This window comes from Melanerpes formicivorus, unplaced genomic scaffold, assembly GCF_026170545.1.
Source record: "Melanerpes formicivorus ecotype bairdi unplaced genomic scaffold, bMelFor1.0.p_v2 SCAF_92, whole genome shotgun sequence".
Taxonomy (NCBI): Eukaryota; Metazoa; Chordata; class Aves; order Piciformes; family Picidae; genus Melanerpes; species Melanerpes formicivorus.
The window spans coordinates 1833198-1955213 of NW_027142444.1; the positions used below are offsets into that span (position 1 = coordinate 1833198).

General features: G+C 52.9%; 2 protein-coding genes and 1 long non-coding RNA gene across 4 annotated transcripts in view; 1 reads left to right on the forward strand and 2 right to left on the reverse strand.

Annotated features, from left to right (window-relative positions):
- LOC137455179 (uncharacterized) overlaps nucleotides 1-38482 on the reverse strand; it is a 173213-nt gene extending 134731 nt beyond the window's left edge. The window contains exons 1-2 of the long non-coding RNA XR_010990790.1: nucleotides 38358-38482; nucleotides 37061-37271 (exon numbers count right to left, since the gene is read on the reverse strand). This is a non-coding gene — a long non-coding RNA (uncharacterized lncRNA). The remainder of the gene's footprint in view (nucleotides 1-37060; nucleotides 37272-38357) is intronic.
- A 30155-nt stretch (nucleotides 38483-68637) lies between these two features.
- On the forward strand, nucleotides 68638-74349 carry PAQR3 (progestin and adipoQ receptor family member 3). The gene is made up of 7 exons (XM_068165714.1): nucleotides 68638-68904; nucleotides 69030-69192; nucleotides 69870-70025; nucleotides 70912-71109; nucleotides 71518-71608; nucleotides 71881-72029; nucleotides 72414-74349. The coding sequence occupies exons 1-6, from the start codon at nucleotides 68720-68722 to the stop codon at nucleotides 72021-72023; spliced, it is 936 nt and encodes a 311-aa protein (XP_068021815.1). The 5' UTR covers nucleotides 68638-68719; the 3' UTR covers nucleotides 72024-72029; nucleotides 72414-74349.
- An 858-nt stretch (nucleotides 74350-75207) lies between these two features.
- Nucleotides 75208-121114, reverse strand: BMP2K (BMP2 inducible kinase). Of its 2 annotated transcripts, XM_068165769.1 has the most exons (16): nucleotides 120623-121114; nucleotides 104622-104740; nucleotides 103596-103701; nucleotides 102397-102539; nucleotides 102150-102271; nucleotides 101115-101196; nucleotides 100367-100499; nucleotides 97381-97484; nucleotides 96587-96666; nucleotides 95191-95351; nucleotides 94349-94530; nucleotides 94035-94130; nucleotides 93185-93372; nucleotides 91868-92025; nucleotides 89004-89117; nucleotides 75208-80232 (listed from the first exon to the last, which is right to left on the reverse strand). In XM_068165769.1, exons 1-16 carry the CDS (start codon nucleotides 120771-120773, stop codon nucleotides 78818-78820), a joined length of 3354 nt encoding a protein of 1117 aa, XP_068021870.1. In that variant the 5' UTR covers nucleotides 120774-121114; the 3' UTR covers nucleotides 75208-78817. The 2 variants fall into 2 exon arrangements, with proteins under 2 accessions (XP_068021870.1, XP_068021871.1); XM_068165770.1 differs by lacking the exon at nucleotides 89004-89117.
- Nucleotides 121115-122016: the final 902 nt, after the last annotated feature.

A 122016-nucleotide genomic window follows, 5' to 3' on the forward strand; every position in this document is an offset into this window, starting at 1 on the left:
CTCTTGACTCACAGCCCCAGAAGCCAGAGCAGTTCAAGTCACTTGAAGACTGAGAGGGAAGCATCAAGCACCTTGCTTCTTTCTGCTTACCAGGAGCACAGGTACAGGCTCACCTCTTGTTCTTCACAGCTCAGTACCAATCACCAGCCCATAATGCAGTGCCCAACTGCCAGCCCCATCCGGATGATGTAGTTATTTCCAACTGGCACTTGGGAGCAGTGGAGATGGGAGGCATTACTCATGGCCAAGAGTACAGATGTTTCTAATTGCTTTCCATTACCAAGAATAACAGCTGTTTACAGCTATCAGCAAATAATTCACAAGAGCTCCAGACTATTAAGATAACACACCCCACCTGGTCACCATCACAAGTTGTCAAGGCCAAGGTAGTGGCTGCCAGAATCCCCTTCTGCATCTCTGTTCACCAAATGACAGCATGTGTCACCTTCAGATATCCTTATGCTACCCCACAAGCCCTGGCTTCTCGGTGGCCTGACAGATCAAATGGACATATGGATTCTTCATGGCTTTGCAGTAAATGTTTTATGGTTATATTGCAGCCAAGGGCAAATGGGAGAGGAGCAAGGGACTTGCAAATAAGCCAGAGAAAGAAACAAGCACACTTTTAATGAGCGAGCAGGCAAGCCAGGCTGCTTCGCTCCATGTCGGGCACAGCAGCCCTCACTCGCACCCAGCAGCTGACAGCACGGTCCACCCCTGAGCTCCATCTGCCCTGCAGGGACCAGCTGAGGAGCCTGCAGGAAGCAGTCAGCCTCCTTCACTTCCCTGGGCCATCCCTTCCGAGGCAAGTGTGGGCAGACACGGTGCCAACAGCCGGGGACTGGCTCTGTACAGTCAGCCCAGACCTTCGGCTCTCTGGCAGGAAGACCTCCACAGCCCGGGGCGCAGGTCTGTGGCAAGGCACAGTACAAAAGTCCCCAGCCCATTACAATGAATAGTTGGGAAATGGGCAGCACAGCCCCCCTGCCACGACTGACATCTGAGCAGCTCAGCAACAGCAGCCACCCCGACCGCTGGAGCGGCAGCGCCTGCCCCAGCGCCCTGCCCGCACGCAGCGGCAGCGCCTGCCCCAGCGCCCTGCCCGCCCGCAGCGGCAGCGCCTGCCCCAGCGCCCTGCCCGCACGCAGCGCCGCGGGGGAACGCCGCCGGCCGAGCGGCAGACAAAGGGCAGGCAGGAAGAAAAGGGAAGGCTCCATCAGATGTTCTGACCCAGGTTCAAACCCTTCTTCCAGCTGTTCTCCGGGGAACTTCTCGTATGTGAAACCCACACTGTCACTGGCAACAGGACTGGCCTGTCAGGATCTCCTTTAGCAGCATTTTACCCTTCCACACAGGAGCACTTTCTTGGTCATTGTTCCACACCCTCATAACTATGGCCTTAAAAGACTGACATAAGACTTGACCCTGCTTCATGTCAGTCCATTCTAAGAGCTTGGACTGCTTCAATTAGATTAGCAGAGATGTGTTGGTGTGCAGGTGCTGTGTGTTGCACATATCAAAGAGAGGAGGCTTTGTCACAGTACATCATTTGGAGGCTGCTTTAGTGCCAGATGTGTCAGCTACATCCTCCTCCACCCCCTCTCCCAGACCCCCATTCCATCCCCACCCCGCTTTTTGTGCCTTCAAAACCAGTTCCAAAAGGGTATTTCCTGAAAACAGAGATATGGTACAGGAATGTCCCCTTAAAGCTACCCTCCAGAACTGTATGTAGCACCTCTGCACAGCAGCTCATGCCTCTGGTTAGTCCCTCAGGGATTTTAGCCCTAGGACAGCCAGTTAGCAACTCCTTTGTTAAGTTCCTTCAAACAGAGTGATCCCAGAAAAGGAATCTCTCTGATTCCTCTGTAATTTTTGGTCCCCCAGAGCTGTCTGGCTATTATTGTTCCCATCCTTTCTGGTATATCAGGGCAGAGCCTCCCACCCAGGGATCCCTGCCAACAAGAGCAGAATGCCATTATGAGAGGAGGCTGCTGTGAGCTGCCACCATCACAGGGAATTTATCACTGCGAGCCATGACCATAATGGACTCCTGCACTAAATGACTCTGGATGCACATGGCCTTGGCATCCAGTCTGCCATCCACACACAATTACCAGGCGCATGTCACGGGAGCAGGGACAGGGACAGCAGCACAGGCAGCAATCTCTCAGCAGCTCTGCAGGCAGAAGCAGAGGATTTCATTCCAAAAGCCCAGACTGCCCGACAGGCGGGCAGGAAGAAGTCCCCAAACGGCCCTCCAGAGCTTTGCTAACTCCAGCAGCCCAGCAGGGATGCTAATGTTGAACGTCTCTGGCTGGGGGAATGAGCTTGGGCAGGGGAACAAAGTCCAACTGAGATGCAGAAGCTGCAGCATTATTTGCAAACCCTTGATGCCCCAACCTCTCACCCTTCCCTCCCCTGGCCTGGGTTATGTGCCAATACATGAACTCTACCATGCACACTGGGAGCCTCTCTAGTATTTATTTCCTTATCAGGCAACTGGTTTTGTTGCTTTTCTGGAGGGTTCAGCAGCTCAAAACTCTCCTAGCACTCAAAGAGCAAGCTTTTCCCTATGCATGGCCTTGTGATCCTTCTAGGCCAGGATGGGAAAGCAAACCTTGTACCTGTGAATGCAGACAGACAGCTGGACACCCCGACGGAACAGCAGAGCCGGGCTGCAAAGCCAGGCTCAGCATCTCCCACAGCTCTGGGGTTTGCTCGCTGGAGGCTGCCACCTGCTGTGAGTGCTGGGAAAGCAGAGCTGGGAGCAGAGAGGGTTAAGAGGCACAGAATAACCACAAACGTAGCAGAGGAGGTTCTGGCCAAGGCTCAGGCTGGCTCCTTTGCCTTCTGTGTTCCGGCAGCAGGAGCTGCAGAAGATGGCTCAAGCCTCAATCTATCTGCAAGAAACTGTTCATTTACCCTTACGTTGACTCGAGCACCCAGTGCTGTAGTTGATGTGGAAGATGGATAGACAGGCCTAAGTGTTGAGTGCTGAAAGATGCCAGCACAACCTGAGCCAATCCATCTTGCCGAGGTGAGTGTGCTCCAACGGGGTGCCCAGGCGTGGGCCATCCATCAAGCCCCCTCCATCCATCACCGTGCCAGAGAGCGCGCTCGGCACAGCCACCTCGCCACCCGCACAAGGTGCTTCCTCCAGCTCATTACTTATGTTTGTCCTCAGAAAGAGCAGCCAAACCCTCTCACAACACTACTTCTTTCTCATGAAGACATCAAGAGATGTCTTGGCTGGTGCTCATCACAACCGCTGAGCGGCCACAGCCCGCTGCAGGAGCGGCCTCTGGACTCAGGGCTGTCACACACACACACACTCTGGGAGCTCCAAGACTGCACCCTGCAGAGGCCATTCTGGAGGCAGTGACCAGCAATCAGCCCAGATCACTCAGAGCCACTGACTGGCACTGGCTGTAGTGGCTGATGTTGCAAGGTAGTGGGGAAGCTGGAACTTCATAGAGCTCCATCCCCACAGCTTTCCCACAGCCCCTCCCTAACTCTAACAGATGCAGATCTTTACATGGGAGCCTAGAGGGGGCCACTCCAACAAATCCATCCTGCCCCAGTGCCTACCATTCTTTGTTCCTGGCTCCATGGACAGGCAGCCCCAGCTAATGGAAGCACAATCTGGGAGGTGCCAGCACCTCTCTGATTTACAGTGTGGCTAACAAGCAGACCCAGGCACAGGGCTTGTTGTCTACCATAAAACCAGAGGGATGCAAGCAGTGATTAGAAGCAATTAATGCCATGCAGCACTAAATAACATCCCACCATTAATACACTTTTTTTCCACCCCATTAGAGGTACACAGGCAAATAGCTGCAGTAAGGCACACTCCATCTGAATTCCAGGTATCCACCTTACAGCAAGGACGAAGCTTATCCTTTCCACTGCCGCTCTCCATTGCTTTCAGCCTCTGCAGGTATTCAGTAACCACATGGAGCCAAGCATCTGCCAAGTTTGGGTCTTAACTCACAGGTGCCACAAGTTTCACACCTACTGTGTGGTAGAACAAAGCCCTCCCATTTTGTCTGGTAACCACCCAGCCTCTGCTCCCCAGATGTTCAACAGGAAAGCGTTGGCTTTACTGAGGACCCAAGTGCTGCTTGAGCGTCACTGTGCAAAGAGAACCACTGTGACACACCACTGAGTCACCCTGGGAGGGAACCAAAACCCCTCCAGAACAGGCACCCACGCAAACACACACTGGGGCTGAGCACCTAGAGCAGAGGCACACAAATCCTGGAGTCAAACACTGCTCCCTGCAGGACTGGCACATCCAGCCCAGCACACCCCTGGGGAAACCTGCGAGTAAGGGCTGTGCTGCTCAGGCTGCCAGAAGCAGCAGTAGCTGGGGCTGTAAAACAATGCAGGTAATGTATCACTCCTTTAGGTCTTTGTCTTTACCATGGCCAGGAGAGGAGATCCCAGCACTACTCCAAGTCCCTGTCCAAATGCCTGATCCCAGGGGATTCATTCATTCCAGCTGGGATTTCCCATGTTCCATCTTGTCCCTGTCACCGCTCACCTCCCAGGAGAGCCTGGCTCTGCCTTCTCTACACTCTCCCACTGAGCAGCTGTAGACAGCAGCAAGGCTGCCCCTACTCAGCATCTTGATGAGGTCTTAGGTTACCTGAAGGGTACCCATCCACTGCCTTAAGATGTTCCCTTTCCAGACCCAGCACTTGGAGTTGCCCCAGCCTCTCTGCGTGCCATGTGCTTTCAAACAAGCAACACTGCATTAGCCCAGCAAACGGAAGCTCTGCTAGAGGAAGGCAGCTGGCTGCCTGTCTGTTCCAGTTGCCCAGTCTAGTGAAGATGGCTTACAGAGCTAGCAGGAGGACTACCTGGAGAGCTCAGTCTTTTGGAGGTGCTACTCAGGATGCAGATTCCTGCAAAGTCTCAGGATTCCCTGCCTTGTGCCTCCTTCCCCTCGCAACACAGAGCTGCAGAGCGAAGGCGAGGGGGGAGGGAGCAGAAAGCTGGCGTGTGGTGGTTTGAAATGAGCAAGATGTTAACTAATTTTACTTTTAATCTTCCCTTTTGCTGCAAAGTGAGCCATTCAGGCATCACATCTTCTGCATTTTCCTTGCCTCTTTCAGAGAAGCATATTGGGGCAGAACTTGCCAGCTGTCTGCCTCCTTCGCCTTCTGCTACCATTATCCTGAGGTACCACCCCACCTTCTGGCCCTCCAGCTTGTGGGGGGGTGGGGAAGGGGAAAGGAGGAGGGAGGGAGGATGGAGAACACACTTATTCTCACAACATATCACACAGGGGGTACCAGGATGAACATTCTGACAGGACAGAGCATAGATGGTGAGCCCCAGCTTTGCCAAACAGCTTCCACCCGCCTGCACCCCCCGCAGAGCCCCACGCTGCAGCTTTACTGTAGCCTGCCTTGCAACGCCAAAGCCTCCACCACCAAGCCCTCCACTCACACAGAGCAGCAACCCCTTCCCCCGTGCCCCAGCAACGTTTTCTGAGGCTAGCACTCGGCCCAAGCTGCTGGAAGGGCTGCAGCTCGTGGCTTGCAGGCACACAGAGCCCTGCAGAGCAGCGCCCTGACGCTCAGCCTGCCTGTGAGTAGGTGTAAGCTGTTTGCAAACCACACAGAACCCATGTGTGCCAACAGCTCCGTGCTACAGATGGATTGCAGTGATGTGGAGCATGAGCACATCGTGCAATGCTTGTCCTACACTCTTCTGCCACACACAAGAGCACAGAAAGAGCAAAGAAAAGCGTTTCAGGCTAGCCACTTGCCCAAATACTACTCCCTGGTATCCAGCAGCAGCTTGGCCTTTCTAAGCAAAGCAGAGCAAGTGGAGTGCTTCCCCCCAAACTCTTTTAACCCTTTAGGAGCTGCAGAGACCCTGTATTTGTACCAAGAACACCAAGTGGTCCCACTGGTACTGACAGGCAGGAGGTTTGCTGTTGTGTGGCCTGATGCTCCCAACAGTGGCATGGCCACAACACAGCTCTTGGGGCTGGGGTGGGCAGGACAGCACCATCACAGAGTCTGAACTCTGACACCGGGCTGCAGGGTCAGCTCAAGCCACTGGAGCCAGCCCTGCAGATGGGAGGAAGCCAGACTGCACTGCCTGCTAAGGCCACAGCTGGCCTGATGCAGAAGCTGAAGCACTAGGATGAGGTGCCCCAGGAAAGGCAATGCCCTGCACATTCCACCTTGGAAGCCAGACTGGAGCAATGCCTCTGGATTCATTCACAGCAACGAGTGCAGGATGTAATCCTGGGGCAACAAGCTGGAATGAAAGAGTGCAGAAGAGAGCTTTAAGTGGTTCCACTGGAAGGATGCACAAGGATACTAATTGTCCTTCCACTTAACTGGCAGCCAGAGCCCTCTGCCTTTCCTTTGCCCTGCTCTGATTTAGGAAGCAGCTCCTGAAAGAATCTGTAATTGCAAACAATTCATGCAGGGTAGATCAGAACTTTCCAAGGAGCAGAACTCTTACAGCTCCCACATTGCTGTAAGTTAAGTTGCAGACTTGCTCCTCACCAGTTGAGTATCTTGTAACTTTCTGCTGCTTTTAGACACTCTCTGAGCTTTGTAGCCATCTGGCCGAACACACACTGGCCTCAAGCCAAAGTCTTCCTTAAGTATCAGCAGGCAATAGCACCACAGAACACATCAACAACTCCGTTTTGTTACACCTGCCCTCTGCTTGTTGCACTGGGTGACAGGCCACTGAAACCCAGGAGGTGGCATCCACTTCAACCCACCCAGCTGGCAGAGTCACTCGGTATGGGCTGCAGGAGCTGCACAACGTGCTCCTGTGATTCCCTGTCTACCTGCACAGAGACAGATGAACCTCCCCACCCCTGGCCAGCCAGCTCACCTCTCTCTCACAAGCCTCAGCTAGCTACAGTACAGCTCTGCTCTTCACAGGGCAGCTGCTGCTCTACCCAAGAGCAGACTCTTGTCCACTGACCCAGCCTGCAACTGGACTGCCCTTCCACAAGGGAGGCAAGGGAGCAGCAACCTCTCCTCTTCTCACTTGTGCCCTAGGATAGGACAAGAGGCAATGGACAGAAACTAGCACAGAAAGTTCCACCTGGAAATGAAGAACAACTTTACTGTAAGGATAGAAGAGCACTGGAGCAGGCTCCCCAGAGAGGTTGTGGAGTCTCCTTCCCTGGAGACTTTCAAGCCCAGGCTGGATGCATTCTTGTGTGCCCTGCTCTGGCAGGGGAGAGGGACTCACAGATCTCCTGAGGTCCCCTCCAACCCCTAACATCCTGTGAAGCAGTGCAGCCATCTCTGCTCACTGCAGTGGTGGCAATCCTGTTTGGTATGTTAGGCACAGCGAAGCAGCCCTCCTTCTGGAGTCTTTTGTCTGCTGGGCTGTGCAGCTTCTGCCCTTTGCATTTTGCTGGGTTTCAAGTGTCTCCTCCTACAGCATCCTCTGAACGCTTCACTTGCAAGGCCCTTTTACTCTTAACTGCCATTAAGCACAGCAGCCCAGGAGGTATTTCATGCACACAGCTGGCTTCTGCAAATAAGAGCTGAAGGTTTAGAAGTGGCCTGGCTGTGAGGAGAGCACCGGGCTAGCTCTAGCACTGCTGATGCTAAGGGGGAGTGACAACTGTTAGTGTTCCTTTCCACTCTTACAGCAGACAAGAGGCAATTGCTCTCTCACTGTTAAAATCAGGCCCCCACCATTAAGAAAAACTAAGAATCTCTTATTCCCACTGCAGTGAGAAACTTCTTGCTTAGGTGCCTGCACAGGATGTAGGAGGTTCACATCTGGGCTCTAGTATTTAAGACCCTGCCTGCCCTTTTCCCCAGGCAGCACCTCTGTTTATGCACCAGCAGCCTTGCACTGCTCTCCTAACAGTATGCCAGCCTGTCCCCAGCCAAACCCAGCCCTGGCCTCCTCACAGCTCAGGTCTGCTGGAGATACCAGAGCTGTGCTAGCAAACCTCACTGACCTGGGATGACCATCAGCACCTGGAAACTCACAGGCTGAAGGCAGTGCCTCAAGATGTCCAAAATGACAGCAGTGTTTTCTTCCCTGCTTAAGAACAGACCTTCAGCAGGGACTCATTTCAGCCCATTTCCTTTCTCCCCTTTTCCTCTCTGGTTAAATATTTAACTGCTTTGATTTCTAGGCATTCCACAACACTTCAAATCAGCTCTCCTCGCTTGGGGGAATATCCTGGCTCCTAAACACAGAGACTCAGTTCTGTCTGAGTTAACAATGGCCTAGAGTGGGGTAAAAATAATCAGCAATTGCCAAGGTTTTAAGGAGCTTTAACCTACCTACTTCCCGTGCCAGGAAGCACCTAATGCAGGCTGCACAGCTAGCTCCAGTCCTGTGCCTTGCAAAGGAATGAGCTAAGCTGCTCAGAGGCCACCCTCTCCTTCAGCACCAAGGCAGACAAGCCAGGGAAGCAGAAGCAGCCTTTGCACCCTCCAGGAACACTCTCCCTAGCACACCTGAGGTGCTGCCTGGCTGAACAGAAGAAGTTGTGGTGATGGAACGGCACAAAGTGGACTTTTCTAACGCTGCCATCTCTTAATTCCTTATTTGTCTCTACCAGAATGATGTGTTGCTCAGCTCCCCATTAATGTCTGTGCACTGAGTTATTAAATAAATGGCTGTGTGCAGTGGCAGTGGCCCATGACACGCAGCTATTTCCTACTCACAATGCAAATTCAGCTGGATGGATGAAGCTGTCACACCGCATCCTCGCTAGGGTATTTGTTAGCCTCATTTTGCTGCTGTCAGGGGCTGTGTGTGTTACTCTGGCCTGCTCTCATGCCAGCCTCCAGTTCAGAACTCACTGCTGCAAAAACCACATGTGGAAAGCAGCAGAGAGAATGCTCTCTTGGTGTGGCTGTCAGAAGGAATGGCAAGAGAAGGCTGATGGCAGTGCAGAGAATGTGCAGCTTTAGGGAGGCACAAACGTGCTCGGGAAGCCTGAGTGTCTCACCCTACATTTGGAGGCTTCTGTGGTTCTATGATGGAATTCTGAACTTCACCTGCTCTGCTGCACCTCTTGTACACAGGAAGAGGATAGGATTTGTGTATGAAGAACACAGGTAATAAGCAATTACCCTCTGACTGACTGGGAGGTAAGTGAGGTCAAAGAGTGGCTGATGTGACTGCACGCCTCCCTGACACCATCACCACCAAACAGGCCTCTGCTCTAGCACCCAGAACACAGAGAACCAGCTGCTCCCCATGAGCAGATGCTGGGCTGTCCATCAGGACCCCTGGTCACAGCAGTGGTTTCTGAGGCAGGCACTTGCACACTCAAAATAGCTGCCACACAACCAAAGCCACGTAAGGAACGCCACCAGAAGCTGGCAGCTTTCAACTGGAATAACAACATGGATAGGACATGAGGTCTCCTCCAGGAGCCAGGAATACTCACTGCATCCCTCCTGGCACTTCAGCCCCCACAAGGCAACTGCTTTTAGAGGTTTAACTTTCCCAGTCTGACCCAGGAAGGAGCGCCCTCCTGATCCACATGCAGCCACACACAACCACCCCACCATCTCCACACACACACACACATCTACAGATTCTAAAAGCCAAAATAACTTTGGCACAACACAAAGAGGTGGTTGTCAACAAAAACAGATGGTCAAAGAATTGGGCAAACACTCAGAGTTCCAGAAACGAAGCTTTTGCTTTCATTCTAAATGCCACACTTCCTTAACCAGCTCCAGACAAGAGGATACATGGAGCCAGTCAAAAGCTAGCTTCCTGCCAGGCTTCTCTGTTTTCATGACAAAATTAAGAGTCCACAGATGGAATAACTCAAAGCTAATTTTTACACAGGTTGGTTTCCCCTCTCTCCCTCCTCCCCATGATTCCAAACAAGAAGAATAACATATTGTAGGGAATTAAAGCAACAACTAGGAGGGAGGGGGGCAGGGAGTAAAGTTGCAGCGTGAGGTCATTTTGTAGCTCTGACTTCAGCAAGAAGAGAGCTCTCTTCCATGGCAGAAATCCCTTCTTTGGCACTGTGACCCAGGAAACACCTTTCAACCAAAAGCCAAACAAGATTGGGCTCCACCATCCCACCTTCTTGTTATCTGACTGAAGGCAACTAGCACTGGACACCCCTCTGAAACTGCTGATAGAGGGAGCCAAGTTCAAAGGAGGAAAACAAATGCAGTATAGAAGCAACAACAGTTAGCAAAGAAGGTGCTCAGCTTCCCTCCTCAGAGTTCAGACAGGCCCAAGCAGTAAACTGAAGCAGTTCTCACTTGCCTTCAAAGGAGCACCCCTGAGCACCTGTCCAAGAACAGAGGCCTGGATCGAGTGTTAACATCTCCAAGAGCTGCCATTTGCCACCACTGCCCTGTCAGGCAGGCCTGAAGGCAAAATTAGACCTTCAGCACACAGCTGCAGGCTAAGTTCCCATGCCCTGACTGTACCTGACATGGAGTGAGGAAACAGAACTACTGCTCTGTGAGACTTGGTAGCTAAACCAACCCCAGATGCCCAGGTTCCTCCACCCTCAGGGCACTACTCCAGGAAGTCGAGAACACCATTCCTCTCAAAGGACTCAGGTGAGCTCATCTCTTCTCTGCTTTTTGTCCCCCACTGCAACACACAAAGCTGCAGAGTGCTCAGGTGCCAGAGCAGCACAGCAGCTCAGGTTTTCTGGTGTGTCAGAGTTTCCATACAGCACTTCCCCAGCACACAGCCACAGGGCAAAGCCAGTTTCAGCCCCCAGCTACATTAACTCCAGCACCACGGCTGGATTTCCTCTGCACAAAGCAGCCGTCCCGAGCTAAGTGCTCATTAGCCACAGCGAGCTCCACAAAGGGCTGAGGGTAGCTGACTTGGAGCCTGACCTTTCTGAATATTATCCTCCTAAATAAACTGCACCATCCACAGCCTTTGATCTTCTGCTTAATTGGAGCCTCTTTTCCCTCCATTTCGTCAAACGCAGCAAATGTCACTGCAAATTCCAAGTGACAAGAACTTGGAAGCCACATTTAATTTCCCAGTGGCATGCCACAAACTAAACCACTGTTTGCACCCTGCTTGTTAGGGCTGATCTCAAAGGTCCCCCACGCACCAGGCTGTTCATTTGCACAGGAGCTGCCGCCCTCTGCCCTCCGCTGTGCTCTCCTTTCTGATGAGCCATAATGGGGGGCTGCCAAATTAGCTGCAGAGACCTAGAAAGACAAAGGCAGTGACTTGGAAACCCATGAGCAGCAGCAGACCGCTGCACCCTGGTTGCCTACATGAAACCGAGGGCCAGGCCAAAACCTTCAGGGCCCCACAAACTGCCCCAGCCTGGGAGATGCCTTCGGTGAACAGAACCCACCCCCAGCCCAGCCCCTCACCTCTCCTCCCCCACCCCAGTCACTTGCAGAGGGAGAAGGGTTCAATGCTCCCCCTGCAGAAAACATCTTCAGCTCTTGACACAGATCAGGGCCTTCACTCCTGCCCCCAGGCTCACATTTCAGGCCCCTAGGAAACAGCAGAGCTCCTGACAAACTTTTCCATATTAAACCTGAAAATTCTCTCTTCTCACTTGGACTGAATCCTTCCCCTGCCACACACACTACACTCAGCCCAGTGCAGCAAACTGAGAGAGCAATTAACACCACCCAAAGGAGGGCACCCCTCACACAGACACTGGCACTTGGGCAGCCCAGTTTGGGCAATTCATTGCTTTGTTACCTCTACACAGCCCCAGCCAGCTGCCTCTCCAAGCTTGCCACCATTTCACACCTAACAGGTCATTCACTAGTTTGGATTTCTCCTGCAGCAGCTACCCCACTTCACCACTGCCACTGGCCCAGCATCATCGGGGGATAGAATAGAATTAACCAGGTTGGAAAAGACCTTTGAGATCATCAAGTCCAACCTGTCACCCAGCACCATCTAATCAACTCAACCATGGCACCAAGTGCCTCAGCCAGTGTCCTCTTACACCTCCAGGGATGGTGACTCCACCTCCCTGGGCAGCACATCCCAATGGCCGATAAAAATCACCTGCCCCATTCTCCACACCCCAACAGACCACAGCTTCCTCTGCTTGCTCCCACCAAGGGCAGCAAGAAGCTGTGGATGTATTTTGTAAGTGCTCAGAGCTCTCCTTCTCTTGCACTGTTTCTGCAGCACCTCTTCTCAGAGGAGCACCTGCAATGGCTCACACCACAGAAGCCCCCAGCCCAGCACGCTGTGACAGAGGCCAGGAGGAGACACCTTGCAGAGGGTACAGGAATAAAGCAGGCACGTGGGGACACTCCTTCAGAACACACTCGTGTCCCTAACAGCTCTGGGACTTGTTGAGCTCAGGATGGCTTTCCTGTGTTTAACCACTCCCCAGGGTTTCTGCTGCAGGCACTTGCCCAGACTCCCCTGGTGCCCGAGAAGCCTTTGCTCACTCCAGCAGAGCCATCAGCAAGCCTGGGCTTTGCTCCCAGAGACCTCAGCAGCTGCCTCTGGCCACCCCTTCCACCTCCAGCACCAAGTCTCCTGTAAGGATCAATGCAGACAGCTCCTCTAAGGATCCCCTGCTATCAAAACCAGAGGTCCCTGTCCCCTCAGCACTGAAAGGCAGACAGCAGACATATGACAGAGAAAGCCTCACTCTCAGGCACAGTTCTGTCACACACTTGGAATCCACTGTGACAGCGTGGGAAGGCTCTGACAGAACACTCAGACAGCAGCTACCCCACACCCTTCCCAACTGCACCTCCCCACAGCAACCCCCAGCTCTCAGCCTCACGTGCTCCTCTCCACCTTCCACACACACAGTGTGATCAACAGCATCGTGGGCTCTGACAAGGCCTCCAGTCCTCTGCTCACAAACACCACCAATTTGCACTTAGTCTGGTGAGGATTGGGCTTGTGCCTTACAAGAGCTGCACATAAGTTTGCCCTCTGCTGTTCTTGTCTGATTCCCATCCTTCCATCTTGGTCTGATCAGTCCTAAAAGTATTCCTGAGAAGCCTCCTTCCTATTCCTTCCCTCCTCACTTCATGTCTCCTCACAGAGCAATGCCGTGCCTTAAGATTCAACTCCCAGGGGAGCTCTCTGGAGCCAAGCCTCTTTATTGCTCTGCAGGAAGATAAAAAGCAGAAAGCAAAGCAGAAGGAGCTGGGGAAGGTACTTACACATCCTCCTGGCAAGGTCAGCCACTAATAGACTATGAAACTGTTAACAAAGAAACTTAACTTTAACATGTCCCCCGGGTGAGATCATCTCGGGTCCTTCAGAGCCTGGCTCCTTTCCCCAGCTGTCCCTTCGGCTCTGCACTGACTCCTGACACCACAGAGCCACTGGGACGAGCCTGCCAAAGCCCAGCCAGCTGGGAATGCTATATGGGAATTTGTCAGCATCCAGTGGACATCCCACTGACCCTCCCCCAGCTCCTTCACCTCTGTTCAGATTTGGATCCCACTTTCACCCTACTCAGTAAGTGACCTGCACCCACGGCCTCCCTGTTCCTGGTGCTTCTTAAACCACTCAGTAGCTGCCAAGTTTCCTTTTCCACAGGCCATGAGGGCCCCACCACATGACCACAAGCACTGGTTCCAGTTCCAGAGCTTGCAGCAAGCCTTGGCACCCAAGCACCAGGATCAGAGAACAGTCTACAAAGCAGACAAAACAGACTGGGCTGCACTGCTCCAGAGGTTAGAGACCTACAGCTGGCTGTCTCCAGAAGGCACTGGTTTCCATGCTCCCCTTTCAGGCAGACCTGGGCTTCTCCACAGGCCATGCAACAGCTGAGCAGGACAGCTGCCCTCAGCTCTGCAGCAGTACCCCTTTGCCTCCCCTTACTTCTTTATCCCCAGTGTTACCTGCTTCCTCCACTCAGACTGAGGGCTCTGCACCACAGCTTGCCTTGCACTCTCCTTTCTCCCAACCAGCCATGGACTCTAACTGCTACAGCTGTGAGCAGTAACAAGGACAGAAAGCAGTGATGCATTCCATGCAGACTCCAGCCTGCACCTAGAAGTTGGCAAGGCTCTCTTGAGTCACACTGCACACCAGCAGTTTGCTCTGTACCAGCCTCAGACCTGCACCCTGCTCATCTCCAGCCAGCACATTACTCAGACATGAGTTATTTTAAGTCTGCTTGTTCTTCATTCTGCCTCAGGCCTAGATCAGGTCAAGTAGACCAACCCCAACCAGAAGCAAGAGCTCTCTAAAGCCTCTATTAGCCAAGAGCAGGCCTTTGTATGACTGCAAGAAAGCCTCTAATGAGAGCTTTCCTTCCAGCTCTTTGAAGAAGGGTAGTGGCCAGCACAGCAGAAGTGACAGAAACATTCAGTGTGGGTCTTCAGCACGGCCTGCATGGGCAGCCAGAAGCACTGCTGCTGACTGACCAGTGTGAAGATGCTCCACATGATGAGAGAGAAGGCTTGGGGCACAATGGTGCTGCTCATTTTTGCAGCAGTTGCCCCCAAAAGAGCTGTATGGAGTCTGCTGAGGACTGTGGCCAGAGCTCCTGGCCAGCAATGGGTTACTGAAGAAAATCGGTAGCAGGACAGGACTGCAGAGGTTTCCTTTGTTAATGGGAAACAAAGGAAGGGAACAGGCATCCACAGAGTAATGAAAACATCCCAGCAATGGTACAACCTCCAGATCACAGAACTGCCCCCAACTGCCAGTGAGAGCTGAGGTCACCACAGCTTAATTAGTTTGAAGGATTTTTAGGACAGAAAGGGCAGCAGGGAAGCCCTTGGTACCACACAGCTCCTTCCTGCTGCCCACAGAGCTTCCTGCCCCAGCTGGATCCTGTCTGCAGCACTGGTCTCTGTGCAAGGAAGCAAGCCTGACAAGCTCCCTGCTGTCACAAGCTTCAGGTGTGTTACAAGTCCTAACATGGCGAAGCAGCTCCCACTGTGGGCTCCCAAAGGCCCACCATGCTCTTGGCATGGCAGCACAACATTGCTTCACTAAAAGCAATGCAAAGACTACAGAAACAAGACCAAATTTCCTCTGGTTTCCATCTAGGCTGGAAAGCTGCCAAATTGACTTTCACCCCACCTAGCTACAGCATTAGCAATCACTCTGTTCCAAACACTCAGACAGGGATTCTCTCCACACCACTTAGCCACAGGAATGGTACAAGAGGAGCAGCACTGAGACTGCTCTGGAATGGGGAAAATACTTCTAAACCCCTAGGAACCTGAGCACATCTCCAGAAGGTGGAGTATTTCCCTCTCTGCACTATCCTGTTTCACACACCCTCCCTGTCCCCATGCTGCTTTACTCCTGCACTTGGAAGCACCAGGATCCCCAAGAGGTGTGGTGCTCCTGCATGTGGGAGCCAGAGAGGCCAAAAAGCTGGCTCCATTTAATCCCCAGCTCTCCACAGCATCACCAAGTTCTCCCACAGCTGAGCTGAGCAGATGCAGTGAACATTACTACCTGGAGGATGGACATCCTACTGAGCTAAACCTGAATGCTTCAGCCAGCAGAGACACTAAGAGCTTAGTTACTCAGGGAAAACATATTGAAGAGGTTCCTGTTTGACAAAGGTTCTGGAAGGCAGAGCCCACAGCCACCACCGCAGCGCTGCACGTCCCTTCGCTGCCTGTGGCTCTGTCACTCCAGAGCAGCAGCAGGCAGACAAGCTGAGGGCAGCTAAATGCTCACTGTGAGCAGCCACCTTTGTTTGCTTTAGTCAGAGGGTTACCATGCACACTCTGCAGCTCTAGAAATGGACTTGGATAGGAGACTTGGAGCTGTCAGTTTGGATCATTTTTTAAGCCATCCACTGCTGGCTGTTCCACATAATTGAAGCAATGCTTTTGGATGGCTATTACAATGCTCCAGTGGCATTGCTTTCACTTGACCAGCACTAGCTGTTAACAGCTTCCCTCTACTTCACCATTTGCTGCTGCAGATATTGTCCCACACAACTGCATTTCCACACTGCTCCTCGATTTGTCCTGCCTTCTTCTCCCTCCAGCATACCTCAAAGAAGTAAAGCTTTGCTCCCTGCAGAAGCCTTTCCCACACTTAGCTTAGGTATGCAAAAAGATCCATCAGCCCTTTCCTGCACAGAGAGAGCAGCCTGCCCAGGCCTCCCTGGCATTAGCACCCAGACTGCTTACCCAGGCACTAATATGATTTTCCTTCTTTAGGAGCCAGCAGATGTTTAATATTGCCTGTGCTGCTGAGCCTGATTTGTGCCATGCTCGGGGTGTCAAAGCTGAGAGGCCAGCCACAGAGCAGCTGATGCTGCTGAGCTGGCCCAGGGCTGCTCTCTGTCCTGGGGGACACTGACCACTCAGACCAGAGCAGTTCAGCCATGAACAAGAAGACACCTCTTTCTCAACTACACCTCAACAAGCTACAGCTCTTGGGGGACCCAAGGCAGCATTGCAGGGCTGAAATCCACAGCTTCGCTTCTCTCCCTAGCTTGCCTTCAGGAGAGGCCAGGCCAGCCCAGCTGACTGGAGAGCAGCCCAACAAGAGGAAGAACATTGCAAAAGCATCAAGGAGCCCTGCACTCTGTTCCAGGGCCAGCTGCAATCCCTGAGCACTGGCACTTCCTGACAGGTCTGGACTGAGACTGGAGAACAGGCTTGGGTCACACCAGCCCTCGAGCACAGTGCCAGGCCAGGGGAAGCCAAGTGACCTGCTCCATGACACAGGAAACCAAACTGCACCTCCCCAGCATAACCATTTGTGACTTGAGGACACAAAATAGAGTTGTTAACCAACAGATACCAGAGGTGGCTAACCCAGGTGTCAAAGCCCCTGGGAGAAGACTCCCCAAGACACAGCTACCAGACTAGTTTGGTACAACACAAAAACCTTTCTGGGTGGATATGGGCAAAAGGAGCATCTGGGATTGAGAAATAAAGGGGAAAGAAACACTGGGGGAACATTCACTGTGCACCTGGGCTGCTGAAGGAACTGGCTAACACCATGTCCCCCAGACAGCAGAGCTGTGCCACTGCCTTTCATTTTTAGTCTGCCTTTCTGCCCAGACACCACACTCACAGACATTAGTCAGAAGCTCCTCTTTCTACCATCATGGTCTGCCCTGGCCCCGAGCACTTCAGAACATGGCTCATCTCCTGCTCAGAATCAGGCCAGCACCAGAGCCCTTTCTCTCACCACAACAGTGCCTGCCTGCCTTCTGTCACATTTGCCAGGACAGCTAAATGAACACGAGTCACACAAAGATGGGGCTCACACGCTCTGCAGCCTTGCAGCATCAGTTCCTGGCGTGCCACAAGCTAAAGGCTCTTCCATCTCCCTCACTCTCAAAGCCTAATAAAAATTATTTACAGCCTCCCTGGGCTGTCTGCTTGAAGCCTCTTCAGCTCAAGTATGACACTTTCTGGGACACTATTAGGTTTCTTATGGCGCTGAGTAGCAATCACATCTGTACCTGCCTGCCAGGGGACACTCTTGGCTGAGCTGCCCATCTTGGGCCGCTGCTGAGAGCTCCAAAATTCCTCAATTGAAACATTTGAAAGTTAATGAACCCTTCTAACAGGAAGCTCCCAGAGCTGCAGAGTGCTTTTATGAGCCTGACACATGGCGGACACACAGCGCAGCCTCCCCTCAGCAGGCCTCTCCGCACCACGCGCCGAGGCCGGAGGCTGGCCTGGGACACTCCAAAGGGCTGGCAGTCAGCAGCAGAAGGCAGGGCCCACAGGTGCTGTGGATGGCTCTGCCATGTCACTGCAGTCAAGGCCACCGCAGTTCTGAAGGCACTTGTATGGAGGTTGAGTGACCAGGATGACACAGGCTTCAGAGAGAAGTCCCAGACACTTTTACAGACATTTAATTAGTTCTTAAGCAGAAGACAGCACAAAGGGGACCCACTGCCTCCATCCCAGAAGCACAACCTTCTTCCATGTTCTGCTCATTTCAAGGGGAGGGAACGGCTGTTGTCTTTTTGGTTGAGAATGTTACTTTTCCCCCTCTTTTTTGACCCCTCTTTTTAACTGCTAAGGCTGCAATTGGGGTTGAGAATGGGGAGGGGGAAGGGAAGAGAATCTGCTGAACAGCTGGGGCCCATCACTTTTCATTGCAGGTCTTGGAGAGATGTGGTTGACAGAGTGATGCACAGAGGCTGTCCCAGTTAATGACTTCACTATTCTCCATCATTATCCCCATCATTAGGAAATTAGGAGGACAGAAGGTATTTACTGTAAACCTGCCACCTCCCAAGGAGAGATAAATAGAAACTGATAAATGGGATCTTCTGGTGCTGTTCGTCTATTAACCTTCTGCTTCCCAGCTTAGGCATATGCATGCTATCCTGCCATTAATATCCAGTAATTGGCAGAGCAGTGGGCAACACAGACCTACCTGGAGCAGAGGAACATCTCCTGTGCTGCTCACGAGTGTGCAACCACACTGACAGCACAGCTCTGCTAAGCAGGCCAGCAACGAGCTCCTGCGCAGCTCTGAGATCAGAGCTACCAGACACACCTGCCAGGTCTCGAGATGAGGCACCAGTGTGGTCACAGAGGCTTAGGAGAAGGTGGGCAGAGAGGACTGTGCCTGCATGGCCTCCTCTCCACAGAAGCACCACAACAGCAAGTGAAGACTTTTGCACCTCAAGCTGAGCTGCTCTCAGCTCTGTCAGCCTACCTCTAAATACAGCTCACAGACACCTCCAGGGAAGACTCCTGCTTCAACACCATAGCTGCACACCCAGGAAAGGAGGAGTTGCTTCACCAGCTTGAATCAAAGTGCTCTGGAGACTGGTAACAAAACAAAAGGCAAACTTCAGAGGGCTCAGAATTTATGGACTTACTTGGAAGGTAAGGGGTTCTCTCTCCTAAGCTCTGGCAACACCTACAGCTGCCAGAACATCTGAAATCACTAAGTTCTGAAGGCCAAAAGGAATTAAATACCTTGGTCCTTCAAAATACTCAGCAGAGACATTGCCAAGTGAGAACACAAAGCAGGCAGTAAAATCAGCTGGTCTGAACGACCTGCTGTGGAACTCAAGGGGAACAAAACCAGCAGCAGCATCCCAATAGCTGTCAGGCTCCGTAACAAAAGAAAACCAAAAGAACCTGAGAAGGTCCCAACCCCAGCTCAGAGAGCCTGGTGTGCATTCAAACTGTCTGGATGGCATCAGTGAAACAATACCAAGGCCAAAGAACTTCCTTCTTACTTGCTTGTGACCTGGGCAGAGATAGGCAGTTGTAATCTCAACCCATTTAAGCATAGGAACACTTTCTCATTTCCAATGGACACGCACACTAAAAGCAATCAGCAAACAAACTCCACTGCTGTTTCCTCACACAGGCTCTGCAGCTCAAGGGAATCTCTGCTTGTAAGATCAAAGCAGCACACAGCCTTAAATGTTGTGAAAACAGAAGGCCACATGAAACGTGCTTACTGAAGGGCCCCGTGCAGAAACAGCCTGTGGGTGGAAGCCAGCTCAGGTGGAAGCTTCCCTTGTTCAGAGTCCTTGGCTCACAGCCTCAAGACACACACAGCACCCTACTTAGCTTGGGTTTCCCTCCAATGCAAACAGGCACAGCTCCATCTTGTTCCAGCCTTTCCCCTTCCCATGCAAGGCTGAAGAGAGTTTTGGCATCACTGGCACAACCCATGCTACTGCTGCCTGGTGTAAGAGTCCCCACATCCCTGAGATTCCAGACAATGCCCCTGGAGGACGACTCCAGTCTGCACCCAGTTCCTGTGAGGGCCTCTGAGCAGAATTCTCTCCTGCCCCTCCCACCAGAGCCAGACTGGTGACTGGAACAAAGCACCCCTTGGAAAGCCCTCAGGAACACAAAGCTAACAACTCTTTATTAACCCCATCTCACCACAGCTCCCTGCACAGACACTGAGTGCGGGGCTGCCAGCCTCAGGCAGGGGCTGTGCTGGCTCCCTCTGCACACCCCACCTTGGGCACATGAACTCAGGGCAGCAGAAGGATGAACGCTGCCTGTGATGCCGAGTTCTAACAGTAACACAAGTATTAATTTCCATCTGCCTAAGCAACTGGCAGTGTCCATCAATTCTGGCCACAGCCAACTAACAGTTGCAGCTGCAAAATAAAAAAAGCAGAATTAACATTTCAAGTTACTGTCATTCACCTGACTTTTTTACAGTTGTAATTAGCAAGCTGCAGAAGCTGTCAACAACCAACATCAGCCAATCTGTCTGCACCAGCAGCCCGCCTGCCCGCCACAAATTGCCTTCGACAGCTTTTGTCGGGTTTTTTCTCTCTCCCCTTGCTTCTCCCCGTTGAATTTCTCCCCTCAAGCCTCCCTAACTCTCTCCTCTTCCTGACCACCAGTCACTGGAACTGAATGTGTCACAACAGGGCCGGACAGAACGACCGACACTTACCTGATGAAGCCATCACCGTTTCCTTTCCTCCAACCTCAGCGCAAAAACGTGCTGCTGCCTCTTTCCCCACCACTCTGCTGCCCTGTCAGCACAGGAAGGACACTGCAGCCCCTCTAGAAAATGTGACCCTTGGCTAACCATAAACATTTCTTACTGGGAGAGACGAAGCAACAAGCAGCAGCACCCTGAAGGCCTGCTCTCCAAGGAGTGTGTGCTCCTGGGCTCCCGCTGGAGAGCTAATTACACTCCTTACAACCTTCACCTGCTCCGGGCACCTGCAGGGCAGCTCCACCTCAACCCCCAGGGCCTGCCTTCCTTTCTTCTGTTGCTCCACACCACACAAACAAGAAACAAAACCAAACCAAGACCACCACCAAACCCCCAACCCACAAATATTTGCCCCCTTCCTCCCTGTCAGCACAGGAAGGGCACTGCAGCCCCTCCAGGAAACATGACCCTTACCTAACCATAAACAATTCCTACCCGGAGAGGCCAAGGAACAGCAGCAGCATTCTGAGGAGCTGCCCTCCACCGAGTGTGAGCAGCTGCTCTGCTGTCCTGCTCGAGAGCTCATTACACTCCCTAACAATCTTCACCTGCTCCATTCACCTGCCGGGCAGCTCCACCTCAACCCCCAGGGCTTTCCTTTCTTTCTTCTCTTGCTCCACACAATAAGGAAACAAAACAAAAGCAAGACCACCACCAACCCCCAAGCCCACAAACATTTGCTCCTTCCAGCCAACAACCAAGACTTTAAACCCCTCGAAGTATGGAAAGGTCTCTGTGAAAGAGCCACCCTGGGAGGAAATAAATGCCCTGAGCCAGTGCCGCCCTGCTTCCACTGCAGGGTTCTGCTGGTGAGGGTTTTGTGGGTTGGGGCTTTTTCTCTTTTGGGTTGGGTTTTGCCTGGTGGTTGCTGTTGGTTTTGAAACAAAAGCCAGGCGTTTCAGAAGCCATTAATGCTCCCTGAAGCCAAGCTGTGACACAAACAAAATATGCTTCCTTATCAATTAAGAGCTTATTTTTAACCCTTGCGTTTGTAGTAGCAGACATCAAATTACGTTACACAGACTGTGCCTAGGCACGGGCAGCTGTAAATGACTGGGGATAGTTTGCTCTCTCAGAAGCATCACCTCAGATAATTAACTATTAATTGAAGTCATTTCACACGGATGAGCTCTCCTCACCTACTGGAGCAGCGCTGAGGTCACATCTAACATCGTGACCACAGAGATCCCTGACTGCAGCACGGACCCAGAGCAAATTCCTGCTTTGGAAGGAAGCTACAACACCCACTCCACACACACTGCTCCCTGATCTCTACTTAATGCATTAATTAGACCGAGTGACCAGCACAAAAGGATCCAGCCACGGCACCACAACAAGAGCAGCCTCTGCAGTCGTTACAGCCACCAACACAAAAAGCCATAACACCAACAGCTCTTCTTAAGCAGCCACTTCAGAGCAGATTTCATACCCTGCCTTTATGCAGAGCTTTTATGAGCCTGGTGGAGTTAATGTGGGATTTATGAATCACTCCATGCCACATTAGAGCTGTAACAGACGACTGACAGTGGAACACTATCTGGAGCAGCACTGAAACCCCTTCCCTGGTGCTCCCACACACAGTATTTATAAACTGGAGAACACGAGAGGAAGAATCCAGTCATTGAAATGCAGGATCTGGAGAAGAGGTTTAGAGGAGAAGCTCCTTAACACAAACTTTCCTTAGCTACCTGAGGGCACAGCAGTAAGTACAGGAAAAAAAGGAAAGCTCAGTACTGCTGAAAAAGTACCTAGGGCCAAGAGCACAGGCCAAGCCACTGCATAATGGTGAGCAGAACTAACCTGTTTCACTCAGGTTAAATCCCTTCTTTACAGCCAGACTGGAAGGTACAGAAATGCTCCCAGCCCCTCCAGCAGGTCACAGCCTGCTCCTCCTTTAGTGCCCGATGGCTGCCAGCAGGACTGGGCTAAAAAGCCACCCTGCCTCTACCACAGCCTGCAAAGCTCTGCTCCAGGAGCAGGAGGAACACAGGCCTTTAGAGCACTAAACACAACCTGCACAGCACTTTCTCTTGTGCCCTAAGGACAAGTGCTGCTGAGGGGCCATGCAGAGTGCAGCCTGCCCCTGAGCCATGCCAACCAAAGGCCCCACTGCTGGGCCAGGCCCAGGGCTAGCCTCAGCCAAGACATCCAGGCAGAAAGGCTTTGGGTGGGAGGAAAGGGACTGAAGAGAACTGCACGGACTGCTCCCAAAGCAAAGTGACTCCAGAATGGCCAGGCCAGGCCACAGGCAGCCTGCAGGGCCAGCAGGTAAAGGCAGCCTCTCGACACCCTGTGCCAGGGGCTGCAGTGCCTCCAGGGGCCCCTGCAGCAGAATGGCACCAGGGGTTTGTGGGCACTCAGAACTCTTCAGATGAGCAGATGAAGGAGGGCAAAGCGTGGCCAGGCTCTCCAGGCACACCCAGCTGTCTGCCTGCCTGCAGGGTGAGAGCCATCTTGTCCTGCTGGCAGGCAGGAGGCACTGCCGCGGCTGATGGAAGACGCAGGGACGGCAGCGTGCGTGCGGGGAACTGGGGGGCAGAGGGCTGGCAGTCGAGGGGATGGCCAAGGGAAGGCCTCCAGCTCCTGCAGTTATTTCCAGTTCAGACCTCCTGTTCCAAAACAGACAGCAGGAGCATTCAGATCTGGTTTTCAGCTTTCTAACTTCGGGCCAGTTCCCTGAAGTCCCCTGTTTCTGCCATGGCACCTTAGCTGCTGCTGCTCTCAGCACTTCCCCTCTGGAGAGCCTCAATTCTGCCCAAATTGCAATCCTCCTAGACTGAAAATGGTGAGAAGGTGGTTCTAGAGCAAGAAAGCCCAAGCAGTGGGAATCAGTGCTCTCAACACCTCTGGCAATCCTGTGAGTGTCCAAGGGGCATCCTGAGGCACCGAAATCTGTGACATCTGGCCACGAGCTCAGCCCAAATCTCTCTGCACAAGCAGAGGCCTCTAGGATGAGTCAGGCCAGACAACGTAACTGAGGCTCTGTGCAAGCACAGACAGCACCTGTTGTGAAGTCAGCCCCGTGAGGGGAGCAGCTAATGCGAGCTGACCCAGTGGCTGGTTCTGTGCGTGCTAAGAATAGCAGGTGGGTAACAGGCACAGCTATTGCCTGCCCTAGAAGCACTTCCCAGGAGTCTTTGTGGGAAACTGTAAAGATTCTTGGGTTTTTCCATCCCCTAGTGAAATATTGGATGTTTGGCTTTTTCTTCAGTGTAATTCAATTCTTGCCAGGCAAATGGGACACAAGAGCAATCTATAAAAGCACAACCCTTGGAAAGAGGAGCTGACTCACACTCACTCTCTCCTGCAGAGCAGCTGGCTTTAATTGCTTTGTAGGGAAGCAGGCACAAAAAGCAGGGAGAGCTCAGGTTTCTGATCAAGCATTCACAATGTATGTAAATAAGACAAGAATAAATATTTGATATGGAGCATGAACCGGTGCCAGAAAGTATGGAAAGAGAGCAAACAGGAGCCCAGTGCTGCATGCTGCTCTCCTGCCTCACAGACAGCACCAGGGGAGGCCACTCACGACAGCCCCTGACCTCTGAGCCCAGAAGGTGTCCCTTGCTCTTACTGCTGAATGTGATTGCTGTTGGGAAGGAGAGCTGGGAGACGATGGCTGGTGCAGCAGGGTGCTGCCTAAGAGCCTCCTGCCTGGAGAACCTGGCTGTGTCTAGCTTTGTGCCTGGGCTTTGGCAGAGAGAGGCATCTGCTGCTCACCAAGGACCTCCCAGATGTCGAGGCAGAAAATGGTTCTTGGCCTTAACACAACTAACTGGCCATCTAGTGGGAAAGAGGCAAAACTACTGCGTGTAAGGCACACCCCCTTCAGAAGCCTCCACGAAAGCCCAGAGGAAATCACAGGCAAAATATCCTTAAGCCCTGGAAAGCCTGAAAAAAAGTTGTATCCTTTTCTGATCTGACCAACAGTCAAACACAGTCTGTGTGTTCAAGATACACCAGAAAGTACACACAAGCAGTGTTTGCTGTTGGAGTGTGACTCCAGCACCTGGAGAGGCATTACAGGAACACCACAGACTCCTTCCTCCACAGCAAGCTGTCAGCAGAGAGCAGGCAGGCAATGCTGCAGCAGGGCTCACCTGCCCAGGGTCGGTCCCCTCACCAATTCCCTTTGCCAAGAGGAAAGTGCCCAGCTCCTCCCTTCCCTTTGCACGTTTCCAGCTTGTCCTACAAGCTGCTGACCACAAGTTAGATGATGGACTCCAGCTTCCACAGCCTCCTCACAGAGTTACACACCAGGACCAAATGTACTAACTGATAAGCAACTTCCCACTCCTGTGACTTCTTCAACATCACGGAAGGAGCCCGAGGAAAGGGCCAAGGTCAGCTGTTACCAAATCATCCTGGAGCACTCCATGACCCAAAGGGAGCAGGAAGGGAAGCAAATGGGAGATGTTGTTACCAGCCATGCTCATTGGCACGCAGCCTCAGCAGTGGACAAGGTCCAGGTGTCACTGAGGCCGTATCCATCCCAGAGAAATCACACTGCTTGTTGACAGTGTTTGTGATGGCACCTCTGCTCTGAGCTAATTTAAACACCTCTCAGAAGCACCAGGGAACAGGGCCAGGAGAAGCAATGTTTGGAAAATCCACATCAGCAAACAGTGGTGTTCTGGAGCCTGCACAGAGACACAGCCTGTCAATATTTGTCATGTTTGCCCTGCAGTAACTGCAGTGCTCAGCTGCACAGCGATGCCAGGAGCTGCCTCTTACAGGATTTGTGGTGTTTGCCTCTGTTCCTTTCCAGTGTCTCTGCCCTTACCAGGCCAAGGCAATGCAGATCCTCAGAAGGCAGCCAGCCTGTGGAGTGTTCCAGTGGAGTGCCTGTGCAATCACCAGCATCTCTGACACTTTGCCCCAAGCTGGCACCCAGCTGCACTGTTCTGGCACGCTGGTGCCTGCAGAGTATGGCACTGCAGGTGCTTGCCACCTTGATTGCCAGGGAGAATGAGGCAACATTCATCTAGGAGCAGTACAAGGAGTTATTAGTCAGAGATGGAGACTGTGGCCTGACAAGGGAACTTTAGGCACAGCCACCAACCACCCTCTCAGCCAGTGGAATCCAGTCATTTACCCCTCTGAGCTTCAGTATCCCTGGCTGAAGCTGCCAGTAAGTGTGCCAAAGGTGATGGTAGTTTTGGTCTAGATGACTGCAGTCGCTGAAAAAAGACCATTCTCTTCACTTTGCCTGTTCCACTGCTTATTAAGATCAAGGAAAGAAAGAAGTAAAAAGCCCTGAAACCAAAGCAACATCAAGACCCAGCTCTAAACTACTGAGATCCCCAGCGCTGTGACCTGCACACTACATTAGTTTGAGAATCAGGGCCCCAGCAGTGTGAGGCAGCTTTCTGCACACCCTGCTTGTCTCTCCCAGTGGCTGATGAGCTCTTCAGCACTCAGTGCCCAAAGCAGCAGTGATGCAGACAGCTCTGGTGTTTGCCTTCACCGTAAAACCACCTGAATGCCAGCAGAAGGAAGTACCCCTGACACTGCCCATTCCACGACAACTCCCTAAGAACGTTTTGCCTAATTAAATCCACTCCATTCCCCAGAGAGGAGCAGAGCCTGGGTGCTAGAGGGGTGGTGTCAGTTGTCAGCAGTGAGACAGCCATGCTCCTGCTGCAGGGAAGGAGTGTGGCCAGGCCAGCCCCGCGGTGCCTGGCAGGGTTTGCTCTCCTTGCTGTCTCGCGTCCGCTTGCTGCAAAATCTGATGTGGCAGCTTGTTTAAAACTTGTTTATTGGGAGGAGGTCATAAGCTGAGCACTGTTCAGAATAGGTCAGGCATCTGATTAAAGGTTGAATAAACTGAAGTGCTTCACATGAATCTCTGAGACAGAAGCTTGATGAGGAGAGAGAGCTCCTCGTAGAAAAATGTTGCCAGCTAGCCACCACCGCAGGCAGCCAGCAGACCGCGGGGCTGGGGGAGGGAGCAGGGATGAAATGATTCTGCTCACTGGCATTAACAAACCCTCAGCATCCTCCTGTACTTCAGGACAGGCTCCTGCTGGAAGGGAACATAACAAGAAATCATGCCAGCTTTGAAGGACCGGTAGTCAAAACAGAGGGAGAAAAAAGACCGTCTTGAAATGATCAGCAAAACAAAGGAGCAGAAAGTAACACAAACCGGCTGCTTCCCCCGGGGCTGGTACCACCCCGCTGGGGAGGAAGAGAGCTGGACTCCCGCCTCCTGACACCCCAGCCAAGGGCCTGCCTTCTGCCCTCTGTGCTCTTTGTGGCATGGGGGGGGATGAGCAGAAATGGGGGGGTGCTTGTGATGCTGCTGTTGCTGTTACACAGCCCTGGCAGCTCCCATGTGCAACTCTTGCTGTGCTTTCCAGAGCTCAGCAGGCTGCTGAAGGTATCAGGCTGAACTCTCGCTGTCCCCATACAGCATCTCGTTAGGTGGTCTGGGAGAATTATTTGCATCTGGGGTGAAACAATCAAAATCAATTCACAATCTCCCTGTAAACTCTTGAAGTAACTGAGTTTTGGGGGGGGGGGTGGGGGGTGGGGGGTGTGAGGGGGTTTTGTGGGCTTTTTTTGGGGGGTGTGGAGGGAACAAAAGGAACCCCCAGACTTGCAAGGAGAAGATAATGCTTAGGAACTAGAGTTGGGACAGACAAGGCAGAACATGAGAACTCAGAGTTTTCCAGTGGGCAGCAGGCTCCAGTGAAAAGGAAACAGGCTTGGCTTTTGAGAAGGATTTCAGGGTCTCCTGATCAGCAGCCCTGTAGAGAAGGAAGGGCCAAATCCCTTAAGGGCAAGCACATGGTCCTGGCTACATCTCAAAGCCTGGAGCTCTGCTGCACTGCACAAGATCTCCAGCTCTCCAGCACGTGAAGTCCTCCCTTCACAACAGCTGACCTCAGCACAGGGCACTGTGCTGTAGCACCAGGATAATTACTGAATCAGCAGAGATCTCACAGGGCCTCTGACCCTCCACTTCTTCAGAGCATTCAGAGTGCCAAATAAATCCCTCAAATCATTACCTCCAGGCAGGCTTTTGCTAGGAACTGCCCTGAAGCAGAAGGTGCCTACCTTCCTCAGCGTGTACCAGAGCCTCAGCTGTGCCACAGCCCAACTCATCTGGGCCAGAAGTGACCACAGGACTCCTCAAGCTCTTCTCCTGCCCTGTGTGGATGACTGGAAGGAGCCACTAGTTTGTCCAGTGACACAACAGGAGCAGGGGAGATTCCACTTCTGCTGCTTAAACGACAGTTATCATGCACTGCTGGGCCTGGCTGCCAGCATGCAAAGCACTGGGGAGACCAGGGAATTTTTAGCAGGTACTTAAAATCCCTCAGGTGAGGCACTGATTAGGGAAAAGCCAGGAAGTCATGAGAAGGCCAAGCAAGGCAAATGATGATGATGGTGCTTCCAACACATGTGGTGCATTTTGCCCACAGCCTTCAGTACAGTGCTACCAAACTCCCCCAGCAGCCATGCCAGCACACCACACAGCCCTCACCTCTGGCACTGCTACTGAACCCCCCCCAGCAGCCATGCCAGCACACCACACAGCCCTCACCTCTGGCATTGCCAGACAGCCTGCTTTCCTTCCAGGGGGGCAGTTCTGGCACCCTAGACTTGGCCATTTTAGAGCCAAGCCAGCCTGAGTCTGCTTTTGCAGACTAACAGCAGAGTGGTGGCTGCAGTAATGTTGGACTTGATGATCTCTGAGGTCTTTTCCACAGTATCACACAGTATAGCCAAGGTTGGAAGAGACCTCGAGGATCATCAAGTCCAACCTGTCACCACAGACCCATGACTAGACCATGGCACCAAGTGCCACATCCAGTCCCCTCTTGAACACCTCCAGGGACGGTGACTCCACCAGCTCCCCGGGCAGCCCGTTCCAATGACGAATGACTCTCTCTTGTTGATTCTATCAGTCTATGAAATGTCGAGAGCAGAATCACCTTTTAAAAACACAGAAGTGTTCTGCTACAAGAGTGCAGTGCAGTGGAAAAATGAGGAGGCAGGAGAGCTGCCCTTCCCCACGCCTTCTCCCTCCTGCTCCTCAGACACTCCTGTGGGATTTCCTCCTCCCCCCCGGGCAGGACATTTCTCACGCACTCTCACACTGCCTCTCCACTGTGGTCTCTGGCAAAGCCTCACAGCAAGGGAAAAGTGACAAGCTTGTAAGGAAATGAATCTCTCCCTCTGTTTGCCTATGACATTAACCCCCAAGCTCGGCTGCTTCATTTGTCAGCTCTCAGAGCCCTCCACCCCCCCAGCACCCCTGATTAGCCGTGATCAATGTGCAGGTTCGTGGGGAGCTCTCGGCGCGCCGCAGACCCTGGCCCTCAGTCACTCATGCAGATAATAACGGCAGCTCGAGTCACTTGCCCACAGCTCCAAGCTTCATTAAACAGGGGGGATGTCACCGAAAGTCCCTTTCACTGCCTTTTCACTTCTCTGCAAAGGAAGAAAGTGACAGTGCTGAGCGCTGGGATTTGGGACATAAATAAAAGCCTGGTGTGGGTCCTGCGCTGAATGCCTGCAGTTGGCCTGCACGCAGGAGGGAGGGAGGAGAGGCAGGCTGGGCAGAGCCTCCCCTGACAGCAGCCTGCACAGAAACATGCCCGAGGTCAGGAACGGCTTCAAAAGGAACGCCCCCCCCCCAGAGCGGCAGGCGTAAGGCACAGCCTCCCTGTCACCGCCTCTGCTGCTGGCTGTCACACCGGGGCTGCCCAGGCACCCTGTGCCCTCTGGCCAGCCCTGCTGCACGTTACAGCCAGCAGGCTGTTCTCTGCCCTCCACCCGCAGCCAGAGCCCGCTTCAAGCCCTTCGGCCACAGCCCCGGTGCCACAGGTAGGAAACACAAAGGCTCTGCTTTGCTGAGCCTCTGCTGCAGGCTGTCAAAGGGCCCTGCAGGAAAACCTCCCCATCGGGATGCAGCTCTGGGCCCCTTGTCACCAGAAAGCTTCAGCATCAGCTCTGAGGAGAATCAGATGCTGAAGCAGCTGCAGAGTTTGATTCACTGTGGTTCAAAGTGGGAGGGGAACACACAGAGAGGGAAATGTTCCTTAGAAAGGGAAAAGGCAATCTGGAGAGGCACACAGTACTGCAGCACTGGCTACAGGGCAAAACCTGTTCAGTTCCTCTCCCATACTGACGTCCAAAGCCACAAGATGCAGCAGGTTAAGTGAAGCAGTGGAGGCTGAAGGGACTGTGGGCTCTCCCTGCAGTCACAGCACTGCCAGCCCATGGGGAAGGAGAAGGTTTTAACAGACCCAAAGTACCTGGAGGGGGTTGGCTCCACTAGGAAAGGCTGAAGGTAATGGGCAGCCTGCAATTTTTTACCAGCTATTCTCCTCTCACTGCAGTTAAACTTCCCACATGATGACCAGCCCATGCCACCTCCTGTTCACCCCAGAACTGACACAAAAGTCTGTTGAAGCATCAAGTTAAAAACAAACCTTTCACTAAGTATTTTCCCAAGCACCCCAAAACAATCCTCTGCACTTCCAAGCCGTGTCAGGTACTTCCCAGACAGCTGGCTCACAGTGCTCTGAACCCTCAGAAGTGTGCATGGCTCCTTCTCCCTGGGGCCTTCAGCAGCACTTCCCACAACCCATCCCTCTGCTCACTCAGCAGTGTGAGCTGGGCAGTGCTTTCCAGCAGAGCCTTAGGACAAGTCCTGCAGCCCTTCCCTCTCCTTCAGATGTCCCTGGAGAAAATTCTTTGTACTTCAGCCAAGCATGGTGCTTGTCCTGCTAAGGCACATCCCGTGCCCACAGCCGGGCACCCACTGGTCTGACAGCCCTCAGAGCAGGCTCCTGCACTGTCCCCTCTGCTGGGAGGAGCTGTTACATACCGAGGGCAAGGAGAAGCCACCCCCCTTTGGGAGACTCCTGACCCCAGACAGAATTTCCCGTGCCTCCATACCACAGCCTGCAGAATGAGCCACTGTCTTTAAAACAAACACTCTACTGCTGTGCCTCTCATTAGCTCCAAACCTTTGTGCCCTTATTCATGGGAAGGAGCTACCTTGGCCATCAAGTGGTGATTCCAGCAGCCTGCCTCAATAGTGCCCCATTCACAAGTGCTGCCTGCCTGGCCTGTGCTCGGCTGGGCTCAGCTTCAGCACACTGGCTGAATTATTCTAGCTGAAACAGGACACAGAGAGCATCAGGACCAGGCTACAAAGACTTCAATGAAGGCAACAAGCACATAATAAAGCCACTTGACAACTGATGGCCACAAAAGGCTGTCCCTGCAATCTGAGTGATGTATTGCAGGAGTTTTCATCATGCTTCTCCCTGCTTTATCCAAAGGCAGCCACCCCTCGAGTTCAGAGGACTTCTGTGATCTGCTGTCACTTTCTCCTTCCCTGCAGTACTGACCACAGGACAAGGAGCAGAGGTATAGAGTCCAGTTGTGGTGCTCAGCAGCCTTGCAGGAGCACTTCTATACCAAACCTGCCTCTCCTCCTCCTGCTTTAAATGCAGTGAAGATCACAGGTAGACATGAATACTGCCAGTAGCCACTAGTGTGGCAACAGCTCAGAGGCCAAGAGCACGTTAACCCCCTGGATGAGGTCAATCATTTCATCCTCTCATTTAAGGACAGCCTCAGCTTCAAGTGGGAACCACACAGCAACTGAAAACCTAACCCCCAGCTTGTAACCATAGCCCAGAGAAGATCCCCATTCCAGGAGAGCTATGGGGCTGCCCCCAAAAGGATAACAGCAGGTAACCAGCACCTACATGACTGCAGTGACAGAGGAGAAATCCATACCCAGCAAACAAGCTCTGAGAGGACAGCAGCACCTGCACCAGTGTGCTCAGGGACTCTTCAGGCTGGGCATTACTTACCTGCCCCCAACCTAGACACAACCATGCTGGCTAACAAGTCTCATGCCTCACTCCAACACCAGCCAGGCTGTGTCCCCAGAGGTCACATTCCAGTGTGGCCATCTGACCCCCACCATGGGACCTGAGTACCACCCGAGCTGCCCCGAGGCCCGAGAGCTCTTACAGAGCAGAGGGGCAAGAGAGGCAAGGCCAGCTGGACACCCCAGAACAGGCCTGTGCTGCTGAAGGGAAGGCAGCCTGCCCGTGGAGTGCAGCCCAAGCCCCAACACCTGCTGGATGTAATGGAGTCTGAAGTGTTGTTTCAGAATTAATCAAGTCATTTGAAATGCTGGCTGGAGCCCCCGCTCGCTCCTCCCGCGCACAGAGGCGCTGATCCCGCCGCTCAGCCCTGTGGGGTGACTGCAGCCATAGATCACCGTAATTGCCATTTGAGGGCTGCAAATTGGAGCTAAAATAACCAGATGCAAAAGAGATGGCCATATCATGCTCTCAAGATGGATCTCCAAAGTTCAAGGAGAGTTCAAGCATGGAGGAGGCAATAGAGAGGGGTCAAGTGTAAGGAGATTGTTCATGTTCAAGAGGAATTAACTTTACAAATATATTGTTTCTGAGGTGGTAATTGTACCATCTTACAGCTATTCATACCTCATTTCATCTTTGCATTCCCCTCAGCCATTAGGGAGATTGTTCCTCATTGAAATAAATTTGATTTTGACAAAAGGTTCTGTTTCAGAACTGCAACTAATTCCCCCAAGATTTTATTTTTTTTGCTTTAAAAATATTCCCTCTGAAGCAACACAGCCCAGAACCAGACCTGCAAACCTGGAGATCCCTGCTCAAGGCAAAAGCACCAGCACTCCTTTTGCTGCCAGGGAAATGGGAAGCCAGGCTGCCCTAGGATGGTTGAGAAGCAGAGCTTGAGATGTGCTCCAGAAGAGAGTTCAGAGCGCTGCTCCCACTGTGAGCAGCACAGGCTGTCTGCGGGCCTGGGGAGGCTCCACAGTGCTCACTGAGCACTTCACATGCCAACATGGGAATGCCTTTTAGCACCCAAGGCCCATGCAGAAGTTTCAGCTGCTCAGCACCAGCTGAAGGAGCTTCCTTATCTATCAGGCTTCTCCTTCTCTGAAGTCAGGTATCTGTCCCTTGTCCCAGTTTCAAATGGCACCACTAAAGCCTGACCTCAGCTTCCTGTGGAACTACCCCCACACCTAAGAGTTACAGCTGGCATCTGGTAAGTCATTTGCAGAGCCCAGAGGACAAACACCCCTGCCATTGGTCCTGTAAGGCTGGGTGGCTCAGAGCCTCTGCTGCAAAGCTGTGATTTAAAGTTGCTCCTGCTACCACCCCAGCAAAGAAAGGGCCAGCTTTGCAGGAGATGTAAATCAGCACAGCACCACTGTACTTCCATCCTGGTGAGCATGGGGTGACCTGAGCACCACGGCCTTGCAGAAAGGCAGTGCTCTCTGGGGTACTCAATAAATTCTGCAGCACAACTGGCCAACAGGAAGGGCTAGCAGTCAGCACTACTTATGACCATGACCACAACAACACTACTGGTGCTTAGCTGCATCTCCTGGGCCTGAGCCTGCTTTCACTCACCTCTCATTCCAGGCAGGTTTTCAACAGGTAACTGCTGCTGCTTCTGCGCACCCAGCTTCTGTGAGAGGCCACCCCTTGTGGCTGCAGCTGCACTTCCAGCATAGGAAGTTCCACATCACAGAACACACTGGTTGGAAGGGATCTTTAAAGGTCTCCACTCCCCCTGCAGTAAGCAGGGGTATGCCCCAAGTAGATCAGGTTGCTCAGAGGTCCACTGAGCCTGACCTTTAATGTCCCCAGGAATGAGGCTGCCCCCTGTTCCAGTATTCCACCACCCTCAACTTCTCCCTAATGTCCACATCATACTGACCCCATCAGGAGTTAGGCCTATGGTGCTTGGGCTGACTGGAAAAAGCTCCATGTTCACCTCATTCTTTGATTCCCTTGTCAGCAGAACTCTCCTAGCCCACCCCTGGGTGCTGCAGGGAGTGTGCTGCCTGCTTTGCCTCTTGACTCCCCTGTTTGTGTGTCAGGTGGGGTGGGACTGCTGCAGCCTCATCTGCCAGGTTCTGCACTGGCACTACCTGTGCCTCAAATACCAGAGTGTGGCCTTGTGTGGAACTGGACAGAGCAAACAGGTCTCAGAAAGCTTACATCACATTTGCAGTCCAAAACAAACACTTCCATTTCAGTCTTCTTCTGCAGGTCTGACCACTGAGTCTTGACAGGAGCTGCTGGGAGCCAGCTTCTCCTGCAAGTCTGCTTTCAACCATGGGTGCTCAGCTCAGAAGCCTGGCTGGCAGGAAGGTGGCTCCCAGCAGCACGACTTGAGTCGTTCGGAGCCTCCTAAGCAGAGAGATCTCGGTGTGCATCGGGGTGGCACTGCCCCGCAGGGGGACGTGCACAGACACACAAACACACAGAGCAATGGCAATCAAGCCTGCCAAGGAGCCCCCTGCTTGGACACACTCCTCATGTTGGAGGCAGGCACGGCAGAGGCCGGGGTCTGCCCTGCAGAATGAGCAGCTCCATGTCTTTATTTTCCCCTTGTCCAAAAACAATCAGCTGCAAATTGCAATTTTTTTCTCCACCTTTCATAAATATCAGCAAGGGTGCAGCCCTCTCTCCCCCTCTCTTTTTCTTATTCAGGATATCAGGCAGATAAGAGTTATCAGTAAAGGTCATCCTCAATTTCTGCACAGCAATGATCTGTCTCCAGGATGTAATAAACATTTATCCATGCCTTTATTAGCTGTATTGGAGCTGACAGTTCTGTTAAACCATTTTCTTTCATTTTGCTAGGTCATGACGGTTAATGCTGCTAAAAAATCTCATCACTGCTTTGATCCCTGCCTTGTCTTCTCAGTCCTATCAGGATTTTGTGAAGGTAAGCACTGGCTGCAATGACCTATTAAAGTTACAGCCCGCTGAGCTCCTGCCTTTCCCTCAGCACAATAGGAAGCATCAATCCTGCTCGGGGTATATTTAGCCGTGAGCTGATGTGCTGTGCTCACCCTCAGCCCACTTTGCCTTGGTTTGGCTCCATCTTTTTCACATCTCTGGCTTGCTGAAAGGGGGTTGGAGGCCACCCTGTGGCAAATGAGCCCAATCAGTGGGCGCAGGAGGTGAGGTCCCGGTTAACCCCTGCCATGCCAGCGGCACGCTGGGCATCAGCTCAGGACTTCCCACACTTCCCACGAGTCATGGGGTGGGCTCCACCTGCAGACTGAGCAGCATCTCCATTGGCTCCCACGTGCCCCTGGCAGGGCCATGTTGCTTCCGACCCCAGCAGAGTTCTGGAAGGTACTCACAGTCAGGCTCCCGTGCCAGCCCTGGGGCAGTTCCCATCTCCTCCCCCCCAGGGCTGCTTCAACCACTAGCTCAGACTTTCTTTCAGCTTGACACAGGCCAGCTGCAGTTAAGCCCAGCTCATGCCCACTGCTCTCCTCTGATGCTCAACCCAAACTAATCCCCAGGGTGTCTTGGTACCTGACATCAACACTTCTCAAACTTACTGCTGCCCAGCAGTGCTTCAGGGCAGGGTAAGTCACACAGGAAGCCCCTGGGAAGCCTTCTTGGGCTCCTCTTGCCATAGGGCCACTCCTCAGCAGTGGTCAACCATCATGATTTTCACCAAGTGTGCTCTCCATGGTCTGTGTGATACAGACCTGCAGCAGAAGGGGTCCTACCTCCTTGATAAAAATGAATGGCAGCCTTGTACATGCAGAGGCTTGCACCCCTGCTGCTGCACACTGGCAAACCCCAGGGTAATGGTAGAAACCCCATCCCTGGAGGTTTTTAAGGCCAGGCTGGATGTGGCTCTGTGCAGCCTGATCTAGGGCAAGGTGTCCCTGCCCATGGCAGGGGGGTTGGAGCTAGATGATCCTTCAGGTCCCTTCCAGCCCTGACAATCCTGTGGAATGCAGGAATTCCCTGTCCTGCCTTTCTGTGTGCCAAAAATCCCACAACTTTGAACAAAGGAAGATCAAGGGTGGTAACCCTGATGCCCCAGCTAACTTAACCCAAACCTTGCTCCTGGTACCCAAGTTTGCAGGGAGAGGCCTCTCCTCCTTGTCTGTCAACAGCCATCATAATTCATGAACAGGCTTCCAACGGCCACGGCTTGGAAGTGGAGGTTGGCTCAGACACGATTATCCCTTTCACCAGCCTAAGTTAGAAGTGCAGACAATAGACACACAGACCAATAGATGCACTCTGACCTTGATGTTTCAGACCACCAGGCTGTTAAACAAGAGGCAGGACCCCTGTGGTCATGGGAATCTCCAGCATGTGTTTAAAACTGTAACTCTGTATTTATTGGTGCACTTCACCTAAGCTATCTTTAACATCTTCCTGATGCACATCTCTTTGCAGAATGTTCTGCACTCTGTACAGCACAAGGGTCCCTCCACACAGGGAGAGACAGAGAGAACTCCAAGAGCTTTGTGATGCCCAGTTAGCAGCAGCTGCTGCAGCAGCTTTTCCTGTGTCAGCCCTGCTCCTTCAGTTCAGCTGACAAATGAAAGCAGGCTACTGGGCCTGCTCCTGCTAGAAGCAGGTACACCTGTGCCCTATGGAGGGACAACAGATTTGGCCCAGGGCTCCACTTCCAGGGTGTTCTGCTTAAAAACAGCAAAGTGGCTGGGAGCAGCTGGACTGCTGACTCATGTGCTGCAGACAATTCATCTTAAGCAGCCAGCTTCGCTCTGTACAGCTCAGAACAGAACTCAAGGTGGACATGGGACAAACTGGGTTTGAAGGGCCACTTTCTCCAGGCAGATGGAAGTCCTGATGCCTGACTTCTGTACAAGCCAGCAAAATTGGGCAAACAGGCAAGAAGGTCCCTGAGGATCACCCAACTGACCAATCTGCCAAGTTATTTGTCTTTAAAATGAGACACTTCACGTCTGCTATATGCTGATGAATCTTAGCAGCAGAGAATAAAGACAGCCCCTAAAAACTAAAATTCATATCCAGACAATGCAGCTGGTAGTTAATGATTACAATATGTGACACTTCAAACACACCAAGCTGATGACATTTAGCTGATTTTTTTCCTCCCCTAGTTCTTGCTAAGAAGGTTGGCAAAAGAAGAACCCCAGCTGATGCTAACAAGTTTAACACAACCTTGAAGTGAATGACATGCAAAAGCTAGAAGCCTGACTCACATAACAGTTAAATCATTTATTCCTAGGCTAATATATATATATGAGAAGAAAAGCCCCTGGTGCCCTGAAGTCAGGATCAGCATGATCCTCCATTGAAGTCCTGCAAAGCGTTGAGAGGGACAGCCCTCGTGATTTGGCCCAAGGCAAAGGAGGCACTGAGCGGCTGCAGGCAGCCCGGAGAAGAGAGAGGCTCCCCGTGTGAGGATGTGAAATTGTCAGGGCTTCTGCCACAGGGGGCACGATTGTTAGCGGCCCCCTTTCTCTGGCTGCCGTGAGCACTCATTGTCACACCCAGAACTGGCATGCTTTGATAACAGGGAGATTGTCAGGGCAATAGCAGGGAAGGTGCAGCAGAGACAGGAGTTCCAGAAGCCAGCTGTGCACGGCCCCACACACTTTGTCTAAGAAGATGCCTTCAAAAACTGAAGCCAAGCCTTGTTCACCAGGGGAAAAAAAACAAGCCCACAATTATTCCCCTCCCCAAAGGAAGAAGAAAGGAGAAGAGGGCTATTGAACACGAGGAGGAGGAAAACCACTTCCTGGAGAAATGATTTTTACATGAGTTGAAACTTCTTTTTGTTCCCCAAAGCACCTTAGTCAGTGCCAGCAAACAATCCTGCAAAGGGAAGAGCAGGTCTTAAATCAGAGAAGAATTACCTTTGAGAGCTGCATTGATTGCACTGACGTAGCTGAAAGAGTCTGGGGGCTGTTCTCATCCACCTTTGTGCATAACATAACCATTCAGCAGCTCAAATGAGGTGGGACTTAATGTGAGTTTTGGCAAGAATGCTGCCATTGTCGCAGGCCACAAAATCTGTATTTCTTGGGGGCTTGGCAAACTTGCTCCTTTGTCCACATGAAATAATGCCTTTAAAAAAGAAAAGAGAACAGGGAAATGCAAAAAGTCTGCTGCCTCTTCCCTCTTGCCCTTTACCCTGCTTCAGACACTGTCATCCTGCCTTAGCCAGGCTGAGGCACTTTGAAACGGTCATGAAAAAGCCCCGCGATGGTGAGGGCTGTGGGCCGAGCCCTCATGGGACAAGAAGCCAAACCTCTTCCCTGACCATCAGCAGGGCTGCCCAGCAACCTGCAGCAGCTGAAGGCTGTGCTGTGGCTGCCATCAGGCAGGCTTAACACATTTGGTCAGTGCTTTCTGCTCACTGTGGCCTCCTCTCACACTTTAATTTGCCTTCCTTTTAAAGTCTTCTGATATGTTTTCCCTGGTGCTATACCCTCCAGTGCAGGTGGGACCTGGACATCAAGTACTTGCTCAGGGTTCTGTCAATGGACTACACTGAGATGTGCTGCTCTGTAGTGCAGCAGCAGGAGAGGATCAGAGTCCAAGACAGCATTCCACCAGGACACCGAGTGATGGCAGATCAGCCAAGCCAACTATCACCCTCTCTTGCTACCTGTGTCACACTCCTGCAGTTCAGACAGGTTCCTGAAGCTCTTCAGCATAGCTAAGGTGACCAAGAGCACCTTGTACAGCCTGACATGCAGGGCATGAATTCCAAGCTTTGGTCTGAGCAGGCAGTGCTCACAATGAGATCTGTGCTCTGACCCTTTGCAGGGAAGAGGAAAAGGCTCCTGGGCTTGCCAGCACAGCTCCACTCACTGAGCCCCCTTGGGCTTTTGGCCCACTGCAGAGCAGAGAGATTTCACAGGACAAGGGCCCACAGCCTGCTCCATTCCTTGCACATGTTGAAACCTGCAGGCAGCTGAAATGCTGACTTATCCACGAGGCTCTGGACACCAAATGGCCTTGTGTGCTTCTGGCCCTTGCAGGCTGCTGAGAGGCAGAAGCAGCTAGAAGGCAGGCACAGACACCCGTGGGGTTTGCAGGTGAAAATGGGGATGTGCCTTTTCACTGGCTTGTGCCCTGCAGTTATTCATATGGCAAGAGTGAAATGAACATAAGTGCCCAACAGGGAAAATACCATCCCTGACTCACATTTGCAGTGCAGTAACGTCTGAGCAGGGACAGCCACAGAAGACAAAGCACAGGACAAGAGCAAGAGGAGTTCCAGGCAGAGCTGCAGCCCCAGGCAAGAGCCACCGGGAAGATGTTCTGTTGAAGGTAACATGGAGCCGCTGAGGGAGTGGCCATCTGTAAGAGAAATGAGCAGCAGTGCTGGATAACTGACACTACTAAGGTAGCTACTAAAGTAAGAAAGGCAAATCACACCCTCCCTTCTGCCACTCCCTCCTCCAGAGAGGTCTGAACAATTCATCATTTCCCCCCACTGACCAATCCAGACCGTGGTATCCCATCACCACCTCACCACTTTGTTGTTAGAAGACAACAAAGAGAGACAGAAAACTCCCTGTTTCAATGCTTTCAGGTACACCCTGTCATTCCAGCAGGGCAGGGACAGGCATTTGTTTCTGCAAACACAGAGGAACACAGCCTGACTGCTCCAAAAAGCACTAATCCCAGGCTGCCAGTTAGCTGCATGCTCACCTGGCCCTGCCTTTGTCACTCCCATGCTTGGGCCAGGCGGTGAATTTTGGTGTGCGCACATAAAGCTATTCCTTTGTTTCATCTTGTGCTCAATTACCCATCTGCAGCAGAAGAAATCAGAAGCACATCCAAAGCATACATATTTGCAATAGCAAGAGCCCCACTGCAGCAATAGCTTCTTGCACTAAGCCAGCCTGAGGTGCAGCTCCAGAGTGCTGGGATGAAGGAGCTTACAAAAGGGAAATGTGTTTCTAAATGCACTCACAGCCAGCCACACAAACCTGTGCACATGCTGGCAGAGGACAGAAAGGCTCAGAGCAGAGAGCTCCCTTGCAATGGGCAGTTGAGCACCCAGCAGCACACAGCCATGAAAGGCAGATCTTTGGGCCTGACTCGTTGGTTTCTGTACGATACCTTCTGCTGGCATTGGGCTCCTCTGGGGCTCCACTGCTGTAAGACAGGAAGCAGGTCTCAGTCACTGCATTCCAGCCCGTACCACACCAGGGGAACTTGTCAACATGTCACTCTTTCTGCTGCTTGAGCTGCTGTTTCCTCACAGGTGAATGCGCTCCACAGCTTTATTAGCATGCTACCAGCTGCTGGGGGAAGAAAAAGATACAAATAAGAGTGAGAAGCACCTTCAGTGTCAGCTGGGAGCCCAGGCCTCCTGGAGGGAGAAGCTGCCCCAGCAGCCAGCTCTGGAGGCAGCACTCAGCTGAGTGGGCACAGCTTGAACTCCCTGACAGCTTCATCTCTCTCCTCTCGCTGGGTCTGAGATCTGGACTTCTGATGTGCCCCTGGCTCACCCCTCAGCAGCTAACAGGTGACATCATCCTGCCCTTCAGAAGGAAGTCTGCCAGCAGAGCATGAAGAAGGAATCAAAGGGGCAGAAGGCAAGGAACAAACCCAGTCCTTAGCCTGAATCTTGGGACTTGCACAGCATAGAGGTCTGCAGGGGCTCCCTGGCTGCTCTCCCCTCGGCCACTCGAGGGGACAGGCACCTTGCTGGAGCTGCCCAGCCGGGCAGGGCAGTGCTGCCAGTCCTGCCCACCACCCAGGGCTACTCTCCAGCTAGCTGAGCTGTTCCTTTGAGAGGGGCAGTATGGGACAGAGCAGGAGAGGGGGAAGGGGGGGAAGCTTTTCTTTACACTTGTGCTGTTCTGAATGTGGACCATCTGTGCCCCCAGCTGGAGTGCTGGAGATGGTCTGGCACTTGAACCACACCATATTTACAGATCTAAACACAAATGGCTACTGCCTGATTGTTTCATGATTCATTAGTCAGACAAGCTCTCCTCTCCCGCCAGCACAGCTGTTACAGAGTAAACCTTTGTCACTTAATAGGCCTGATTATTACTTTCCATCAAAGGTATTGATCTGTGTCATCTCTACTTAAGGGAAAAGGGGAGAAGAGAAAAGGGGACCAAAATGTGTGGGGGAAAACAAGGAGGGGGGGGAGGAGGATTGAAAAACAACAGCACTGGCATGGTGACTGGAGGCACTGGGCAATAGGTCTCCTCTCCCCTGGATGTACTGTACTCATGTACTCACTCACCACAGTGACCAGGTCACTGCTGGAAGTGCAATGTCCCTCATGGTGTGGCCCTTGCACTGCAGCCTGCTGCAGCCACATGCATCAGTGCCCAGCCACAGGCTCACCGAGACTACACGGGGTGTTAGAAACACAGCAGTGAGGTTCTGCAGGGTAAGAACACAGCTTCACCTCTCAGTGCAGGGGATTAGATGAAGAGACTGGCAGACAGGCTTCAGAGAACCAGCCAGGGCTGAGCCCCTGTCCCTACCCCAGTTTACACCAGTGGAAGAGCTGGCCTGTTGGATGTTCTGAGTGCTGTTTCCTTCTTCCAGCCCAGGAACAGCTTCAGGAATAACCCCAAAATCACAGCTGCTCAGCTACCCCAGAACATGCTCTTTTGGAATGAAACCCACCTCCCCTGTTCCAAGCTTTAACAGCTTTAGGACAGGACAAGGAATCACCTTGCAAGGATTGCCTGAATGCTCCCTCCCTTCCAACAACCTCCTTTCTCCCACTTCAATCCCCTTCAAGAGCAGCCTGTAAGACAAGCAGCTTTTCCTAAGCCAAGGGTGTGTGTCCAGTGAGGTATTCCACAGGGGATACCAGTCACTGAAGGTGAAACAGTGAAAGAGCAGGACACCCAGCAGCAGTGTGGAAGCCCTGCTGAAAGCCCTTTGCTTCACCTGAGGGAAGCCTGCCCCCGGGGCCACAGCAGCCAAGTCCAGCTGAGGCCCTGCAGCAGCAGTGGCCAAGGAAGCAACCAACACCCTCCTGAGAAGCAGTATGCCCAGCTATGACATGGAGTTTTCCTTTACAGCCCAGCACCCATCCAAAGCTCTGAAGCAGACCAAAGTACACACACTTCATGCCTACACCTGTGCCCCTGAGGAACCCTGGCCCCTCCACCCTCCTCTTTCCCCCAGCCCACCGAGATCCTCTTTCCACCCACCCGCTCCCACGTCCCAAGGCAAGGAAAACAAGAAGATGGCAGCAGATGACACCAAGCAAGAGCTGTGGCACAGGCAGGCCACAGGAAGTGCTGCCTGGCAGTGCTGGCTGTGCCCAGCTCCCCGCCAAGGAGCGGTGTGTGCCAGCCAGCAGCCCCTCAGCTGGCAGGCGAGGCAGCAGCCACGGACGGCAGAGGAGCAGAAGGGAGCCGTCAAGCCCAGAGCCAGGCTTGCTCTCTCCTCCTGCACTACAACAGACAGCAGGGGCAGGAGGTGTGGGGGGTGAGGAACAGAGATGCTGGACATTGGAGCTGAACCCCTTATCTTCTTGATGAAGCAAGGAAAAAAGCTGCTGAGGGAGGCAGTGGGGAGAGAGGACCCACACCCAGCACACTGGGACAGTGCCTTAGAGCTTAGGCTGTGAGCAGCAACTTCCTGCTTGTGAGCTGTCTCGGAATGCCAACGGGGATGGTTTGTAGTCTGAGCCTGTCAGGAACAACCCTGCAGCAGGCAGATCTGTGCCACTGCTGATGCTTCACTTTCTTCCCTTGCAGACAATGTTTGATTCTGGTAGTTGGTGACTACCAGAAGCCAGCAACGGAGAGGAAAACACACCAGAAAGGGGAAAACCCCAAACTGTTCAAGTAGCTCTCAGATAAAGCCTGAGCTTTTCCAAACCTGACCTTTCTGGGAGTGGAGCTTTATTAGTGGTCATAGAAATAGGTTATCCTTGGTATGGAACTGCTGCTGCTCAGCTTCACTGTCCTGTGTGACAAGGTGCTGCCGAGACAGGCCAGATTTGTTTTCCCTCCTGTTTTCACCACTGCAAATCAGGAGCTGCTGCACATCACCCCTGCCATTGGTTCAGCCCAGTAAGGCCCTGGGGAGATGTGTGACCAGCAACATCCCTCTACCTTCACAGCAAAATTCAGAGGGAAAACCTTTTGCTGTGACATCTTTCCTCCTAAGCCAACAAGCACTGATGGCCCTGGTGGATTTCCCACCTACTCCCAACACTGAGTCTCTCTCTTCCCTGTTGTTTAAAATAACCCCCTCTGACAGCCCTGACAGGCACAGGAGGCCTGAGGCACCGAGACATGACCTAGCTACGTGCCAAGAGCATGGCACTGCCTTTCTGAGAGACTCTCAGTTGCAACATTTTCCTCTCACTTGTGCTTCTGTCACTGTGCTCAGGACAAAGCTGCATTAATCCATGCCTACACAAAGCAGAGCTTTAACAGGTCAGATCCAGTGATGTCCACTCAATCTGAAGGACCAACCTTGTGCAAGTAGTTTCTGGTGGGAAGACCTTCCCCATGAGAAACAGCACAGTGCTTGCAGCATCGCTGCCCGCCTACGAGTGATCATCTGCAGATCTGAAAGAGCCTGGGGGACATCCCCATAGAGTTCTCCACAGGGCTTTACTACCACAGCTGCTTTACTGAGTAGAGAGTTCTCCTGACTGGTTGTGGGGAGGCAGCTGCCTGGGGTGGCAGAAGTACTTCTAGGCTCTGGGTTTCACCACTGGCTGCAGTCTGAAGAAAGGGGTCAGCCACCTTCAACTCAACTCCTGCAACAAGTGCCTTCATGCCAGATCTGAACTGGACCATAAAACTTGTGGCTAGTGAGGAGAGGGTAAAGCAGGAGCAAAGAAGTCTCATTTCACCTTCATCTCCTGGCTGCTGCAGAAGGAAGGTGAGGTGGCTGCAAGTCCCTGTGAGTCATCCCTGCATTCCCCATCTAAATGTCTGTGGTTCAAAGCACAGCAGATCCCAGTCAGGCTCCTTCGGCGAGCCCCGCAGAGCACTGCACCTTGCAGCTGAACTGTGTCAGCCAGAGACACCTTCCCTGGCAGGGCAGGCAGGGGAAAGGCAGAAGAAAAAGGGAAAGCTGCAGGTCAAACGATTGATTACGGCTCTGAGTTACAGGGGGCTATTGATTTTTCATTACACACCATGTACTGCTGTAAAGCGGAGAAAAGTAATTCATTGATCAGAGCTGGGGGCCATGTTCACTTATTGGCTTCCTGCCACATCCCATTATTCCCAGTTCTAAATGTATATTGAAGTCAGTTCATCCTAATCATTGCCTCCTGTCACCAGAAATGTCTCTCAGTAACTATTAGTTTAATCACCCCTTTCCTCCGCCGGTAATGAGTGATAATGCCCAGCGTTATGGCAGACCCATGAATATTATTCATTGGGTTGCAGCCTTGCCTTTCACAATGCCACACTTCAGGCTCTCTCAGCATTGCCATTACAAAGCCCCCAGGCCTGGGACTTTTTAAATCACTCCTCAAAATTTGCTGCTGGCAGGAACGAGGAGCAGAGGGTGTCTTGGTTCTGGAGAGAATGTTGCTGGAACTGCTCTCTGCAAAAGCTTCCTGGCCACAGTTTAGCTGCAGTGAATGAGTGCTGGAGAAGAAAAGGGGGAGAAAGAGGAGGAACTCTGCCAGCTCAAGCTGCTTTTTCCAATTGATTAAAATGCCATCATCTCAAAACCAGGATGATCTTACTGCTAGGCTGGATGGCGATTCAGGAGACAGGGCTCCTCTGCCTGGGGATGACAGCCAGGCCAGCACCTCCGCAGCACCGTGCCCGCAGCGACACTTTCCATCTCACAACCTCTCCTCTGAAACCTTCTGACTCCTGCAGCATGCTTGCCTCTGCACTGCCTCCTGGCTCCCACACAAGAAACCCTACATTTTGAGGAAGCTGCTTACTGGAGGACCAAGTGCTGACATCCTCAGATTTCATGTAGCACCTGCTTAGCTCAAAGCATGGCCTGGGGACAACGGCAGGCACAGCTTTAGTACGAGGCTTGCGTCCGAGTCCAGAATCCAGCCTGGAGGGTTAGAGGGAAACTGGTTGAAGGCGGCGTTTACACCCACACCTACTGGAAGCCCTTCTCCTTGCAGTGACAAGCCATCAAGTTGTCAGTGGAGCTACATGTCCTAAAGCTGACAGCAGGCTCTGACCCATTACCTTCAAAACTTGGAGCTGAGGAAGATCTGCTGAGCTGGACACTTGCTCTCAGAGCAGCAAAAGCAGATATTGCAGGATGTGAAACTGTGCTGTGATGACAGAAGATAAACAAGCAAGTGAAGCAAACAGAAAGTGACTCTCAGCTGCTCCCAGCAGCACACAACCAGGGCTGAAATACTGAATGGTGACCACAAGGACTATTTTTATCATAACATCCAGATCATCTTTTTCAAATGCAGCCCTCTGCACTGAAAGAAGTCAAAAAGAACAAGAGGCAACAGGGAATATAAAGTGGCCACACATTCTTAGGCTACTTGAGGACCTTCTACACTTCTGACTTGGCCCTACTTTCCCAGATGCCCAAAGTGTCTCTGATACTGCAGAGCACAAGCTTGTACTTTGCACTGGCTGTTTGAAGGAGACTGTAAACTCCCCATGTTCAGTAGGGAGCACAGGACTAGTAACACAGCAGGCAAGGCACAAGCACATGTGCCCAGAGCAGTAAACACAGGACAGATCTATCTGCTCCTGTCTGTGAAAGCACTCAGAAAAGCAAGATCTGCATTAGGAGGAAATAAGGGAAGGAACCAGACAAGCACCAAAATGCAGCATGGGCTTACACTAACCAGGCAGAATTAGTGTCAGAGACCCTCTTCCAGCACCCACACCCTGATGAAGGTGTCAGCCATGACTCTGCTCTGCCACCCTGTAGGTATGCTCCAAGGCACTGAGCCCAGGCTCAAGCTCACAGAGTGCTGCAAGAACTTAGAGACAGCTCATCTCAGGTCCCTCCACAGAGTCAGTCTTTACACACAGAGCTGGTTTTGCCCTCACTGCTAAAACTGCAGCTGCTTGCTTCCATCCTTTAGGCCAGAGGTGCAGGTGCTGCCCTTCCCGTCAGCATTCCATCACCACCATGTCCACTACCCACATTCACTGCTGGCATGAACGAGAGCCAAGGCAAGTGTGACCCACTGTTCCACCTGCCTCAGGGAAGGGGCTCCAAGGGACAGACTCACAAGTGAAAATGCTGCAGAGTGCCACCTCACCCCCTCAAGGAGACAAGGACCCCAGGAATGGAAAGATTAGCATGAGACACCCAAAAGTCTTCCTCAGTAGGGGTCTCTGGGCCCTCCAGCTCTGCTGCAAAGCAAACTCCAACTACAGGCAGGAAGAAGCTAACTGATGCCCTTACCCGCGCTGGCTCGCACGTCTCTTGCAATGCCTTCCAATGCATTGCCTCTCCCTCAAGCCAACCTCCTGCTGAAGCTCTTCACAGCTTGTCATGAAGGAGAAGATGAAGCCTGCTAATTCCTGCCTTTTAGTCCAGAGCCTGTACTTGAGAGGTCAAGTGGGGCTCAGAGTGACCATCTGGACAGAAAAGAAACAGCAAATGCCGGCCATAAACCCGCTTTTGTACAATAGGCTCTGCAGAGACAGAAAGAAGGGTGCCCCACACAATGCAGCAGAGGAGGGGACAGCCTCTGCAAATAAATTCTAGTGAGGAAAAGAGCTAAAGGGTGGCTACAGAGTGTGGGAATCAGGTGGAGGAGGACTGCAGGGCTCCCAGTCATCAGCCTGAAGGCATCAGGTGAAGCCCAGAGGGAGCTCTGGGCTCTCAGAGGATGCTGCAAGGAGAAGTAACAGTTTTCACATGCACAAAAGAGCAGCTCAGCCATGTCAGGAGTTCCATGGCTCCTATCATCCAGCAAGCACTTTGCAGTCTCTGCTGTGTCTGTCGTCACAGCTCCTGAGGGGACAGGAAAACACAATTCCAGCGGATGGGAGCACTGGGCACGTTACAGTATGGCAGGGAAGGCAGTGTCAAGTGAGGCCCCAGAGCAGGACCCAGACTGTCAGAGGCACTTCAGCCTCTATACTCCACAAAAAGCCACTTGGAAGTCAGTGTCCAGATACATCTGAGGGTCTGGAGCAAAATGACCAACTCAGGCATGAGCTAGGAGTCTGCAGCACAGCAGGAGAATTACCTCCAGAGCTCTCAGGGAAATCTTACTGTCATTGCTGCTACGACAAATACCCCACCACAGCCAGGAGCATCTGGCACTCGCATGGCATTCACCTAGACTGACAAAAAGTTAGAGAGAGAGGGAGCAAAGCTGCTCCTTTGGCTGCCAGAGCTCTCCTGGTCTCCCAGAAAGCCCCAGCAGCAGCCAGGTCATTTAAAATGGATTGGTTGATGCCATTAAATCTACACCCCAGGAAGGGAGCCCTCGCTGGCAAGGCCTGGCTTCTCCTCTAATATCCTTACCCTGTGCCAAATGAACAGTGTTGATGTAACATCATTTGCAAAGGACAGCCATCCTCTGCAGAGCTGCAGCAAACAGCCCTTCTCCCCTGCCAGGGTGTAGCACACATCCTGGTGTAATAAAGCCTTCATTTCATGCTTCAACACACCTGAGCTAAGGCTTGGGCTCAGCATCTATTCATCCACAGCTCGGATTCAACAACAGCTCCCACCCAGCTCTGCTACCAATGCCCCCATGGTTTAATCCCACTTTTAATGTCTCTCCCAGTTTCCCACTGGACAAAGAAACAAAGCCCATTCAGACTCTGTACCTGTCACTTCTCTGGTTAACTTTTGGATCAGTAGCTACACTTTTTAAGACAGCTAAGCTCCTGCAAGTGACATGAAAATAGGAGAGAGCAAACATCTCACTCCAGAGCTGGCCCCTGCTCTCTCAACTGGCTGATTGTTGCTGAGTGTCTCTTCATCAGTACATGGATTGCTCTGTCAGAGTCCAAGAAGATGCAGAGCCCCATGAAATATGGGTGTGCTTGTCAAAAGCATGGCCTAAATAGTTACAGTGCTGTAAATACAAAGCAAACAGCTGCTGTAGCTTATGGTTCAAGGTAAGGCAGAAGAGCTGAGGTGAATTGTTGCAGCCTGCTAGCAGCATAAAGCACAGCACGATATATTGCTGGGAGCCCTGAGCACTTCACATCTGTCTTAGCACTCTTGTGAGTTTGACACCCATCAATCAGCTCAAAGGATAAAATACAGCTGGCAAGGGGAAGCACTGCCCTGCATCAGAGAAGCTGTCCCTGCAGCAGAGCAGGAAGAGAGGACTGTCTGTTGAGGCAGCACTAAAGGATGCAGGCCATGAAGCTCGAGGCAGATATGCTGACCTGTTCTACAGGAAAATGCCTGGCAAGACAAACCTCCATCGAGCATGGGTGCCCATGCTGCTGTATCCCCTCAGCACCAATCTGAAGAGAGCTGCTTGAAGTCTTCCAGGTCTGCACACCCTCACTCTGCACCTACACACCAGGCCATGCTACACCAGGATCTCCCAGGCACTGCCTTGCTGCAGTGCTCCAAACACACTCAGTGATGGTCCTCACATGAGCCAGCTTAGGGCTCAAGTCTTCACCTCACCACAGAGCTCACTGTGCCCATTACCAGCTCCCCTGACTTAAAACATCCCTGCCCACTCCTCATCTGCTCACTTCCCAACAGGCCTGATTAGATTGTCCTTGATGTGAAAACCAGCAGATCTGTGCACTCCTCAAACTGGTGCAGCCCTGGAGGCTCAGCTGACAGGTAGACACTGCAGACCAGTGGCACAAGCCACAGTCAACACCTACTCCTGTCCTGCCATGGCAAAATCCTCCTGCTCAGGTATAACTCAGGGTACCTGCATGATTCTGTTGAGGTCACTGGTGCCATCTGCACCAGTGAGGGATGATATGGCTAGAAAAACAGGATGGGAGATGAACACACATCCAGCTTCCCTTCCAACATGTACCTGGGCAGAGCACTTGCCTGTGCCTGGCAGCTAGGAAGGATTTGGGGATCTTTCGATTCAGAGGAACCCAACAAGACCACATCACTTCTTCACATTAAAGCCTCAGGGCTCATGTCAGCCCAAAGTGGTTCACAGAACTGAGGCTGCAGGTGAGCAGAGCACATCCTCACAGGCCCTGCCTCAAGCACCTTAGCCAGCACACTAAAGCCTGACACACATCTAAGCAGCTGGCTTAGATCCACAGAGCTGGAGAACAAGTTGTGACTATGGCCATGGCCTCCTCATACTCATTCTGCTATGGCACCATCTATTCTGGACATCATTAGGAGAGTTATTGATCCTCATGGATAATCCCAGTTGCCTTGCTCAGATTGAAACCTTCAGACACGTATTTAGCCCCAGGGAACAAAGGAGGCAGAAGCAGAGCCGAGCCAGGCACAGCAGGCGTTTGTGACTGTTGGTGAGTACCGAATATTGCCAACCATGCTAAAGCACAGAGAAGAGCAGGGCAGGTTCCAGGCAGTTTAGCTCAGCCTGCAGGACACAGCACCCACAGGAGCTGATGCAGAGCAGGCCAGAGCGAGCTGCTGGGCAGAGCGAGCGCTCCGCCTTCTGCATCAGCAGATGCAGCGCTCAGACTGCCCTCGGTCCTGCACTCAGTGCTATTTAACACACATGGACCCCCAAAAGGCTGCTCCTGAAGCTCTGCAGGGATCTCACTCTCCCTTGTTCGGAGCTTCGGCACAGGAGGGCAACTTTATGCTAGGGGTCTGCATTAGGAGCAACTGTTTTGGCCTGTCTGCAGAGCGCAGATTTGTTCCTCAGACCCTGGGAGCAGAGTTTGCCCATATGGAGACATCTCCCAGCCCGGGTGGTGACAGCAGTCACTTGGGATTCCTCAGGGACACTCGGGAGTTTCTCTGTTTAGCCATCCTGCCTTGCACTGTTGTACTTGCATTGTCCTAGACCTGCTCCCTGGCCTGCCTGGGTGTCACTCAATGCGTCTCTCATTCCACAAGCCTCTCCTCCGCTTCTCCAGGGCTGGACTGCTCTCCACCGTGTGCTCCTGATGCATATGTTTGTACAACACTAACGTCCCAGAGAAAAGGAAGGGTGAGGGCTCACAGCCTCATAATAGCACTGCTATGGCAGGAACAAAGCATCCCCGGTGGGGGGGTGGCAGCACAAGTGGCTATCAGAAAGTCACTGCAGAACTCAAGAGGCTGAGCACTTTCAATTACAATTCAAATCTGCTGTTTAGTTCATCATGTTTATTTAGGCATTAAAAGCAATTTTCCAAGCACATGTCTGTCACATTTAGACACAATGGGCTAGCCTGTAATTAGGAAGTATATGACCTCACTGCCTTTAATTGGGAGAAGCCTGCATCCAATCCGTTTAGCAGATGATAGAAGGCAACTGGCATTGGGAGGGAAGCTCGGTGTCAGCTGGTAGCATGCACACAATACCTGCTATAATGGCCCCCAATTCATCATCACCCCCTCTGCCATCAGGACTTTGTCAATGGTTTGCTCATCAATTTGCTTGTGTACCAACACAGGAGAGCAGGAGACAGATACTGCATCACAGAGAGTGATCACAGACCTGGATCAAAAAGAAAAGGCAGGAACCCCCCCCCAAAGGAATGGCGATTTCTGCTTTGGCAAGGGAGCAGGGCAGGCCCAGGGCCAAAGCCAGGTTTAGCCCAGGTGGCCATAACTCTGCTAACTTTACACCCGCTCACATCAGGTCAGGATTTAGCCTGTGCTACCCACACGGGTATGCTGCAGCTTCATGCACAAGGCAAAGATAATGTCTAAGGCTGGAACACCCCAGCAAAAGCCCATTTGTGGTAGGAAAATGCAGCAAAGAGTTCCCAGATCTGCTGTGTGTATCCTGCTGCACACAAAATACTGTGCTGGCCTAGTTCAGATTCATTTCCAGTCCAGCCCCTATTTTGCTGCACATTCTCTCAGGGCTGGGACATTTGAAACCAGCCCAAACACCCTCACTTGTAAAACCAAAGGTCAAAGGTGTCCTCCTTCCCTGCACAAGCTTTCAGGTAAGGCCTTGGCAGTTCCACCCCTAACTCAGATCAGAAATGGTGAGCAGGCACTCTGGGGGAGGGGACCCAGCCTCCTGCATACTGTGAGGAAACCTTCAGGGGCTAAGCCTGAGCTGTGATGGTGGAAGGGAAGGGGAGCAGTGAGCACAGGAGGGGAACATGCTCCAAAGCAGCTCCATAATTCAGCTCCTGGGCACTGGGGATGTAATCCAAAGATCATTCCAAGCCAGGGTGGCTGCCAATGGGGAGCAGTTGTACACCAGTTGTATACCACTCTTATCTTGGGTTCAGACCATCTGTCCTGACCAAGCCTTTGTCTTGAAGACATTGCCCTGACTCCACTGACCATAGCTGCCCAGGATTTACTGCAGAGAAGGAATCCTTCTGAGGTGCCAGGGGACATGTGACATGCCTGACAGTTTTTGTGGTGCTTCAGTCTCCTGCTGTACACACTTTGGGCAGCCCTTCAGCACAACATCAAGGTCCAGCCTTCAACAGAGCTTTTGCAAGGGAGAGCAGAATATTTACAAAGCTATTTCTGTTTCTCCTCAGTCGGGTATTAAAGCAAGGCTGCTATCTCCAAATCATTAGCACTGTTTCTCAAACAGAAAATGACTGCCATAAGTGACACACATCTGCTGCCCATCACTCAGTGACCCACCAGAAGCTGCCTGTGGTGCGCTCAGTGGCAGAAGAGGCTCACAGAGACACGAGGTCATCACGCTGCTCATGACTGGGCAGTGCAGAGTGCAAACGGGTGAACAAGTAAAAAGAAATGGCTGGCTTCTAATGGGAACATCCTGTGGAAGAACAACTAGAGTCCCAGCAGACTGCACCCCTCAGTTCATCTCTGTCAAACCTGGGTAGTCTTTGGGGTTGACAAGTTTTACTGGGGCAAGAGAACGTGTGGTAAGTGAGGCAAGTACTCAGGCACAAGAAAATGCACCAGGCAGAAATAAAGAGCACAGCCTCCCACATAACTAATCTGACTTCTGCTCTTAGCACAAATAATGAGCTCTAGCACCACGAAATTGGCTCCTTACCAGCCAAAGCATGCACTAGCTGGAGCAAGGCCTCCTGTTCCCTTTCATTTGCAGCTCCCTCCTTCACGCCTGTGCCAAAACAACCTACTTCTCCACATAGCTTCTGTTGATCTCCATTTGCTCTTGGCCCGCTTTACTTTTCCTCTGCCATCCCAGCTCCTTGGGTTCATCCCAGTCACCTGTGAGGTCCATCTGAAAGACCTGACAGAGAGGGAGAGCTGAACTGGTTCCTACAGCCAGCCTGCTCTGTATTCAGAGCACAGCTGGGGGACAGACCCCAGCCTCCAGCCACAGCTTTGGGATATAAAGCTGGGCCAGTGAGGGAGAGAGAAGCTGCCTGCTTTCTGTTTCCAGCAGACATAAAACATGATTCCCAATGTGTGTTCCCAATAAAGAGGGGGCTGGAGGGGTGGAATTAATGGCCATGGAGCATATCCTGTGCTAGACTGATGGCTTAAATAAGTGAGCACAAATAAAGGGGAAGGCTTATCCCAGCCCCCTGCCCGGAGCAGGCGGTGGCCTTGAGGCCTGCAGAGCCCTCAAGCCCCTGGCAGTTTGGGCTGGGCAGGGCTGGCCACGCCGGGGCCTGTGCCAAGCCCGCGGGCGCAGCACATTGCTGCCAGAGCTGCTGCTGCTCTGCCTCCCGGGCACCGCTGGCCAGCGAGGGCAGGGATGGTGCTGGCGGAGGGCAAGGGGATGGATGGCAGTGATGGGCCCTGCAGTGCTCAAACGGCTGCCCACGGGCCGGGGGCACCCCAGGAGTGTGAGGAGGGGAGGGAGGCCACAGGAAACACAGTGCCTAACATGGCACATGGCTGAAGAGTGGAAGGGAACATCTTTTCTTTAAACTCATCTTGCATTCAGCCAGCTGCATATAAATTTCCCTCTATCTCATCAAGCTCTCACTGTTTGGCCTCCTCTGACTGATATTGGCTCATCATACTTAATCTAGGGTGAAATTTCCTCGTCTGAGCTAAATTACTCGCAGCCATCAAGGGAAACGATATTTATTTTTCGTGGGGCTAATGACCTGTCCCCCAGACCCACCCACTGATGGTTATTTACTAGGGCCCAGATGCTTGGGCTCAAAATGAGTGCTAATGTCAGCGGGGGCCATTCCTCATTCAGGTCTCTGATTGAATTGGAGCGATCCCATTGACATTGACTCTGTGACTTTTAAGGCCATTACCCTCAGCACGAGATGAACCTCTCATCATTGCTCCAACACTGACAGCTGATTAGCGACAAATTACAAGCGGGAAGAACCCAAGACTTTGTTGGGTGAGGGAGGGGCGGGGGGGAGGAAGAGGAGGAGGGCTGAGGAGGAGGCAGGGGAAAGTGGAGTGAGCAGCAAAGAAGAGAAGAGTGGGAGGGGAGAGCTGCACTGAGCAGCCTGTTGGCACCGGTACTGCTCCACAGGCTTCTGCCCACGGGCAAAGGCTGGAAGGAGCGGTGAAGACAAACGCTGACTGCAGGGAGCTTGGATCAGGGCAGGGCTGGGAGGAAGAATCACACTATCACAGTATAACTAAGGTTGGAAGAGACCTCGAGGATCATCGAGTCCAACCTGAAGAAGAAGAAGGCCCACTTCGAGTTAGTGGGTGAAGAAAGGACAGCAGGGCAGCTGGAGTGCCATCCAGAGGGGCAGGCAGACAGCTGTGCATTAGCTCCCTCAGCAATCACAGGTCCCACGAAGGTAGAAAACTCTCCAGGAAAGCAAAAAGCTGCTGCCGTGAACTGGCAGCCCCAGGGGGCAAGTGTGACCGCCCCCAGCTCTCCCTGGGCACCCTCCATCAGTCCCCTCACCTTGCTGCCTCCATTTCCCTGCAGGGAGAATGGGCAACCAGGAGTGACATGGATGTAGCTGGCACCTCCCCATGGCCACCAGCCTCTGATGCCTGACACGAGGCACTCACTGCACTGAGCTGAAAGCTGCTTGACAGCCCTGCTGCACGCCTGGCTCCCAGCCCCGCACGCTCGGTGTCCTTAGCAGACAATGCAGCGCAAGCACAACCAAGCACTGGCACAGGTCTGGCCAAGCACAGTGCTACCCAAGTTTCTCTTTTCATTGCCATCATATCACTCAAGGATAAAGTTTTGAATGACTCTGGGCCACACTCACAGTTTTGTTCCTACCCACCAAACGCTGCCACTGCTGCTGTCAGTCAGGGGAGCCAGCTTGTAACAGGCACCTGCCTTCTGTGCCAGCTGCTGCCAGAGTGAAGAGCAGGGTGAGGTTAAAGCTGCCAAACTCCTTGCTTCAGAGAAGCGCTCCCCACCGCAGACACAGACACCGTCCTGATGTGGCTGATTGGCGAGGCAGCCTACCTCCCCTACGTAAAAGGGAATATTCCTAGTGACACAATTAGTAGGAATGGAGCCATCCTGAAAGACATGACAAGGAGGCTTGTTGCTCTGCAGTCCCGCATAAGCAGGCAGAGGCTCTTTCCAGCTCACAAAGCACCAGGCCCATTTACAAGAACAAGTGGCATGAAATACAAAGGCAGAAAGCGCTTGCAAGGCTGAAGTGCCACGGTCAGAACTCCCCTCTCTGCAGTGCAAACTGGCTCTGGGTGCTTGGGCAGACAAATGCTCTATGCCTAAGTACAGCAGTCCTGGCATGCCCTGCGGGCACCCGAGCCGTGACCGCTGTTAGCTGAGCTCGCAAACTCCAAATGGATCTGCAGCAGCAGCTTGACTCTCAGCTCTGCTCTGCAGGACACTTGCGAAGGAAGCCAGCCTGTGGCGACCCCTCCCCTTGCTGCTGCTTTACAGCTGCGTTGGCAAGAGCCTGCCTGCCCTTCCTGAGGACACCAGCAAAGGCAGCTCCCCTGCTCTCCCACCATTTCTTTACTGATCTCAGGTGCTCACGAGGAAGGATGCCTCAGACACTCTGCAAACCTCTCAGGGACGTGGCAATGAACAATGTCTCAGACCGGCTGCACAACTCACTGCCTTTTATGGCCTGCCTAGAACAATGTTAGCACATTTCTGCTGATGCAAGCCTCCAGCCAGGCCATTCCAGCAGATTTAGATACCCCACCGCACAGCTGACGGCTCTGCCACCAGGTTTGGCTAGGGCTGACAAACTGACACAAACTCTGATGCAGCAACTGGCTGAGAGTCCTGGGCAGCATCCTTCACATGTTACCAGCCTTGTCCCACCTCCTGTCCTGCATGCGTAACACTCGATGGCTTCCACAGATGACATCAGCCCTTGCAAGCACACTGGCATGAAAGATGTGCTAAGGGACCATGGCCCTCCTCGTGCCAGCCTGGCTCTAACCCTCACAGGAGGTCCTTGGAGCACTGCCCAGGTTTTAAAAGGTCCTGGTAACAAAACTTCCACCTCAGAGAACTCTCCATGAGTTCTCCATCACCCTCACTGAGGTTCTCCTCATAAAGGAAACCTACACTCCAGCAGCCAGCTCTTCCTCTTACCCAGTTCCTGCCTATACATAAATGGCTCTTTAGTGTGCAGCAAAGCAGTCTGCCCCTTCAGCACTGCTCAAACCTGTTTTAGAGGAACCATCATCAAACCACCACCTCCCAGCACCTCAGAACTGTCTAAGGCCCCTCCCTCCCCTGAAGCACAACAACGTGTAGGTGGAACACTTAACTTTCTGTGGAAAACAAACTAGATTTGATGAGCTTTCTTTGAAGGGAAAGCAAAAAAGGGTTAACTGGCAGCCAACAAAGTCAGAATATTCAGCAGATTTGGTGTACAGGCACACCTACATCTCCCAACTTCAGACTGTCTTTCCTTAAGAACTGGACAGAAACAGTCATTTTTCCCCTCAGAATTAATTCCTCCCCTAAATGCAGGGTGGTGAGGGCTTTGAGATCTTTTGGGATGAAAAGAAATCTAAGGAACTAAAGCAAATCTGGCTGTTGCTTGGACAAACAAAACACAAGGCACTCCCTAACCAGCACACACCAGTCAAATCTCAGAGCACACAGGTACTGTAAAGGCCTTGCATCCCCCCTTACAAACACCAACACAAACAAACCAGAAGAGGTTTCTTGCTCTGAAAGAGCAAAAGGAAGCCTGCTAGTGCTGGGAGCTTTGAGCTACGCCGACAGGTAAACGCAGCCCTGCTCCCTGGCTGCTGAGCAGCAGCAGGGAGGAAAAGCTGCGGGAGTGCCTGAGTGCCAGTGCGAGCTGCACAGTTGCTGGGGTGGGCCTGTGAGAGCAGGCATGCAAACAGGCTAATGTGCCCCTTTCCAGCCTGATTGGTCAATTTGGATGACATATTTTGGGCATCTCTGCTCACTCAGTGACTGCAACTTGTCCACCGTCCACAAATCCCCATCTGCATCTACAGATGGCCCACGTTTTTTCCCTTTCCCTTCCCCATTGTGTGTAACAGCTCTTGGAGGCTGCAGCAGAGCGAGGCAGAGATGTGGGTTTAGGTAGAGATGCTCAGTGTAGCAGGAGGAAGGGGAACCCACACTCTGAACCTGCCCTCCTGCCCACTCTGTGCTGGCAAACCCTGCTTCTCCACTTCAGACACACACAAAGCACTGCCCAGCAGCAGCATTTAAACACTGACACACATTTGCTGCAGGACAAGCCAGGAAAACGGAGCCCTGCAGAGCTTTTAGCTCTAGGATCCTTACTTTGCCTTTGTGGTTCAATATGCTTTATGCCAGGCTTTGCCAAATACTCTTTCTCTGCACCCTACAAGGACCGATGAGAGGTACCCAAACGTGGGAACACTTTACAAAGCCCAGAAGATCTGGTGAAATGCCACAAGGAGATCCAGCTCCAGCTTTATTTGTGCTGCAAGAATCTCTGCCTCCTCACATCTCCCCATCCCTGAGTCTGTTTTCCTCTGCCCTACAGACTGCATTTCCCAAGTGGCTCTCACGTATTTCACTCCTTCACACTACACAAACACATCTCTTCCCTCACTTTTTCTTTGAGGGTGTACACTGGAAGGTGTGCCCTTGCAGAGGCCCACCTTGAGCACCCCCAGTGACATTTAATTTACATCAGTCCCCCTCTGAAAACACATCTCAGATGCTATTGTGCCAGCTGGGCCCCAAACTATTAATCCCTTTTTAAAACGCAGCCCATTTTGTTTTTTAATCACACACTTCTCCTCGAGTTGGGTGCACTGTAATCCATGGAGTTCTGTAATTTTCCACTTCATTTATCTGGGATTTAATGAGCTGGTAATAATGTATATTTCCAGCTGAAATGACTGCCTGAAACGTGGAGCAGAAAGTCACAAAAGTAGAGAACTTGGGGAGGGAACACTGCTGCCTCAAGTTTTATGGCGATAAAATGAAGCAGGATTAAGACATGGAGAACTCTGCCAGACAGCACAGTGCAAGCCATGGCTGAGGGCCCATTCTCCTTTTTAATACTTGCTATTTTATTTTTAGTACTAATTGCTCTGCTGGCTGGACCATTGAGGAAGCCTCAATGCCCCTGTACAGCATCAGTTACTGCTGTGATTTCCAACAGCAGAGGGGAAATCCTCTTCCCATGAAAGCCTTCAACCCAACTCCCGTTGAGTGGGATGAGGAATCTCCCAAGTCAGGCTCCTGTCTTCACAGGGGCAGCTGGGTGAGGGCCTGGCTTTTGAAGGCTCTGGGCAACCAGCAGCTCTGAAAGATGCTTGAGAATTAGACCACTTAATCAGATGGACACTGAGGGGGCATTATGCTACACCTTGAAATGTACTCTGAGGTTTGTATCACTTCTTTTGTGGCTTGAAGACACAAACTGCTCCAGGAGAGCTGCAAATTGATCACTGATAGCAATCAGGAGTTTCATATTAACTGCCTGTATATGTCTAGTGTGAGTTCTGCTCCCCTGGACATGTACCACTGACACCATCCTGTCACTACAGCTCCAAAAGCCTTTTCACTTTGCCAAAGATGGCAAGGGCTGGGTATCTCCAAAGCAGCTTATCTCCAGGTGGAAATTCTTGGGGCTTTCATTTTGATTGACTGGGAAAAAGCACCTTTTGGAATGCACTAACAGGTACAAAACCAGCTCAGCTCTCTATTCTTGGTCAGTCCCACTGGGTGCCAGACAAGAGGGAGCACCTAACAGCAGCTCTGTTCGACACCTGTGTTTGCTGTGAGCGCACACAAGCACAGCCACCCCAGCAAGGACCTAGCCTGCTCGGCTCTGTGTCCTCCAGAGCTCAAGAAGAAACTTGGCCAAGGCCTAGCCTGTCTCTTTAACAGGGAAAGTGCTTTTAAAGATGGTGTTTAAAATCAGTTTAAATGCTGCAAACTGTAAACAAAGGCTGATTAGCCAGAGACATTTCCCCCTGTAATTAGAGCCACTACTCCTCAGATTAAAACAACAAACAAAACCCCAAACCAAAACACAGACAGACCCAAATAACAAGAACCCAACTCACAAGGAAAAAATGAAGTCATGTGGTGTATTTTCACTGCTCTAAGCAGAGCATCATGAATAATGTGGCTGGGCTAATTGGTACCCATTAGGGCACTGAATCAGAATCCCACTGCCCCACACAGGCTGCCTCTGCCTCTTGCCGATAATTGCAACCCCCAAACGATTCGGGGCTAAGCAGGGGGAATCCTGTCTGCAGTGTAACACTGCATTATTCAGAAAGGTAATGAAATTCCAGGAAACATCAGATGCAGCAGGTACACGAAGATAATTTTGTTTTTATAACCAATTTCAGTCAGATAAATACCAGAATCCTTTCCAATTTCCCCCCCACGAAACTAAAGTGTCACCGAGATTTACAGCCCCCTCAAGTTCTCTTTTCCAAGGAACATTCATTTACATAAACAGATAATCCCAGATAAAAATTTCCATTAGACAAAGGTGAAATGGATCAATTTTCTCTGCCAAGACAAATCTTAAATCTTGAACAGATAGGGTCATTATTACACCAGGCCCATTTCAGAAATAATGTATTAAAAAAAAAGAAGTCAGCCGATAGCAGCCATTTCCAGCTTTCCAATTATCTTTAAGAAAAGCTTATTCTGTGGACAATAAAGCACATTACTGCACAATATGATACAGTCCATAAAGATCACAATGTTTTATGAAAGGTTAAAGAAAGCTCAGCACATTTAGGGGAATGTCATAACCCACAAAGTCTTTCAAGACTTAACCGAATCCTGGCGCGGGCTGTGCAAATACCGTGCCAGGGTCTGCGGCGCTGCCTCCTGGATCACAGCTCTGGGCTGGAGGCAGCTGCCACCCTGCCTTCACCTGCAGACTGCAAGGTGGAGGAGCTGCTTACACAGCTCTTCTTCCTCCAGGGAGGAGCTGGATTCCCCCTGCTCCTTTCACCTGCTAAGGAGGACGACACGGTGGTTTATGAACGCTCGCCAAAGCGCGGGGTCCCTCTGCCTTTGTCTTCCAGCCCAGTGGCCCTCCCCAGCCCCCAGGGATGGTTGGGCACACAGAATTACACCTGGGCAGGCCACTGTCCATCTCAGCCGGCATGTTGCCCTTTCCCTCCCCACCTCCACACCCCAGCAGGATTGGGCATCAAGGTGTCAGAAGCAAGGCTCAACCACTCCTCTCCTTCCCTGCCCACTCAGTTCCCCATCATGGCCCCCAGCTCTGGTGAGCCTGGATGACAGCTACCTTGTACTGCAAGAACTAACACAGCAAACACTTGGACCTGTGGAAATGAGGTGTCTTTATTCAGCCTAGCCACCAAACCCAGAGATCCACCAAAGTAAAAGAACAATCTAACTGTCTGGAATAGCTGAGTGGTGGTCAAACACATCATGGCCTGGCCATTAATGAAGAGCTTTCCCCTGCACTGCTAGAGCTGCAAGCACCTTCCTCTGCCATTCCCACACACCTGCACTGCTCAGGCTCACTCCGAAACCAGGTCAGTACTCAGCTGGCAGCTCTGATGGCCACTGGAGCCACGCTCTGGGAAGGATTAACCCTGCTCTGGGATTAATGCTGGCCAGATTTTCCAAGCAAAGTTCGTGCTTCTCTTTCTATCCTATAGGAACAAGATGCAGTGCCTGTTGCCACCTTCTACAACCTGAAACGGACTGCAAGCTATTAGAAGAATCCCTTTGGGCAGAATTTCTGCACTGGCACAGTAACAGAATGCTTTCTCTTGGAAAAAAAACTAAACAGTTCTTTTCTGTAAATAAATGTCCCAGTGGTGAATTTAAACAAAGAAAACCACATCTGTTCTACCCCACTGCAGAAACAACACCACTTCAACTTCAGAAAGTCTCTTAGCCCACACGTGGTGGAGCAGCACGGAGGATGCAAGCATGCCCAGGATAAAGCAGAACCTCACCTCTCCCAGTTCTGCTTTTCAGACACAGACACTGGGATGTCACTCTGGTCCAGTGGCATCTAGGCCATGGAAAGAGGCACTCCACTGCTCAACTTGGCAACAGGCTCAGGCTGAGAACTGGCCTCGGAAAGGCCACGTCACTTACTGACCGCTGCACAGAAGTCATTGCAGAGGAGGGACTCGGACCCAGGCAGGGTCACGGGATGCTCTTTCAACTCAGGATTTGCCCCTTCTACATAAGAGAACTACTGTAACCCAGAAAAAAACAACTGAACCTCTGAACCAATAGCTGAGGTCTAAGCTGCCTCATTATCCACACTTCAGCTGAATTTCCACTGGCTGAAGATGCAGGAATCACACAGGAAGAGCAATAGTGTTTGGTTTCCAAAGCATCAAGCAATGTGACTGCAGCTGCCAGGTACACAAGTCAGCAGGGCTTGAACAAACAGACACTTAGGGTCACTAGAAGCCAGCACATACCTGCCTTCATCAGTTTGGAGACCTGCTTCATCCTGAGCTCAGCAAACCTGCCAAGTGCAGCTGCGCTTCCTTCAGCTGCCATCAGAAACTTTCTGAGTCTCTTCAAGTCCTTACTGTTGCAGTTGCTGCTGTATCAGTCATAACATCTAATGATGTGGAGATTGCTGCCTTATAAAATTCACAGCTGGGTAGCTACATGGCTCAAGGCTAAAACCTATTTTAAACTGCAGTGTTTTAGGAGAGAGATTGTTTATTAAAGCATTCTGCCCATTAAAAATATATGCTAGATCATTGGTCATTCCATGTGATGCAGTGCCAGCCAGTTCCCAGGCACTCCACTTGGGATGGCTGCTGAAAACCTGGCAAGCCTGTTTGACAATCCACAGCCTAATAATTTACTAGGCCATCAGAAAAACAAACAAACAATAACAAAACCCCAAACAACCACACACCAAAAAAATAGAAGACAAAACCCCAAGCACTCCAGCAGCCTGAGAGAAACTCAGCAGTGCCCCTGACACAGCATGCCCAGAAACTTGCTCTCACATAGAGCCACAGCTGGCCTCTCCAGCTGACAGTCAGAGACTGACACTCAAACAGGAGGCAACTGCTTGATCTCCTCATGTCAGAAGTTACATTGAAATAATAACAAAGCTGTAGGTCTAATTTTATTTTCTTGGTTTGGGCAATGTGGTGGAGAGAGAAATGCTAATGAACACTCCTGCAGCGATTTCCTGGCTATTTGGCATCTGATTCCATGAGCTGATGCAGATCTTGACTTGGAGAGCACAAGGATGAATACTATGGAGGCTAAACAAAAACATCACAACCCCTGTCCTTTCCACCTCTCACCCATCTGCACTGTGTGAGGACAGCCTTTGGTACCCTCCAGGACAGAGCCCAGTTTGCATGGGTGAAACTTCCACCCTCAAACGAGAACTCCCACTGAAGCCAGCAGGATTGCCAAGGCTCACTGATCACAAATGGCAGTGACCAAGCTCCCACCTGAGAAACAGCTGAAAAACTCTGGTGTCAAGGTGAGCAGACTTGGATAGAGAGAGATGTACCGGCAAAGGCATCAGTTCTCCTAGGGGATTTGCTGAAGAGAGGGCCAAGCAGAGAACAGACAACTCAGCAGCTGTCAGAAAGGCTTTCTGGCCCCAGCAGAGGTTTCCTCGAGGCAGCTCAACAAAAATAGGTGCTGGGCACCCGAGAAAGCAGAGCCCATCCAGTAGGTCTCGGTTTTAAAAGACCCCAGCTGAGCCTTTGCTTTGGACCCACCCTTCAGCAAAAGGAACAGCATGTTTTGTACTTGGGACAAAGATGTCACCCTTGCTAACCAGCAGGAAAACAAGCAGCAGCCCTGGCCTGACTGCACATCCCCTGAGATGACAAAGCAGGGGCTGTGCTAGTCACACTGTACAGACCTTCCCCAAACATCAGCCTTCCCTAACAGCACCAAAGCAATTGCAAAGCCAAGTGCAGTTCTGGGCAGGGAAGTGACTCTATCAAAAACCAGAGAGACAGAGAGCTGGTGGCCACGGCCCTTAGCTGCTCCTCGCTGCCTTCCAAGCTCTCTGTATTAACTAAGCTTATGCAGAAAAGCCATTTTTTTAACTGCTGTCAGCACTGCAGAGTCCATCCAGCAGCAATAGAGCAAGCTGTTCTGCCTCATGCCTCATCAACATTTCTCACACTCGGCATCAAAGCAGGAACATTAGCAAAGTCAGCTGCCCTTCAAAGCTCCAGCGCCAGGCAGGAGGAAGCATCTGTGGCTGCCCAGCTCCCTGTGAGCTGCTGAACAAAGATCCCAGCTTGGCACAAACGCCCACAAACGCCAGGCTGAGTGCCCTCAGTGATATGTGGCTGTAGGACAAGCGAGAGCTGTGAGCTCTGCTCACGTCCTGTCACCCCACGGTCCCCAGGCTGCGCTCCAGGTACCCCTCCCTGGCAGCACAGATCAGAGGGTCAGCTCTAAGCTTTCTTAACTCAGATTGTTTGGCATGTCTGTGAGAATCAGGAGCTGTTAGAAGGGGAAGAGACACTTTTCAGGTGTTTGGGAGATCAGCAGTGATGCAGGAGAAGCTGACAAAATAGCAGTTGTGGTGATGTCTCTGTTGCAGAGCAAAAAGCTTTCCCTCCACCAGCCCATCGGAAGCAGCAACACCATCAGAAAGCAGGAAAAGAGCCCGAGAATGAAGATAGGCTTTGGGCACGAGTAACACAAGTGCAACCCCCTCTGGCTTCCCATGTACAGCACCAACAGGGAGTTCAGGCACCACCTGGTTTCACCCAAGCACAGCACGCAAGGAGAGGTTCTGTCACCTTCATTCCAAGATCACAGGAGGAGGAACAGAAGCAGAACAGACTTCTCAAGGCTGGTCAAAGTCCAGTGCCCTGAGCCACTTTTGGGATGTGCTGATGAGCCTTGTATGAGCGACAAGATACAGTACTAGGCATGGCTTGTGAACCAAGAGAAGAGGCAGCTGGAGGTAGAGAAAAATATCTATCTTGAATCTGGGGAGTTAAGCCAGTACAACCAGCCAAGGGAAAATTAAGCAGGCAAGCAGGCTACCAACCCCCTTCCCTTTCTCCTCTGCACAGCCCTTCTACTGAAAGCAATTGCTGCAAAGAAGCATTCCAGGGCTCCCAGACTCACACTGAGATGGGGCTGAGGCACCTACTGGCATTAAAAAGTAGACAAGAGAGATGACACAATCATCTATTAAAAACAACTGCAGGATTTTGCCAGTTCTACTGCATACTGTTCTTCACTGACTCCTCATGCACCATCTCCTCCACACATCTATGCATGTAAAGGTCTCAAAGAAGCCAGACAGTGAGGGTGAGAAAGGGAAGACCTCTGCAGATGACAAGGGGATTCCAATTTTGGTAATAAAGGTAACTGAGGAAAACATAAAATCTCATCAGACAAACTAACTTGCAAGGGGGAAAACCCAGTCCTGGCAGACAGAGAAATCTGTCACCAAGAAACCCTCCTGAGTGTCTGCACAGCTCCAAATGTGCTTCCACACCACTGGGAATCCAGCCTCTTTCTCTCCTGCTCTGTTTGAGAAGCCAGTCCAGACATTACCATGGTGTAAACCACAACTGCAGGACACTTTACAGGAAAGGCTGTTGTGACTTTGGAGGGTGCCTTACACACAGGAACCCCTCTGGGAACTGTGCTGTCAGACTTTACCGGGGGAGGACTTCCCCAGCAACAGCCTGGTTCTTCCTTCAGCAAAGTCAGAAACGCACAGGGTTGCCTAGGAGTGAAATCACTGCATCAACCAAAGCTGTCCACAGCTCCTGGAGCTTCAGCCTCCTTGTAAATAAAGCAGCTCAACTCACCACAACGAGAGAAATGAAATCTCTCTGCTCAGAATAGCTTGGATCAAAGTGCCTTCTGTCATGGCATGAATTCCAGCTGTGATAAAATTTTATGGGCAAGCTGGAGTTAGACCTTTAAATAGGAAAAAGAAACCAACTCAAACCCTATGCTCCTAAAATCCAGGACGCTGCAGAAAGGAGTTCACTCTTTCCCTACCCCTTTCCCTGGGAGCAGGTTCTTGTGCTAGGAAGCACCATCCCACATGACTAAGCAGCTTGCCAAACAGCTCTTTTCTTTCCTTGGAAAAATCCCCTAATTTCCTGAAAAAAACATCCTTTATTGTCCCCTCACCCCTTTCACCTTCAGAACCTATCCAGAAAAAAGGCATCTGTCACTAATTCCAGTTCTTTGGCTTCAGGGCTCTACTCCAGTGCACAATTAACTGTGGGTGTGCATCTGCTTAATAAAGAGGGGAAAGATGCTGCTAAAGTGAGGACAAAAGCAGTAGGTTAGGCAGGAGAGATGCCTTCTTCCATTGTCTGCACTGGGCATTTCTGCTGACTGCAAGCTCCTGCACGGCAGGAGAAAGCCCAAATGCCATCCCTGCTCTTGCTATTGGCAGCTGTTCTCTTATCACCAAAGAGAATTTATCACCCCACTGACAGATGCTGAGATTCAGAAGCAGGAGCTAAAAGCCAAAGGGATTGAATGAGGAAACAAAACCTAAACAAAACCAACACCAACAACCCAACAACCCACCCACAAACGGCAGGGAGAGCCCTACTATGAGAAGCCACTTGGCTGCACACCTCACACACGCAGCTCTGCACGGGGAAAGCCAAGAGGCTGCACCCCCTGGGCAGCTCTCAGCACTGTACAGGGTGCTCCTAATGCAGCTCAGCCTCTGCACCGAGGAAACCGTGCAGGGCTGCGGCACAACAACCCGAGCAGGGACGTGAGGGGAAGAGAAGTCTGCAGGGCATGGAGACTGCAAACCCAGCTCCCGCAGTGCTGAGCTCGCTCTGACCATCAAACACAAGGGACTTGTACTGCTGGTGCTCTCCCATGCAGGGAGTTTGTGGAGCGGAGTGCCCCAGGACACTGTTATTCCCCACACGCTGTCAGAGCCTCTGCTCTCTGAACCCTCCTGCCTCATGTGCAACCCCACTGCTTATCAACTAATCTCACCAATGCTTTGGCTGCTTCCAAGAAAGGACGAGACAGGCTCTGTTTCACATGGCAAGGGACTTAAAATATCTCCTGATGTAACCCTCAGCAGTCATGCAGGTTGTATGTGGCCCTTTGCAGGCCCTCCTTGCACGCTGATACAGACCCAGAGGTGCTCTGTGCACGTAACAGGGCCTGTGTGGTCACAAAGCAGTGCCTGTATTTGTTGCTCAGCCTTTGCACTAAAGCACAGCACGGTGCCACCCAGCTCCTTCCTCTCACCCCAGGGAAACGCACCTGGTTTCCATCCCAGGCCAAGGCAATTGGCTGTGCACTCACGCAGGCACGGGCAGGGTGCAAAGGAAGATATGCCACCCCTGCCCAACATTCCCAAGTGCATTCCTCAGCTCAGGTCAGACTGGCAGCAGATTCCACTGCTGGGCACTCAGCTATCTTTTCTGGAAAACTCGGAGGAAGCCAAATTCTCCCACAGCAGCAGATTCCAACAGTGGGACGACGAGTGCCAAGGCATCTCCCAGGTCTTTGCTTGCAACACAACCGCGGAGAGCCAGACCCCAACACAAGCGAGGAGGAGAGGTGCCGGGCACCGCAGAAGAGGAAGCTCGACCTCGGGAGCCCCGGCGCTGCCCGGCTGTGCACCGCAGCGGCTCCGCGGTCAGTCGGACGCGGGGGAGGAGGCGGCTGGCGGGCTGGAAGCGCAGTGCCAGACTGACACCTGGAGGAGACACACGCAGGAGCGGCAGGCGACAGGCCAGCCCTGCCTTTGGGGAAGCCACGGTCCCCCCAGCTGCCTGGGACCCCTGAGCACCCAACACGCTGCCTCCCCTTGTGCAGCTGCAGCCCTTCCGGGGTGCGCCTGGCAGAGACAGGGAAAGCAGGGAGGGGAGAAACGTTTAAACGCCTCAAAACTCAGCCACAGGAGTATTTTCACCCTTTCAGTTTCAAAACCCAGCAAAGTTTGGATTGTTTGTTTGGGGGTTTTGTTTGGTCATGTTTTTTTCCTCCCATTTTGCCATAAGCTTTCGAGATCTTTGGACAACTCTTCTTCCAGGTCATTTGCTCCCTGAAAAGCCCCCAGTGGAACGGGGCAGGGCATGCAGAGCTCCCGTGGCTATGGCAGAGCCGATACCAGTTAGCTCAAACAAACCTGCTGTCGTTTCCCAGCTCCTCCCCAGACAGCAGGCTAAGCATTTATTCTTCGTGTGCCTGTGCAGGAACACGGCTGGCAACAGGAGATGGAACCCAGCAGAGTGCAGTTGGGTCAACAACAAAGCTTGGCTACTGCCTGATCTTCACAGCCATCTCTGCGAGTCCTTCCCTACCCTGGTCTGCAGGGAACCTCTCAGGAGCATTCCTCTGTACTCCCAGTTAAGCCTTTCTGCCAGGAAAATTAGGGATACAGTAGAAGAATGAGGGCAAGCTCCTTCCTTGCCCCAGAAGGTCAATTTAGGTCAAAGCTATCTTGCACAGATGGCTAATTTCAATCACTCAGGCATACAACACAATTGTTCAAGAAGCTCAAAATAAATAGTGTAAGTAATTAATTTAAAGCTGCCCTAATTGTTTCCCTATTAATTTAGCCTATAACACTTCTCCTATCACAGCTTCAACTGAGCAGCCAATTAAAGCTTCTCTTCTTAAAAAAGGGGAAAAAAAAGTGCTGTCAGCTCGGATTGCTTCTGGCTGAACTCTTGGAGGCACTTGGGATTCCATCTCCATTGCAGAGGGCTTAGAAACAACGTGTCTTTTCCAGGTGTAATGTTCTCAGTGAGCTAATGATTCAACGGGCAATTAAGACTAATTAAGGTTGTAACTTGCTAGCAACTTTCCAAGCAGTATTTGGCTTGACAAAGGCGAGGCAGCACTCAGCCAGCAGTGAACCTCCTCCGGTGCCAGCAGGAGCTGGCAGGAAGGCCACGTCCCCAGCTCACTGTGCGGCAAGCGAGGGGCTCCCAGGGCAGTCGCAGTCACACCCCCGGGTTAGTGTGGCACCGATACTCTTGCTCCTTTAAATGCAAGACTCCACTGTCTGCCTCATTCTCCACAGAGGGAAGCCAGTGGGACACCCATGAGGAAAGAACAACTGCTCCCAAGTTGATGTTTCCTTGCTTGCTTGGTGCCACCAGCCTGGTTCAGACATTTCAGCACACCAGGGTGACCAAGACAGGACAATTTCCTACTGGTAGCACAGCTGATAAAGGTCAGCTGGAAACCCAACTGCTGTTCTCCCACAGCACAGAAACATTGGCAGTCTGTGAGTTATTTCCCTTTTCAGTATGCTACCAGGCTTTGCAGGCTCCCAAGATTTTGTTTCCAGGGAACTGCCTTCTCAGTGCTCCCATGACCCTGCTAGTGTGAGACTCGCTGGGCCACCTCCCAGGTATTGGCCAACTCAGCCCTTGCCAGCACTGCACCACACTGCAAGGTGTTTCATTACACCACGGGCTTCCCAGTGCCCCCAAGGCGACTGCTGTCTGCAGAGGGAGAGCCTGTGCTCCATCCTAAATATAGTCAGCAGTGCCATCTGGGATTCTCTCCTCCTGTCAGAACTATGCCTATAGATCTGCTTTCAGAAGGTGTTTTCCCTGTGTGCCTTCCCAAATTACTCTTACTCATTAGTTGCAGGCTCAGATGGGGCGGGGAGAAAGACAGAAAGAGAAAACAATAACGAGCACAGACAGTCCATCAAAGGGAGTGACCCATTCAGCCATGCTTCAGGCACCTCCCAGGCAGGTGAGAACACAAGAAAGCTTCTCCCAGCTAACCTGCTGGGTTAGGCCTATGAACCCCTCTGGGTAATTCTCCCAAGCTCTGTGGAACATGTGAGAGAAAAACGTCCCCAGCACCCAGAGCAGCTGGGAGGGAGGCAGGAAGCACGAGGAGGTGTCAGCAGGTCTGCAGAGACAGGAATGCTGTCTTCATAGCACTGACACGAGGAAATCTCAGTGAGTGATTGATTAGAACCATTCAGGAGCTGCTCTTGACCAGAACCTCCTTGATTTGGGTAAGCCAGCAGCGCCCCGTGGAGCCGCGCGGGAGAGGCAGCGCCGCGGGGCTGCTGCCGTGGCCAGGCTCCAGCACCTGGGCTGCTCTCTCACTCCTCATTTCCCCAGGCCCTCCTGGCACAAAGACCCCTGCCGTGGGAAGTCCTCCCCCCTCGTCACAGCAGCCCTGGCGTGTGGTGTGAGGAGACAAAGGCCTCCCAGGAGTTCTGCACGGCACACGCTGCAGGGGGATTACCTCTCAGCACACTTGTTGCCAGCTCTGCAAACTGCAGCCAGAGCACAGAATCACACAGCTGGCAGGGCTGGGAGGGAGCTCAAGGCTCAGCCAGCCCCAACTCCTGCCATGGGCAGGGACACCTCACACCACAGCAGGTTGCTCACAGCCACATCCAGCCTGGCTGCAAACACCTCCAGGCAGGAGGCTTCCACCACCTCCCTGGGCAGCCTGGGCCAGGCTCTCACCACCCTCATGGGGAACAACTTCTTCCTCACATCTAATCTGAGCCTACCCCTTTCTATTTTGCTCCACCGCCCCAGCCCTGTCCCTCCCTGACAGCCTCCTGTCCCTCCCCAGCCCTCCTGCATGCCTGGGGACTGCCTTCTCCCTCTGAGAACAATTAAGGTAGGGGAAAAGCAAAACTAAAGCAATGGGCACAGAACCCACGGCCCTTCTCATGCAGGCAGAGAGCAGCCTGTGGGAGCGTCTTCCTCTCGAGCGGGATCTTGGCTCCGTGCAGGCGCTGGCACTTCACACAGCCCAGAGGCAAACAGCGCTGAGTGCTTTAGGTTGGGAGAGACCTCTGCGGTCACCGAGCTCAGCTGCCAGCCCAACGCTGAACCATGACCCTCGGCGCCGCGTCTCAGCACTTCCACACAGCTTGGGGCACTTACAGACAGCACGCAGCAGCCTTTCACGCCAGGCTGAAGCCTGGGTTCCCTCAGAGGCCTCCAGGAGCGGCCCCGTCCCACACAGCCGCGCCGCAGCCGGCAGCGGCAACATGGCGCCGGCCTCGCAGCCCGGCCGCAGCGCGAGGCAGCGAAGCGCGCCCCCGCGCGGCCGCAGCCGGCACGGCGCCGCGCGATGATGCTCAGCGCGTACGCCGCGGGCGTCGCCGTGCGCTGACGTCATCGCCCTGCGCCGCGCCCGGCGCCCTGACGGCAGGTCCCGGGAGGAGCGGGAGGGCGATGCGGCGGATCGCGGCCGGCGGCGGCGGGCCGATGCGGGCAGGATGCACCAGAAGCTGCTGCGGAGCGCGCATTACATCGAGCTGGGCAGTTACCAATACTGGCCGGTGCTGGTGCCCCGCGGCATCCGCCTCTACACCTACGAGCAGATCCCCGTCTTCCTGAAGGACAACCCCTACATCACCGACGGCTACCGGGCCTACCTGCCCTCCCGCCTGTGCCTCAAGAGGTGAGGGTACATCCTGCTCCCCGTCCCGGGGTCGAGCCCCGACCCACGCGTCCCGTCCCGCAAGGCTCCGGGCGCAGCGGGCCGAGCTCCGGCTCACGCCCCCTGCTCACCCTGTCTCCCCGCAGCCTCTTCATCCTCTCCAACGAGACTGTAAACATCTGGAGCCACCTGCTCGGCTTTGTCCTCTTCTTCACGCTGGGGATTTACGATCTGACGGCCGTGCTGCCGGCTGCCGGTGCCTCCCGGGAGGACTTTGTCATCTGCTCAGTCTGTCTCTTCTGCTTCCAGGTAGGGGCCGGGCTGGGGAGCTCGCTCCAGGGAGTGTCTGCAATCGCTTTGTAAAGGTGACATCCAAGATCAGTGCTTGATTTTGACCTGTTCTAACAGGCCAGAATAAACCAGAGAGAACTGAGCAGAGCTGGCCTAGGAGAGAGGCTGTGACAAACTGAACTGCCCAAGGTGGGCAACAGCAGCCTGGGCAGGATGAGCAATAGTGGGGCCAGCAGGACCAGGGCAGGCATTGTCTCCCTGTACTTGGCACTGCTGAGGCCACTCCTCAAACAGGGGGTTGAGTTTTGGGCCCCCTCACTCCACGAAGGACATTGAGGGGCTGGAGCAGGTCCAGAGAAGGGCAACAAAGCTGGGGAAGGGTCTGGAGAACAGGGCTGGTGAGGAGCAGCTGAGGGACATGAGATTGTTTAGTCTGGAGAAGAGGAGGCTAGGGGAAGACATCCTTACCCTCTACAAGTCCCTGCAAGGAAGTTGGAGCTTTCCAGGCTGTGTGGGCTGGCGTCCTCAGGGCTTGCAGAGTTTGCCGTTGCCTCTTGCATCTGCCAGAGCAGCTCAGCCGAGCTGCTGCTGCGCGCTGGCAGGGTGGGAGCTGCCCGCAGCAAGCTGCGAGGCTGCAGCCTGCGGCAGGGGCTGGGCACAGCCCAGGGTGAACGTCCCCTGTCTGCACTGTGCAGGTCTGCATGCTCTGCTCCGTGGGCTATCACCTGTTCTGCTGCCACCGCTCCGAGAAGACCAGCCGGCGGTGGATGGCCTTGGACTACGCAGGGATCTCCATCGGGATCCTGGGCTGCTACGTCTCCGGCGTCTTCTACGCCTTCTACTGCAACAACGTGAGTCTGGAGCACTCCCTGAGCTCTCCTTGGCCTAGTTCCATGCTGTGGGAAGGCAGGCCACTGCAGGGTGTCCAAACATTGCACCTAAATCCAAGGGACACTTCTCTGAGGGTGAGGGAGCACTGGAGCAGGCTGCCCAGAGGTGGTGGAGTCTCCATCTCTGGAGACATTCCAAACCTGGATGGGATCTCCAGGTGACCCTGCCTTGGCAGCAGGGGTTGGACTCAGATCTCCAGAGGTCCTGTCCAACTCCTACCATTCTGTGATCCTGTGAGATAGAACATCAGTTGGCAGAGGAGATGGGAACTGAGCCAAGGTCCTTCTGACAGCAGCAGAGCTTGGCTTGCTGATGTGACAGGAAATGGAGGGGTTCCTTTCCAGCTCTCAGTCCCACAAGCCTCAAGCAAGTATTTGCATCTATATGAAGGCAGGGTAAGCTTTACAGGTCCTGCCTTGTCACAAGGCTGACTGGGGAGACACATCCCATTTCCCAAGCAATGCAAACAGCATTTCCTACTAGGTAGCCAACCCGAGGCAGGGAGAAGCTTGTTTTCTGCTCACCTGACAGGGGCCAAGTAAAGTGAGTTCTCTTCAGAGGTCCAGATTCCAGCCTGGCTGCAGTGGGTGCAGCTGTAAGGCAGCTGACCCAGCCTGCTGTGGCAGAGGCGTGTGGAAGGTGTCTGGTGAAGGCACTGCTTGGTGTGCAGGATGTTGTGCCAGCTGTGCTGAGCAGCTGGTGCTGGGGTGACACGGGGGAGCCTGGTCACTGCAGCCCCATCGCTGTGCTCGCAGCAGTGCCAGGACCTGGGCTCTCCTCACATCTGCTGCCCAGAGCCTGCCCTGCGCCGAGAGCGCCCTCAGCCTGGCTCTGTTCTCTCTGCAGTACTGGCGCCAGGTGTACCTGATCACCGTGCTGGCCATGATCCTGGCAGTGTTCTTTGCCCAGATCCATCCCAGTTACCTCACGCAGCAGTGGCACAGGCTGCGCTCCCTCATCTTCTGCTCCGTGTCTGGCTACGGCATCATCCCCACCCTCCACTGGGTCTGGCTCAACGGCGGCGTCGGCGCAGCCATCGTGCAGGTACAGGCAAGGCAGAGGGCCAGGAGAGGCCCTGCTGCTGCACTCTGCCATCCTGTGCCTTGGCTTGCAGTGGCTGCAGGCCCTGCCAGCAGCTGAGGTGCTGTGCTCAAGTCTCACTCCTTGCCCCTCTGTGTGAGAGCAGGGTGATGGGGACAGGTGATGCTCCCTGCCTGCTGCAGGCTGTGCAGGGACACCGAGCGCCTCGGGCACTGGCAGGGGCATTAACCAAGCTCATTCCTTTCCCCTGTTTCCCAAGCTTTGGCATTTGCTTCCCTGGTGGATTTTGGCTGTAGATAATCAGGCAGTGAAGGAAGGCTCACTTTTGTTGTGCCTTTTTCCATCTTCAGGGACTTTTGAACCCCCTTTTTGCCTTCTAACAGAACAGGAGAGCTTCCTTCTCTTTTGCAGGAGTTTGCTCCCCGGGTCGCTGTCATGTACTTCGTCGCTGCTGTAGCTTTTCTCTTCTATATTTCCAAAGTTCCAGAAAGATACTTCCCAGGTAGGAAATTCTTCTCTGGGTGGTTTCCCCCCCTCTCCCTCTACAGTGTCAAGGTCTTTGCTGTGAGTCCTGAACCTCGTGTTGACTGTCTCAGACTAAAATGCTGTGTGTGGCTGCATCAGAAGGCAGCAGACAACTTCTGATCAAGGCTGTTACAACTTTCACAGCCTCCCAGCAAGTGCAGTGAATAGCTGAACTCTGGAGGAGGCAGGCTGCTAGTTGTCCTGCAGCAGTTACTGAACTTAACCCCTTGCCCTCTTTCTTACCCCCAGGACAGCTGAACTACCTTGGCTCGAGTCACCAAGTCTGGCACGTCCTGGCAGTGGTGATGCTGTACTGGTGGCATCAGTCCATGGTGTACATCATGCAGTACAGACACAGCAAGCCCTGCCCCGAGTACAGCTCGGGCCTGTGAGCCAAGGTACTGTGCCCACATCCTCCTGGGATAGGATGGTCCAGCAAGGAGAGGGTTAAACAGCCCTGGCTTTAGCTTGCCCCAGCTTTCACTCACCCTCCTTGATCCAGCTTCCCAAAAGCAAAGGCTGGCCTGGCTGGTGCCAGCTGCCTGGAAATAAAGCAGCAGTGCCCTGGAGCAGAGGTTTGGAGCAGGTCTGTCAGATCCCTGCCACTTCTGTTACACAACTTCAGCAGGCTCAAGCTGTTATTAGTGTTTGTTCCCCAGCAGCCTTTTCCTCAGGCTGTTGTCAGGTTTTAGCCCTGGGCTGGATTTTTGTGGCCATCAGGTTAGAGTGATCCTTTCATGTGCCTAGGAAGGGACTGAACTTGTTTCCCTTCTGCATTTCAGAGGCACTGCGATGAAGTTCCTGCCTTTGAGGGCCTGGACCTTACCTGGTGAGCTGAGCTATGAAGTGCTGAGGCAGTTCCTTTGCTGACTTCTGGGCTGCTAGTGGGAAAAATGCTGCTGCAAAACCCAAGAGGATTGCCTGGGCCCTGCCAGCCATTTCCTGTTGTGCAGTCAAGGCCAAAGCAGGCCTTCCTGGGCTGGGATGCTGGAAAGGTGAGCTCTCCAGCTCAGCAGGCAGATCCCAGCATGGGCAACATGAACAGAAGGGCCCTGGCTGGGCTAACAGGGCTGTGCCCTGCTCTGCAGGCCTTGCCAAGGGCACAGTGAAAACTCCTGGCAGCATGTGGGGACCACCACAGACCCTGTGGGGCTGGGCTGGGCTCTCATCACAGCCCTGCAGTGATCAGAGTCTGGCTGATGTGCTCCAGAGTGTGAAACTGCATCCCATGGACTCCTGTACTCTGCTGGACAAGATCTTGTTCTGGAAGCTAAGGTCACACATCAGCCACAGCTGCACCTGCAGCTCAGATCTCACCCTTGCCTCACCCACCCTGGGCAGTGCCAGTACTTCAGGAAGTGTCTCTGGATCCCCTTGGTAGCAAGGGGTGAGTTCTGCAGTGCTTGGGGAGCAGCCCTGGGCCTGGGTGCTGCACTTTCGCTGCCATCTTGCACTCAGCTAAGAACTTTCCACAGTTGTGTTTGTTTAACACACCCCAAGGGGTGACCCTGCTGACCTTTGGCCTTCTAACCCATGATGTTCCACGCTGCCCTCATTGTTCCTTACTGCAATTGGCCTCTCACGGTAGGGAGGCTGCCTTGGGTTTGGAATCCATCATGAAACCTCCCTCAAACTGCTCAGCAGGAGCCATGCCACTGCAGGTCCTTCACTGGCTGTAGCTCAGCACGATGCCCCTCAGTGGGTGCCAGCTGTTCCAGCAGGATTGGAATGAGGTGCTGGAGTTAGAAGCAGAGTTTGTAAGCAGCTTCTGCAGAGCAGCTGCACTTGTGCCACAGCTCAGCCCAGGAGCCGCTGCTGCTGCCCACCTGACCCACTGCCAGGCAGTGGTAGCAGCTTGGAGGCTCCCCTGCTTGCCTCAAGATGCTGTCAGGACTTAATCCCAGGTGTCCAGGTTGTGAGCAGGGCTGTGGAAGGAGGTGAGGGCACAGGCAGGGCTTGTGTTAGACTGTTCCTGCTTCTGCCACAGGCAGAAGTGTTCAGCTCTGGGCTTACAAACTGTCCTAGCTCAGCTCCATGTGACTCCTGGGCTGCAGCTTCTCAGGAGACAGGCTGGCTTTCTGCAGTGCCCTCCTCAGGGGGGGCAGGTCAGCAGGTCCCCTCCAAAGCTGCCCCTTCTCCAGGCCAAACAAGCCCAACTCCCTCAGCCTTTCTGCTGGGGGGTGCCAAGGACATGGAATACTGATGAGAACTTGCTGTCAGGCCCCTGAGCACTCCCTGGGATGGAGAGGGCAGGATCCTGCTGCAGAGCAATGCCAACCCCTTGCTAAGCTCAGTGGCTGGGGTGGTTGTTATATTTTTCACTCCAGAATGAAGTAGTGGCCAGAAGTGACTTTGCCTTGGAGACTGAGCCCCCAGCCTCTGAGCCTTGCAGTATAAACAGTGAGTTTTTAATACTCTCAGACGTGCCAGCCAAGCTCCAGGTGCACTAACTGCTGCTGCTGGAGCCTGCCAAAACCTCTGCCCAGTGCCAGGTGAACAACAATAGCCAAGGGTGTGTCTGTGTGTCAGAAGCTGACTGACCTTAGAGTCTGCTGCTGTGTTTTGTATGTAAAGCCTACACTACTCTGACAGTTCTCCCTGGATAAGGAAACTGACTGCAGAGCTCTGCCTTCTTCTGACCCTGACCACACTCAGCGGGCTGCATGCTGGGCTGGGCTGTACATACTGAGCCTGTAAATAAACTCCACTTCACTGGGAGGACTGACCTCATTCTTGCATCTTGCCTGCTGAAAGGAGAGGTGAATGGTTCAGCTCTGTGAAAGGCCACAAGGATCCTCAGAGGGCTGGAGCACCTCTCCTACAGAGACAGGCTGAGGGAGTTGGGGCTGTGCAGGCTGGAGAGGAGAAGGCTCCCAGGAGACCTCATTGAAAGCTGGGGAGGGACTTTGGAGGGTGTCAGGGAGGGATAGGACTGGGGGGGATGGAGCAAAACTAGAAGTGGGTTGATTCAGACTGGATGTCAGAAGTTGTTCCCCATGAGGGTGGTGAGAGCCTGGCACAGGTTGCCCAGGGAGGTGGTGGCAGCCTCCTGCCTGGAGGTGTTTGCAGCCAGGCTGGATGTGGCTGTGAGCAACCTGCTGTGGTGTGAGGTGTCCCTGCCCATGGCAGGGGGTTGGAGCTGGCTGAGCCTTGAGGTCCCTTCCAACCCTGACCATTGGGTGATTCTATGACTCTAGGGCTGTCACCTCCCTTGGGTTTAGCTACTGAGGGAGATTCTGCAGGACAGTTCTGCTCATGGTGCTTACTGTTCTGTCTGTGGGCTTGGAGGAGCATCTCCAGGAGCATCTCCAGGCACATGTCCTGATCAGCTCAGCTGCCCTTCTGCAGGAAGGCTTTAGAGTGACACAACCTAAGGGATTACAAATGGTACATCATCAACAGGTTGGCAAGCAGGACAAATAAAACTGGGTAGGGGGAAATGAGAACAACACAAAAGGTATCTGAAGGTGCTTGGGGGAGTCTGAAGCAGCCCAGAGCCACAAGAAGCCATCAGCAGTGTTGCTTCTCAAGAGTAAGTGAAAGCCTGGGTGTGAAGAGTTAAGGAGAGCTGCAGGGTCACTGTCACCACGTGTTTATTTACCAACTGCCATACATCAGTCACAAAAAGTTAAAATTCTCTGTTTAGTGGTACACAAAAGCTTTAGAAATGTGAAGTCTAACAAGAAGTGGAAGTGGAGTTGAGGAAAGTGCACTTGGAAGCTGAATGCCAGCAACTTCAAATCCTTTTGATGCTCTTCAGTACTAAGGGATGCCTCAGCCACAGATCTCTCCATACAGCCTCCTTGGTTCTCCTTTTGATGGAGGTAAGGCAGCAGCCCCCCTCTGCCCTGGCTTGAGGCTGTCCCTGCTCACTGCCCCAGCTCAGCACACCGAGCGTGGCTGCTGCCTTGCCAAGCCCCAGGCAGCCCCAGCAGCCAGGGGACCCTTTGGGTACACCTCCCACCTACAAAGACACACCAGGCAGCATCAAAGGCTCCAGACAAGCTGATTCTCACAGTAGCAAGGAGCTCAGCTGGGTTTCACAGTACTTGGGTTTACTGACTGGGACACTCAGTGATTAGAAGCTGTTTCCTCCCCAGCTGCTCCTTGCAGGCCCACCTGAGGCAGGCTGGCCAAAGCAGCTGTGCTCCCTGGGGCTGTCTGGGAGCCTGCAGGGACCCCCCCATCCCATTCTACTTCTACCACCACAACCAGGGAGGGCTTCCTAGCACCTCCTGACAGCCAGTTCCAGAAGGCCTGTGGTGCAGTCAGTCCCCATGCTGCAGGAGAAGCTGAGCAAATCCATGGATATTTGGGTTGGATGGAAGTGTCAGCTCCTTACCTTGCTGCTTCTGTCCTCACAGATGCTGTGGTGAATGTCCAGTGCAGCAAGGTCCTTCCTGCATTCCAGGCAGGGTGAGGACACACAGAGGAGCACAGACACCCCAGGTGAAGGCAAGAAGACATCACCTTCCCCACAGACCCCTGTGGCAGCTCTGCTGATCTGAGCTGAAGTGAAGCCCAGACTTGGGCTGAGCTGTGTACAAGCAATGTACACCATGCAGAGTCAGCTCAGAGAGCCAAACTGATCTCTCTTAAGTCAGGATGAAGGATCAAATCCTTTCAACTCTAGAAATCCAAAAGCTACATTTATGCACAAGCCTGGCTGAGAGCTACACTACAACGAGCCAGGCTCATTAAGGCCATCAGAAAGCTGCAGCTCACATGCAGCCAGGGGCATTGCACCACTTCTAGAGCAGCTTCAGAGTCTGCTTTCTGCTCACCTCCCCTGCCTGTGCACAGCCTCCCCTCAGCTCCCCTGGCTGCAGTGTCACCCCTCAGAGACCTGCCAGAAACCAGCCAGCCACCCCCCAGGGCAAACCACCTGCAGGGCTCCTTGGCCAGGAGCCTTGGGGCACACAGGTGAGACCCAGCACCTGCCCCTGTCCCTCAGCACCAGGGCCACACCAAGCCTGCAGTGCCTTTGCCCCATGTGCCCAGCAGCTGTGGAGCCAAGCCCCAGGCCCATGCATGGTGCTGCCCCTGTCCTCTGGCACCAGCCAGCCCCACAGGTGCTTTCCCCCCTGGAGAAGCTGTGGCCATGTGGCTGCACCGAGGCCTGGCCACAGTGCAGAGCCTGGGGCAGTGCCTGCTGCTTTCTTCTGCCCTACTGCTCACACCATCCCAGTCCAGCAGCTCTTTAGGCAGACCACAGGAAGGCAGAGGCAAAAAAAGCCAGAAGAGTTAACCTGAGTATCAGAAAATGCTACAGAACCTGGCCTGTGCCTCTTGCAGCCCCTGGCACAGCCCCAGCGAGAACAACGGAAGCTCAGCCCAGGGAATGCTGTGCAAAGAGAGCCACAACTTTCCTGCTCATCACCTCCTAGGAGCTGCATTTCTAAGCCTGGGAAAGGCAGGCTGAGCCCAGCACAGCTGCCAGTGGAGTCACCTGCAGCCTGTGAGAAAAGGAGTGAGGAAAAGGAAGGTGATGAAGGTGTCACATGTGTGAGCTACTTGCGGGTGCCAGGACGAGGGGAAGCAGATCCAGAGGAGGCTTTCATCAGCCCTGCTCTCAGAGGAGTCAAGAGACTCCCTCTGTTTCCCACAGTCACTCTCACAGGACCACTGGACACCCAGCAGCAGGCTTGGGGACACACAACCACAGACACTTACAGCTGCCATGTTTCAGCACCCAGTTACCTACTTGCCAGCTGGCAGCCCAGCAGGGTCTGAAGTTAAAGCAGAGGAGCCACTCCCACCCCCTCCTCAGGTCTGCCACAGACAGCAGGCAGCACATTGGGGCACCTCAGTCCTGCCTTGCTCTGCAGACACAGCTTGTGAGGCAGCAGAGGAGCTGGCCTACACACAGCAAGTCCTGCCACGTGGGCAGGGAGCCCTGCCCCAGCAGGTCTGTGCCCAGCAGCCTCCCCTCGCCCGCGGGCACCGCAGGCTGCGGGGCTGTGGCTGCAGGCACCACGCAGGGCAGAGCCCTGCTGTAAGGCTTGGCGGTGTGGGACACAGGCTGTGGTGCAGGAGCTGCTGCTGTGCTGCTCCCACACACACACAGCCAGGCTGCAGAAGTTCCTTGACAGCTCAGTGCAGGGAGCAAACCTTTCTTAGGGAGTACACTTCCGAACAAGAAGAGGTTGAGCAGCACCGAAGAGAGCAGCAGCTTACAGCCACCTCGTAACCTTGTGGTGAGACACAAGAGCTTTGAGAGAAGACACGTGTTCTTGGCAACAGAAACCCCAAAGAAAAGCTACCTGCAGACACAGATCCCAGCTTGTGACCAAATGAATCTGATGGTGGCACCTCACAGCCCACAGGACAATCTGAAACACCGCCTGTGTGCCCAAGCACCCCTGGGTACAGCAGCCTCTCTTCCCAGCACACCGAGTGCTGCCAGCACTGCCTGCCTCCCCGCTCCCCTACAGCCAGGTTTTTTGTCCCCCAGACCATTATCATCTCAGGACCTTTAGTCTGGACGCTGAACTTCCAGTTTGCTGTTTTACATTAATGGCACTTACTATAAAAATCCAAGTAAAACTGAACAATTAGGCACACAAAAAGGATCTGCCCTTTGTCTCTGCAGCTGCATAGATGGCTGCCAGGGCCCAAGCCAGAGGTGTGCTCTGGAACTCTGGGCCACAGCCCCTTGAGGACTTGGCTTCTTGATTTTTGTGATTAATAAAGGTAGTTTTCACCTAGGAAGCAAAGACTTGACTACCTCCAGCAGACCAGTCTGGCTATTAGTATGTCCTGGCTCTTGGGTCTGCTGCAACTGAGACACAAGAACCAGCCTGGTCCCGCTGCCTTCGGCCCAGCTGTACTCATGGGAAACCTCTTTCCTGTGACCTCCACCTCAGCTTGTCACAGAGGGCTGGAAAGGCAAGGCCAAAGTGCAGAATGACAGCATGGGCCAGGGCCAACAACTCAGGTCTCATTTCTCCTGGTATTCTGGGAGCCATCTATCAGAGCAAGCTGATCCCCCAGGCTGGTTTGTCCTGCTCTTCTCCCCCCAAAACCCCAATTTGCTACCTTCCTGAACCTCCTCCTGCAGGCTGGCCTGGCCCTGCGGGACTTGAGCAAGCTGTACAGCCTGGCAATTCAAGCAGATCCATTACCCCGCTCCTTAACTCCTCTCTGAAGCAACCAGGAGGGGCAGAGGGGTAGCCAGCCGGAGGAGTTACTGCTTGGCAGGGAAGGGAGCTGCTCCGAAAGGGTCCAGCTCCAGCGCCTGCTGCTGCTGGCTCTGTGCGCGCTGCACCACCAGTTCTGTGAAGGGCACCGCGCCAAAGTCGTCTGTTCTCAGCCCCTCAGCACCATGGAGGGCTCCGTGCAAGGAGCTCTGCCTGCCCCTCCCGGCCACCACGACCGCGCCGTGGTCCCCGCGGCCCTCGCCGAAGCCTTGGTGCTGGGGATGCCGCAGCAGGTCGGGCGGGTGGAAGGGTTTGGCTCCGAAGGGATCCAGCAGCCCCTCGTCGGCCTGCAGGGCGCCGGCTCGGTCCTTGCTGTCGGGCAGCGCCAGGCTGATGTTCTCCTTGGAGTCCGAGATGGTCAGGAACTCGTTGCTGCTCTGCGAGTCCCTGCGCCCGGCCTTCTTGTGCCTGCGGGCTCGCTCCGGCGTGCGGTAGCTCGGCTTCGGCCCCTTCTTGCCGCCGCCCGGGGTGCCGTGGTGCCGCTTCCCGTTGCTCTTGGGCGCCTCCTGCTTCAGGCGCCGCTGGCGGCAGGAGAGCTTCTGCAGGCTGCGCTGCTGCTTCACCTTCTGCTGGGGGTTCCCCGTGATCTCTTCAAAAGGAACCAGCCCGAACAGGTCCTCCTTGCTGCCCCCGCTCTTGGGGAGCAGGGAGGGCTGGAACGGGGTGCAGCCGAAAATGTCCACGCAGTGCGGAGAGCTGGGGGAGAGCAGGGGCACGGCTCCTGCCAGCTGGCCCTCATGCTGAGACACCTTCTTGCTGAAGGGGGCCTTGGTGAACACATCAAAGTCATCCTGCTCTTGGGTCAGGCCAGGAAAAGTCACCTGGGAAGAGACATCTTTGTTCATCTTCTCCCCTGCCTGAGGCTGCAGCGTGAAAAAGGGCACGGCCCCAAACACATCAAACTCCTGGCCAGGGTTCCCCTTGATTAGGGTACTTGGCACCTCGGATGTAGGCACTGGACTGGGCTCTGGGACTTGACCATCTCTGAACCTACTGCTCAGAGGCCCTTCTCCAGATTTCTGCTTGGTACGATCAGAGTCAGAGTCAGAACTCTGCTTCTCCTCTTCCTCTTCCTCCACCTCTTCCTCCGAGTCCATGAGAAGAGGTCGGTGGCCTAAATTCTCCGGTTCTGTGTCGTTGTCATCATTGAAGTCTCCATTTTCTCCTTGTAAGACTTCTTCATCCTCCTGTTCTTCTTCTTCCTCACTGCTCTTGGGAGAAGGAGGATCAGATTCAAAGTCACTCTCTGACTCGTCACCTCCTTTGGCCACTTGTCCCTCTGCAGCCTTCCTGCCTGGCCGGGGGTCTCTGAAAGCATGGCTCAGCTTCCCAGCCTTGCTGGGGGTCTCCAGGTGGTTCCCTTGGCTGCTGGCTGAGTTATCCACTTGTTTCCCAGGGGAACCTGCAGGTACCAAGAGAAATGCAAAGCTTGAAACACTCTTACAGTCAGCAAGGACTCCACACACACCACGGCCTCGCAGCCCAGCAGCTGAGGCAAACATTCTGTGCTCACTGAGGGGAAGGAGCTCAGGGAGGACCTAAGGTTTCAAACAGCACTCACACAACCGACTGACGGACTGCTCAGCTCTGCTGCCCAAGCACACGAGGTCTGCAAATGTGGCACTGGTCACTTCTGGGGCACGAAGAAAGGACCAATGGACATCTCCAGGGCCAGCTATCCAAACACACTCATCATGCAGCCCCCCCTCTCCAGGGGCACAGGAGCCTGTGTCAGAGCCCTGCTGCTGCACAGAGATGCTGTCAGCAGCCTGTTAGAAGAGCGTAAGGAGGAGGAAAAGCAAAGCACTTGTCTCAGCCTTTGTTCTGGAGATGTCCTCTCCTGCAGGACACAGCCCTGCCAGCAGTCACACTGTGGTACCAACCAGCAATTAACAGGTAATGCTAATAACCATCATTCACCTCTCTGCAGGCACAGCAACTACCCGGGGCTTGTGTGCAGCACCAGGTGAGGCTAGGGCACCATGGCTCCAGGCTGGACACCAGCAGGGGACCAGCCTTCAGCTGGGCTCCAGTTATGGCACTGCTAAACGACTGCTGAAAGGTCACCAACTTGACATGCTCAGGGCTGCCACTGCCAGGGCTGCCTGCAGGGCGGGCACCGCCGGGGCTGGCTGCAGGGCGGGCACCGCCGGGGCCGGGGCTGCCTGCAGGGCGGGCACCGCCGGGGCTGGCTGCAGGGCGGGCACCGCCCTGAACAAAGTCTTCAGCTTGTGACCCTCTTGCTCTGGCAATGTACAACAGGACTCCTCGGGCAGTTTCCTCTTTCACAAGGAAGCAGCAGGCACCTGCCAGGCCAGGTCAGACTGCTGCCATCCACGCTCAGTTCAGACCAGCACATTGACTGTGAGCAGCCGCACAGTTTGTGCTTTTTGGAAGGAATTAGTGGCTGATGCCTGCAGCCAGCCCTTGCCCTGCTCTCTGCAATTACACTTCAAATCCCACCAACTCTGCAGCCCTGGATTTTCTGTATGGATTTAAACCCAAGATGACCAGAATGACTGAAAACATCAGGTGATTAAGGCTTTGTGCTGCTCCTGCTTCGCTGCTGGTGTCAGATTGCTTCTTATCTCCTGTCATTTTCAGTACTACATATTTGCTTCACCCACCAGATTAGAATCAGGATTTGGTTGCTTGCTTTAGATTTCCCCAAGGTACAGCCTCCACGCTGCACTCCACAACCCCCTGCCTCCCAAATCCTGCAGCTCCCAGCATTTACTGACCCGCTAATGCTAGCACAGCTGCGACCACATTTCAAAGCAGAAGGACAAGCAAACATTCCCAGGCCAGATGTTAACCACCACTTCCACAGCAGCACCCCAGAGCCTTTGTGCCTGTGGGGATCTGTGGGAGCTTACACCCCCGAGGCCCAGCTCTACCTTTGTACATAAACAACTTATGAAGCCCCAGTTCTAAAGACAAGAACTGAACCCCAGCACACCTGACTTCCTCAAAGCTTTCAGGACTGCTTTGTTAATTGCTGCCATGGCCACGCTCACCAGAAAACAACCTGCAAAGGACACCACCAAGACCAAACCCCCAGCCTCCAGCAGCAGCTGCTGGCTTGCTGAAGGAGTGATTTGAGCCACATGACATTCAGCTCCCAGGAGCAGACCTCTGGACACAACACCACTGGACAGGGCTTGCCCACACAGCCTCCCAGACCATGCCCAGTGTACCAGCACTGGCACTGCAGCCCCTCTCAACAGAGCCAGCTTGAACTGATTCTTGCTGCCAACATGCAGTGAGTGGCTCTGGGCATCAGTCACCCACAAACATGTTCTGAAGGAACCTCTGTAAGCATCAAGAGCATCTGCACTGTTTCCCAGGCCAGGCCTGGCACTGAGCACAGCACCCACCTCCCTCTCCAAAGGATAGCAAGAATGAAGCAGCACACTGGGAGAAAAGCTCAGGCCTGTCCCTGCACACACAGAAAATGGCCTCAACCTCTCCATTCTGAGGCAGCTCCAACACCCAGCAAGCAGATTTGTTTTTCCAGCTGTAACATCATCACAGCACCAGGCAATTAACTGCCAATTAGCTCCTCAGCTTCAAACTCCTCATCTCACTCAGCGATTGCTGAGCTCTGTCTCTCCAGCCCTGCCACACTCCTCCTCACCCACCAGCTCCTTGCCGCAGTCACCACCGTGACTTCCTCACCTCAGACAACCCACGCTGAGGCTTTGTGCAGAGCCAAACCCTGGGGAAGGCAGCGACTGCTGCAGGGACAGAAGCTTCCCAGGGCCAGTGCCAGCTCAGTTGTTCCCCTTCCAGAGCCAGCAGGAGCCCACGTGCAGCCTACCCAGCACAGCACACGGCGCACGTCAATGACACTGCGAGTGGCAGCTGCTCCTGCCACAGGCTTGAGGAAAACACTTCCTCCTCTGAGCTCTGTCAGCAGTGCTGACCTCACTGCTCCCACATTTGTCCTTGTCAGGAAAGAGCAAGAACCTTGCTTTACTCTGCAGCCTGTCGAGGTGGTGTAAACATGGAGCCACCTGCTCCAAGCAGGCAGCGGTTTAAGGTACCAGGCCGGAAGAATGCAGAGCCTAAGACAGGCAACCTTCAGAGAGGAAACCATCTCTGCAGGCAGCTTCTCACCTGCAGTGTCTCTGGTTTAGTCCCAACGAGGAGAAAACTGCAGCAGGCTGGGGTCAAAACTAAACCAAAGCCAGAGAGCTGCCCTCCTGAGAGGTAGCAGCCCGAGACTCACGGCAGGAGCATGGTGGTTGGTTTGCCTCGCCCTAGGACTCTCCCCCTTCACTCCTGAAGGAGTCAGCCAGCTCCAGGAAAACCAAAGAGCACTACAAATAGAAACCTAATGCTCCAAAAGGGAAAATTCCCTGGTTAATGACAATTTAATGCTCTGGCCAAGGAGCCTTCCCAAATGAAGCGCTCTGTCACGTCGATTTCATGCAGTACCCTCAGCCCAGCCTGCTCAGCTCCACAGTTACAAAACACCCTGCAGACTGCCGAGCAACATCTGTTTGTAATGTGCTGTGCAGATTGCTACACTTCTAATCAGGTTTGCATCTTGTAGGAGACAATTGTCCCTGGCTCAGGCACAGGCCAGGTGGAACATCTTTAATCGGCTAAGGAGATCCCAATCTGCAAGGAAATTCGCTGCTCTGCTGTTCTTTTCCGAGACAGCCGCTGCTAAGAGGATGAATCCCCTCCAACAACTGCAGTAATTACAGGCCTGCTGCTGGCTCCTCGCTGCAGGGCACTGTGGGGGTGGCAGGGAGGCTTTAAGCCTCCCCTGAATTGGGAACATACTGCCCCCATCACTGCAGAGCCACTGGCCACATGGCAGGCCCCGGGATTACCCTCAGGCCGCATCTGCACCGCGGCCCTGTGCGGCCAGGGCAGCAGCTGCTGGGCGCTGCAGTGAGGATCTGCACTGCTCACCACCTTTGCTTCCAACACCACCACCAGTGGCAGAGCAAAACCACTGCTGCCTGCCATCCACTGCTTAGATGACCTTTCCAAGAACTAGTCTGGAGGACAAAGTGTGTTACAAAAAGGTGAAAGGGGACTGTGGTTGCCATAAGATCCCCAAACCATCATGGAAGCATCTTGGGAGAGCAAAACCAGCACAGCCCACAGCAACAGCACAGCCCACACCGTGTGTCATTGGTTCTTGTGACGTGTGAGGAAGCTCAAGTTGCTGTGGCAGTGTCACCTAGAAAAGCTGAAGTCCAAAGATGATCTTGATACAGGGCAAGATCCTGAACCTGCACCAAACAATCCCCTACAGGATGCCAAAGAGACACAGTGGAGTAACACAAGCAGAGCTTTTATCAAGTGCAAAGACTGACATCAGCTTCATTTAGCTGTTGAGTTCCCTGACCCTGTAGGACTGTGCAAGGGTCATAGCAAGTTCTGGGTCTGAGCATCTTTTAAGCAGTTCAAGGACCCCAGCTGATGGCACGAGCTGCTGTGGAGGCAGCCAGCTCAAGGCTTGCTCTTTCTTCTCTTCTCCTGTTTGCAGTTTCTTGCTGAACTGTAGTGAGCAGTTGTGTTTCACTCAAAGCTCCAGACTGCACAGTAGTCCAAGGGCTCCAAAGCTGTGGTGCAGGAACCTGCAGTGATTTGAAAGCCTGTTGGAAGCAGCACACCAGAAGGAAGAGCTCTCACCCTCACCCTTCATGCCGCTTTCTCCCGCTGTGCCACGCCGCATGCCAACAGCCAGCTGCTGCAGCAGAGTCCTCCCAGGGCCATGCTGTGCTCAGGGCCCCAGCTGACTTCCAAGGCACTGCTGTGTGGCACACAGCTGGCTGCTCTTCTGCCAGCTCCACACAGCTGTGATGAGAGAGTTCCACACCACACAGACAGACACCTAGAATGGTCAGTTAAGGACAGAGCACTACCAGGTCCTCAAGGGCAGAAGTCAAAAGGCAGCCCCCACAGAGCACAAGTGCAGTGCCCTGCACTGTGAGCAGAGAGAGCAACTTGATGGAGCAGCACCACGTCTGCAGGTGCAGAAGGGAAGCTTTACAAATGCTCAGTGGATGACCTGAGCTTTACCCCAGGATGCCAAGCCAGAAGGATGCTCTCTGGGGCTCTCCACATGAGCAAGCTGCCTAGCAGACAGCCTCAGGTCAGTACCTGTGAAGAAATTCCAGGCCAGGTTTCCCAACACCTCCACTTCTCAGAGTCCACCCACACCATTTTGAGAGTCACCTCAAGTCTTTTATTACTTCTCTGAATTCCAGTAGTAAGCTGAGGCAAGCAAAACCCAGGGGCTGCTTTCCACCTGGTAGGTGCCTGTCCTAAACAGCCCATTAGTGGCTGTGCTTTCTTCTTGCACAAGAAGGGTGCAGTGCCAGTTTGGTTTCCATCAGACTGAGCACTGGGATTCTCTCAAGCCCCTTTTTTTCCTCTCTCAAGTTCTAAGCCATTACATTGCACAAACAGTTGTGATGAGCAGTTTACACACAGTACTTGTGAGAACACCTTGAACAGGAGGTACCCAAGTGGAGCACTGAGTGCTTCTCACCCTTCCCCTGCTAGCTAGCAGCAGAGGAACCCAGGATGGTGTCAGCTCCTGTCACACCACTGCTTGTCCTCTGCACAGTGTGCCAAGTGAAGTGACACAGGAGCTGTTGCTGGCTCTCCACTCCCACCTGAGAGGAATAAGCAGAGAAGCTCTGATGGGTAACAGCTTGTGTCTGTCCAGCTCTTGGCACTCCCTGCAGCAGCAGCCTGAAATGTGTTGCAGCTCCCTGTGGGCAATCCCAGGGGCTCCCAGCACCCCGTGGGCCTTTCCATGAAAGCTTTCAGATTTCAGCTTCTGCATCTCCCTTGCATCACCTTCCTGGACACATGATGTGCCTGATGACGTTTGCTTTGCTGGGCTACCAGCCCTTTGTGTTCTTAAGCCCAAAGATGGTCCATGATCTTCAGCTTCTTGCTGCTACCTCACAGCAGATGACAGAAATTAGTCAAGCATTCAGTCAAGAGCTGCTTTCAGCAGAACACCCTTAAACCTCTGACAAAGCAAACACTTCAGGTATGGTCCAGGTGCAATGAAGCAACGTTTACAAACCTGAGACCCGTGTGACACAGGAGCAGAGGGCAGAACAAACCAGAGTCCCAGCCTGGAGGCTGTTCATGCAGCAGAACATCTTCCACAGCAACTGGTACTGGGTACAAGTGGGGCTCTGTGATTGATTTATTTGGGAACACCAAATCTCATCTCCTCACACTTCCAGAGGACAAAGCTCAGCAGTCAAAGCGGAGTGAGCAGGGATAACACTGCACTGGCACTGGAGACAGTATGGAAGCGAAACCTCTGCTCCCGGTGAGATGAAGAGGTCTCTCAGCCAGATGCTGGAGCTAAGCCCCTGCTCAGTTACTTTCCCTTCGCTGCCCTGAGCAAGGTGTGCAAGTGGTTGAATGTTTCACAACCAAAGGAACAAACCAGAAAACAGCAATGCTAAGTACCAGAGGGAATCAAAATGTTAGGGACCTTTGTCAGGTTTGCCCTAGAGAGCCCTCAGCTGGAAATAAAACCTTTGTGGTGGCCACCACTCTGCTTGCTTTGGTTGCCTTCCAAGAACAGTTCCTTAGGGAAACCAAACCAGCTTTTAAAGGACATCACCCTCAGATGTAAAGATTTACCAGATCAGATCTGTTTGCTGAGTGTAGGCCACTGTCAGAGTCACAAATGCTTCCCTTCAAAGCAAGCCAGGATGCTCCCATGTGTGCAGTGGGGAGGCAGGAGAGGCTGTTGCAGACTGTACCCTGTTAGCCCAGTGCCAGGTGCCAGCTCACAAACCATCTCAGCAGTGCTGAGGCAGGCTGGGGTTTGAGCCATGACTGAGCACTGGGGTTTGTTTCTGAGGGGAAGGCAGCTCCCTGTGTTTCTCAGGATGTCAAGAAACAGAGTGTGGATTGCACGCAGCAAAATGCAAATGCCACAAGGAGAGCACTCATTACACTCTAAGCTGTAACTGCCTGACACCAGCCATGAGCAAACACATCTTTAGCATCCAAGGTGATGAAAGAAATAATGCCAGGACACACAGGTGTGAGCACTCCAGAGAGGACTAAGCACCTGATGGCCACCAGCTCAGGTGAGTGTCACTGCTACTGCTCATTTCACATCTAAACCAAAGCCACCCCTTCAGTAAAGGCTTTAGGGCAAATCCTTCCCAACTGCCACCTGTGGAGCAAACATCTCCTCATGCAAGACCTCCTCTCACATTGTATTGAGCTGCTGAATCCTGACAGGGTGACAGGAAGGAAACCAAGAGGTGGAAGAGGAGACACTGGGCACGTGGGAACAGAGCGGGCAGAGCGAGCGCAGGGCTGGAGCAGGGGCAGCCAGGATGCAGAGCTGTTTCTACAGGATGCCTCCCAGCACACCAGGGTTATCCTGGGCACCTCTCCAGCACAGCACAAGAGCTCTCCTGAGCAGCCCTGGTAGGGGATCTTCAGGAACACAGGATGAAAGCAGAAGGAAACACAGATGCTTGCTTAGGTTGGGCCCAAGTGCTTTATTTTAAGGCACATCACCTGAGGTTTCCAGCTTCTGCCAAGAACAGGACTTTTGGGTCACATTAAGGCACTTTTACCACACTCTCACCAAAGCTTAGTGGCTGCAGAGGTAATCAAACCTTTTTACCATGTAACTGTCATGTAGGCTTCAGTGTGCCACAGCTCCCACAAGCTGGTTAAAGTGCTGACCAAGCAAGTGTTAAAACTGGCCATGGGGTTGCAGGGTGCTGCAGTCTGACATTCCCAGCCAGTGCTCATCCACAAGACTGTCTTCACTTCACCCAGGGTAAAACAAGCCAAAGCTGGAGTGAAGCACAGGAATGACTGCCCCTCCCCCTCCAGTGCACAGGTCCCACACAGTGTGTGTTTGGCTTGGCTCCATTTGCACCAAAGCTATGCAGTAAATGCAGCAGCAGCTTCCAGCCTGAGCTTGGCTGGAGAACTGAACGAGAGAAACAGCAGGGGCTGGAGGCAGACTACAGGGAAGCAGCAAAAGGTGGCCTCAGCAAAAGCACTTCTGGGCCTGCCCAAGTGACTCAGAGCCTGCTCTGCAGGGGCACCAGGGCCTGGCCGTGCCGCCCAGGCAGCCTGCTCTGCAGGGGCACCAGGGCCTGGCCGTGCCGCCCAGGCAGCCTGCTCTGCAGGGGCACCAGGGCCTGGCCGTGCTGCCCAGGCAGCCTGCTCTGCAGGGGCACCAGGGCCTGGCCGTGCTGCCCAGGCAGCCTGCTCTCTGCAGGGGCACCAGGGCCTGGCCGTGCTGCCCAGGCAGCCTGCTCTGCAGGGGCACCAGGGCCTGGCCGTGCTGCCCAGGCAGCCTGCTCTGCAGGGGCACCAGGGCCTGGCCGTGCTGCCCAGGCAGCCTGCTCTGCAGGGGCACCAGGGCCTGGCTGTGCTGCCCAGGCAGCCTGCTCTGCAGGGGCACCAGGGCCTGGCCGTGCTGCCCAGGCAGCCTGATCTCTGCAGGGACACCAGGGCCTGGCTGTGCTGCCCAGGCAGCCTGCTCTGCAGGGGCACCAGGGCCTGGCTGTGCTGCCCAGGCAGCCTGCTCTGCAGGGGCACCAGGGCCTGGCCGTGCTGCCCAGGCAGCCTGCTCTGCAGGGGCACCAGGGCCTGGCCGTGCTGCCCAGGCAGCCTGATCTCTGCAGGGACACCAGGGCCTGGCTGTGCTGCCCAGGCAGCCTGCTCTGCAGGGGCACCAGGGCCTGGCTGTGCTGCCCAGGCAGCCTGCTCTGCAGGGGCACCAGGGCCTGGCCGTGCTGCCCAGGCAGCCTGCTCTGCAGGGGCACCAGGGCCTGGCCGTGCTGCCCAGGCAGCCTGCTCTGCAGGGGCACCAGGGCCTGGCCGTGCTGCCCAGGCAGCCTGCTCTGCAGGGGCACCAGGGCCTGGCTGTGCTGCCCAGGCAGCCTGCTCTGCAGGGGCACCAGGGCCTGGCCGTGCTGCCCAGGCAGCCTGCTCTGCAGGGGCACCCAAGTGGGCTTCAACTGCAGGTAATCAACACCTCAACATCTCTTCAACCCAGCCACTGTCAGGAGGCAGCCAACACCTTGCTCATTCCTTGGTCACCCAGCTGGCTGCACATGCTTCAGGCAGGCACACACAGGAGGCACCCAAAAGGTTTATCTATGAGGTAGGGATGTCACAGGGGTAACTTGCCTGGGTGAGAAATGAAAGGAACAGAACCAAAGGGATCTTCAGGAGGATTTTTCTGTGGAGCTGAATGGGGCTCCACAATCTTATCTGAGGATGCTCTCCTGTCCACCAGCCTGTCTGCAAGAAAAATAACAATGAAACAGAACAAAACAAAGCAAAACAAACTAAAAGCTGCAGGTCTTGGGCCTATGCAAAGGGATCTCCTGAGCAGGGGGAGGGAGCAGTGCACCCTTACAGCAGGGGGGTTGATGCTATGAAGGCATCCTACATCTTGAATTAGAATGGTCCAGGCCAGAAGGGACCTTCAAAGCTCATCCAGTCCAACCTCCCTGCAGTCAGCAGGGACATCCCTGACTAGATCAGGCTGCCCAGGGCCTTGTCAAGCCTCAAGCACCTCCCTGGGCAGGCTGAACAACAGGAAAGACACCAACTTATCAAAGCTGTAGCTTCAATTCTCCTTCCTCTAGATGGCAAAAGGGATCACAGCAAGCTCACAAAATGAGCCAAATCCCCCCCCAAAGCCCACTCCTTAGTGGCAAGCAGCATTTTTCTCTCCCAAGAGACAGACAAGCTACATCCACAGAGTTAAGCCTTGATCCTTAGGATGTATCAGAGGAAACTGCAGCAAGTATCACACAGTCAGAGATAGCTTCACAGGTAAAGCCTTGGCTGGGCAAATAACCCTCCCAGCTTCTCAGTGGACCTAAGTCTGAGCAAGTACCAGCAGATGAAGTTCACTAACTGTTTCTGCTTTGACTGCAGCAAGGCATGAAGAGCTCCAGGCAAGGTCTCACCACCTCCAGCACAGCATCCTCACTGCCAGCACAGGAAGGCCAAAGGTCCAGGCAGCCTTCTGCTACACTTCCCTACCCACATACACACACAGAGCAGAACCAGCCACGCTCCCCTGCACTGCACCTGCAACACAGCTCCAGCCAAGAGGTCTCAGCAAGGCTGCAGCTGCCTCTCCTGGCCAGAGGCAAGCCTGCCATCTAGTGCACTGCTGGCCAGGGGACTCCTGGAGCTGTAATGCTTTCTGTACTCCAGGGGCTAGTAAGCCCAGCTGCTGGCCCATTCCAAGGCAAACCATGCTGCTATGTTTACTGCTCTGACACAGCAGATGAAGTTCACTACCAAGCCCAGTTCTTCCCTTTGCTAAGAGGTGAGCCAAGACATGCTGCTCAAGTAGATTTAGTCTTCAAAAACTTCACTCTTCTCACAGGTGTAGCACAAAACCTGGGCAATGGAATCACAGCAGCAGTCCATTGCTCTTGCTGCTGGAGGTTCAGAGTCAGTCAGTGGCACTGAGCTCCACGTTATTCTAGCCCTCACCAAGTGTGACTGTCCCCGTGGGACTCAGCATTTCCCCCAGAAAGGGCTGCCCAGGGCAGTGATGGAGTCCCCACCCTGCAGGAGTGCAGAAGCCCTGGAGCTGTGCTGCTGAGGGACATGGGTTAGTGGCTGGAACTGACAGTCTGAAAGGCCTTTCACAACTTAAAGCATGCCAAGATTTCCTCTTTCCCCAGCTAACTACAACCAGCTACTCCAGGCAGGCCTTTGTCCTCTATGGCATTTCCCAGCTTGTTTGTAAAGCCACTTGGAAGGTGTCCTTGGTAGTATCTTCTGCACAGAAGTGGCTCAGAATGGCCTTAACCCAATCAATCTCACAGAACTCCCCAGAGCTACAGCCAGCACCCCAGCAGGCAGCTCATGATACTGAAGGGCAAGCTCGTGCTGCCCTCATGGCTCAAGCCAATACACTCTTACATCTGCAGCAGCCTGCTGCACAAGACTTCTAAGGCTTCATTAGGAAGCAGCAAGCTTGAAGACATTCAGTTCTCCTCCTGACAATGTCCAGTTCTAACATGGCTGCAGACAGAATGCTGATGTTTGCAGCTGGTTCATTCTCCATTCCCCCAGGCAGCAGTGAGTCACATCTTAAAAGCAGGAATCCATTTGATCCATGCAGGACACAAGTGAAAACCAACAGCTACCAAGCCAGGCCAGCTCAACCAGGCTTGAATCCTGAGGGATTACCAGGCCATGAGCACAGCTTGTCCAGTCACACTCAAGGCCACAGAGACCCAAGAACAGAGACTCCACTGCAGGCATGGGTTTGGTGGTTTGGTTTTTCACTTACTTGAACTCCAACTTGACTTCATTTTTACTTGCAAAGAACTCACTGACAGTCAGCCAAGGAGACACAGTCTGGGCTCTCAGGACTAAATCTCACCTTGAGCAAACCCCTTTCAGGAAGGATTTTTAACTGATCACATGTGGTAAGCACTAGGAACAGGAAATCATTCCAAGGAAAAACCATTGAGATAAGTAGCTTCAAGAGGAAAAAAGTTTATTCAGCTCTTGCCAGATGAGAACAATAAAGCAGCCCTTACACACAGGCACTGGTCAGAAAGGACATTACAAAACATTAACATAATGTAAGAGATCACTGCTCTTCCAGGCATTTTCAAAGGACATGTCAGACCCACAGAATCTTCTGCTCTGGTGTGCAAGGAAAAAGCTAGAAAGGAACAAAGCAAGCAGCCAAACTTCTCTTCCTACCTCAGCACACACCTCTGCTGTTCAGAGCTCCTCGACAATCCAGGTGACAGAAGCAGTACTTAGGGGCTAAGCTTTCTGCAGGACTCCAGACAGTAAGCACTGACTTGAGACAGGGAGTTCCCATTGCACACATTTTCAGAAAGGAGGAGGAAAGAAGAGAGGCCCAACTCTGCCCTCAAATGCTCAGAAAGAATTCTCTGTACACAGGCTGCACGGCCCTTCCACAGAACAGGTGCTGGAGCTGCTCAGCCACCACCGAGCCCTCACCTACTGGGAAGCAAAATAAGCCTTCAAGCGTCCCTTACTTGATCTCAGCAGGTCAAATTCTCTGTCCAGCAGCTCCTCCTCTGTCAGCTTGGAAAAATTGTCCTCTCCAAAGGGGTTCCAGCCTGACATATCAGGTGGGTTATTGATGCTCTGCTTTGGGTAGCTGGTAATTGCTTCAACATCAGGAACACCTGACCTGTAAAGTCAGTTCATGGAAGCAAAGAAAGCAAAACATTACTGGATTGTTGATCAGGGTGAAAGAGTCTGTGACATGCTTCATCATGCCAAAACAGCACAGGGAAGAGAAGCAGGTGCAGCAGCAGCTCAGCCCTTCCCTTACTACACATCTTCCCTTCAAAGAGTGGCCTCATGCACTGCAAACCATTGTAACACCCAGCCAGGGACCCGAGGCCAAACAGCAGGAGCAAAGCCTTCAGGCAAACACAGAGAAGAGAAGCTGGAAACAGACACATTCCCTGCCAGCCTGGAGTGAGTCCTTTCAGGAGTGGTTTGTGGCAAAAGCATTCTGGCACTAGACCTGCCCAGAGAACAGCTGGCACAAGGGCACAGAGGGGGACAGCACGCTGCTAGGGCTCAGCCTACCTGACTGGGGAGATGAAGCCACATTGGTCACAGTGACACATGAGACCATAGGAAAAGATTTTGCCTCTTACTCTTTCAACACACTGTAACCTCTAAGAGGCTGGGCATGAGAGCAGCACCTGGCACACATCAGTCATGCTGTTAACTGCAAGCCTGCATCGAGCCTGGCTGCACCCAGCAGCACAGCGTTCCCACACTTCCCTTGCAGTACAGCAGGGCAGGGACCTACAGGAGCCCAGCCCAGTTCATGGCATCACTGGAGCTGGGCACATCTGGGACTTGTCCACTTGTAGATCAGAAAAGGAAGGGGCTTTGTTCCACACAGTTTTCCATAAGAATTCACAGCAAAGGCATTCTTTGTGACACGAAGCCAGGGTGAGTACCCAGGGCCCTGCTGAGGGGCATTCCAGCATGGAATGTACCAACTGGCAACTGTCAGAGGTCCCAGAAAATCAGTGCCAGCTACAGGGCTCCTCTTAAAGCAGTGTTTGAGATGACATCCACATGGCCATAACCTCATCCTGCACAGGCTACTGACCACCCTCATAGCAGTGAGCAGTCAGTTCCAGGGATGAGTCCACAAGCAAGCAAAAGTGGAAGACAAGTGCTTTAAGAAGCTGTTCCTGGCTTATCTTTTGCCACTAAAAAGTACCCATCCAAGGGCTCTGAGCAGCACCCTCCCACTAAAGCATTTCTGAGGAGAGGATTCAGCAGTGAGCAGCCCTTGGGCACAGCCCTGTCAGAGTACTTGCCTGCTTGCAGGGTAGGAAGAATTTGCCACTGTCCCAGCACACACTGGAAGTGACCCAGGGTAGGAGATTAAGGCTGGTGAGAAGTCTTGTGGAGAGGTGATGTACTCAGGGGACTGTGCCGGCTGTGCCCGCTGCTGCTGCTGAGCAAGCATCTGCTGCTGCAGGAGAGCCTGCTGGTACTGCTGCACCTGAGAGACAATGCTCATCTTAGTCACACTCACATGGGGCAGTGGAGTCTCCTCTGCTAAGGAGTATCACCAGCCTTGCAGCACTCACCACCACCCCCCTCCCCAGAAAAGCTTGGCAGCTTCAGCAGAAGCCAGCAACCAGAGCAGTCCATTCCAGGGGTGAAAAGAAACCACCCTAAGAGGGCTCTCTTACAACACATCACCACTCAGCTTGCTGGAATTGCTTCAGCCTAAGCAGATGCTGCTGCAGCACAGGAGAGGCAGCTTTCAGCATAACCTAGTCTTCAATACTACTAACCAAGATTTCAAGACCCATTCTTACTGTTGAAAACCAAATGATGCCAGTCAGCTTTCTTGCTTCTAAAGCAGGACTTTGCTGCCACCATGCCTTCTATCACTTGATGGCAGATCATGCATTGCTGTGACCCCCAGTCCTATGCTTCACAGCAGTATACACCTGCTTAATGCAGTTTAGGATCTATCCCACCTGATTAACACAGAACTGCAGCTCCAGATGAGCTTCTGCAACCAACTTTGGGTTAGCTGTTTTCCTCCCAACCAAATACCACTATAGGTGCTGAACTCCACACTCCTTACCACACCCACAGCCCATCACACCTGCTCACAAACCTCTCGGTTTTAGGACTCTACCCTTGACATACCATAGCAGGGTACTGAGGTTGGGAAGGCTGCTGCTGGTACACAGACTGCATCAACAGCTGCTGCTGGACCATCTGCTGGTGCACTGCTTGTTGATACTGCAAGTTGGAAAGAAGAACACAGCTTTAAGAAGTCAGGCTCACCCTTCAGGAGTATCTAGACACCCAACTGAAATCTCACTTCTGTGACTCCAGAGGAGTTGTCAGTTAAGACATCACAGAACCACGAATCTGCCTGCAACTCCATGAGTGTGCAGCACAGGCTTCCAGGTGTTACTGACCAGTACAGAGACTCAGCCAGCAGACTGGACTTGTACCTGCTGGATGTAAGCATCCTGAAGTGTAGGCTGCTGCTGCTGGTGATGCAAATGGTGTAGCTGCTGCAGTCTCCAGTCTCCCTGCTGCAGCTGCTGGAGAACTCTGTTCTGCTGTGGGGGGTGCTGCTGGGTGGTCCCATGGGACTGCAAGATTTCTTGTCCATTCCCTGGTCGTGTGGCTCCTGCAGCATTCAGACAACACCCCTGACACACTGATCTCTACAGTTCAGCTGGGGAGACCCCTGGCAGTTAACCTCCTTACACTTTTAAGGGTGAGCAGTTCAAATTCCCTTCCCAGCCTGACAACTGGTACAGCTGGCAGACACTGACCTGACTGGAAGTTATATCCAGCCTTGTCAGAGCACAATTTCTACCTACAGGATGCAGGAGCTTCCTTTAGTCTCATGACAGAGGAAGCTGAGGTCAAGATTTGTGCTTTTCTAACACCTAGAGTTGTACCTTCTAGTGTCTCACACCCTAGCCCTCAAAGCACACACATTTGTATGCACACAGCCTCCCTGCTACAGCAGCAGCAGGCCTCAGGACCTCTTGGGAACTACCTGCAAGTCAAAACTGAGCCTGAGCTGAAGTCAGCTCAAACCCAATGTCGAGCACAATGCAAAGATCCCCTCCCTTGTCAACAATTAGCCTGTAGCTTTTGTGGCACCTGGGCCAGCTCTTCATCTGCCTGCCCACAGCCTTTTGGAACAGAGGTTTGGGGTCTGGCACATGAAAACTCCCAGCTGAACTGCAGTTTGAAACGATAGCCCTTCCAGAGCCAGGAGAAGAGACAGAGCCTTCCCTCTCCAGTCCTCTGGGGCCCTCCTCAGGCTGGAAGTTACCTTTCTGTCCACAGCTGCTGAGCTCCCCAGGAGCCTGCACCTTGGCCGGCGCCGCGGAGCTCTGGATCGCCAGCACCCCGGCGCTGGCACTGCCGGCGTTGGCCTTGGGGCGCTGCCGGGGGGCGATTGAGGTTTCTGTTGGTCCAACAGTGTCTGTTATTCTGCAAAGGAAGGGGCCCACAGGAGAGACTTCAGTAAAGGGCTGTTTCTCCCTCAGCTTAGACATAGCACATCTCTCAAGAGCTCGACTCTGGTTTAACCACCTCCTGCTCTACTTCTGTACTGGGTCTGAATGCCTTCAGATCTGCTTCTAAAACTGCACCTGCCACCCACTGCAGCCCCAGGAGGCACAGCTGCTGCAGAGCACCTTTCAGAAGGAGCTAAGCAACAGCCCTGCTAGATTCAAAAGCCAGACAACTTCCAACAACAATAAAAGCCTGAAGGATGAATCCCACCATCCACCACAGCAGAAGCAAAAAGCATGGGTAGGCACTCCTGAGGGTTTGTGTTTGCTTTCATTAACAAGCACCCAAACCAGGGCTAAGGTGGTATCAGAATCACTATGTTTGAAAACACTGGTGTGTGAGAAGCTCAACATGAGCTGTCAGGGTGCACTTGCAGCCCAGAAAGCAAATCACATCCTGGGCTGCATCAAGAGGTCGAGGGAGGGGATTCTCCCCCTCTGCTCCACTCTGGTGAGACCCCACCTGGAGTACTGCAGCCAGTTCTGGAGCCCCTATTACAAGAAGGATCTGGAGGTGCTGGAAGGTGTCCAGAGAGGGCCACAAGGACGATCAGAGGGCTGGAGCTCCTCTGCTATGGAGACAGACTGAGAGAGTTGGGGTTGTTCAGTCAGGAGAGAAGAAGGCTCTGAGGACTCAGGAAGGAACTGGATGATCTTTGAGGTCCCTTCCAACCCTGACAATTCTGTGTAATCAAGCCCAACCATTATCTGCCTCTACCAGGGCTACTACTGCTTTTAAATCCATCCAGGGATGGGGGATTCAACCACTTCCCTGGGCAGCCTGTTCCAGTCTTTGAGAACATCAGTGCAGATGTTCTCCCTCATGTCCAAACTAAACCTCCCCTGGCCTAACAACGCATCTTCCCTGTGAGAAGAGCTCAACCCCCACCTCACTAAAACCCCCTTTCAGAGCAGTAAGGTCTCCCCTCAGCCTCTTCTTCTCCAGACTGAACAACCCCAGGTCCTTCAGCTGCTCCTCCAAAGACCTCCCAAGACCCTTCTCTACTTCACTGCCCTGGACACGCTCCAGCACCTCCGTGTCTCTCGTGCTGCACACGGAACAGGGTTCAGGCAGACATGGAGCTCAGCAATGGCAGACAAAGCAAAAGAACAGAACAAAAGAGAAGGAGGGAAGGCACATCTGCTGCTCACCTTGCTTTTATTTGGCTTTTTCTAGCAGCTGCCTCACTAGCTGTCATGGGTTCAGGAAGAGTTGAAGGGACAGGAGAATTCTTGGGAAAAATAAATGTGAATAAATTAAACCCCCCAAATCCTGAGAGAAAAAATCATTCCACATTGCAGGGGAGCACTTGGCTTCCAGCTCTGCATGCCACAAGGCTGCATGCAGCTCTGCCTCAGAGGGCTGAGGGTGAAAGGTGTTTTCACTCAGCAGTACCTCTGCAAAGCCACTCCTCAGCTGCTTTGCCAACCACTGTTCTTCCCTTCATGCACTGCCAGCTCCCAGCAGTAAAGAGAAAAACATCTCCCCCCAGATGATTGCCTACAACTGCACAGAACAGAGCCCTGGTTTAGCCTCAAGTTCAAGAACTAAACCAAAACCTAACCTTTGAGCCTGGTTGGCTCTCCCAGGGCAACACAGATTCCAGAAGGCCATGCAGCACCTAAGCCTGTGGTGCTTCAACTTAGCCCCTCCTCAGTCAGACTCCTGCCTTTGCTTCACCTGGAGCACAAGGCCAAGGCAAATGGCAATGTGGGGGCAGAGAGGGGTTACACATGCATCACCTCCTGGTGCAGAGATCACAGATCTAAAGAAATGGAGCTGCTGCCCCAGGCAGCACACTGCACTCTGCCAGCCCCTCTGCTGACCTGCAGTCAGTGCTCCTGCTCAGATCTTTCTCCTTGAGAGAGAGCTGAGACTTCCTAACAACAGATGGACTTCAACACCACCCACAAAATAATGCAGAAGATAATGAAAGGCTACTTACATTTATGTTAGACACTGGACAGTCCTTTTTGGCAAGTTTAAAGGCAAAGTAGGACACCTGAAAGATGTCAGGTCTCTTTTCTTGATCTGGCTCAAGCATATATCCTGCAAAGATTGAGAAAGCCAAATCATCACTGCTGGGTGTCACAAGGCCTGTGGAGGCAGCGTGCTGCCTGCCAGAACACCCAGCAGCTCCACCCAGGGAGCTTACCCCAGAGTGATTTGGGCTGTCATGCTGGGTTTTGCTTGGTGGTGGGAGGGGGTTTACCCCCAATAGATTTTGCCAAGTCAAATAATTTCTCAGGTGTCTCCAATACAGCTGGAGCAGGTGCATGCTCTTGGGTACTCTGACACTCAGCTCTGCAAAGGGGGCTGAACTGAAGCAGTGATCAATAACTCCAAGGAGAAACAACACAAAACCCATTTGTAGTACTAGGTGATAATCCCCCTCTGCTCTGCTCTCCTCAGGCATCACCTGCATCACTGCATCCAGTTCTGGTGGCCCCAGCATAAGAGAGCCATGGAACTGTTAGAGCAGGTCCAGAGGAGGCCACCAAGATGATCAGAGGGCTGGAGAACCTCACCATGGGGACAGGCTGAGACAGTTGGGGCTGTTTCTGCCTAGAGAAGGCTCTGGGGAGACCTTACAGCAGCCTTCCAGTACTGGAAGGGGCTACAGGAGAGCTGGGGAGCAACTTTTGACAAGGGCTGGGAGTGAAAGAGGGACAATGGCTTTGAGCTGGGAGAGGAGAGATTGAGACTGGAGATCAGGAAGAAATTCTTGACAGTGAGGGTGGAGAGAGACTGGAACAGGTTGCCCAGGGAGGCTGTGGATGAGCATCCTGCTCTAGTGGGTGTCCCAGCCCAAGGCAGAGGGGTTGGAACTGGACCATCTTTGAATTTCTTTCCAATCCAACCCATTCTACGAATCCAGGAACTTTCTAGGGTTGATACAAAACTCAGTGGAGCTACCAGAAGATTCAGAGATCATTCTAACTGCACAGACTAAGGCTCTACATCCCCTTGTGCCCTGCAGGTTCAGTTGGCTGTGCACACTTCTGTGTGTTAAATATACATACATATAGTTCTCTGGATAAAGAGTTGTGTGTGTTTTTTTCCACTGACAAGACACAGTTTCTGATGTCCCTCACAAGTATTAGGTTCCCAACTTGGTGCTTTTCAAGCAAACAGAAGTTTCTCCATATGGTCTCCAATGTAACCCAGAGTACACAATCCAGACACCTTGCCTCAGTGGCCACAGAACCTAAGGCAGACAGTGAAAGGTATCTTCTAAACAAGCTAAAGCCTCTCAAAAATACACCCAGCTACAAAAAAGTGAACCTATGGAAATGGAAATGCTCAGTTTGGGTGGGAGAATGGAGCTCTGCTTCCATGCTTTCCCCTAGCACAGCCTCAAACAAATCCCACAGTAGTCTGTGTGTTAGCCAGCCAGCCCTCACCATTCTCCTCTGAGCTGTGGCCAGCACAGCTGACAGCAGGTTTTCCCTTCAATGGCTTTCACAAAACAAAGCAGATTTAATGGTGCTGCCACTGCAAGTTTAAGTGGAAATAAAGCACTCTGAAGTGATTCCTGTCACTTGATTCTGAAACATTAGACACATGAGGAGGAGAACACTCAGCCTGTCACTCCTCACCTCCCACCTTGTCAAAGAGCTGAGGTGCAGCCAGAAGTCCCTGAAGCATCCTTTATGACCAGCTGCAGCTTTTTTTGGCTTCCATTCCAAATGGCAAGAGGGGAAGTTTACATGACAAGATGCTTCCCCACCCACATAGATTCCATGCCAGTAAGGCTCATCTTGGCACAGCAGTTCATTCAATCTTAATAAATCAGCATTCATACTCCTAGGGAGACAGGATTAAAACCTCCACTCTTCTGCAAGTATTCCTGTGACACAGAGAAGTGTTCAATCACCTGGCAATTCATCTCATTTTGTCAGTGAGGATTTGCAGGAGGCAAGTGCTTAGGGAGGTAGCTGCTACTCCTCAGGTACCAGTGTGGGCTCAAAGTAGTGGTCTGGATTTGCTTTTTCCTGGTCTATAAAAGCATGAATTGTGTGGGTCAACACATCCAGCACTTGGAAATAAATTGTAAGAGCTCCTCTCCAAACTTTCTGAGCTTGTCATACTGGCAGTCACCCTCTGAAGTTAGGTTTCAGCTTGGAGCAGGTTAAGACAACTGTTTTAGGTGTGTACAAATACCTGAGGGCTGGGGGTCAGGAGGGAGGGGACAGGCTCTGCTCACTTGCACCCTGGGACAGGACAAGGGGCAGTGGATATAAACTCCAGCACAGGAGGTTCCACCTCAACATGAGGAGGAACTTCTGCACTGTGAGGGTCACAGAGCCCTGGAGCAGGCTGCCCAGAGAGGTTGTGGAGTCTCCTTCTCTGGGGACTTTTCAGACCCATCTGGATGTGTTCCTGTGTGACCTGTGCTGGATTCTCTGCTCCTGCTCTGGCAGGGGGGTTGGATTGGAAGATCTCCAGAGGTCCTTTCCAACCCCTGACATCCTGTGATCTGTGAAAGCACCCATTCTGACTGTACAGATGAGCACTGGATCTCTGCACCTGCTTAGCCTCACAGTTGTGCTGTCCAAAGTTCTCCTTCAGACTCTTTATGCTTTCAGGCTTTTGCCAGTGTTCATGCCCAACACTTGGGTCACACTAACTTTATTAGATACTTGTTGTGCTATAAAGCATGAAGCTGCTATAAAATGCTCCCCCCCCAGTGCAATTCACCTCACTACAACCTTTGTTTGCACTTCCAATTCATCTGAGCACCACTGGCCAGCTCGGAGAGAAAAATAACAGTCTGTGTCACTGCAGGAGCTGCAAACAGATGGCAGCCAGGAGCAACTCCCACTGCTCACTCAAGCAGCCAGCCAGCCAGCCTGCAGCACCCAGCCCAGGGAGAGCCTCTCTGTTTTACTGGTTTGATGAGGCAGAGGTGCCCTGGTCCCACCACTTACTGATCAAGCAGTGCATGCTGTGGGAGTACCGCGAGCTGTCGGGGATGGTAAAGCTTCCATCGCAGATAGCAACCTGGCTTTCTCCAAAGGGCACTGAGAAGAAGCAGAGTTTGTACAGCAAGCAGCCAAGTGCCTGTAAAACACAAACACAGGGGCTTGGGAAGGGATCAGAGTGAGCCTTGCACACAGTAAATGGCACCAACCAGAAAGAAATGGCATGCGAGCTGCAGCTGCTGCTCACACTGCTACGTAGGAGCTGCTGGGCTGTGACAAGCTGACTCAGGAAGCAGCTCTAACAGGGCTCTTTCCCACCAGCTCCTCTGCCAGACAAGCAACTACCAGAATCAGACAGCAGCCCAAGAGCTGCATTCACGCTGGCATATCACCCAGAGACACCACCAGCACCTCGTCTGAGTTCAGCCCTCGCTGACTCCGCCGCACAGCCCCCAGTACAACACCTCTCCTCATGCTGCCAACAGGTTTCCTCAGGAAACCCCTGCCGAGTCTCCAGCAGCAACCTGAGCCAGCAGAAAGGGACAAACGTTCAGTCATGCCCCTCTTAAAACAATCATCACATGTGGCATTGATCCTGGGTGTGCAAGGGGTCACCACCAAAGACACCTCTGCTGCACTCTGCACAGCTGCATGGCAGGTTTCACTTCCCAGGAATCACTCTGCCAGCTGCTTTGAACTTCCCACACAGCCCTTCCTTAGGTCCCTCCTCCACTGTGCCTCACGTTTTGCTTACCCAGATATCTGCCTTGGTAGTAATTGGTTTTCCTCCATAAAGATTGACCATCTCAGGAGCTCTGTATGACAGTGTTGTGTACCTGGCAGCACATGATCAAAAGAGGACAGAGGTGAGCAGTGTGCCTCAGAACTCCAAGAGCATTTCCTGCTTCTGCCCCCCACCCCCCCCCCCCATTCACACCCAGCCTCAGGGACGTGCCTGGGCTTAGCTCACACGATGCAGGTCATCTGCTGCATCTGCAGCATCATGGAAACTATCAGGCTTAGCAACATACCATTACCACACACTAGAATAAATGCTGAGTCAGCTAAAGCTTGCTTCTCATGCCACTTCCCCAGCATGTGTCCTTGTGCCAGTCACTCTGCTTACATACTGCAATACTCAGCCAGCTGAGAGAGGTCATGCAAGGATCCCACAGGAGTATTCCCTGTGGCACACTGAAGTGTGCAGAATGTGGACTTTCAAAAGCTTATCTCAAAATAATCTCTCTCAAAGTGTTCTCCAGAGAGGGGGAAAAGCCCAGACACAACACTCCCCTATCACTAACTTGCATGTGCTGCTCTGCAGCAGACAGCCTAAGGGGGCAGGCCCAAACCAATCCACGCTTTCAAGAGCCCTCCTGCAGCAACAGTTAAAACATTCCTCTGCTCGGTCTCAGGTGTGGGAGTGCAGACCTCACTGTAGATCCATTCCATTCCTGACACCAGCTCCCTTTCTCTCACAGATTTCCAATGACTCCTCAAAAGGCCAGCAGGCAGAGAGGTCTTGTTCAACAATTGCATTTCAGGAATGCTTTTCCCCTCCAGTTTTACTCTCAAAAGGCTCAGTTTTCCAAACAGCCTGTGAGTAAATAAACCAACCTATGCTAGCAGAGAGCTCCAGGCCTTCGCTACAGTGCTGGCCACGCCACCTCAAACCCAACCACGAAGTGCAGTTCAGATCAGTAAGGCAAATGCTGGCTGCACAGCAGTGCAGGGAGCCTCCCAGCAGCACAGCCACTGCTTCTGGCAAGCCACTTAAAAGGCAACTTACTTCTTAATTTCCTCCTCAACCACATTCACACCATCTCTCTGGGGATGAAGGTACTTGTTGGTGGCACTGCCGAAGTCACAGAGAACATAGTTCCCGTTGTCATTTAGCAGTAGATTCTCCACCTGGAACAGAAATCAACAAGCCAGGAACACTGGGTGTGAGTAAGTGAAGTATCCCTTCCTGTCTCAACCCCCTGTGAAGCAGATCACTGATCTGAGGGCAGAAGCTCCTCCTGCTAGGGCCCTACCTTCAGGTCGCGGTGGACGATGGGCGTTTTGCACTGATGCAGCCGGGCAACAGCTTCACAGGCGTCACAGAAGATCCGCAGCACCTCTGCCTCACTGAAGCCTGTCTGCAGGCACTGGTTCATCTGGTTCACCACCTGCCCAGCTACACAAACAAGGCCACTCAGTTATTTTTGCTTGTCAGTAATTCCTGTCACACCCAGCTGTAAAGAGCTATCTGCAGGCAGGAAGCCCCCAAAGAAGATGCAAGGAAGTTGTCTGCACTGGTTGCAGTTGAATAAAACCCAGCTGGGTCTCCACAGGTGACACAGAAAGGAGCCCTGCCTCAAAGGAACACACCAGACAGCCCCTGGGAATGAAACCTCTCACAGACAAAGAAATCTAGAACCTCCCTGCTTTTACATCTGGTGTGAAGCAAAGCCAAATGAGGAAGTGGGGCCACGGGACTTCCAATACCTGAAGGGGGCCACAAGGAAGCTGGGGAGGGACTTTCTAGGGTGTTGGGTAGTGACAGGACATGGGGGAATGGAGCAAAACTAGAAGTGGGTAGATTCAGATTGGCTGTGAGGAAGAAGTTGTTCCCCGTGAGGGTGGTGAGAGACTGGAACAGGCTGACCAGGGGGGTGGTAGAAGCCTCATCCCTGGAGGTGTTTGCAGCCAGGCTGGAGGTGGCTGTGAGCAACCTGCTGTAGTGTGAGGTGTCCCTGCCCATGGCAGGGGGGTTGGAACTGGCTGAGCCTTGAGGCCCCTTCCAACCCTGACAGTTCTGTGACCAGCATGGTTTTGGCCAGCATTACCCACCCCAACTACGCTGTGCTCACCTGTACCAAGTCACCTGTCAGGTAAGAGTGAAGCAGCTTTAATTTTGCTGTGTGAAACAAAAATAGCAGAGGGCAACAGTAGTTCAAAGCCCTGCAACCTCTCCTACCCTTCAGTGCTTTAGCTCCATGATGATTATGCTTACACAAACCATTTCCCTGCTCCTAATCACACTTAATTAAAGCCACGTGAAAGAGACTTAGATTTTCTCAGTGCTCAAGAGCTCAGTGGCTAAGGAATGAGGCAAACAGAACAGCAGAAAACTTAACAGGACTGCAGCTGTCAGTTTGTCAACCTTTTTCTACTGGTTCTGAACGACTGTAAGTATCAGTCTCAGGCAGCTAACACCAACTTTTCCTCCTGCACTGGCTCTGAGCCTCACCTTTACAGTACTCCATGAGAATGAGCACCTCCCAGACGTTGTCACTTATGGAGTTCACAGCACAATCCAAGTAGCTCACAATGTTCTTGTGCCCAGATAACTCCTTCTGCAAAAGAAAACACACCGTAGCACTTCAGCACAGGAACAGCCACAGCAGAGACAAGACAGCACAAGCTTTTAGACAACCAAGAGCCTTGATATGCAGGGGAGATGGAACAATCACAGAACCACTATGCTTGGAAAAGGCCTTTCAGATCAGCAAGCTACTCATTCCCACCCTGAGCTGACCTGCAAGTCCCTCAGTTACTAAAACAAGGAGTTGGAAGAAAACCACAACTGCTGTAGTCTATTTCTAGTATTAGTTCTACTACAAACCCAGGAATCATAGAATGGCCTGGGTTGGAAGGGATCTCTAAAGGTCATCTAGTCCAAATCCCCTGCACTCAGCAGGGACATCCCCAACTAGATCAGGCTGCCCAGAGCCCTGTCAAGCCTCACCTTGAATAGCTCCAATTGTGGGGCCCCAACCACCTCCCTGGGCATCCAGTGTTCTACTACCCTCATGGTAAAGAAGCTGTTCCTCACATCCAATCTAAATCTGCTCTTCTCTAGTTTGAAGCCATTGGCTCTCATCTTGTCACTGCAGGCCTCTGCAAGCAGTCTCTCTCCATCCTTCTTGTAGCCCCTTCAGGTACTGGCAGGCTGATATTAGCTCTCCTCAGAGCCTCCTCTTCTCCAGGTTAAACACCCCCAGCTCCCTGTGCCTGTCATTACAGCAGAGGTGCTCCAACCCCCTGATCATTTTTGTGGCCTTCCTCTGGACCCACTCCATCAGGTCCATGTCCTTCCTATACTGAGGGCTCCAGACCTGGACACAGGACTCCAGGTGAGGTCTCACCAGAGCAGAATAAAGGAGCACAAGGTCAAAAGAGAAGGTGGTCTGGAAGCTATTGTCACTGCAAAGGCATTGGTGTGTTTCTGTTACAGATGCATGTATTCTCCAGCTGCAGGTGCTGGGCTTCTCACCATGATGGTGATCTCCCTCTTGCAGATGTTGAGGTCCGGCACGTTGTTCACGTACATTCGCTTCAGCGCGCAGCGCGGCCCTCCCTGGCTGCGCACCAGAAACACCGTCGAGAAGCCACCTGGCAAAACAGGAGCGAGAAGCAAATGAAGCTACCTGAGCTCTGCTGATTCCTCTGGCCAACATCACTGCATGCTAAGACACGAGTGAGAAAGTCTGTGTGGGTCACAGCACAAACACTTCAAAGAGTCAGAGAGAGTTGCTGCCTCAATCCGTCCCACAAAGGTTAAGTAGTCTTGACAAAAACATCTCAAGGACCTTACTTTGTTGTTAGACACCAAGTAAAAGCAACACCTGAAAAGGGTTTCCACACTCACACACATTCCTAAAGCCAACTGCAAACTGTGTGCTCAGGTATCAGCCCTGAAGTGCTTTCAGAGTCCTCCAAGAAGCTGAACTCCGTGAAGGTATTCTTCAGACTGTCACAGTCTCTAAACCCCCAGCACCTGACCAAGGTCAGGATTAACTCCTTAATCCTACTCCTTCAAACATAAGAGATGCTTAAGAAGTCAGCAACTTCTCAGGACAGGAAGAACCTCCCTGCAATCCCAGAGTGTGCAAGCCATCAGCTCTGCAGCACTGCTCTTTTTGAAGCCCACACTGAACAGCCAGCTAAGGCTAAAACACTTCCCCACCACCCTTCCAGCAGCAGCACAATCAACCATGCACTCCAGCCCGCTTCCCAGCTCATGACTGGTAGGCAAGAATCACACAGACAGGAATTCCACACAGAAGCTAAGTGGAGACAGACCACTCTCCTGCTGTCTTGGGGTGCTCTGAGCTATTTCCCAGGCCCCCAGCAGCCCCCACCAGCATCACCCCCGGGTTCACAAGCAGACATCTCCCACAGCTCTGGCACACCTGCCTTGGAGAAGGGCTCACCCAAACCCCTACTCTCCTTAACTGACTGCTGCCTGGTGGCATGCCAGCCCTGGGCACTTGTGAGAGTGCAAAGACTCAGCTGCACAACCAGGGCTGAGGTGTAAACTGAAGCGATTAACCACTCTGCTAAGCAGGCAGGCAGCTGAAACGCTGCTGGTCAGTGCCCCCGAGGCATCTGCCAGCAGACTCAGCACAATGCACCTCACCTGCTAAAAGCCTCAGGTGCTTCAGCACCCCTGCACACCAGGAGCAGCCCAAGGGCCTAAGTTTCCCTGAAGATTAAAGTTCTCTCATTTTTAACTCAATTGCTTGTTTAGCCACATGAGATGCTAGGCTGGCAAAACAGAATTGCTGCCAACGTGACTACAACAGCCTCCCTTCTGCACAATTACTGTACCTCACCCTAGCAGGACACCAGCAGGACACCAGCTCCTGAGTCGCTCAAGTCCTGCTGCCCAACTCCAGCTGGAGCTGAAAGGATCCTATGGGATGCCCCAGGACCAGCCTGGGAAATTCTGTGAAGAGCAATGTGCAGCCTTCCCCAGTGCAAGGCTTCCTGGTGCTGCCCTTTCAAGCACCAAAAATCTAGAGCAGCACTCAGGTGAAGCACAAAGGCCGAACAATGGGAGGATAAAAATCACTTTGGTCTTTGTAGCCAGTTCTAAGGCCTCGAGGCTCCGTATGAGCAGCAGCAGGACGAGCACAGAATGCCACACCTCTGGTTTCCCTGACTATTGGGTTTCTGTAAGCAGAGCAGACAGGAGTGAGGAGAAACAAGCAGCAGAAAGCAGCGAGAAAACCCTCAGGGCTCAGAGGAGGCCTTCGCTGGCCACGAGGTGGCAACACAACCCAGGAGCTGAGCCGCCAGCAGGGCTGCTCCCCGCTCTGCCACCTCGGGACTTAGCCTGTGGCAAATCTCACCACTGCGAAAATCCTTCCAGCGATCTGCCAAGAGGCACAAGGCAGAACAAAACTTAAGAGCATTCGTGTTTACAGGGAAGTGTAAAGCCCCCAGTGCTCTGGAGAGCTTCACTGGGCAGCCCCCCTGAACTAAACCTTTCCTGTTGTTTCTGAAGCTAAGATCCCGCTGAAAGCAGCGAAGCAAGCAGCAGTCAGTGCTGCAGACACTCATGCCGGCTCTAATGAGACACTGCTGTCAGCCGCGGGAGGGAGGCGAGCACACACACGGCTTCGTGCTGGACAGAAACAGCCAGCAATAAGGAGTAAGCCTTGCCCAGAGACTGAGGTTGCAGCCTGGACAGAACTGCTTCCTCCACACAGCCAGCAGCACAGGAGCTGGCACTGCACCAGCGTCTGCAGGAAGAGAAAACACCTTCTCCTGTCCCATCTCAGTGAAGACAGAGAATACACTCAGCTTGCCACGACAGAATGCACCCAACAAAAGCTTAAAACCTAACTCTGATAAGCTGTGGCACAACAGATATGACAAGGAAGCTCCAGATGTTAAAGCCACCATCTTCTCATCATTGCAGGGCACTTCTTCAGACCATCAGAAACTTCCCACAAAGCCCTTCCTCCAGAGGCATCACTCCCTCAGCCAGTGCAGATGCTGTGCTGCAGGCACTCGTGGGAGTGACAGGCTGAAAGCACAGCCAAGAGTTGGGGTTTGCACAGAGCCCAGGATTTACTTCAAGAGAACAACATCAGTGCCTACCAGTGACAACAAAACCTCCAGAAGCACACAGGCCTCAAACAGTTGAGCACTGGTAATCAGACTCAAACCACCACACGCAGGGGGGTGGAACTAGATGATCCTTGAGGTCCCTTCCACCCCTTACAATGCTATGATTCTATGACTGCTGAGAAGCTACAGGTGAACAGAAACTCCTGAGGCTGTTTCAGGCCTCATGGGGATATTTTTTGGTTGCACAAACGCTCCATTTTGGTCAAAACCTCTGCTGGGCAAAGAAGCCACAGAGCACAGTTTGTGTGTCTGCATTCCCAAAGCACCTCTGCGTGAGGAGGTGCTGGGCCATCCCATGCAGCAAGCTATCACTTTCCCAGTGATGTGAGAGGAATTCCTGCACCAGCTGGTGTGTACCTCAGGGTGCACCCCAGGCTTCCAGAGCATGGGCTGAAGGTCACCCAGTTTTGATCACCCCAGCACGCTGCCACCGTTTCACCCTGACGCTGCTGCCTGCTGGCACCAGCCACCGGCGCCACACCATGAAGCACATCCCCGACTCTCAGTCACCAACAGAAGGCTCTGAAATGCAGCTCCACAGCCCCAGCCCTAAGAGCAGCTGAGAGATGTTGCCTGCAAGCTGGAGAGCTCAGTATTCCCACAGCCAAGCTCAGAAATAGCTCCCTACTTCCCCCACAGCCCATTTCACACACAGGGCTTCTGCAGCTCTCTGCTTCGTTCTCAGCACGCAGACAGAGCGCTCCCAGGGACACGCCGCTGTCCCTTTCCCACTGCCCACACAAATTCCCACCATGACAATCCCAGCACCAGGGCTGCTCTGGACAAGAACCATGGCTTGCTTCAAAGCAGCATCTGCTCTGCAGGCAGCAGCTGTGGCTGCCATACCCAGAGGACATCAGGTTACAGCACAGCCCAGCAGAAGCAGCTCTGCAGCCATGACCACCTCAGGTTTCTCCGAGCACCAACCACAGCCCAACTTTGCCAAAAGCTTTGGGACCACTTGGGGCACCCAAGATAGCTCCAGTTACTAAGGTGCTCTGGGAAAGGTGGGCTGAGGTCTGCTCTGGCTTTTTTTCTTACTCCCTAATGCCAATGAACCACCCAGGCCCACAGACCCGACTGAAAAAACCCCAAGCAATCCATCTAGGAAAGCCAGAATCAGCTCTGCTGCAAAGGAGAGCATGCAAAAGCTCAATGCACAAATCATTTCACTTTTTAGCCACTGAAAAATAATTGAGAGCAACTGATACAATGTGCAGTCACACAAGCAAAGCCCCCAGATGCCAGAGATGCAAACAGACTCTGGTGTTTTTCTCATCAAGCAGCAATAAAGCTTTAAGCCCAGCACAGCAGACACTCAGAGACTTTATTATGCTGACCCCCCCTCTGCTGGACAAAGACACTACAACTTCTTTACAGGCACATCAGGAAGAGAAGCAAAGCAGCATTCAGCTCCTAGCCAGTGCTCTGGAGCCATCTTCCAGCCTGGGAACAGCACCACCTTCCAAGGGTCTTTGAGTGCCTGGCACTTCCAAGCTGTTCAGTAATGCAAGCAACCCATTTTCAAATCCCTTCTCCCTTTGCAGATGCCCTCCTGGCACATCCCAAACCAGCAGCTTTCTCCTGAGAGAGCAGGGCAGCGTTTCATTCCAAGTACCCAGAGGTGTTCAAGGCCAGTTTGGATAGGGCCTTGAGCAGCCCAGCCTAGTGAAGGTGTCCCTGCCCGTGGCAGGGGGTTGGACCCAGATGATCTTTCAGGTCCCTTCCAACCCAACCCCTTCTCTGAATCAATGATGACAAAGCCAGTGTCCTTTGGACAGACCTGCAGGGCTCTGCCCAGCACTGCTGGGGGTGTTTGCCACTCATGCTGCACTGCACCACGCACTCACAGCTGCAGCCCTGCCTCGGCAGCCCACAGTCTCCCTGGATGGCACAAACCAGTTCTGGAATCAAAACAAAACAGCAACTGAATTCCAGAAGCACAGCCCCCATTTCTGGAGCCAAGAAACACTTCTCAGGAGTGACAGCAGGAGCAGGCAAGATTTTTCTCCAGGAGACAGAGCTTCACGTCACTGAGGCTTCCCTTTCCAAACAGTAAGATTCAATAACAAACTCACTCTCACAACAGAGCCCTGCCAGCCAACCTCAACACTCCCATTTTTCTCCTGGCCAAGGTCAAGACCCTTGGCCAAATGTTTCCACAGGGTTATGCTGTGTGATGGAGATCAGAGCAGTTAACCCAATGCCATTTCACCCTGCCGTTAAACTCCTTGTCTCTCGGCCCTGAGTACACTGAACAGCCTGTTACTGGAGATGTAACCAAAGTGGTGCCTTCAGGTGGATGTGCTTCCTGCCCACCTTGTCACCAGAAGGCTTCTCAGCTTTCCCCACACACCAACAAGCACCTGCTAGCATCATTAACAAAAAATACCCCAAAGCAAGCCCACCCCACAGCTTCAGGAGAGAAGCTCTATCTTCAACACATGGGAAGAGCTTTCCCCCCATTCCTCCCCACTGGGATTGCTCACTGAATTCAGCTGTCTGCAGTTGAAGCTAAAAGCAAAGGGAGTTAGAAGGCAGGATGATGACAGGCAATGTGCATCTAGACTACAGCTCTGAGGCTAGGATCAATAGAACCCATGCACTCAATTCATTTTATAGATTGATCTCAAATGTCACTTGCTAAGCATTTGGAATGCACACAGCAGGGCAATTAAGGAACCCAGACTTTGACCCCAACAAACAAGGGTCAAAATAAACCACAGTCACCGAATGGTTAACTCAGTGGCAGTGAGACATGACACACCTAATGTGCAACCACCACAGCTTCTGTGGCCCTGAACTCCATTGTCTCCCAGCCAGTTACAACGCCTGCCCGTGTGCCTTTGCAGGAGCTCCTGTTTGCTCTGTGGCTCATCTTCCCTGTTCTACAAAATCCTTCTTTTAATTGTGGTTTCTAAAGACATCCAACACCTCCCTTTACTGAGCCAGCCAGTGAGCAGCACAGAGCTGCCACTGCACAGAAACAAGGCACAGCACAAGGTGCCCCACTTGGGGCGAGCCCCAGCTCTGCGTCACCTTGGAGAAGTGCCACTCGCCGCGACCGAACAAAGGAGTCAGCAGGCCATGCAGAGATCCACCAGGCAGCTCAGGATGTTAGAAGCATGTCAGACCAAGGCAGATGTCCCAGGAAGTTGCTCTGGGTTGCATCATACCCACACTGACTGAGCAAGTGGAAACGCAGCCAGAGTCGGCAGAGTCACATCTGAGTGCAGCCAGCAGGGCACTCACTGACCAGCTTGCATCTATGAGCATCACCAGACTGGATTAACTGGCTGCAACCAGCAGGTCCTATCTGAGGTGATCAGTGTAAAGATTTTCATGGCCTCACCTCATCTTCTTTAAGCACACATCCACACTTGCAGGCTGCTGAGCTGGAAGGAGCAGAGGCAGCTATCTGGCATATGAACAGGGGCCCAATAAACTTTGAGAGCAAAATACCTGGGAGACAATCTGCTTCTGGCAATAAATAGAACAGGATTCTGAGTAACAGAGTCTATGAGCAAAATAATTTAAACCCTCTCATCCATCTGTGTCTCAAGGCAGAACCAGTCAACAGCCACAACTGAACAAGGCAGTTTTTCATTCAATGGACAGCTATGGAAGCTCATCTGGTTTGGGCTTAGTCTCAAAAACTGGAAACATGAGGACCCATTGACCACTGAAACCCAAAGATGTCCTTCAGCCAGAGCTTCCTCTTACAACCACAGCTGTGCAACCACATTAGTGCCAGCTTAAGAGAAGGGCAAGTCAAAAGGAAGCAGTAAAACAGTCCATCTGCTGGAGACAAACGTTTCAAGAGAGCACAAAGCTGGGAAGGTAACACTGAATTCACACCAAGCCTGAAGGAACTGGGGACACCTCTATGACCAAGTCAAATTAGATGCAGCACAGATTTCTCTGGGTGAGTTTCTGTGTGGTCACACTGCCTCTAGAGCCACCAGAACGACAGAAGCTGCCCATTCTACCCCCAGAGTCCCTAAGGAATCTCTGGGTAGCTCATTCTGAGAGCAAATCATGCTCCTCTCTGCTTGCAAGTGCTCTAGGTGGTACTAGGGAAGGAATAACTCTCCTGAGCTGATCTGGAGAGGAAGGTGTCAGCTCTGCAGCCACAGGCTGTGCTACTCAGCTTTATGGAGAGCCCACAGGGCTTCGTTTCCTTCTTTTTCAGAAAGTTTCTTTTCCTGCCCAGCATGGACAGAAGAGAACCAATCCCATGGCTAACACTGACCCCACACTTTTCATTCATACTTAGACAGGTGTCAGTGTCTCACATTCTTGAACAATCTATTTGCTCTGCATCAGGGACATCAAGTTCAAAACCCAAGTACTGGGAGGAATCACCTCTGCTGTGTTTTACAAGGCTGCAACCCAAAGCAGCACTTGGCTCAGAGTTCTTAGGCAGCACAGAGCAAGCCCATGACCATTCAGCAGGTAGGTGAAGACTAGCTCCAAGTGTTGTCCTCCACAGCTTGTCTCTCCCAAGAAACATCACTTTCATATAGCTTCATGTAAGTCACTCAGCAATTACCCAAAACAAAGCAGAAAACCCCAATCCTTTAGCCACAACTGCTCTAAATCAAGGCAGGTGCAGTGTTCCAGCCTCCAGGAACTGGGAAGGAACGCAGTGTGTCACACTAACCACTGCCTTTTAAAGCTGGTGTTCATTCTAGAAGTGGCAAAATGCTGCAGGAACAACTCATTAGGGCTGCTACTGACAGGCAGGATGCACAGACAGAACTCCCAGTCCAAACTGCAAATTAAAAAAGATGAGAAGTAAAATGAGTCAGAAGAACAGAACAGGAACTAAAGCCAGAACTGGACCATTCCTACACATTAGTACATAACTCTCAGAGATCTGTGCATTTGAAGTTTCAGGGCACCACAGCAACAGAGTCATCCACTGAAATCATGGTCAAGCTTGGAAGGAAGCCCAACATCCACATTATCACCACCACCATCTCCTGCAGTCCTGGAACATCAGAATTCCTTTCACAGGTCTGTCTATGGCAGTCAAGGCAGAGTGTGTCACACAAGTGACATGGCAAAGCCCATCCAAGCCAGGAGGTTCCAAACTCTCCCCACATCTCCTGCACAGACTTGCATGCCTTAGGGCAACGCCTGCCTCGATTCTCCATCTGTGCAATAGTGACTCTCCCTAAGGGGATGTGAGGGTCTTCAGACTAAGACCAGGTTGGACATCTCTTGAAGGGCAGGACAAAAAGTGCTGAGAGGGTCACTCACAGGAGTCTACACAGCCATGTCTCCCATGTTCTTAACACTTGCACCAGAAATAGCTGTACCAAGAGTCAAGGCCAAGACAAGACTCTCACCCCCTGCCAGGCTAACCAGCTTTCAGTTCCACAGCACAGCCTTCATGCTTTGTGACACCTGTGCTCACGGTGTTGGAGAGCAAAGCAGCAGGCCTCTTGCTACACAAACCAAAACACTCCCCAATAACAGACCCAGAAGGAGGGATTTCTGTATTTCCAGTTGCTAACCTGTCCTCCCTTGTGCACTTTCCCCCACCCTGCTCTGTTCAGAGATCCAGTTTCATAACTCACCCTGCCCACAGCGACTGTTACTGGTAAGAACTAACTGACCTAGACAAGCGTGAGCAAAGCACACATTACTCAGGAGAGGAAGGATGAAGCTCCTACCTTCTTAACCAGCAGACACTCAGGAGACTAAAATCCATTCCCAGGACAACCAGGAAAGCAGAAGAGGAATTTATCTTCCTTCCTTGTCAGCAGCTAGACAATGATGAAGAGACAAAACAGAACCTAGTCCTTCAAGAGCACAGGGGAGCTGACATTCACTGCCTGTCTTCTGAAGCTGGAGGCAATCTAGAGGACAAGCCACCCCTACTGCAGAAGAACAGACTAGAGAAGACACAACCTGCACCAGTGTGCTGCTGCTTAGCGTCACTGGGATCTGCAAACCACCCTCAGACTTTTAGCTTGAAGTTAGAAATAGGCAAATATGCCTAGCACTGCAGGAAGCAGCTGCTCCTGATTTACACCTTCTCACCTAAACCTAGAGAAAAAGCTCCACCCCAAGCAGACTGCTGCACATCCAACAGTTTCTTAAGGAAAGGAGAGCATCTCAGGCAATCAAGTTACTGTCAGGTAGCCGCCCCTGTGTGGCTGGTCAGCCCCAAATGCAGAACAGACCCTGTCCCTGAAGCACCTGTTAGCTGACACTCCAGCACGACACAGCACGGCAGGCACCGAGCATTCATAGTGTCAGTTAGCAGCCTACTTAGCTACACTAGCAGGGAGGCAAAAAATAGCCACAAGAAGTAACAAATAGCCCAAGGGTAAGAAACGGAACGGCTTGAGAACGAGGACTTCAACAGAATGCTGTGAGCCAAACCAGTGCCAGAGACAGTGCCTCGGTGATAACCTTAAAGACTCTTCCTCTGAAGCAGAGGTGAAATCTGCCTGGCAAGAAGTGAGAGACAGCCAGGGTGTGCGCAGGCAGCTAAAGCAAACACCCACCCCCAGCCAGAAGGATGGCCTGGGTCACACAGCCAGCTGCACACACTGAAGCCTGCTCCTTCCTCCCGGATGTGGAAAGCCGGCAGCCTGCAGTCCTGCTGCTCTGCATCCACACTGCCTCAGCCCCATCTCCGGCAGGAACTTCAGCTCCCCGGAGCAGCAGAGCTGTGCAAACACTCCCAGCACTGGCAGCATGCTGCAAGCAGCCCACAGCAATGAGCACACTCTTCCCAGGATCACTGATTTCTAGTTAACATCTGCCTGAAAATTAGTTCTACTTCTATTAGCCAACAAAGTTTTTCTGCTGATGTGCAAAAGACTGAGCTCTATTTAAAAAAGTCACCTCACAGCTGACCCAAGAACACAGCAGGCACCCAAGACAAGACCCTGTGCAGCCAAGCAAAATGCCCCAAGCCCCTCAATCCTCTGCTAGTCCATCCTGCCTCACCCCAGTGTCCCAGCAAAGCACCTGAGCCCTGCTGTCACACCCCCCTGCTGGGTCCAGGCACAGCCACACAAGGAAACAGGAGATGGCAGCTGCATTTTTTCACACCTGTCTTTCATCAGAAGCTGGCAAAGGAAAGCTGCTGGAGGCTGTGCATCGCACCAGCACGATGCTGCTACCAATCCAGGTGCTGCTCCTATCTAACCTTCCGACTCCTGGCCACTCTCCCAACACTCAGCTCACAATCACCAGATTCTAAGTACTTGCTCAATATTTAACTACTACTGGGCACACAGAAGTGAAATTGATAAGGCTCTTCAACAAGAAGGGAACAACTATGTGCAGTTAACAGCACAATGTTACCTGTTCTGCACACTGCAGTGCACAAAGGAGTCTCCCTAGGGGATGCAAAGACAGAGCATGACATCACCTGTCAGAGAGCTGCACTTGCCTCAGAGGTACACACCTCTGCCAGCCTGCAGATGTTCCCCAAACTCTTAGCTTCCCCAGCAGCAAAGGAGAGGCACAGGATAGTGAGGACTGCTCTGCCAGAGTGCCACCAAAGTTGAGTGCCACCAGCTGTCTGGGTGGTCACCTGAGGCTGCAGCATTCATGTTGTGTGCTGCATACATGGCAAGTTGTTTTCACCTGCACGGTGATGCCAGCCCAGGATCCCACACAAACACTCCAGCTGCTTCCTGGTGGTTCTTTCTCATTCCATAACATGCAGCTCTGGCCTGTAACTGGCAACAGTGCTCCTGTTTCCAGTTGTTAGCTGCCTTTGTTGGGCTTGAGAAACCCCAAGATAAATCACAAGCACTACAGGATAGGCTCCCTGCCTTTCTTTAGCCAGAGAGCAAACTCGGCTCAGCCACACCTGAGGTAAGGCAGGCTGCCAGCACCTCACCTCTGTTACAGCACCCTCTGAGCCACGATGGAAATCGGAAGCTTTCAAGTGCCCACATTGCTTTCCCTCTCCCTTTATCTTCTGAACTCAAACAAAGCATTTCTGCTGCACAAATATTGGCCAAGCAAAGCTGCTCCAGACAGAGCGCAGGCCTGACCTTTACAGCCACTTGTGAACAGAGATTCAGTAATGTGACACTGCAAAAAAAGAATAGAACAGGTAAATTCAACATCACCAACCCCAGCTCAGATGCCACAAGGTATCTTTCCAGACAGCCTTCCAGCTGGTAATTCACCTGAGCTGGAGTCCAGCTGAAACTACACCAGCAGCCACATGCTGCACAGCCACTGAGGCGCTGCTGCCGCTGTCAGCTGGCCCTGGCTGAGAGGCTGGAGGCTGCAGTGCCACACAGCCATGCGCAAGCGACCTGCAGCAGCTACACTCCAACCACAACAAACTCCCACACTGCACAAACAGAACCTCAGAGGTCCAAAGTCAGGCCACACCACGCTGAAACGCTTTGAACTACCAAAGTGAACAGCTCCACTACCAAGGCACTTCTCTGCCTCTTCAGAGCTAAGCACAACAAATGAGGGCAGGACAGAAAGCAGCGCTCAGAACTCAGAGCAGCTGCAAATCCACCAAAACATCTGGGGACTAACAAAGCATCCTAGAGGGGGCAAGAAGAACATTATGCACATCAGGAAGTTCATCTCTTTGGATGACTAATTGAACTGCTCTTGCTAAGACACCTAAGGTAGGGAAAGGGGGTGTGGGGGTGTGGAAATCACTCACCACAAAACTTCCAAGATTATCAGAGAAACACAGAACTGTTTCAGTGGGAAGGGACCTCCCAGATCATCCAGCCTAACCTTCAACCTAAAGAGCACTAAACCATGCCCCCAAGTGTCATGGTCACAGGTTTCTGGAACACCTTCAGGCATGGGGAGTCCAGCTCCTTGGGCAGCCTGTCCCAACCCCTGATCACTCTTGAAGCAAATAAATTGTTCCTACCTGGATTTGAAGGCTGCTTTTTCAAACCTCACCACACTTCTCTTCTGGACAGTAGTTCAGCCCTAACCACAGCTGTGATGATAAAATTAAGATTCCTTTTCTTCCCACAGACCATTCATTAAATAAAAACCTCCAGGACAAGACACTTGTGCTGAAAGTTACAACAGCAGACAACCCTGATGCACAGCACAAGACCTCACAAAACAGGACTCTCAATCCCCTCCATCAAGGTCTTGTTTTCTGAGGCCTCCTCTGTAGCAGGACAGAAATAAATGACTGAATAAATGCATGCCACCCAGCACTTGCAGAGACTGCAGGCTCAAGTTTAAGAGGGCAGGAAAGCCTGCAAGAGGCTCATTCCTTCACTGCTTTGTCAGTAATGACTCCATGAGGTTGCAGTCTGAGATGAATTAGAGGAGAATGAATTTCCCATTTCATAAAGGCAAGATGGGAGGTTTCCATTTGTCCTCCCTACTGAGAAGTTCCTCTTCACAGAAGGCTGTGCCTTAACCATTATATTAAACAAATGAAGCAAACATGAACTGATTAACTTAAAAAGCAATCACTTTTTTTCCCTGCCTCTCTGGTCCTAGGTCACTTAGGACAATGACAGCTTCCTAAGATACAGCTCCGGAAGGTTCACCACCACACAGCTCCAAACTCCCCGTTTTACCAGCTAGCAGGGTGAAAACCACCACCACACACCTCCTTCCACATCTGCTGGGGCAAAGGAAATGGAGAAAGCTACAGCACAGGAGCAGCAGCCATCACGTTCAAGCCCTGCCATCCCAAGTCTCAGGACAGAGAGAGCTGGAGAGCAGCCACTGCCTTTGCTGAACGCTGGGACTCTGCCACAGCTTCCCAGCAGTCTGGGTGCTGCTGGGAACAAGCTGCAGGGGGGCTTTCTGCCCAGTTTCTTCTGAGTTAGTCTCTAGCATCTCACTTCCACTTCACAAGCAGTGCACTTGCTGGTGGGAGAGTTATCCTGGGCAATCCAGTTCAGTAAAGCTCCCCCACAGCCTGATTAGCATCCCCAGTAGGTGACAAAAACCCACCAAAACCCACTTGGGCCTGCTCACGGTACAGAGACAGCTTCAGACCTGGGGGAGTCTTTAGTTACTCAGTTTACACACTCCCAAGTCCTGCCAAGCAATCAAGGTGATAAGAGAAATCAGTTTCTTCTGATGCCTACCTTCAGAGTTCCCAGGGACAAATGTGTTTTACTGCAGGTCTTACACTTCAGTAACTCCTTTCTAAGGCAATGCAAACAATGAAGTAGTTTTTATGCCCACATCAAGCCACAAGTTTCTACCTGCTCCTTACATAAAGCAAAAATGTTTGGGGAAGCTGTGAGGTTTTGCTTTGCTTTCCAACAACATTCACTGCTCTGCAATGACATCTGAGATCCATTTGAACAGAGTGTTCACACTTTCTCACAGCCACTTTGCTGCAGTTTCAGAGAGTCTCTGTCAATGCTGGAGTCACCACAACCAGAGTTCTCCAAGCAGCACCTCCAAGCTGCAGCAGAGGATTCTCCATCTCTTTCTCAGATTGAATTTGCCAGACTCCAGCTGCATTGTCCCCACTCTTGTCCAACAAAAAGCTGTCAAGAGAATGCCTTCCTCCTGCCTGCACCAGTCATTTATTCTGCATACTTCCCCCTGAAGTGGACACCAACTCATTTTCTACATCAAACCTTAATGCAGATTCACCATTTGTTCATTTCTTGTTCATTGTCTTTTCCCCCACCGCCGAGAAACAGATCTTAACACCCAGAATCTCCAGCCAGCATCTGCTTACGAATCATGAAGGCCAAGAGGTCACCAGAAGAGTGATGTGTTTAAAACAAAAGAAGCCATCAAACAGCCTACTAACTACAGCACTGACACCTCCATCCCCTCTCTGCTACAAAGGGTGCTGTGGCTTCAGACAGCATTCCAGATGCACTTCTGCAAAGAACTGGGTTACATCCCTACCTGCTTTTGCCTTTCAAACACCGCAATAGCACAACACCGAGAAAGACAACAGGAAATCCACCCAAGACTCATCACTGCAGACTAACAGGGGAGGTACACCTCCAGCCTCTGGCATCACCTCTGCCACCTGCCCTCATTGCCAGGAGCCCAGGCCCTCTGCAACACCACCAGCTAGCTTCCTGGGGTGCAAAATTTGGGAGGGGTGTGTGGGGAGGTGCTGTTTGAACAGATGGAATCTGACAAACAGATGATGCTACTCATCCTAACAGTGAAAAAGCCTACACCACTGTGAACACAATATTACATAGCCACGCTGAGAGAGGCTTCTAATGTTCATTAACTGACTAACAACACTTTGTGATGCAACCCAAAACTGTGCTAGGAGCCTCAAAGGAACTTGGAAATGGCATTTCAGCAGCACTGTGTAAGGGAGGCTACCTGAAAACCTAAGACTCTCAGTAAAAAAGGGGTTCCCAAAAAATAGGAAAAGAGGAGGAGGAAGCCTTATACAAAGGCACCAGGGGGAAAAAAGCTGGTTCCCCACTGCCTCCCAAGAAGGAAGAGTCTCAAGCCAAGGATCTGTAAGAGTGATACCTCTTAATCCCAGCCTACCCTATGACTAATAGGGCATCAGTAACATACCATTACATACTATTAATGGTTACCAAGGGAAAACCTGCCTGTCAAGAAGTAATTCCTAGATAACAGCTTTGTCATTTATCAGCTGCTGTGGTCAGCTGAGACTGCCTCAGTGCCACTGGGACACTGTCACCCTCACCTTCTCCTCAGCAGTCACCACAGGGCAGCTGTGAGGGAATCGCTCCCCAGCTCCTGCACTGCTCGACTCCCCCTGCCACGCAGCTATGCCACCTGTTACTGCCTTCCCTCAGCCTTCCTGGGACCTCCTACTGAATTGTGCTGGTGCTGGCTTCCAGACTTTGCCCAAGAGGCAGCAGATTCACTGCCCTGACTCTTACGAGCTCTAGTCCTAGGTATCTCCACTTGCAAGGGCACAGAAAAGCTGCATGCAACTTTCAGTCTCAAAAGGAAGGAAGCCAGTTTGCACAAGCCAACTGATAAAATTCATTCTCCCTCTGCTCCCCAGTCCTTAAGGGTTGAGGATTTGTTGCTGCAAGCTAAGACATTAAAAACCCCCAGTGGATCAACAGTGACTCTTGAAACAGCACATGACCAGAGCACGTTCCACAATTTGCTGAACGGAACCAAGCACCTTTCCACTGCACACAGGTTTGTGCCACCTCCTCCATTTGTTCAGGAGTCTGTTTGCATCATTTCATTAAGTTGCCTCCATCCTGCAACAAGCCCAGCAGAGAAACCACCTTCTGTCAGACCACAATGACTCTGGAGGAGCTCTCAGCAAGGACCACTCGTGCTTTAGACGAGCAGGCACGCAGATGGCTAAGCCCTGACCTCGTTTCCTGAGCCAAAATATTGCTTTCCACACAGTAAAGCACCAGTTCCACCAGTCTGTTACAACTTTTTCCAGGCAGAAATGAAAACTGAAGTTGCATTTTCATGCTTGTATGTTAAATAGGGATAAAATCTGCACGTAGTTGGTAAAGCTGCATCTTAAATCCAGAAACGCACGAGCAACTCAAGCGTCCCAGCACAGCTGGGCATTAAGCTACACACAGACACAAAGTTATCCTACCCACAACGTCCAGAGCGCTGCAAAACTCAGAGGCCATGAAGCGCAGAGGACCAGCCCTGTGCTCAGTGACCCCGGAAGGGAGTTATTCTCCATACAACATCAGCTGCTGCCAGAAGAGATCAACACCGCACTGTTCCCCCCGCACAGGAAAACCCAAACATGGCTGGTCTGACCATGGCCCACGCCAGCGCCCAGGACAGACACACGGCCAGCAAACTCTGGCCAGCTCTGCCCTCCCTGCATTCACACAGCTCTACTTCAAGACCCAGCGGAGGTGCAGCGAGTTCAGGTGCAAGCCCAGGACATGCAGCAGCCCTGCGCAGAGCCAAGGAGGGCAGAGGGTCCCTCCAGCACAACTCGCTCGCAGCGCAGCTCCACTCGTGACCCTGCCAGAAATCTCCAGCGCTCCAGCAAAGAAGATCATGGGGCTTATTTGGGGTTTGTTTCCTGTTTTTTTTCCCCTCACAGATTAGGTGGCAAAAGCCTACCGCGGAGCGCACCGGGGATGGCCACTCCAACCCCAAACCGACCTGACCCAGGGAGGCACCAGCACCGCGCCGCCCTCTCGGACATCTCCGATCGCTCTCCTCGCCACAGCGGGACGGGAAATTCTGCCCCGGGCACCAGCCGCAACTCAAAAGCCCCCAGCGCCTTTAACCGGCCCCAAGCGGCTAAGCGCTACCGAGGGCCGGGAGAGCGGCGGGCAGGCTCCGGGGGAGACACCCGCCCCGGCCAGCAGCGGGGCCCCGCCGCGCCCCACGGGCCTCCCCTGTCCCACGGGCACGCAGCACGGCCCGGTGCCCGCCTCCTCCCGCCGTTACCTTCCGCCAGGAGCTCTTCGGGGGTGACCTGGTACCGTCCGACGGTGAGCACCTTGCCCAGAGCGACGCCGCTCACCCCGCCGCCGGAGCCGACACACGGCGTCCCGCCGCCGCTCCCATCCGACTTGGGCATCCGAGAAAACTTCTTCATGGCGAGCGGAGCCCGAGCGGGCCCGCGGGACGGGCGCGGGGCGGCTGAGGAAGAAGCCGCCGGGCAGGGTAGGGCAGGACAGGGCTGGGCAGGGCACAGAGCCAGAGGCGAGCGGCGCTACCGGAGCGGGGAGGGGACTGCCCCGCTTCACATGCCGGCCGCGGCCCCCGCCCCGCTGCTGCTCGCCCGCCAGCGCCGGCTCCCTGCGCTCCGGGAGGAGGGCGAAGGAGGAAGGGGGCGGGCAGAGCCCGGCCGCTGCCCCGGGCCCGGGGAGGCGGGAGGAGGCAGCCGCCCGGCCGCCCTGCGCATGCGCGGCCGGGGCTCCTCGCACAGGCGCTACCCCCGCCCCGCGCGGCCGGAAGTGAGGCGAGCACGTGGCGCGGCCCGCCCCCTCCTCGCGCCGCGCTTCGCGCCCCTGCGGCCGCGCGGGGCTCGGCGGCCGCAGCGCGGCCCCCACGGGCGCGGCGCAGCCCTCCGCCTCGGCCCCGCCGCCTCGCGCCGCGCTCGCGCAGGGCACAGCCTGCCCGGGGCCGGCGGTGGCACGGCGGCAGGAGAGGTGGCCGCGCACGCCCCGGGGAGGCGGGGCGCTGCCCGCAGGGCCTCGGCGGGCTCCGCTGTGCTTCCAGCAGGGAAAAGGAACGAAAGGCGCTGGCAGCAAGTGTGAAAAGGCAGCGGTGCACCTCCGCGCCTGCAGCTAACCGCAGCCCTTTTGCAGTTCACATTCGCAGTGAAAACGAATTGCCAGCTGTCCAAAATGCCAATGACATCCAAGTCTTGTACTGGAACAGTGATTCCAGCCATCCAGAAATGGTGAGAGGTTGGAGTCACCGACCAGGGAGTTTTGTTCCTCAGGTATCACTCCCTGTGTAAACACACATGATATACTTCTGCACTGTTTTTTTCCACTTAATGAAACAATAAACCCCAAACTGCTGTGGGATCTCCTGTCAGCCTCTTTTATGCCTGAGTGAAGCTGCACTTGGGGCGTTTACAGTGGGAAGTGAAGAGCACAGCCACACACAGAGCTCACCAGGGGTGTGGATGCACACCGACTGCAGCCCTTGGCTCGGGAAAGGCTCTGGGGGAAGCAGCAGCTTCAGCATTTGGGAGAAGGTTTCAATAATCAAAGAGTTTTGCTGTAATCATGTTGCCACACCCTGGGACAACACTTCTCCACTGAAGTGACAACTTGTCACAGGTTGGAAGCACTGATGCAGCTACCTGCCCAGCAGACAACTGGTTT

Excerpts from the sequence above, each read along its gene's own strand:
- BMP2K (XM_068165769.1), bottom strand. The coding sequence starts at position 120,773 with ATGAAGAAGTTTTCTCGGATGCCCAAGTCGGATGGGAGCGGCGGCGGG. Across the intron at positions 97,485-100,366 it reads CAGCATGCACTGCTTGATCA|GATATATGCTTGAGCCAGAT; the intron begins GTAAGTGGTGGG and ends CAATCTTTGCAG. Across the intron at positions 89,118-91,867 it reads ATTTGACCTGCTGAGATCAA|ACAGGCTGGTGGACAGGAGA; the intron begins GTAAGGGACGCT and ends TTTTTCTTGCAG.
- PAQR3 (XM_068165714.1), top strand. The coding sequence starts at position 68,720 with ATGCACCAGAAGCTGCTGCGGAGCGCGCATTACATCGAGCTGGGCAGT. Across the intron at positions 69,193-69,869 it reads TCTGTCTCTTCTGCTTCCAG|GTCTGCATGCTCTGCTCCGT; the intron begins GTAGGGGCCGGG and ends TGCACTGTGCAG. Across the intron at positions 71,110-71,517 it reads TCGGCGCAGCCATCGTGCAG|GAGTTTGCTCCCCGGGTCGC; the intron begins GTACAGGCAAGG and ends TCTCTTTTGCAG.